Here is a 144,179-nt window from a genome sequence, read left to right on the forward strand (position 1 = left end):
TGTGTGATACAGTCTGCTGAGCTGTGTATCTAATCCTATCCTGTGTGATACTGTCTGCTGAGCTGTGTATCTAATCCTATCCTGTGTGATACTGTCTGCTGAGCTATGTATCTAATATCCTGTGTGATACTGTCTGCTGAGCTGTGTATCTAATCATGTGTGATACTGTCTGCTGAGCTGTGTATCTAATCCTATCCTGTGTGATACTGACTGCAGAGCTGTGTATCTAATCCTATCCTGTGTAATACTGTCTGCTGAGCTGTGTATCTAATCTTATCCTGTGTGATACTGTCTGCTGAGCTGTGTATCTAATCCTCTCCTGTGATACTGTCTGCTGAGCTGTGTATCTAATCCTATCCTGTGTGATACTGTCTGCTGAGCTGTGTATCTAATCCTATCCTGTGTGATACTGTCTGCTGAGCTGTGTATCTAATCCTATCTTGTGTGATACTCCCTGCTGAGCTGTGTATCTAATGCTCTACTGTGTGATACTGTCTGCTGAGCTGTGTATCTAATCCTATCCTGTGTGATACTGCCTGCTGAGCTGTGTATCTAATCCTGTCCTGTGTGATACTGTCTGCTGAGCTGTGTATCTAATCCTATCCTGTATGATACAACCTGCTGAGCTGTGTATCTAATCCTATCCTGTGTGATACTGTCTGCTGAGCTGTGTATCTAATCCTATCCTGTGTGATACTGTCTGCTGAGCTGTGTATCTAATCCTCTCCTGTGTGATGCTGTCTGCTGAGCTGTGTATCTAATCCTATCCTGTGTGATACAGTCTGCTGAGCTGTGTATCTAATCCTATCCTGTGTGATACTGTCTGCTGAGCTGTGTATCTAATCCTCTCCTGTGTGATATTGTCTGCTGAGCGGTGTATCTAATCCTATCCTGTGTGATACAGTCTGCTGAGCTGTGTATCTAATCCTTTCCTGTGTAATACTGTCTGCTGAGCTGTGTATCTAATCCTATTCTGTGTGATACTGTCTGCTGAGCTGTGTATCTAATCATGTGTGATACTGTCTGTTGAGCTGTGTATCTAATCTTATCCTGTGTGATACTGTCTGCTGAGCTGTGTATCTAATCCTACCATGTGTGATACTGTCTGCTGAGCTGTGTATCTAATCTTATCCTGTGTGATACAGTCTGCTGAGCTGTGTATCTAATCCTATCCTGTGTGATACAGTCTGCTGAGCCGTGTATCTAATCCTATCCTGTGTGATACAGTCTGCTGAGCTGTGTATTTAATCCTGTCCTGTGTGATACTGCCTGCTGAGCTGTGTATCTAATCCTATCCTGTGTGATACTGTCTGCTGAGCTGTGTATCTAATCCTATCCTGTGTGATACTGCCTGCTGAGCTGTGTATCTAATCCTATCCTGTGTAATACTGTCTGCTATGCTGTGTATCTAATCCTCTCCTGTGTGATACAGTCTGCTGAGCTGTGTATCTAATCCTCTCCTGTGTGATGCTGTCTGCTGAGCTGTGTATCTAATCCTATCCTGTGTGATACTGTCTGCTATGCTGTGTATCTAATCCTCTCCTCTGTGATACAGTCTGCTGAGCTGTGTATCTAATCCTATCCTGTGTGATACTGTCTGCTAAACTGTGTATCTAATCCTATCCTGTGTGATACTGTCTGCTGAGCTGTGTATCTAATCCTATCCTGTGTGATACTGTCTGCTGAGCTGTGTATCTAATCCTATCCTGTGTGATACAGTCTGCTGAGCTGTGTATCTAATCCTCTCCTGTGTGATACTGTCTTCTGAGCTGTGTATCTAATTCTATCCTGTGTGATACTGTCTGCTGAGCTGTGTATCTAATCCTGTCCTGTGTGATACTGTCTGCTGAGCTGTGTATCTAATCCTATTCTGTGTGATACTGTCTGCTGAGCTGTGTATCTAATCATGTGTGATACTGTCTGTTGAGCTGTGTATCTAATCCTATCCTGTGTGATACTGTCTGCTGAGCTGTGTATCTAATCCTGTCCTGTGTGATACTGAGAGCTGAGCTGTGTATCTAATCCTATCCTGTGTGATACTGTCTGCTGAGCTGTGTATCTAATCCTATGTGATACTGTCTGCTGAGCTGTGTATCTAATCCTATCCTGTGTAATACTGTCTGCTGAGCTGTGTATCTAATCCTATCCTGTGTGATACAGTCTGCTGAGCTGTGTATCTAATCCTCTCCTGTGTGATACTGTCTGCTGAGCTGTGTATCTAATCCTCTCCTGTGATACTGTCTGCTGAGCTGTGTATCTAATCCTATCCTGTGTGATACTGTCTGCTGAGCTGTGCATCTAATCCTATCCTGTGTGATACAGTCTGCTGAGCTGTGTATCTAATCCTACCATGTGTGATACAGTCTGCTGAGCTGTGTATCTAATCCTATCCTGTGTGATACTGTCTGCTGAGCTGTGTATCTAATCCTATCCTGTGTGATACTGTCTGCTGAGCTGTGTATCTAATCCTATCCTGTGTGATACTGTCTGCTGAGCTGTGTATCTAATCCTGTCCTGTGTGATACAGTCTGCTGATCCGTTTATCTAATCCTATCCTGTGTGATACTGTCTGCTGAGCTGTGTATCTAATCCTATCCCGTGTGATACTGTCTGCTGAGCTGTGTATCTAATCCTATCCTGTGTGATACTGTCTGCTGAGCTGTGTATCTAATCCTCTCCTGTGTGATACTGTCTGCTGAGCTGTGTATCTAATTCTCTCCTGTGTGATACTGTCTGCTGAGCTGTGTATCTAATCCTCTCCTGTGTGATACTGTCTGCTGAGCTGTGTATCTAATCTTATCCTGTGTGATACTGTCTGCTGAGCTGTGTATCTAATCCTATCCTGTGTGATACTGTCTGCTGAGCTGTGTATCTAATCCTATCCTCTGTGATACTGTCTGCTGAGCTGTGTATCTAATCCTATCCTGTGTGATACAGTCTGCTGAGCTGTGTATCTAATCCTCTTCTGTGTGTTACTGTCTGCTGAGCTGTGTATCTAATCCTATCCTGTGTGATACTGTCTGCTGAGCTGTGTATCTAATCCTCTCCTGTGTGATACTGTCTGCTGAGCTGTGTATCTAATCCTCTCCTGTGTGATACTGTCTGCTGAGCCGTGTATCTAATCCTCTCCTGTGTGATACTGTCTGCTGAGCTGTGTATCTAATCCTATCCTGTGTGATACTGTCTGCTGAGCTGTGTATCTAATCCTATCCTGTGTGATACTGTCTGCTGAGCTGTGTATCTAATCCTATCCTCTGTGATACTGTCTGCTGAGCTGTGTATCTAATCCTATCCTGTGTGATACAGTCTGCTGAGCTGTGTATCTAATCCTATCCTGTGTGATACTGTCTGCTTAGCTGTGTATCTAATCCTCTTCTGTGTGATACTGTCTGCTGAGCTGTGTATCTAATCCTATCCTGTGTGATACTGTCTGCTGAGCTGTGTATCTAATCCTGTCCTGTGTGATACTGTCTGCTGAGCTGTGTATCTAATCCTACCCTCTGTGATACTGTCTGCTGAGCTGTGTATCTAATCCTGTCCTGTGTGATACTGTCTGCTGAGCTGTGTATCTAATCCTCTCCTGTGTGATACTGTCTGCTGAGCTGTGTATCTAATCTTATCCTGTGTGATACTGTCTGCTGAGCTGTGTATCTAATCCTCTCCTGTGTGATACTGTCTGCTGTCCTGTGTATCTAATCCTATCCTGTGTGATACTGTCTGCTGAGCTGTGTATCTAATCCTGTCCTGTGTGATACAGTCTGCTGAGCTGTGTATCTAATCCTATCCTGTGTGATACTGTCTGCTGAGCTGTGTATCTAATCCTATCCTGTGTGATACTGTCTGCTGAGCTGTGTATCTAATCCTCTCCTGTGTGATACTGTCTGCTGAGCTGTGTATCTAATCCTATACTGTGTGATACCGTCTGCCGAGCTGTGTATCTAATCCTGTGTGATACTGTCTGCTGAGCTGTGTATCTAATCTTATCCTGTGTGATACTGTCTGCTGAGCTGTGTATCTAATCCTCTACTGTGTGATACTGTCTGCTGAGCTGTGTATCTAATCCTATCCTGTGTGATACTGTCTGCTGAGCTGTGTATCTAATCCTATCCTGTGTGATACTGTCTGCCGAGCTGTGTATCTAATCCTGTCCTGTGTGATACAGTCTGCTGAGCTGTGTATCTAATCCTATTCTGTGTGATACTGTCTGATGAGCTGTGTATCTAATCCTGTGTGATACTGACTGCTGAGCTGTGTATCTAATCTTATCCTGTGTGATACTGTCTGCTGAGCTGTGTATCTAATCCTCTACTGTGTGATACTGCCTGCTGAGCTGTGTATCTAATCCTATCCTGTGTGATACTGTCTGCTGAGCTGTGTATCTAATCCTATCCTGTGTGATACTGTCTGCTGAGCTGTGTATCTAATCCTATCCTGTGTGATACTGTCTGCTGAGCTGTGTATCTAATGCTCTACTGTGTGATACTGTCTGCTGAGCTGTGTATCTAATCCTATCCTGTGTGATACTGTCTGCTGAGCTGTGTATCTAATCCTCTCCTGTGATACTGTCTGCTGAGCTGTGTATCTAATCCTATCCTGTGTGATACTGTCTGCTGAGCTGTGTATCTAATCCTATCCTGTGTGATACTGTCTGCTGAGCTGTGTATCTAATCCTATCTTGTGTGATACTCCCTGCTGAGCTGTGTATCTAATGCTCTACTGTGTGATACTGTCTGCTGAGCTGTGTATCTAATCCTATCCTGTGTGATACCGTCTGCCGAGCTGTGTATCTAATCCTGTGTGATACTGTCTGCTGAGCTGTGTATCTAATCCTATCCTGTGTGATACGGCCTGCTGAGCTGTGTATCTAATCCTATCCTGTGTGATACTGTCTGCTGAGCTGTGTATCTAATCCTATCCTGTGTAATACTGTCTGCTGAGCTGTGTATCTAATCTTATCCTGTGTGATACTGTCTGCTGAGCTGTGTATCTAATCCTCTCCTGTGATACTGTCTGCTGAGCTGTGTATCTAATCCTATCCTGTGTGATACTGTCTGCTGAGCTGTGTATCTAATCCTATCCTGTGTGATACTGTCTGCTGAGCTGTGTATCTAATCCTATCTTGTGTGATACTCCCTGCTGAGCTGTGTATCTAATGCTCTACTGTGTGATACTGTCTGCTGAGCTGTGTATCTAATCCTATCCTGTGTGATACCGTCTGCCGAGCTGTGTATCTAATCCTGTGTGATACTGTCTGCTGAGCTGTGTATCTAATCCTATCCTGTGTGATACGGCCTGCTGAGCTGTGTATCTAATCCTATCCTGTGTGATACTGTCTGCTGAGCTGTGTATCTAATCTTATCCTGTGTGATACTGTCTGCTGAGCTGTGTATCTAATCCTCTCCTGTGATACTGTCTGCTGAGCTGTGTATCTAATCCTATCCTGTGTGATACTGTCTGCTGAGCTGTGTATCTAATCCTATCCTGTGTGATACTGTCTGCTGAGCTGTGTATCTAATCCTATCTTGTGTGATACTCCCTGCTGAGCTGTGTATCTAATGCTCTACTGTGTGATACTGTCTGCTGAGCTGTGTATCTAATCCTATCCTGTGTGATACCGTCTGCCGAGCTGTGTATCTAATCCTGTGTGATACTGTCTGCTGAGCTGTGTATCTAATCCTATCCTGTGTGATACGGCCTGCTGAGCTGTGTATCTAATCCTATCCTGTGTGATACTGTCTGCTGAGCTGTGTATCTAATCCTATCCTGTGTGATACTGTCTGCTGAGCTGTGTATCTAATCCTTTCCTGTGTGATACTGTCTGCTGAGCTGTGTATCTAATCCTATCCTGTGTGATACGGCCTGCTGAGCTGTGTATCTAATCCTATCCTGTGTGATACTGTCTGCTGAGCTGTGTATCTAATCTTATCCTGTGTGATACTGTCTGCTGAGCTGTGTATCTAATCCTATCCTGTGTGATACTGTCTGCTGAGCTGTGTATTTAATCCTGTCCTGTGTGATACAGTCTGCTGAGCTGTGTATCTAATCCTATCCTGTGTGATACTGTCTGCTGAGCTGTGTATCTAATCCTATCCTGTGTGATACTGTCTGCTGAGCTGTGTATCTAATCCTATCCTGTGTGATACTGTCTGCCGAGCTGTGTATCTAATCCTGTCCTGTGTGATACAGTCTGCTGAGCTGTGTATCTAATCCTATTCTGTGTGATACTGTCTGATGAGCTGTGTATCTAATCCTGTGTGATACTGACTGCTGAGCTGTGTATCTAATCCTATCCTGTGTGATACTGTCTGCTGAGCTGTGTATCTAATCCTATCCTGTGTGATACTGTCTGCTGAGCTGTGTATCTAATCCTATCCTGTGTGATACTGTCTGCCGAGCTGTGTATCTAATCCTATCCTGTGTGATACTGCCTGCTGAGCTGTGTATCTAATCCTATCCTGTGTGATACTGCCTGCTGAGCTGTGTATCTAATCCTATCCTGTGTGATACTGTCTGCTGAGCTGTGTATCTAATGCTCTACTGTGTGATACTGTCTGCTGAGCTGTGTATCTAATCCTATCCTGTGTGATACTGACTGCAGAGCTGTGTATCTAATCCTATCCTGTGTAATACTGTCTGCTGAGCTGTGTATCTAATCTTATCCTGTGTGATACTGTCTGCTGAGCTGTGTATCTAATCCTCTCCTGTGATACTGTCTGCTGAGCTGTGTATCTAATCCTATCCTGTGTGATACTGTCTGCTGAGCTGTGTATCTAATCCTATCCTGTGTGATACTGTCTGCTGAGCTGTGTATCTAATCCTATCTTGTGTGATACTCCCTGCTGAGCTGTGTATCTAATGCTCTACTGTGTGATACTGTCTGCTGAGCTGTGTATCTAATCCTATCCTGTGTGATACCGTCTGCCGAGCTGTGTATCTAATCCTGTGTGATACTGTCTGCTGAGCTGTGTATCTAATCTTATCCTGTGTGATACTGTCTGCTGAGCTGTGTATCTAATCCTATCCTGTGTGATACTGTCTGCTGAGCTGTGTATCTAATCCTGTGTGATACGGTCTTGGAGAAGCTCACGTATCTCTATTTCAGGGGTGACATCCGTGCCCATAGCGGTTCCTGTAGGTTTTATTCCACCCCCCACCCCCCCACTCCACCCGCCTCTTTTGGGGGTCATGTGACCAGTGTTGGGCGTGGCCTCTATGTTTTGGGGTCCCCTTGCTTGTCAAGATCCTGGGGGGGGGGGGGGGGGGTGTTCCCTGGGACCTGTTAACCCCTGCCATCCCAGGAATGAGGAGAAGATGTTGGATTTGTCAGGTTTCAATGATTTTTCTTTTTTTTTTTTTTTATAAAAACAGAAACAATTTGTACAAATAAAAGTTACAATTAGAAACATGAGAAGAATCGGGGGTTCCCCCATCTGTACCCCAAAATGTGCAAACGCTGCAGCGTCTCCAGATCTGGTCCACAGAACAGGACCCCCTGAGGGACCCCTCAGCCCCCCCGGCCGTCGGTTAGAAGTGCAGGCAGGTAAGCAGACGGGTTAGACTTGTGTGCAGCTTCGGCAGTGATCGGAGGAGCTTCCAGGTCATATCCACACAGTGGTCTTCCCGTCCTTGCTGCTGGTGCTGCCTTTATCTGAGCCGGCTTTGGGCTTTGCTCCTTGCTTTTCATGAGCGGTATTGACCCAGTTCTGCTCCACTACTGTCCCCCCGGACGCTGGGCTGCTGGTCCGGGATGTTTGGCCGTTGACCTGAGAACTGTAGGTTTGGAAGGCGATGTCCAGCTGCTCCTGGGCCACCCTCAGATGTTTATGTAAGGAGGTAAGGTCTGAGGGCGGCTTGTCATTGGGGCTCATACATTGATGCTCCTGGGCCACGTTGGCCAGGTTCTGCTCATGCGCCATCACACTGTTGGGGAGTTTGGTGGACTTGTCCGATTTGACCACCATATTGTATTCCGGGGGACACGTCATGTTCTTTGGGTAGGAGTAGTTGTAGGGCGGTTCTCTGGGGCTGTTATCCCTCCGGCTGCGGATGGCGTCTCTGATGGTGCCGATGCCGAGGTGGAACATCTCACAGATATTGAGCACTAGGCACAGGCAGCTGACCACGTACATGATGAGCAAGAATATGGTCTTCTCCGTGGGTCTGGACACAAAGCAATCTACGGTGTGTGGACATGGCGAGGTGCTGCACTTAAAGAAAGGAAGGACCTGGAAGCCATACAAGAAATACTGTCCGGCCAAGAAGCCAACCTCGAAAACAGCTCTGGAGAGGAGCTGGAAGACATAGATCTTCATCAGGCCTTCCTCCTTTATCCGCCTCCGCCCGTCATGCTGCTTCTTCTCCTTGTCTTTACTCTCCACCTTCTCCGGTTCGGCTGGAGCCTCGTAGATCATAGGCTCCTCTTCTTCATCGCTGGGATCTTCTACGTTCTCACCCGCCCTCCATCTTGAGAAGGATTTCTTCTTGTGGCCATGTTTTCTTCTGTCCTCCTCAGACATCCGGGCGATCCTGTGAATGGCGTAGCCCATATACATGACGGACGGAGCTGAAATCATGATGATCTGAAAGACCCAGAAGCGCACATGCGATAGCGGAGCAAAGGCGTCATAGCAAACGTTATCGCAGCCCGGCTGCTTGGTGTTACACGTGAATTTACTCTGTTCATCGGAGTAGATGGATTCTCCGCCCACTGCGGTCAGGACGATCCGGAAGACGATGAGGACGGTCAGCCATACCTTCCCCACAAAAGTGGAGTGATTGTGAATTTCCTCTAGGAGACGGGTTAGGAAACTCCAGCTCATATTGGGCATAAGGGCTGTTCATTTATCACCTGCAAGAAGCACAAACAATGCACTGAGAGGAGCGCCACATGACATCATCAGCAATCACTAAACGTCATCATCATTAGTGGATGTGATATGGTGGAAAAGAGTCAGTAGACAGGTAAACTGGCATCTGTGAAGTAAGCGTTGGCCAATCTGCTACCAAGGCAAAGGCCATGTTCACACAGCAACTGGGACAGAAACTGCAAGCTGCCACAAAGATCTGTGCTGGGAGGTGTAGTAGGCGTGCAGTGCATGTATAGTGGGCGTGCAGTGCATGTCTAGTGAGCGTGCAGTGCATGTATAGTGGGCGTGCAGAGCATGTATAGTGGGCGTGCAGTGCATGTATAGTGGGCGTGCAGTGCATGTCTAGTGAGCGTGCAGTGCATGTATAGTGGGCGTGCAGTGCATGTATAGTGAGCGTGCAGTGCATGTATAGTGAGCGTGCAGTGCATGTATAGTGAGCGTGCAGAGCATGTATAGTGGACGTGCAGTGCATGTATAGTGAGCGTGCAGTGCATGTATAGTGAGCGTGCAGTGCCTGTATAGTGGGCGTGCAGTGCATGTATAGTGGGCGTGCAGTGCCTGTATAGTGGGCGTGCAGTGCATGTATAGTGGGCGTGCAGTGCCTGTATAGTGGGCGTGCAGTGCCTGTATAGTGGGCGTGCAGTGCCTGTATAGTGGGCGTGCAGTGCATGTATAGTGGGCGTGCAGAGCATGTATAGTGGACGTGCAGTGCATGTATAGTGAGCGTGCAGTGCCTGTATAGTGGGCGCGCAGTGCATGTATAGTGGGCGTGCAGTGCATGTATAGTGGGCGCGCAGTGCATGTATAGTGGGCGTGCAGTGCATGTATAGTGAGCGTGCAGTGCATGTATAGTGAGCGTGCAGTGCCTGTATAGTGGGCGTGCAGTGCCTGTATAGTGGGCGTGCAGTGCCTGTATAGTGGGCGTGCAGAGCATGTATAGTGGACGTGCAGTGCATGTATAGTGGGCGTGCAGTGCCTGTATAGTGGGCGTGCAGTGCCTGTATAGTGGGCGCGCAGTGCATGTATAGTGGGCGTGCAGTGCATGTATAGTGGGCGCGCAGTGCATGTATAGTGGGCGCGCAGTGCATGTATAGAGGGTGCGCATGTATAGTGGGCGCGCAGCGCATGTATAGTGGGCGCGCAGTGCATGTATAGTGGGCGCGCAGTGCATGTATAGTGGGCGCGCAGTGCATGTATAGTGGGCGCGCAGTGCATGTATAGTGGGCGCGCAGTGCATGTATAGTGGGCGCGCAGTGCATGTATAGTGGGCGCGCAGTGCATGTATAGAGGGTGCGCATGTATAGTGGGCGCGCAGCGCATGTATAGTGGGCGCGCAGCGCATGTATAGTGGGCGCGCAGTGCATGTATAGTAGGCGCGCAGTGCATGTATAGTGGGCGCGCAGCGCATGTATAGTGGGCGCGCAGCGCATGTATAGTGGGCGCGCAGTGCATGTATAGTGGGCGCGCAGTGCATGTATAGTGGGCACGCATGTATAGTGGGCGCGCAGTGCATGTATAGTGGGGGGTGCAGTAACTGCAGATCTGGATATGTCTGGAGAATGACATCTTACATCAGCTGAATTATAAGTGCAGCTCTGGATGGAAGCAGGACAGCACATGCAGCTATTGATTTGAATGGACCTAAGACATGATGTATCAGCAGTACAGTGACTGCTGCTCTGGATATGACTAGGGGAAGTATAAAGATATACAAGCAGAAATGTGACTGCAGCTCCGTGTGTAACTAGAGTATTAGGCATAATGTGTCAGCAGAATTGGGACTGCAGCTCTGGATGTGACTGCAGAACAAAACATGATGTAATAAAAGAAGTGCCTGTCTTTGGATGTGACTTGAGGGCAAGCAGTAGCATTGTAAGTGCAGCTCTGGATGTGACTGGAGTATAGGACCAGATGTGACACAGATAATGCTGGATCGGTCCTGTGATTTATCCCTGACCAGTTTCATGTCAGCGCTGGGCGGTTGCGCTGTGACTAGAGGCAGAACGAGGCTTTGATGTGGGAGGATTTCCCCTCCGTGTTTTCCTTGGAAAAGACTCTTCACTGAACGAGGACGTGAAATGTTGGGAATCCTCCAAATTACACGGAATCCAAGCTGGGAGTAACCCCTTCACTGCTGCAGAGCCGAACACTGGGAGCAGCACGGACAGGGAGCCTATATACCCACCATATACAAGGAACGGATACCCCTATATATACAGACCGCCCCGTATACAAGGAACGGATACCCCCTATATACACAGACCGCACCGTATACAAGGAACGGATACCCCCTATATATACAGACCGCACCATATACAAGGAACGGATACCCCTATATACACAGACCGCCCCGTATACAAGGAACGGATACCCCTATATATACAGACCGCCCCGTATACAAGGAACGGATACCCCCTATATACACAGACCGCACCGTATACAAGGAACGGATACCCCCTATATATACAGACCGCACCATATACAAGGAACGGATACCTCCTATATACACAGACCGCCCCGTATACAAGGAACGGATACCCCCTATATACACAGACCGCACCATATACAAGGAACGGATACCTCCTATATACACAGACCGCACCGTATACAAGGAACGGATACCCCCTATATATACAGACCGCCCCGTATACAAGGAACGGATACCCCCTATATACACAGACCGCACCGTATACAAGGAACGGATACCCCCTATATACACAGACCGCACCGTATACAAGGAACGGATACCCCTATATACAGACCGCCCCGTATACAAGGAACGGATACCTCCTATATACACAGACCGCACCGTATACAAGGAATGGATACCCCCTATATACACAGACCGCACCATACAAGGAACGGATACCTCCTATATATACAGACCGCCCCGTATACAAGGAACGGATACCCCCTATATACACAGACCGCACCATATACAAGGAACGGATACCCCCTATATACACAGACCGCACCGTATACAAGGAACGGATACCCCCTATATACACAGACCGCACCATATACAAGGAACGGATACCCCTATATATACAGACCGCCCCGTATACAAGGAACGGATACCCCTATATATACAGACCGCCCCGTATACAAGGAACGGATACCCCTATATATACAGACCGCACTGTATACAAGGAACGGATGCCTCCTATATAAACAGACCGCCGCGTATACAAGGAACGGATACCTCCTATATATACAGACCGCACCGTATACAAGGAACGGATACCCCCTATATATACAGACCGCACCATATACAAGGAACGGATACCCCCTATATACACAGACCGCCCCGTATACAAGGAACGGATACCCCCTATATATACAGACCGCACCGTATACAAGGAACGGATACCTCCTATATATACAGACCGCCCCGTATACAAGGAACGGATACCCCTATATACACAGACCGCCCCGTATACAAGGAACGGATACCTCCTATATACACAGACCGCACCGTATACAAGGAACGGATACCTCCTATATATACAGACCGCCCCGTATACAAGGAACGGATACCCCTATATATACAGACTGCCCCGTATACAAGGAATGGATACCTCCTATATACACAGACCGCACCGTATACAAGGAATGGATGCCTCCTATATATACAGACCGCCCCGTATACAAGGAATGGATGCCTCCTATATATACAGACCGCACCGTATACAAGGAACGGATACCCCTATATACACAGACCGCACCGTATACAAGGAACGGATACCTCCTATATATACAGACCGCCCCGTATACAAGGAACGGATACCCCTATATACACAGACCGCACCGTAAACAAGGAATGGATGCCTCCTATATATACAGACCGCACCGTATACAAGGAACGGATACCTCCTATATACACAGACCGCACCGTATACAAGGAACGGATACCTCCTATATATACAGACCGCCCCGTATACAAGGAACGGATACCTCGTATATATACAGACCGCACCGTATACAAGGAACGGATACCTCCTATATATACAGACCGCACTGTATACAAGGAACGGATACCTCCTATATACACAGACCGCCCCATATACAAGGAACGGATACCTCCTATATACACAGACCGCACCGTATACAAGGAACGGATACCTCCTATATACACAGACCGCCCCCCCCGTATACAAGGAATGGATACCCCCTATACACAGACCGCACCGTATACAAGGAACGGACACCCCCTATATATACAGACCGCGCCGTATACAAGGAACGGATACCCTCTATATACACAGACCGCCCCGTATACAAGGAATGGATACCCCTATATACACAGACCGCCCCGTATACAAGGAACAGATACCCCTATACACACAGACCGCCCCGTATACAAGGAACGGATACCCCCTATATATACAGAACGCACCGTATACAGGGAACGGATACCCCTTATATATACAGACCGCCCCGTATACAAGGAATGGATACCTCCTATATATACAGACCGCCCCGTATACAAGGAACGGATACCTCCTATATATACAGACCGCCCCGTATACAAGGAACGGATACCCCCTATATCTACAGACCGCCCCGTATACAAGGAACGGATACCCCCTATATATACAGACCGCCCCGTATACAAGGAACGGATACCCCTATATATACAGACCGCACCGTATACAAGGAACGGATACCCCTATATATACAGACCGAACCGTATACAAGGAACGGATACCTCCTATATACACAGACCGCCCTGTATACAAGGAACAGATACCCCTATATATACAGACCGCCCCGTATACAAGGAACGGATACCCCTATATATACAGACCGCCCCGTATACAAGGAACGGATACCCCTATATACACAGACCGCCCCGTATACAAGAAACGGATACCCCCTCTATACACAGACCGTCCCGTATACAAGGAACGGATACCCCCTATATATACAGACCGCACCGTATACAAGGAACGGATACCCCTATATACAGAGTGCCCCGTATACAAGGAACGGATACCCCCTATATACACAGACTGCACCGTATACAAGGAACAGATACCCCTATATATACAGACCGCACCGTATACAAGGAACGGATACCCCCTATATATACAGACCGCCCCGTATACAAGGAACGGATACCTCCTATATATACAGACCGCACCGTATACAAGGAACGGATACCCCCTATATACACAGACCGCACCGTATACAAGGAACGGATAACCCTATATATACAGACCGCACCGTATACAAGGAACGGATACCCCCTATATACACAGACCGCACCGTATACAAGGAACGGATACCCCTATATACACAGACCGCACCGTATACAAGGAACGGATACCCCCTATATCTACAGACCGCCCCGTATACAAGGAACGGATACCTCCTATATATACAGACCGCCCCGTATACAAGGAACATATCCCCTCTCTCCTTACAGTGTGTCAGTGTAGGGGACCCGGAGAGGGTTCATGGACGCCTCCCGTCTTATAGGGTCTCTGGAGGGCGATCAGCCGCTGCCCTGTGACCCCGAGGTTCCTCTTTACATGAAAACGTTTCCTTTACTGGAGATGATGACATAATGACCGGGCGCTAACGAGGACGGAGGTCACCGGGGTCAGCGCTGGGGGCAACCTGCATAAGGCACTGAGCTGAGCTGTGTATCTAATCCTGTACCGTGTGATACTGTCTGCTGAGCTGTGTATCTAATCCTATCCTGTGTGATACTGTCTGCTGAGCTGTGTATCTAATCCTGTACCGTGTGATACTGTCTGCTGAGCTGTGTATCTAATCCTACCCTGTGTGATACTGTCTGCTGAGCTGTGTATCTAATCCTATCCCGTGTGATACTGTCTGCTGAGCTGTGTATCTAATCCTATCCTGTGTGATACTGTCTGCTGAGCTGTGTATCTAATCCTATCCTGTGTGATACTGCCTGCTGAGCTGTGTATCTAATCCTACCATGTGTGATACAGTCTGCTGAGCTGTGTATCTAATCCTATCCTGTGTGATACTGTCTGCTGAGCTGTGTATCTAATCCTATCCTGTGTGATACAGTCTGCTGAGCTGTGTATCTAATCCTTTCCTGTGTGATACAGTCTGCTGAGCTGTGTATCTAATCCTATCCTGTGTGATACTGTCTGCTGAGCTGTGTATCTAATGCTCTACTGTGTGATACTGCCTGCTGAGCTGTGTATCTAATCCTATCCTGTGTGATACTGCCTGCTGAGCTGTGTATCTAATCCTATCCTGTGTGATACTGTCTGCTGAGCTGTGTATCTAATCCTATCCTGTGTGATACTGTCTGCTGAGCTGTGTATCTAATCCTATCCTGTGTGATACTGTCTGCTGAGCTGTGTATCTAATCCTATCCTGTGTGATACAGTCTGCTGAGCTGTGTATCTAATCCTATCCTGTGTGATACAGTCTGCTGAGCTGTGTATCTAATCCTCTCCTGTGTGATACAGTATACCCTGGAGTCCATCTCCTCTCCGTCCTCCCGCTCTCAGTGCTGACCATGTATCTAACCTTCCAGCCGTAGCTCAGCAGTGTAGCTGACATGGTGTCAGGGGTTAGATACACTGCGGTCACCTCCATGTTGCCCCTCCCCCACGCAGTGTCACATTGTGTCCTCTGGTGATAATGAGATACAATGTATTTCCCGGTACAACTCCTCCTGTCACTGCATCTACCAGGGAAAGGTCCCCTCAACTGTGGATGTCACTGTTATGGGGGGCACTGTGGAGGTCACTGTTATGGGGGGGCTGTGGATGTCACTGTTATGGGGGGCACTGTGGAGGTCACTGTTATGGGGGATCTGTGGAGGTCACTGTTATGGGGGATCTGTGGAGGTCACTGTTATGGGGGCGCTGTGGATGTCACTGTAATGGGGGCACTGTGGATGTCACTGTTATGGGGGCGCTGTGGAGGTCACTGTTATGGGGGCGCTGTGGAGGTCACTGTTATGGGGGCGCTGTGATGGTCACTGTTATGGGGGCACTGTGGAGGTCACTGTTATGGGGGCACTGTGGAGGTCACTGTTACGGGGGCACTGTGGAGGTCACTGTTATGGGGGCACTGTGGAGGTTACTGTTATGGGGGCACTGTGGATGTCACTGTTATGGGGCGCTGTGGAGGTCACTGTTATGGGGGATCTGTGGAGGTCACTGTTATGGGGGCACTGTGGATGTCACTGTTATGGGGTCACTGTGGATGTCACTGTTATGGGGGCGCTGTGGAGGTCACTGTTATGGAGGCACTGTGGATGTCACTGTTATGGGGGATATGTGGATGTCACTGTTATGGGGGCGCTGTGGATGTCACTGTTATGGGGGCACTGTGGATGTCACTGTTATGGGGGCACTGTGGATGTCACTGTTATGGGGCGCTGTGGATGACACTGTTATGGGGGGCACTGTGGATGTCACTGTTATGGGGGCACTGTGGATGTCACTGTTATGGGGGCACTGTGGAGGTCACTGTTATGGGGGCACTGTGGATGTCACTGTTATGGGGGCACTGTGGATGTCACTGTTATGGGGGCACTGTGGATGTCACTGTTATGGGGGCGCTGTGGATGTCACTGTTATGGGGGCGCTGTGGATGTCACTGTTATGGGGGGCACTGTGGATGTCACTGTTATGGGGGCACTGTGGATGTCACTGTTATGGGGGCACTGTGGAGGTCACTGTTATGGGGGCACTGTGGATGTCACTGTTATGGGGGCACTGTGGATGTCACTGTTATGGGGGCACTGTGGATGTCACTGTTATGGGGGCGCTGTGGATGTCACTGTTATGGGGGCGCTGTGGATGTCACTGTTATGGGGGCGCTGTGGATGTCACTGTTATGGGGGCGCTGTGGATGGTAGATGATGGTGGTTGTGACATCTATACGTTACAGAATTTGTGCTCTTCTTTGTGATATGTCCAGGGTTAACCCCCTGTAGACCTGAGCCGTCTGGGCCCCTCTGTCTTCCATTAAGGGCAGCCCACTGTACGTTGCGAGAGTCGCTCGCACTGTAAACACGTCTCTGCCGGTCCGGACACTTCACCTCCACGTTATCTGCTGTGGCTTCACTGTCTGACTCGTCCACATTTGTCTTTCTAAGTACAGATTCTTGGAGCTTCTGATGTCCGCCGACCTCCACTCCGCTCCCCGCCGACCTCTACTTTGCCGACCCCCACTCTGCACCCCGACGACCTCCACTCCGCTCCCCGCCGACATCCACTTCGCCGACCCCCACTCTGCACCCCGACGACCTCCACTCCGCGCCCCGCCGACATCCACTTCGCCGACCCCCACTCTGCACCCCGACGACCTCCACTCCGCGCCCCGCCGACCTCCACTCCGCCGAGCCCCACTCTGCACCCTGCCGACCCCCACTCTGCACCCTGCCGACCCCCACTCTGCACCCCGCGACCTCCACTCCGCGCCACCGCCGACCTCCACTCCGCGCCCCGCCGACCTCCACTCCGCCGACCCCCACTCTGCACCCTGCCGACCCCCACTCTGCACCCCGCCGACCTCCACTCCGCGCCCCGCCGACCTCGACTCCGCCGACCCCCACTCTGCACCCCGCCGACCTCCACTCCGCTCCCCGCCGACCTCCACTTCGCCGACCCCCACTCTGCACCCCGCCGACCTCCACTCCGCGCCCCGCCGACCTCGACTCCGCCGACCCCCACTCTGCACCCCGCCGACCTCCACTCCGCTCCCCGCCGACCTCCACTCCGCCGACCCCCACTCTGCACCCCGCCGACCTCCACTCCGCGCCCCGCCGACCTCCACTCCGCCGACCCCCACTCTGCACCCCGCCGACCTCCACCCTGCCGACCCCCACTCTGCACCCCGCCGACCTCCACTCCGCGCCCCGCCGACCTCCACTCCGCCGACCCACACTCTGCACCCCGCCGACCTCCACTCTGCCGACCCACACTCTGCCGACCTCCACTTCACACCCCGCCGACCTCCACTCCGCCGACCCACACTCTGCGCACCGCCGAACTCCACTCCGCACCCCGCTGACCTCCACTCCGCCGACCCACACTCCGCGCACCGCCGACCTCCACTCCGCCAACCCACACTCTGCCGACCTCCACTTCCCTGTTCTCGACAAGCTGGAGTCCCGACCCCGTCCACCCCAGGAGAAGCCGATCACTCACCTCTCCAAACACCGTCATGAAAAATCTCCGTCCAGAGATCCACGGAAATCGGAACTAGGGGTAGAAGAGCAGGAGGGAAGCCAGAGGAGCAGCGAGCGCTCCACATCCTGCCTGTCGCCCCTCTCCATACATCCTGCCCCTCTGCATTCCTCCTGTGCTGCCTCTATACAGTGAGATCCTGTGGAGCCCGACCAGGAGCCATCCCTGCACCCACAGGCCCGGCTGACGACGGGAAGCAGAGGCAGCGGGTCCTGGGACCGTCTCTGGAATCCCTCCTTCCTTCCTCCTTCTGCTTCCCCCTGAGAGTAAACAAACGATGGGAGCGCAGGGAGCAGCTAATAAGAACCATGCGCAGGAAGGGCGCGCGCTCCACGTGTCAGGCGCAACTCTGTGCCACAGAAGAGAGGGAAGAGGTCCGGATTTATCTGCGTCCCCTCAGCGGATTGTTAATAATTATGTCTGCGGCGCCATCACCTCCTGCAGGACAAACCCGCCCTCATCTCCAGATGTTCTCTTGCCCAGTATTTTTGGGGTTGCCCACAGAGCGGGACGCCCTGGGACATATTTATCACTGTGAGGCCCTGTTCACACCTGCCCCACTGACGTGCGGCAGGATGAGGTTCTGTCATGGTGTCCACTGTTACAGGGGCGGCCACGGAATCAAGTGTGAACGGAGACATGAATCTGCTGGTCCTGGGGCAGTGATGTCATCATGTACCACAGGTCCCTATGACGTCATCGCCTCCCTATGTGTGACTATGACGTCTGCACAGGTAGAGGCGGACAATTTGGCCGCGGTCACCAGAGACCGCGCTCCATCTGCCGGAAGGCTCCTCATTTTCGGCACTGCAGTAATTCTGGTTCCCACGCATTTTAAGACCAATCCGAGAGGTAAACACAAATAGATGACCCCCCCCCCATAGTCACCGGACCCAGGAGAGAAGACCCCTCCAGATCTCCACCGCTATAGACATTTATAAGCCACCAGTGAAGAAGGGACCTAACGGTGACCGAGGATGATGAGAGTCGCTGACCTGGAGTGACCCAGACCTTGTCCCACTGCTGGGAATCTGGGGGAAGTTCTGAGAAGAGACAGAATGTGAGGAGAACCACGGAAACGTACAACATGAGCCTGCGGGGGTCCGAGGTCCAGAAGAACCCCCCGAACAGTGCTCCTGGCTACAGACGATCAGTGTGATGTGCGAAGGATGAAACGCATGAGCCGGACGCCTGACATCACCAGAACGTGGGACAGAACATTCTGCGTCACCCGCTCTACGTCATACACCCAGCGGACCGCCCGTGACATCACCAGAACGTGGGACAGAACATTCTGCGTCACCCGCTCTACGTCATACACCCAGCGGACCGCCCGTGACATCACCAGAACGTGGGACAGAACATTCTGCGTCACCCGCTCTACGTCATAGCGGACCACCCGTGACATCACCAGTACGTGGGACAGAACATTCAGCGTCACCCGCTCTACGTCATACACCCAGCGGACCGCCCGTGACATCACCAGAACGTGGGACAGAACATTCTGCGTCACCCGCTCTACGTCATCCACCCAGCGGACCGCCCGTGACATCACCAGAACGTGGGACAGAACATTCTGCGTCACCCGCTCTACGTCATCCACCCAGCGGACCGCCCGTGACATCACCAGAACGTGGGACAGAACATTCTGCGTCACCCGCTCTACGTCATACACCCAGCGGACCGCCCGTGACATCACCAGAACGTGGGACAGAACATTCAGCGTCACCCGCTCTACGTCATCCACCCAGCGGACCGCCCGTGACATCACTAGAACGTGGGACAGAACATTCAGCGTCACCCGCTCTACGTCATCCACCCAGCGGACCGCCCGCGACATCACCAGAACGTAGGACAGAACATTCTGCGTCACCCGCTCTACGTCATAGCGGACCGCCCGTGACATCACCAGAACGTGGGACAGAACATTCAGCGTCACCCGCTCTACGTCATCCACCCAGCGGACCGCCCGCGACATCACCAGAACGTAGGACAGAACATTCTGCGTCACCCGCTCTACGTCATAGCGGACCGCCCGTGACATCACCAGAACGTGGGACAGAACATTCTGCGTCACCCGCTCTACGTCATACACCCAGCGGACCGCCCGTGACATCACCAGAACGTGGGACAGAACATTCAGCGTCACCCGCTCTACGTCATACACCCAGCGGACCGCCCGCGACATCACCAGAACGTGGGACAGAACATTCTGCGTCACCCGCTCTACGTCATCCACCCAGCGGACAGCCCGCGACATCACCAGAACGTGGGACAGAACATTCAGCGTCACCCGCTCTACGTCATCCACCCAGCGGACCGCCCGCGACATCACCAGAACGTGGGACAGAACATTCAGCGTCACCCGCTCTACGTCATACACCCAGCGGACCGCCCGCGACATCACCAGAACGTGGGACAGAACATTCAGCGTCACCCGCTCTACGTCATACACCCAGCGGACCGCCCGTGACATCACCAGAACGTGGGACAGAACATTCAGCGTCACCCGCTCTACGTCATACACCCAGCGGACCGCCCGTGACATCACTAGAACGTGGGACAGAACATTCAGCGTCACCCGCTCTACGTCATCCACCCAGCGGACCGCCCGCGACATCACCAGAACGTGGGACAGAACATTCAGCGTCACCCGCTCTACGTCATACACCCAGCGGACCGCCCGTGACATCACCAGAACGTGGGACAGAACATTCAGCGTCACCCGCTCTACGTCATACACCCAGCGGACCGCCCGTGACATCACCAGAACGTGGGACAGAACATTCAGCGTCACCCGCTCTACGTCATCCACCCAGCGGACCGCCCGTGACATCACCAGAACGTGGGACAGAACATTCAGCGTCACCCGCTCTACGTCATACACCCAGCGGACCGCCCGTGACATCACCAGAACGTGGGACAGAACATTCAGCGTCACCCGCTCTACGTCATACACCCAGCGGACCGCCCGTGACATCACCAGAACGTGGGACAGAACATTCTGCGTCACCCGCTCTACGTCATACACCCAGCGGACCGCCCGTGACATCACTAGAACGTGGGACAGAACATTCAGCGTCACCCGCTCTACGTCATCCACCCAGCGGACCGCCCGCGACATCACCAGAACGTGGGACAGAACATTCAGCGTCACCCGCTCTACGTCATACACCCAGCGGACCGCCCGTGACATCACTAGAACGTGGGACAGAACATTCTGCGTCACCCGCTCTACGTCATACACCCAGCGGACCGCCCGTGACATCACCAGAACGTGGGACAGAACATTCTGCGTCACCCGCTCTACGTCATACACCCAGCGGACCGCCCGTGACATCACCAGAACGTGGGACAGAACATTCTGCGTCACCCGCTCTACGTCATACACCCAGCGGACCGCCCGTGACATCACCAGAACGTGGGACAGAACATTCAGCGTCACCCGCTCTACGTCATACACCCAGCGGACCGCCCGTGACATCACCAGAACGTGGGACAGAACATTCTGCGTCACCCGCTCTACGTCATAGCGGGACCGCCCGTGACATCACCAGAACGTGGGACAGAACATTCTGCGTCACCCGCTCTACGTCATACACCCAGCGGACCGCCCGCGACATCACCAGAACGTGGGACAGAACATTCTGCGTCACCCGCTCTACATCATACACCCAGCGGACCGCCCGTGACATCACCAGAACGTGGGACAGAACATTCTGCGTCACCCGCTCTACGTCATACACCCAGCGGACCGCCCGTGACATCACCAGAACGTGGGACAGAACATTCTGCGTCACCCCGCTCTACATCATACACCCAGCGGACCGCCCGTGACATCACCAGAACGTGGGACAGAACATTCTGCGTCACCCGCTCTACGTCATCCACCCAGCGGACCGCCCGCGACATCACCAGAACGTGGGACAGAACATTCTGCGTCACCCGCTCTACGTCATACACCCAGCGGACCGCCCGTGACATCACCAGAACGTGGGACAGAACATTCAGCGTCACCCGCTCTACGTCATACACCCAGCGGACCGCCCGTGACATCACCAGAACGTGGGACAGAACATTCTGCGTCACCCGCTCTACGTCATACACCCAGCGGACCGCCCGTGACATCACTAGAACGTGGGACAGAACATTCTGCGTCACCCGCTCTACGTCATCCACCCAGCGGACCGCCCGTGACATCACCAGAACGTGGGACAGAACATTCTGCGTCACCCGCTCTACGTCATAGCGGACCGCCCGTGACATCACCAGAACGTGGGGCAGAACATTCTGCGTCACCCGCTCTACGTCATAGCGGACCGCCCGTGACATCACCAGAACGTGGGGCAGAACATTCTGCGTCACCCGCTCTACGTCATAGCGGACCGCCCGTGACATACAGCAGGCCGGGATTAGACGCTGAAATATCTCTACAGCTGATGTCACCGGCTTCATACAGACACCTCTCCATACCAGATGTAGCAGAGCTCAGTGTGTCACACAATCCCCGGACACCGGGGGCACCATCCTGATGAGTGCGATGACTGACAGACGTGACCTCTGACCCCACCTGGCTCCTGTTTACCAGACTGTTATGGGGGATGGAGCTCCTCCCTTCATCTCCCCTCCTGCGGAGTAACCCTGCTCTTAGGGCACCGGAGACCACCGCTCAGCACTTCCTGCTTGTATGGGGGGTGCAGACAGGAGAGATTAATCAGAGCCTTCCCTCTGAGCCCCCCCTCCCAGTGATACAATGTTGCAGGTAGATACAAAGGACTTCCCCTCCATCTCACATTATATCATTGTTATAAAGGCCAAAATTCTGTGATCATCATACATGTCTGCTGCCTGCAGCCACCACCGGGGGGCGCTCCCTGCCTAGACGTGTATATACCCGGGGGGCGCTCCCTGCAGAGACGTGTATATACCGGGGGGCGCTCCCTGCAGAGACGTGTATATACCGGGGGGCGCTCCCTGCAGAGACGTGTATATACCGGGGGGCGCTCCCTGCCGAGACGTGTATATACCGGGGGGCGCTCCCTGCAGAGACGTGTATATACCCAGGGGGCGCTCCCTGCAGAGACGTGTATATACCCGGGGGGCGCTCCCTGCCGAGACGTGTATATACCCAGGGGGCGCTCCCTGCCGAGACGTGTATATACCCAGGGGGCGCTCCCTGCAGAGACGTGTACATACCGGGGGGCGCTCCCTGCAGAGACGTGTATATACCCGGGGAGCGCTCCCTGCAGAGACGTGTATATACCCAGGGGGCGCTCCCTGCAGAGACGTGTATATACCCGGGGGGCGCTCCCTGCCGAGACGTGTATATACCCAGGGGGCGCTCCCTGCAGAGACGTGTACATACCGGGGGGCGCTCCCTGCAGAGACGTGTATATACCGGGGGGCGCTCCCTGCAGAGACGTGTATAAACCAGGGGGCGCTCCCTGCAGAGACGTGTATATACCGGGGAGCGCTCCCTGCAGAGACGTGTATATACCCGGGGGGCGCTCCCTGCAGAGACGTGTATATACCGGGGGGCGCTCCCTGCAGAGACGTGTATAAACCAGGGGGCGCTCCCTGCAGAGACGTGTATATACCGGGGAGCGCTCCCTGCAGAGACGTGTATATACCAGGAGGCGCTCACTGCAGAGACGTGTATATACCGGGGGGGCGCTCCCTGCAGAGACGTGTATATACCGGGGGGCGCTCCCTGCAGAGACGTGTATATACCGGGGAGCGCTCCCTGCAGAGACGTGTATATACCCAGGGGGCGCTCCCTGCAGAGACGTGTATATACCCGGGGGGCGCTCCCTGCAGAGACGTGTATATACCGGGGGGCGCTCCCTGCAGAGACGTGTATATACCGGGGAGCGCTCCCTGCAGAGACGTGTATATACCAGGAGGCGCTCACTGCAGAGACGTGTATATACCGGGGGGCGCTCCCTGCAGAGACGTGTATATACCGGGAGGCGCTCCCTGCGGAGACGTGTATATACCGGGGGGCGCTCCCTGCAGAGACGTGTATATACCGGGGGGCGCTCCCTGCCGAGACGTGTATATACCGGGGGGGCGCTCACTGCAGAGACGTGTATATACCGGGGAGCGCTCCCTGCAGAGACGTGTATATACCGAGGGCGCTCCCTGCAGAGACGTGTATATACCGGGGGGCGCTCACTGCAGAGACGTGTATATACCGGGGGGCGCTCCCTGCAGAGACGTGTATATACCGGGGGGCGCTCACTGCAGAGACGTGTATATACCGGGGGGCGCTCCCTGCAGAGACGTGTATATACCGGGGAGCGCTCCCTGCAGAGACGTGTACATACCGGGGGGCGCTCCCTGCCGAGACGTGTATATACCGGGGGGCGCTCACTGCAGAGACGTGTATATACCGGGGGGCGCTCACTGCGGAGACGTGTATATACCGGGGGGCGCTCCCTGCCGAGACGTGTATATACCGGGGGGGCGCTCACTGCAGAGACGTGTATATACCGGGGGGGGCGCTCACTGCAGAGACGTGTATATACCGGGGGGCGCTCCCTGCAGAGACGTGTATATACCGGGGGGCGCTCACTTCAGAGACGTGTATATACCGGGGGGCGCTCCCTGCGGAGACGTGTATATACCGGGGGGCGCTCCCTGCGGAGACGTGTATATACCGGGGGGCGCTCCCTGCAGAGATGTGTATATACCGGTGGGCGCTCCCTGCAGAGACGTGTATATACCGGGGGGCGCTCCCTGCCGAGACGTGTATCTACCGGGGGGCGCTCCCTGCAGAGACGTGTATATACCGGGGGGCGCTCACTGCAGAGACGTGTATATACCCAGGGGGCGCTCACTGCGGAGACGTGTATATACATGGGGGAGCACACTGCAGAGACGTGTATATACCAGGGGGCGCTCACTGCAGAGACGTGTATATACCGGGGGGCGCTCCCTGCCGAGACATGTATATACCGGGGGGCGCTCCCTGCAGAGACGTGTATATACCGGGGGGCGCTCACTGCAGAGACATGTATATACCGGGGGGCGCTCCCTGCAGAGACATGTATATACCGGGGGGCGCTCCCTGCAGAGACGTGTATATACCGGGGGGCGCTCACTGTAGAGACGTGTATATACCGGGGGGCGCTCACTGCAGAGACGTGTATATACCGGGGGGCGCTCACTGCAGAGACGTGTATATACCGGGGGGCGCTCACTGCGGAGACGTGTATATATACCGGGGGGCGCTCACTGCAGAGACGTGTATATACCGGGGGGCGCTCCCTAAGGAGACGTGAATAAACCGGGGGGCGCTCACTGCAGAGACGTGTATATACCAGGGGGCGCTCCATGCAGAGACGTGTATATACCGGGGGGCGCTCCCTGCAGAGACGTGTATATACCGGGGGGCGCTCACTGCGGAGACGTGTATATATACCGGGGTGCGCTCCCTGCAGAGACGTGTATATACCGGGGGGCGCTCCCTAAGGAGACGTGTATATACCGGGGGGCGCTCACTGCAGAGACGTGTATATACCGGGGGGCGCTCCCTGCAGAGACGTGTATATACCGGGGGGCGCTCCCTGCAGAGACGTGTATATACCGGGGGGCGCTCCCTGCAGAGACGTGTATATACCGGGGGGCGCTCACTGCAGAGACTTGTATATACCGGGGGGCGCTCACTGCAGAGACGTGTATATACCGGGGGGCCCTCACTGCAGAGACGTGTATATACCGGGGGGCGCTCAATGCAGAGACATGTATATACCGGGGGGTGCTCCCTGCAGAGACGTGTATATACCGGGGGGCGCTCCCTGCAGAGACGTGTATATACCGGGGGGCGCTCCCTGCAGAGACGTGTATATACCGGGGGGCGCTCACTGCAGAGATGTGTATATACCGGGGGGCGCTCCCTGCAGAGACGTGTATATACCGGGGGGCGCTCCCTGCAGAGACGTGTATATACCGGGGGGCGCTCACTGCAGAGACGTGTATATACCGGGGAGCGCTCCCTGCAGAGACGTGTATATACCGGGGGGCGCTCCCTGCAGAGACGTGTATATACCGGGGGGCGCTCACTGCAGAGACGTGTATATACCGGGGGGCGCTCCCTGCAGAGACGTGTATATACCGGGGGGCGCTCCCTGCAGAGACGTGTATATACCGGGGGGGCGCTTCCTGTAGAGACGTGTATATACCGGGGGGCGCTCCCTGCAGAGACGTGTATATACCGGGGGGCGCTCCCTGCAGAGACGTGTATATACCGGGGGGCGCTTCCTGTAGAGACGTGTATATACCGGGGGGCGCTCACTGCAGAGACGTGTATATACCGGGGGGCGCTCCCTGCAGAGACGTGTATATACCGGGGGGCGCTCCCTGCAGAGACGTGTATATACCGGGGGGCGCTCACTGCAGAGACTTGTATATACCGGGGGGCGCTCCCTGCAGAGACGTGTATATACCGGGGAGCGCTCCCTGCAGAGACTTGTATATACCGGGGGGCGCTCCCTGCCGAGACGTGTATATACCGGGGGGCGCTCCCTGCAGAGACGTGTATATACCGGGGGGCGCTCACTGCAGAGACGTGTATATACCGGGGAGCGCTCCCTGCAGAGACGTGTATATATCGGGGGGCGCTCCCTGCAGAGACGTGTATATACCGGGGGGGCGCTCACTGCAGAGACGTGTATATACCGGGGGGCGCTCCCTGCAGAGACATGTATATACCGGGGGGCGCTCCCTGCCGAGACGTGTATATACCGGGGGGCGCTCACTACAGATATATCCCCGGGGGGCCACCACTGCAGATATATCCCCGGGGGGCCACCACTGCAGATATATCCCCGGGGGGCCACCACTGCAGATATATCCCCGGGGGGCCACCACTGCAGATATATCCAGTGTACACTCATCTCAGGGCTCCGGCTGGATGACGATTCTCGGGTGCGGAGACTCAGTAAATGTCAGAAATCTGCACAATGAGAAAGGAGACCGGCCCTTTAAATGCTAAAATAATAGTGGTAACGACCACGAGGGGTTAATAGCGCTGAGTCACAGAACACGTATGAGGATGGAGGCGGCAAAGATGGAAAATCAGGGTAACAGCAAAAACTGTAACGGGGTCAGTATCCGGAGCCGCCCAGTTCGCGTCCTGACAACCCGTGAATGGTCTCCAGCTCCTGACACTGCCCAGCACCCCCGACCTCTGACAACCGCACCGGCCAAGAACTCCCATCACACGAAATCCACACCTCATACTACAGGAACATCTATTACTGCTGACAACCTGCCTGTATATCCTGTCTGAGAGGTTGTCACAGCCCCGCCCCCTGCTGATGACATCACTGATATAATGACATGTGATCAGACATGAGATCACACACCTTATACTACAGGAACATCTATTACTGCTGACAACCTGCCTGTATATCCTGTCTGAGAGGTAGTCACAGCCCCGCCCCCTGCTGATGACATCACTGATATAATGACATGTGATCAGACATGAGATCACACACCTTATACTACAGGAACATCTATTACTGCTGACAACCTGCCTGTATATCATGTCTGAGAGGTAGTCATAGCCCCGCCCCCTGCTGATGACATCACTAATATAATGACATGAGATCAGACATGAGATCCACACTCCTTATACTACAGGAACATCTATTACTGCTGACAACCTGCCTGTATATCCTGTCTGAGAGGTTGTCACAGCCCCGCCCCCTGCTGATGACATCACTGATATAATGACATGTGATCAGACATGAGATCACACACCTTATACTACAAGAACATCTATTACTGCTGACAACCTGCCTGTATATCCTGTCTGAGAGGTAGTCACAGCCCCGCCCCCTGCTGATGACATCACCGATATATACTGACATGTGATCAGACATGAGATCCACACCTTATACTACAGGAACATCTATTACTGCTGACAACCTGCCTGTATATCCTGTCTGAGAGGTAGTCACAGCCCCGCCCCCTGCTGATGACATCACTGATATAATGACATGTGATCAGACATGAGATCACACACCTTATACTACAGGAACATCTATTACTGCTGACAACCTGCCTGTATATCCTGTCTGAGAGGTAGTCACAGCCCCGCCCCCTGCTGATGACATCACTGATATGACATGTGATCAGACATGAGATCGCACACCTTATACTACAGGAACATCTATTGCTGCTGACAACCTGCCTGTATATCCTGTCTGAGAGGTAGTCACAGCCCCGCCCCCTGCTGATGACATCACTGATATAATGACATGTGATCAGACATGAGATCACACACCTTATACTACAGGAACATCTATTACTGCTGACAACCTGCCTGTGTATCCTGTCTGAGAGGTAGTCACAGCCCCGCCCCCTGCTGATGACATCACTGATATAATGACATGTGATCAGACATGAGATCACACACCTTATACTACAGGAACATCTATTACTGCTGACAACCTGCCTGTATATCCTGTCTGAGAGGTAGTCACAGCCCCGCCCCCTGCTGATGACATCACTGATATAATGACATGTGATCAGACATGAGATCACACACCTTATACTACAGGAACATCTATTACTGCTGACAACCTGCCTGTATATCCTGTCTGAGAGGTAGTCACAGCCCCGCCCCCTGCTGATGACATCACTGATATAATGACATGTGATCAGACATGAGATCACACACCTTATACTACAGGAACATCTATTACTGCTGACAACCTGCCTGTATATCATGTCTGAGAGGTAGTCACTGCCCCGCCCCCTGCTGATGACATCACTGATATAATGACATGTGATCAGACATGAGATCACACACCTTATACTACAAGAACATCTATTACTGCTGACAACCTGCCTGTATATCCTGTCTGAGAGGTAGTCACAGCCCCGCCCCCTGCTGATGACATCACTGATATAATGACATGTGATCAGACATGAGATCACACACCTTATACTACAGGAACATCTATTACTGCTGACAACCTGCCTGTGTATCCTGTCTGAGAGGTAGTCACAGCCCCGCCCCCTGCTGATGACATCACTGATATAATGACATGTGATCAGACATGAGATCCACACCTTATACTACAGGAACATCTATTACTGCTGACAACCTGCCTGTATATCCTGTCTGAGAGGTTGTCACAGCCCCGCCCCCTGCTGATGACATCACTGATATAATGACATGTGATCAGACATGAGATCCACACCTTATACTACAGGAACATCTATTACTGCTGACAACCTGCCTGTATATCCTGTCTGAGAGGTAGTCACAGCCCCGCCCCCTGCTGATGACATCACTGATATGACATGTGATCAGACATGAGATCGCACACCTTATACTACAGGAACATCTATTGCTGCTGACAACCTGCCTGTATATCCTGTCTGAGAGGTAGTCACAGCCCCGCCCCCTGCTGATGACATCACTGATATAATGACATGTGATCAGACATGAGATCACACACCTTATACTACAGGAACATCTATTACTGCTGACAACCTGCCTGTATATCCTGTCTGAGAGGTAGTCACAGCCCCGCCCCCTGCTGATGACATCACTGATATAATGACATGTGATCAGACATGAGATCACACACCTTATACTACAGGAACATCTATTACTGCTGACAACCTGCCTGTATATCCTGTCTGAGAGGTAGTCACAGCCCCGCCCCCTACTGATGACATCACTGATATAATGACATGTGATCAGACATGAGATCACACACCTTATACTACAGGAACATCTATTACTGCTGACAACCTGCCTGTATATCCTGTCTGAGAGGTAGTCACAGCCCCGCCCCCCGCTGATGACATCACTGATATAATGACATGTGATCAGACATGACATCACACACCTTATACTACAGGAACATCTATTACTGCTGACAACCTGCCTGTATATCCTGTCTGAGAGGTAGTCACAGCCCCGCCCCCTGCTGATGACATCACTGATATAATGACATGTGATCAGACATGAGATCACACACCTTATACTACAGGAACATCTATTACTGCTGACAACCTGCCTGTATATCCTGTCTGAGAGGTAGTCACAGCCCCGCCCCCTGCTGATGACATCACTGATATAATGACATGTGATCAGACATGAGATCACACACCTTATACTACAGGAACATCTATTACTGCTGACAACCTGCCTGTATATCCTGTCTGAGAGGTTGTCACAGCCCCGCCCCCTGCTGATGACATCACTGATCTAATGACATGTGATCAGACATGAGATCCACACCTTATACTACAGGAACATCTATTACTGCTGACAACCTGCCTGTATATCCTGTCTGAGAGGTAGTCACAGCCCCGCCCCCTGCTGATGACATCACTGATATAATGACATGTGATCAGACATGAGATCACACCCCTTATACTACAGGAACATCTATTACTGCTGACAACCTGCCTGTATATCCTGTCTGAGAGGTAGTCACAGCCCTGCCCCCTGCTGATGACATCACTGATATACTGACATGAGATCAGACATGAGATCACACACCTTATACTACAGGAACATCTATTACTGCTGACAACCTGCCTGTATATCATGTCTGAGAGGTAGTCACAGCCCCGCCCCCTGCTGATGACATCACTGATATAATGACATGTGATCAGACATGAGATCCACACCTTATACTACAGGAACATCTATTACTGCTGACAACCTGCCTGTATATCCTGTCTGAGAGGTAGTCACAGCCCCGCCCCCTGCTGATGACATCACTGATATAATGACATGTGATCAGACATGAGATCACACACCTGATACTACAGGAACATCTATTACTGCTGACAACCTGCCTGTATATCCTGTCTGAGAGGTAGTCACAGCCCCGCCTCCTGCTGATGACATCACTGATATAATGACATGTGATCACACACCTTATACTACAGGAACATCTATTACTGCTGACAACCTGCCTGTATATCCTGTCTGAGAGGTTGTCACAGCCCCGCCCCCTGCTGATGACATCACTGATATAATGACATGTGATCAGACATGAGATCACACACCTTATACTACAGGAACATCTATTACTGCTGACAACCTGCCTGTATATCCTGTCTGAGAGGTAGTCACAGCCCCGCCCCCTGCTGATGACATCACTGATATAATGACATGTGATCAGACATGAGATCACACACCTTATACTACAGGAACATCTATTACTGCTGACAACCTGCCTGTATATCCTGTCTGAGAGGTAGTCACAGCCCCGCCCCCTGCTGATGACATCACTGATATAATGACATGTGATCAGACATGAGATCACACCCCTTATACTACAGGAACATCTATTACTGCTGACAACCTGCCTGTATATCATGTCTGAGAGGTTGTCACAGCCCCGCCCCCTGCTGATGACATCACTGATATAATGACATGTGATCAGACATGACATCACACACCTTATACTACAGGAACATCTATTACTGCTGACAACCTGCCTGTGTATCCTGTCTAAGAGGTAGTCACAGCCCCGCCCCCTGCTGATGACATCACTGATATAATGACATGTGATCAGACATGAGATCACACACCTTATACTACAGGAACATCTATTACTGCTGACAACCTGCCTGTATATCCTGTCTGAGAGGTTGTCACAGCCCCGCCCCCTGCTGATGACATCACTGATATAATGACATGTGATCAGACATGAGATCCATACACCTTATACTACAGGAACATCTATTACTGCTGACAACCTGCCTGTATATCCTGTCTGAGAGGTAGTCACAGCCCCGCCCCCTGCTGATGACATCACTGATATAATGACATGTGATCAGACATGAGATCCACACCTTATACTACAGGAACATCTATTACTGCTGACAACCTGCCTGTATATCCTGTCTGAGAGGTAGTCACAGCCCCGCCCCCTGCTGATGACATCACTGATATAATGACATGTGATCAGACATGAGATCCACACCTTATACTACAGGAACATCTATTACTGCTGACAACCTGCCTGTACATCCTGTCTGAGAGGTAGTCACAGCCCCGCCCCCTGCTGATGACATCACTGATATAATGACATGTGATCAGACATGAGATCACACACCTTATACTACAGGAACATCTATTACTGCTGACAACCTGCCTGTACATCCTGTCTGAGAGGTTGTAACAGCCCTGCCCCCTACTGATGACATCACTGATATAATGACATGTGATCAGACATGAGATCACACACCTTATACTACAGGAACATCTATTACTGCTGACAACCTGCCTGTATATCCTGTCTGAGAGGTAGTCACAGCCCCGCCCCCTGCTGATGACATCACTGATATACTGACATGTGATCAGACATGAGATCACACACCTTATACTACAGGAACATCTATTACTGCTGACAACCTGCCTGTATATCCTGTCTGAGAGGTAGTCACAGCCCCGCCCCCTGCTGATGACATCACTGATATACTGACATGTGATCAGACATGAGATCACACACCTTATACTACAGGAACATCTATTACTGCTGACAACCTGCCTGTATATCCTGTCTGAGAGGTAGTCACAGCCCCGCCCTCTGCTGATGACATCACTGATATAATGACATGTGGTCAGACATGAGATCACACACCTTATACTACAGGAACATCTATTACTGCTGACAACCTGCTTGTATATCCTGTTTGAGAGGTAGTCACAGCCCCGCCCCCTGCTGATGACATCACTGATATAATGACATGTGATCAGACATGAGATCACACACCTTATACTACAGGAACATCTATTACTGCTGACAACCTGCCTGTATATCCTGTCTGAGGGGTAGTCACAGCCCCGCCCCCTGCTGATGACATCACTGATATAATGACATGTGATCAGACATGAGATCACACACCTTATACTACAGGAACATCTATTACTGCTGACAACCTGCCTGTGTATCCTGTCTGAGAGGTAGTCACAGCCCCGCCCCCTGCTGATGACATCACTGATATAATGACATGTGATCAGACATGAGATCCTCACACCTTATACTACAGGAACATCTATTACTGCTGACAACCTGCCTATATATGCTGTCTGAGAGGTTGTCAGACCCCTCTGTGTGTTATACTGTGTATATATGAGGGTCTGGTGTCCTCTGCCTCCGTCCTGGGGGGAGGGGGGGTGAGCTGTGGCTCCGTGTGACTGTCTGCTGACGTGCAGGGCCCGGGGCCGGTCATATGCATACATCGCGTTCAGAAAGTCCTCACATTGTGTCCTCAGAATGAGAGAAATATCTGCCGCCTCACATGGACACAAGTCTGCAGCCCCTTCACTGTAGGGATGGTATTGGGCAGGAGATGAGCGGCGCCTGGTCTCCTCCAGACATGACACTGCCACCACCATGCTTCACTGTAGGGATGGTATTGGGCAGGAGATGAGCGGCGCCTGGTCTCCTCCAGACATGACGCTGCCACCACCATGCTTCACTGTAGGGATGGTATTGGGCAGGAGATGAGCGGCGCCTGGTCTCCTCCAGACATGACGCTGCCACCACCATGCTTCACTGTAGGGATGGTATTGGGCAGGAGATGAGCGGCGCCTGGTCTCCTCCAGACATGATGCTGCCACCACCATGCTTCACTGTAGGGATGGTATTGGGCAGGAGATGAGCGGCGCCTGGTCTCCTCCAGACATGATGCTGCCACCACCATGCTTCACTGTAGGGATGGTATTGGGCAGGTGATGAGCGGCGCCTGGTCTCCTCCAGACATGACGCTGCCACCACCATGCTTCACTGTAGGGATGGTATTGGGCAGGTGATGAGCGGCGCCTGGTCTCCCCCAGACATGACACTGCCACCACCATGCTTCACTGTAGGGATGGTATTGGGCAGGTGATAAGCGGCGCCTGGTCTCCTCCAGACATGACACTGCCACCACCATGCTTCACTGTAGGGATGGTATTGGGCAGGTGATAAGCGGCGCCTGGTCTCCTCCAGACATGATGCTGCCACCACTATGATTCACCGTAGGGATGGTATTGGGCAGGAGATGAGCGGCGCCTGGTTTCCTCCAGACATGATGCTGCCACCACCATGCTTCACTGTAGGGATGGTATTGGGCAGGTGATGAGCGGCGCCTGGTCTCCTCCAGACATGATGCTGCCACCACCATGCTTCACTGTAGGGATGGTATTGGGCAGGTGATAAGCGGCGCCTGGTCTCCTCCAGACATGACAATGCCACCACCATGCTTCACTGTAGGGATGGTATTGGGCAGGAGATGAGCGGCGCCTGGTTTCCTCCAGACATGATGCTGCCCTCACCATGCTTCACTGTAGGGATGGTATTGGGCAGGAGACGAGCGGCGCCTGGTCTCCTCTAGACATGATGCTGCCACCACCATGCTTCCCTGTAGGGATGGTATTGGACAGGAGATGAGCGGTGCCTGGTCTCCTCCAGACATGATGCTGCCACCACCATGCTTCATTGTAGGGATGGTATTGGACAGGAGATGAGCGGTGCCTGGTCTCCTCCAGACATGATGCTGCCACCACCATGCTTCATTGTAGGGATGGTATTGGACAGGAGATGAGCGGTGCCTGGTCTCCTCCAGACATGATGCTGCCACCACCATGCTTCACTGTAGGGATGGTATTGGGCAGGTGATGAGCGGCGCCTGGTCTCCTCCAGACATGATGCTGCCCCCACCATGCTTCACTGTAGGGATGGTATTGGGCAGGTGATAAGCGGTGTCTGGTCTCCTCCAGACATGATGCTGCCCCCACCATGCTTCACTGTAGGGATGGTATTAGGCAGGTGATGAGCGGCGCCTGGTCTCCTCCAGACATGATGCTGCCCCCACCATGCTTCACTGTAGGGATGGTATTGGGCAGGTGATAAGCAGTGTCTGGTCTCCTCCAGACATGATGCTGCCCCCACCATGCTTCACTGTAGGGATGGTATTGGGCAGGTGATGAGCGGCGCCTGGTCTCCTCCAGACATGATGCTGCCCCCACCATGCTTCACTGTAGGGATGGTATTGGGCAGGTGATGAGCGGCGCCTGGTCTCCTCCAGACATGATGCTGCCACCACCATGCTTCACTGTAGGGATGGTATTGGGCAGGTGATGAGCGGCGCCTGGTCTCCTCCAGACATGATGCTGCCCCCACCATGCTTCACTGTAGGGATGGTATTAGGCAGGTGATGAGCGGCGCCTGGTCTCCTCCAGACATGATGCTGCCCCCACCATGCTTCACTGTAGGGATGGTATTGGGCAGGTGATAAGCGGTGTCTGGTCTCCTCCAGACATGATGCTGCCCCCACCATGCTTCACTGTAGGGATGGTATTGGGCAGGTGATGAGCGGCGCCTGGTCTCCTCCAGACATGATGCTGCCCCCACTATGCTTCACTGTAGGGATGGTATTGGGCAGGTGATGAGCGGCGCCTGGTCTCCTCCAGACATGATGCTGCCACCACCATGCTTCACTGTAGGGATGGTATTGGGCAGGTGATGAGCGGCGCCTGGTCTCCTCCAAACATGATGCTCCCACCACCATGCTTCACTGTAGGGATGGTATTGGGCAGGTGATGAGCGGTGCCTGGTCTCCTCCAAACATGATGCTGCCCCCACCATGCTTCACTGTAGGGAAGGTATTGGGCAGGTGATGAGCGGCGCCTCGTCTCCTCCAGGCATGATGCTGCCACCACCATGTTTCACTGTAGGGATGGTATTGGGCAGGTGATGAGCGGCGCCTGGTCTCCTCCAGACATGATGCTGCCACCACCATGCTTCACTGTAGGGATGGTGTTGGGCAGGTGATGAGCGGCGCCTGGTCTCCTCCAGACATGATGCTGCCCCCACCATGCTTCACTGTAGGGAAGGTATTGGGCAGGTGATGAGCGGCGCCTGGTCTCCTCCAGACATGATGCTGCCCCCACCATGCTTCACTGTAGGGATGGTGGTGTTGGGCAGGTGATGAGCGGCGCCTGGTCTCCTCCAGGCATGATGCTGCCACCACCATGTTTCACTGTAGGGATGGTATTGGGCAGGTGATGAGCGGCGCCTGGTCTCCTCCAGACATGATGCTGCCCCCACCATGCTTCACTGTAGGGATGGTGTTGGGCAGGTGATGAGCGGCGCCTGGTCTCCTCCAGACATGATGCTGCCCCCACCATGCTTCACTGTAGGGATGGTATTGGGCAGGTGATGAGCGGCGCCTGGTCTCCTCCAGACATGATGCTGCCCCCACCATGCTTCACTGTAGGGATGGTATTGGGCAAGTGATGAACGGCGCCTGGTCTCCTCCAGACATGATGCTGCCCCCACCATGCTTCACTGTAGGGATGGTATTGGGCAGGTGATGAGCGGCGCCTGGTCTCCTCCAGACATGATGCTGCCCCCACCATGCTTCACTGTAGGGATGGTATTGGGCAGGTGATGAGCGGCGCCTGGTCTCCTCCAGACATGATGCTGCCACCACCATGCTTCACTGTAGGGATGGTATTGGGCAGGTGATGAGCGGCGCCTGGTCTCCTCCAGACATGATGCTGCCCCCACCATGCTTCACTGTAGGGATAGTATTGGGCAGGTGATGAGCGGCGCCTGGTCTCCTCCAGACATGATGCTGCCACCACCATACTTCACTGTAGGGATGGTATTGGGCAGGAGATGAGCGGCGCCTGGTCGCCCCCAGACATGATGCTGCCCCCACCATGCTTCACTGTAGGGATGGTATTGGGCAGGAGATGAGCGGCGCCTGGTCTCCTCCAGACATGATGCTGCCTCCACCATGCTTCACTGTAGGGATGGTATTGGGCAGGTGATGAGCGGCGCCTCGTCTCCTCCAGACATGATGCTGCCCCCACCATGCTTCACTGTAGGGATAGTATTGGGCAGGTGATGAGCGGCGCCTGGTCTCCTCCAGACATGATACTGCCACCACCATGCTTCACTGTAGGGATGGTATTGTGCAGGTGATAAGCGGCGCCTGGTCTCCTCCAGACATGAGCTGCAGCCACTACTCTGAGCTTCCATCATGTATTGCATGTTCTGGTGTGCATTGTGGGTCAAACTGAACTGTACATCAGTAGAATGCAGCTCTGGATGTGACTAGAGCATTGGTCGCCCCCTCCCAGCATTGTTCCTGGCGGATGTGTACCGTGTGTCTCCCATGTGTGGGGTGTAATAGCGAGGCTGCAGGGGTCACGTGTAATAAGCGTGTTATGTAACCATGTCCGTGTCTGTTTATAATTCCAGCATTCCGAGAAAAGAGACGAGTCCTGGAACCGCCGACCACTTGTGTCACATGAGAACGGGGGGAACAGACCGGGGGGAGCGAGACCCCAAATACTGGACAGACCCGGGGGTGCGAGACCCCAAATACTGGACTGACCCGGGGGTGCGAGACACCAAATACTGGACTGACCCGGGGGTGCGAGACCCCAAATACTGGACTGACCCGGGGGAGCGAGACCCCAAATACTGGACTGACCCGGGGGTGCGAGACACCAAATACTGGACTGACCCGGGGGTGCGAGACCCCAAATACTGGACTGACCCGGGGGAGCGAGACCCCAAATACTGGACTGACCCGGGGGTGCGAGACACCAAATACTGGACTGAGCCGGGGGTGCGAGACACCAAATACTGGACTGACCCGGGGGTGCGAGACACCAAATACTGGACTGACCCGGGGGTGCGAGACACCAAATACTGGACTGACCCGGGGGTGCGAGACCCCAAATACTGGACTGACCCGGGGGAGCGAGACCCCAAATACTGGACTGACCCGGGGGTGCGAGACACCAAATACTGGACTGACCCGGGGGTGCGAGACACCAAATACTGGACTGACCCGGGGGTGCGAGACACCAAATACTGGACTGACCCGGGGGTGCGAGACACCAAATACTGGACTGACCCGGGGGTGCGAGACACCAAATACTGGACTGACCCGGGGGAGCGAGACCCCAAATACTGGACTGACCCGGGGGTGCGAGACACCAAATACTGGACTGACCCGGGGGTGCGAGACACCAAATACTGGACTGACCCGGGGGAGCGAGACCCCAAATACTGGACTGACCCGGGGGTGCGAGACACCAAATACTGGACTGACCCGGGGGTGCGAGACCCCAAATACTGGACTGACCCGGGGGTGCGAGACCCCAAATACTGGACTGACCCGGGGGTGCGAGACACCAAATACTGGACTGACCCGGGGGTGCGAGACCCCAAATACTGGACTGACCCGGGGGAGCGAGACCCCAAATACTGGACTGACCCGGGGGTGCGAGACACCAAATACTGGACTGACCCGGGGGTGCGAGACCCCAAATACTGGACTGACCCGGGGGTGCGAGACACCAAATACTGGACTGACCCGGGGGTGCGAGACACCAAATACTGGACTGACCCGGGGGTGCGAGACACCAAATACTGGACTGACCCGGGGGTGCGAGACACCAAATACTGGACAGACCCGGGGGTGCGAGACCCCAAATACTGGACAGACCCGGGGGTGCGAGACCCCAAATACTGGACAGACCCGGGGGTGCGAGACACCAAATACTGGACAGACCCGGGGGTGCGAGACACCAAATACTGGACTGACCCGGGGGTGCGAGACCCCAAATACTGGACTGACCCGGGGGTGCGAGACACCAAATACTGGACAGACCCGGGTGTGCGAGACACCAAATACTGGACTGACCCGGGGGTGCGAGACACCAAATACTGGACTGACCCGGGGGTGCGAGACACCAAATACTGGACTGACCCGGGGGTGCGAGACCCCAAATACTTTACAGACCCGGGGGTGCGAGACCCCAAATACCGGACTGACCCGGGGGTGCGAGACCCCAAATACCGAACAGACCCGGGGGTGCGAGACCCCAAATACCGAACAGACCCGGGGGTGCGAGACCCCAAATACTGGACAGACCCAGGGGAGCGAGACCCCAAATACTGAACAGACCCAGGGGAGCGAGACCCCAAATACTGGACTGACTCGGAGGTGCGAGACCCCAAATACTGGACTGACCGGGGGGAACGAGACGCCAAATACTGGACTGACCCGGGGGTGCGAGACACCAAATACTGGACTGACTCGGAGGTGCGAGACCCCAAATACTGGACAGACCCGGAGGGAGCGAGACCACAAATACTGGACTGACCCGGGGGTGCGAGACCCCAAATACTGGACTGCCCCGGGGAAGGGGGGGGGGGGCGAGACCCTAAATACTGGACTGAGCCGGGGGAATCAGACGCCAAATACTGGACAGACCCGGGGAAGTGAGACCCCGTATAGTGGACTGATGGGGGAAGTGAGACCCCGTATAGTGGACTGATGGGGGGAGTGAGACCCCGTATAGTGGACTGATGGGGGAAGTGAGACCCTGTATAGTGGACTGATGGGGGAAGTGAGACCCCGTATAGTGGACTGATGGGGGAAGTGAGACCCTGTATAGTGGACTGATGGGGGAAGTGAGACCCTGTATAGTGGACTGATGGGGGAAGTGAGACCCCCGTATAGTGGACTGATGGGGGAGATGAGACCCCGTATAGTGGACTGATGGGGGAAGTGAGACCCCCGTATAGTGGACTGATGGGGGAAGTGAGACCCCGTATAGTGGACTGATGGGGGAAGTGAGACCCCGTATAGTGGACTGATGGGGGAGGTGAGACCCCGTTTAGTGGACTGATGGGGGAAGTGAGACCCCGTATAGTGGACTGATGGGGGAGGTGAGACCCCGTATAGTCGACTGATGGGGGAAGTGAGACCCCGTATAGTGGACTGATGGGGGAAGTGAGACCCCGTATAGTGGACTGATGGGGGAAGTGAGACCCCGTATAGTGGACTGATGAGGGGAGTGAGACCCCGTATAGTGGACTGATGGGGGAAGTGAGACCCCGTATAGTGGACTGATGGGGGAAGTGAGACCCCGTATAGTGGACTGATGAGGGGAGTGAGATCCCGTATAGTGGACTGATGGGGGAGGTGAGACCCCGTATAGTGGACTGATGGGGGAAGTGAGACCCCGTATAGTGGACTGATGGGGGAAGTGAGACCCCGTATAGTGGACTGATGGGGGAAGTGAGACCCCGTATAGTGGACTGATGGGGGAAGTGAGACCCCGTATAGTGGACTGATGAGGGGAGTGAGACCCCGTATAGTGGACTGATGGGGGAAGTGAGACCCCGTATAGTGGACTGATGGGGGAGGTGAGACCCTGTATAGTGGACTGATGAGGGGAGTGAGACCCCGTATAGTGGACTGATGAGGGGAGTGAGACCCCGTATAGTGGACTGATGGGGGAGGTGAGACCCTGTATAGTGGACTGATGGGGGAGGTGAGACCCTGTATAGTGGACTGATGGGGGAGGTGAGACCCCGTATAGTGGACTGATGGGGGAGGTGAGACCCTGTAAAGTGGACTGATGGGGGAAGTGAGACCCCGTATAGTGGACTGATGGGGAAGGTGAGACCCTGTATAGTGGACTGATGGGGGAGGTGAGACCCCGTATAGTGGACTGATGAGGGGAGTGAGACCCCGTATAGTGGACTGATGAGGGGAGTGAGACCCCGTATAGTGGACTGATGAGGGGAGTGAGACCCCATATAGTGGACTGATGGGGGAAGTGAGACCCCGTATAGTGGACTGATGGGGGAAGTGAGACCCCGTATAGTGGACTGATGAGGGGAGTGAGACCCCGTATAGTGGACTGATGGGGGAAGTGAGACCCCGTATAGTGGACTGATGGGGGAGGTGAGACCCTGTATAGTGGACTGATGAGGGGAGTGAGACCCCGTATAGTGGACTGATGGGGGAGGTGAGACCCCGTATAGTCGACTGATGGGGGAAGTGAGACCCCGTATAGTGGACTGATGGGGGAGGTGAGACCCTGTATAGTGGACTGATGAGGGGAGTGAGACCCCGTATAGTGGACTGATGGGGGAGGTGAGACCCTGTATAGTGGACTGATGGGGGAGGTGAGACCCGTATAGTGGACTGATGAGGGAAGTGAGACCCCGTATAGTGGACTGATGAGGGGAGTGAGACCCCGTATAGTGGACTGATGAGGGGAGTGAGACCCCGTATAGTGGACTGATGAGGGGAGTGAGACCCCGTATAGTGGACTGATGGGGGAGGTGAGACCCTGTATAGTGGACTGATGAGGGGAGTGAGACCCCGTATAGTGGACTGATGGGGGAAGTGAGACCCCGTATAGTGGACTGATGGGGGAGGTGAGACCCCGTATAGTGGACTGATGGGGGAGGTGAGACCCTGTATAGTGGACTGATGGGGGAGGTGAGACCCTGTATTGTGGACTGATGGGGGAAGTGAGACCCCGTATAGTGGACTGATGGGGGAAGTGAGACCCCGTATAGTGGACTGATGGGGGAGGTGAGACCCTCGTATAGTGGACTGATGGGGGAAGTGAGACCCCGTATAGTGGACTGATGAGGGGAGTGAGACCCCGTATAGTGGACTGATGAGGGAAGTGAGACCCCGTATAGTGGACTGATGGGGGAAGTGAGACCCCGTATAGTGGACTGATGGGGGAGGTGAGACCCCCGTATAGTGGACTGATGGGGGAAGTGAGACCCCGTATAGTGGACTGATGAGGGGAGTGAGACCCCGTATAGTGGACTGATGAGGGAAGTGAGACCCCGTATAGTGGACTGATGGGGGAAGTGAGACCCCGTATAGTGGACTGATGGGGGAAGTGAGACCCCGTATAGTGGACTGATGGGGGAAGTGAGACCCCGTATAGTGGACTGATGAGGGGAGTGAGACCCCGTATAGTGGACTGATGGGGGAAGTGAGACCCCGTATAGTGGACTGATGGGGGAAGTGAGACCCTCGTATAGTGGACTGATGGGGGAAGTGAGACCCCGTATAGTGGACTGATGGGGGGAGTGAGACCCCGTATAGTGGACTGATGGGGGAAGTGAGACCCCGTATAGTGGACTGATGAGGGGAGTGAGACCCCGTATAGTGGACTGATGGGGGAAGTGAGACCCCGTATAGTGGACTGATGGGGGAAGTGAGACCCCGTATAGTGGACTGATGAGGGGAGTGAGACCCCGTATACTGGACTGACTGGGGGAAGTGAGACCCCGTATAGTGGACTGATGGGGGGAGCGAGACCCCGTATAGTGGACTGATGGGGGAGGTGAGACCCCGTATAGTAGACAGGCATCCCCTCATCAACATTCTGTGGGGCAGATCTGAGTCTAATTTATCGGGATATTTGTATTTATCCTTAAAAGGGAAAATCCTGAAGATAAGAAATGTGGAATGTTCCGTCTCCTCGTCCTCCTCACGCCGCGTTACACTACTGTAGGTAAATACAATTGTTCTCATTCACTGACAGGAAGCAGAAGGATTGCATTACAAGTAAAGTCCATCAGAAACTTGTAGGCCGTCTGTAATGTGAACGGTCACCAAGAGTGACTGTCTCCTGAGAATGAGACTTTCAGACATAGTATCAACATCCCAAGAGACCACGAGACATCCCAACCCCGGGCCCCTGACCGCTCACAAGAATTCTACATGCAATATTGTACAGATGTAGATTGTACAGATGTGGAGATGTAGACCGTACAGATGTGGAGATGTGGATTGTACAGATGTGGAGATGTGGATTGTAAAGATGTGGAGATGTGGATTGTACAGATGTAGATTGTACAGATGTAGATTGTACAGATGTGGAGATGTAGATTGTACAGATGTGGAGATGTAGATTGTACAGATGTGGATTGTACAGATGTAGATTGTACAGATGTGGAGATGTAGATTGTACAGATGTGGAGATGTGGATTGTACAGATGTGGATTGTACAGATGTGGAGATGTAGATTGTACAGATGTGGAGATGTGCATTGTACAGATGTGGAGATGTGGATTGTACAGATGTGGATTGTACAGATGTAGATTGTACAGATGTGGAGATGTAGATTGTACAGATGTGGAGATGTAGATTGTACAGATGTGGAGATGTGAATTGTACAGATGTGGAGATGTGGATTGTACAGATGTGGATTGTACAGATGTGGAGATGTAGATTGTACAGATGTAGATTGTACAGATGTGGAGATGTGGATTGTACAGATGTGGAGATGTAGATTGTACAGATGTGGATTGTACAGATGTGGAGATGTAGATTGTACAGATGTGGATTGTACAGATGTGGAGATGTGGATTGTACAGATGTGGAGATGTGGATTGTACAGATGTGGAGATGTGGATTGTACAGATGTAGATTGTACAGATGTAGACTGTACAGATGTGGAGATGTAGATTGTACAGATGTGGAGATGTAGATTGTACAGATGTGGAGATGTAGATTGTACAGATGTGGAGATGTAGATTGGCGTGACATTTCAGCAGATTCAGTCATTACACTATAGTACTGTAAAATTGATGGACGCCTGACCCTCCCCAGTCTATACAGTTCTGACCCGGGTAACGCGCCTCCCCGGCAGGGGTATGGTGGGGCTCCGACCCCTGCAGCAGGGGGCAGCTATTACAGACCAGAGGCATTATAAGGGTATGTACTCACGAATCCCCCTCCATGTGCACAGCCTCTCCTCCCGCTCCTCACAATGTCCTCAGCAGTTTCCTCTGATCTGTGGGCTTCCTCTGGATGCCCCTCGCAGGGTGAGAGACCGGGGATTCTGAGTCACTGCTCCCCCCCTCCCTGCTGAATCACATCTTTATAGTATAATCGTCCTCTTCAAAAGAAGTGCGAGGATCAGCAGAGGAACTGCCTCCAGTGAGACCGCCGGGACGGTGACCCCCCAAAGAGACTACCCCCAGAAATGAGGAGGGTCAGCTAACATATATTACTGTACATAGGAGCAGTATTATAGTAGTTATATTCTTGTACATAGGAGCAGTATTATAGTAGTTATATTCTTGTATATAGGAGGCAGTATTATAGTAGTTATATTCTTGTACATAGGAGCAGTATTATAGTAGTTATATTATTGTACATAGGAGCAGTATTATAGTTGTTATATTCTTGTACATAGGAGCAGTATTATAGTAGTTATATTCTTGTACATAGGAGCAGTATTATAGTAGTTATATTCTTGTACATAGGAGCAGTATTATAGTAGTTATATTCTTGTACATAGGAGGCAGTATTATAGTAGTTATATTCTTGTACATAGGAGGCAGTATTATAGTAGTTATATTCTTGTACATAGGAGGCAGTATTATAGTAGTTATATTCTTGTACATAGGAGCAGTATTATAGTAGTTATATTCCTGTACATAGGAGCAGTATTATAGTAGTTATATTCCTGTACATAGGAGCAGTATTATAGTAGTTATATTCCTGTACATAGGAGCAGTATTATAGCAGTTATATTCTTGTACATAGGAGCAGTATTATAGTAGTTATATTCTTGTACATAGGAGGCAGTATTATAGTAGTTATATTCTTGTACATAGGAGGCAGTATTATAGTAGTTATATTCTTGTACATAGGAGGCAGTATTATAGTAGTTATATTCTTGTACATAGGAGGCAGTATTACAGTACTTATATTCTTGTACATAGGAGCAGTATTATAGTAGTTATATTCTTGTACATAGGAGGCAGTATTATAGTAGTTATATTCCTGTACATAGGAGCAGTATTATAGTAGTTATATTCTTGTACATAGGAGGCAGTATTATAGTAGTTATATTCTTGTACATAGGAGGCAGTATTATAGTAGTTATATTCTTGTACATAGGAGCAGTATTATAGTAGTTATATACCTGTACATAGGAGGCAGTATTATAGTAGTTATATTCTTGTACATAGGAGCAGTATTATAGTAGTTATATTCTTGTACATAGGAGCAGTATTATAGTAGTTATATTCTTGTACATAGGAGCAGTATTATAGTAGTTATATTCTTGTACATAGGAGCTGTATTATAGTAGTTATATTCTTGTACATAGGAGCAGTATTATAGTAGTTATATTCTTGTACATAGGAGCAGTATTATAGTAGTTATATTCTTGTACATAGGAGGCAGTATTACAGTAGTTATATTCTTGTACATAGGAGCAGTATTATAGTAGTTATATTCTTGTACATAGGAGGCAGTATTATAGTAGTTATATTCTTGTACATAGGAACAGTATTATAGCAGTTATATTCTTGTACATAGGAGCAGTATTATAGTAGTTCTATTCTTGTACATAAGAGCAGTATTATAGTAGTTATATTCTTGTACATAGGAGCAGTATTATAGTAGTTATATTCTTGTACATAGGAGCAGTATTATAGTAGTTATATTCTTGTACATAGGAGCAGTATTATAGTAGTTATATTCTTGTACATAGGAGCAGTATTATAGTAGTTATATTCCTGTACATAGGAGGCAGTATTATAGTAGTTATATTCCTGTACATAGGAGGCAGTATTATAGTAGTTATATTGTTGTACATAGGAGCAGTATTATAGTAGTTATATTCTTGTACATAGGAGCAGTATTATAGTAATTATATTCTTGTACATAGGAGCAGTATTATAGTAATTATATTCTTGTACATAGGAGGCAGTATTATAGTAGTTATATTCTTGTACATAGGAGGCAGTATTATAGTAGGTATATTCTTGTACATAGGAGCAGTATTATAGTAGTTATATTCTTGTACATAGGAGCAGTATTATAGTAGTTATATTCTTGTACATAGGAGGCAGTATTATAGTAGTTATATTCTTGTACATAGGAGCAGTATTATAGTAGTTATATTCTTGCACATAGGAGCAGTATTATAGTAGTTATATTCTTGTACATAGGAGCAGTATTATAGCAGTTATATTCTTGTACATAGGAGCAGTATTATAGTAGTTATATTCTTGTACATAGGAGCAGTATTATAGTAGTTATATTCTTGTACATAGGAGCAGTATTATAGTAGTTATATTCTTGTACATAGGAGGCAGTATTATAGTAGTTATATTCTTGTACATAGGAGCAGTATTATAGTAATTATATTCTTGTACATAGGAGGCAGTATTATAGTAGTTATATTCTTGTACATAGGAGGCAGTATTATAGTAGGTATATTCTTGTACATAGGAGCAGTATTATAGTAGTTATATTCTTGTACATAGGAGCAGTATTATAGTAGTTATATTCTTGTACATAGGAGGCAGTATTATAGTAGTTATATTCTTGTACATAGGAGCAGTATTATAGTAGTTATATTCTTGCACATAGGAGCAGTATTATAGTAGTTATATTCTTGTACATAGGAGCAGTATTATAGTAGTTATATTCTTGTACATAGGAGCAGTATTATAGTAGTTATATTCTTGTACATAGGAGGCAGTATTATAGTAGTTATATTCTTGTACATAGGAGCAGTATTATAGTAGTTATATTCTTGTACATAGGAGGCAGTATTATAGTAGTTATATTCTTGTACATAGGAGCAGTATTATAATAGTTATATTCTTGTACATAGGAGCAGTATTATAGTAGTTATATTCTTGTACATAGGAGGCAGTATTATAGTAGTTATATTCTTGTACATAGGAGCAGTATTATAGTAGTTATATTCTTGTACATAGGAGGCAGTATTATAGTAGTTATATTCTTGTACATAGGAGCAGTATTATAGTAGTTATATTCTTGTACATAGGAGGCAGTATTATAGTAGTTATATTCTTGTACATAGGAGCAGTATTATAGTAGTTATATTCTTGTACATAGGAGCAGTATTATAGTAGTTATATTCTTGTACATAGGAGCAGTATTATAGTAGTTATATTCTTGTACATAAGAGCAGTATTATAGTAGTTATATTCTTGTACATAGGAGCAGTATTATAGTAGTTATATTCTTGTACATAGGAGGCAGTATTATAGTAGTTATATTCCTGTACATAGGAGCAGTATTATAGTAGTTATATTCTTGCACATAGGAGCAGTATTATAGTAGTTATATTCTTGTACATAGGAGCAGTATTATAGTAGTTATATTCTTGTACATAGGAGGCAGTATTATAGTAGTTATATTCTTGTACATAGGAGGCAGTATTATAGTAGTTATATTCTTGTACATAGGAGCAGTATTATAGTAGTTATATTCTTGTACATAGGAGGCAGTATTATAGTAGTTATATTCTTGTACATAGGAGCAGTATTATAGTAGTTATATTCTTGTACATAGGAGCAGTATTATAGTAGTTATATTCTTGTACATAGGAGCAGTATTATAGTAGTTATATTCTTGTACATAGGAGCAGTATTATAGTAGTTATATTCTTGTACATAGGAGGCAGTATTATAGTAGTTATATTCTTGTACATAGGAGCAGTATTATAGTAGTTATATTCTTGTACATAGGAGGCAGTATTATAGTAGTTATATTCTTGTACATAGGAGCAGTATTATAGTAGTTATATTGTTGTTCCTGGAACATCTCTAAGTAGCAGATCAAGGCTGCAGATTCATGTAGAAGTCTTTTCCATACCAGGGAGGATTGAGCAATTATTAGATCTAGTGACTGGAGGACAATCTAGAACATGTCACCTCAAGTCCATCATTGCCATCTCCTTATGGTCGCAAACTAAACCACCGGACGTTTCTCTTTGAAGAGAACATGGAGATTTCCCAAACTGAGCTCAGCTGGGATTTGCCTGTTGGAGCACATCTGCTGGGGGTTACTGTTGTAGCAGGCGATGGTCACCTCCAGTCCATAAGAACTGTCATCAGTAATATGGGTCCTTCATACCTGTGACATTACCGGAGCCGTTTCGTTTAATGTAATCACTTTACAAACCTGACACATATTCCTGCCTCCATTGTGTGCAGGCCCGTGACTCTGGAGAAGGAGCTGCCTGGCCTCCAGCTATAATGTCCAGGTCTGTTACATTCACACTTCCCTTCACTGTGCAGGCGGACAGATGCCACGGCTCCAGAAGTAAAGTATAGCGGGTGGCCACAGAAAGGATAAGATCTGGAAGGGCAGGACATTCGGGGGATTGACAGAAATCATGGAGCGGGATGTCTGTGGTTCTTCAGTACTTGGCCTCTTATTCTTGCTGACATTGACCTAATCAGCAATAGTGGAAGCAGAAAAGAAGTGGAGGCCAGGCGCGGGTCGTACGACCTCTACCACAGCGCAGCTACAACCCGCCTAACCCCAAGCCCACCTTCAATATAAATGTATATATTGTGTATCAGCATTATGTAGACAACGCATGGCAATGTTATTACATTACTGTACGTATGGAGCAGTCGGCGGCATGCTGCCCCTATCTTGGCACTGTATGGCGGTACGTTTTCTGGGCACTGTATGGTGGTACGTTATCTGAGCACTGCATGGTGGTACGTTATCTGAGCACTGTATGGTGGTACGTTATCTGAGCACTGCATGGTGGTACGTTATCTGGGCACTGTATGGTGGTACGTTATCTGAGCACTGCATGGTGGTACGTTATCTGGGCACTGTATGGTGGTACGTTATCTGAGCACTGTATGGTGGTACGTTATCTGAGCACTGTATGGCGGTACGTTATCTGAGCTCTGTATGGTGGTACGTTATCTGAGCACTGTATGGCGGTACGTTATCTGAGCACTGTATGGCGGTACGTTATCTGAGCACTGTATGGTGGTACGTTATCTGAGCACTGTATGGTAATACGTTATCTGAGCACTGTATGGCGGTACGTTATCTGAGCACTGTATGGTAATACGTTATCTGAGCACTGTATGGTAATACGTTATCTGAGCACTGCATGGTGGTACGTTATCTGGGCACTGTATGGTGGTACGTTATCTGAGCACTGTATGGTGGTACGTTATCTGAGCACTGTATGGTGGTACGTTATCTGAGCACTGTATGGTGGTACGTTATCTGAGCACTGTATGGTGGTACGTTATCTGGGCACTGTATGGTGGTACGTTATCTGAGCACTGTATGGTGGTACGTTATCTGGGCACTGTATGGTGGTACGTTATCTGAGCACTGTATGGTGGTACGTTATCTGAGCACTGTATGGTGGTACGTTATCTGAGCAATGTATGGTGGTACGTTATCTGGGCACTGTATGGTGGTACGTTATCTGGGCACTGTATGGTGGTACGTTATCTGAGCACTGTATGGCGGTACGTTATCTGAGCACTGTATGGTGGTACGTTATCTGAGCAATGTATGGTGGTACGTTATCTGAGCACTGTATGGTAATACGTTATCTGAGCACTGTATGGCGGTACGTTATCTGAGCACTGTATGGTAATACGTTATCTGAGCACTGTATGGTAATACGTTATCTGAGCACTGCATGGTGGTACGTTATCTGGGCACTGTATGGTGGTACGTTATCTGAGCACTGTATGGTGGTACGTTATCTGAGCACTGTATGGTGGTACGTTATCTGAGCACTGTATGGTGGTACGTTATCTGAGCACTGTATGGTGGTACGTTATCTGGGCACTGTATGGTGGTACGTTATCTGAGCACTGTATGGTGGTACGTTATCTGGGCACTGTATGGTGGTACGTTATCTGAGCACTGTATGGTGGTACGTTATCTGAGCACTGTATGGTGGTACGTTATCTGAGCAATGTATGGTGGTACGTTATCTGGGCACTGTATGGTGGTACGTTATCTGGGCACTGTATGGTGGTACGTTATCTGAGCACTGTATGGCGGTACGTTATCTGAGCACTGTATGGTGGTACGTTATCTGAGCAATGTATGGTGGTACGTTATCTGAGCAATGTATGGTGGTACGTTATCTGGGCACTGTATGGTAATACGTTATCTGAGCACTGTATGGTGGTACGTTATCTGGGCACTGTATGGTGGTACGTTATCTGAGCACTGTATGGTGGTACATTATCTGAGCACTGTATGGTGGTACGTTATCTGAGCACTGTATGGTGGTACGTTATCTGAGCACTGTATGGTGGTACGTTATCTGGGCACTGTATGGTGGTACGTTATCTGGGCACTGTATGGTGGTACGTTATCTGAGCACTGTATGGCGGTACGTTATCTGAGCACTGTATGGTGGTACGTTATCTGAGCAATGTATGGTGGTACGTTATCTGAGCAATGTATGGTGGTACGTTATCTGGGCACTGTATGGTGGTACGTTATCTGGGCACTGTATGGTAATACGTTATCTGAGCACTGTATGGTGGTACATTATCTGAGCACTGTATGCTGGTACGTTATCTGAGCAATGTATGGTGGTACGTTATCTGAGCAATGTATGCTGGTACGTTATCTGGGCACTGTATGGTAATACGTTATCTGAGCACTGTATGGTGGTACCTTATCTGAGCACTGTATGGTGGTACGTTATCTGAGCACTGTATGGTGGTACCTTATCTGAGCACTGTATGGTGGTATTAGTTAAGTGTAGAATACCTCTTTGTGGCATTTTCTGACCACTGTTTGGCAGTATTATTGGAGAACAGTATAATGGTACAATGTGAGCACTTTATGGCAGTATTATTGGAGGACAGTATAATGGTATGATCTGAGCACTGTATGGCAGTATTATTGGAGGACAGTATAATGGTATGATCTGAGCACTTTATGGCGGTATTATTGGAGGACAGTATAATGGTATGATCTGAGCATTGTATGGCGGTATTATTGGAGGACAGTATAATGGAGCGCTCTGAGCACTGTATGGCAGTATTATTGGAGGACAGTATAATGGTATGATCTGAGCACTGTATGGCAGTATTATTGGAGGACAGCATAATGGTATGATCTAAGCACTGTATGGCAGTATTATTGGAGGACAGTATAATGGTGTGATCTGAGCACTGTATGGCAGTATTATTGGAGGACAGCATAATGGTATGATCTAAGCACTGTATGGCAGTATTATTGGAGGACAGTATAATGGTATGATCTGAGCACTGTATAGCGGTATTATTGGAGGACAGTAAAATGGTATGATCTGAGCACTGTATGGCGGTATTACTGGAGGACAGTATAATAGAGCGCTCTGAGCACTTTATGGCGGTATTATTGGAGGACAGTATAATGGTATGATCTGAGCACTGTATGGCGGTATCATTGGAGGACAGTATAATGGTACAATGTGAGCACTGTATGGCGGTAATATTGGAGGACAGTATAATGGTATGATCTGAGCTCTGTATGGCAGTATTATTGGAGTACAGTATAATGGTATGATCTGAGCACTGTATGGCAGTAATATTGGAGGACAGTATAATGGTATGATCTAAGCACTGAATGGCGGTATTACTGGAGGACAGTATAATAGGGCGCTCTGAGCACTTTAAGGCGGTATTATTGGAGGACAGTATAATGGTATGATGTGAGCACTGTATGGCGGTATTATTAGAGGACAGTATAATGGAGCGCTCTGAGCACTGTATGGCGGTAATATTGGAGGACAGTATAATGGTATGATCTGAGCTCTGTATGGCAGTATTATTGGAGGACAGTATAATGGTATGATCTGAGCACTGTATAGCGGTATTATTGGAGGACAGTATAATGGTATGATCTGAGCTCTGTATGGCGGTATTACTGGAGGACAGTATAATAGAGCGCTCTGAGCACTTTATCGCGGTATTATTGGAGGAAAGTATAATGGTATGATCTGAGCACTGTATGGCGGTATTATTGGAGGACCGTATAATGGTATGATCTGAGCACTGTAAGGCAGTATTATTGGAGGACAGTATAATGGTATGATCTGAGCACTGTATGGCGGTATTATTGGAGGACCGTATAATGGTATGATCTGAGCACTGTAAGGCAGTATTATTGGAGGACAGTATAATGGTATGATCTGAGCACTGTATGGCAGTATTATTGGAGGACAGTATAATGGTATGATCTGAGCACTGTATAGCGGTATTATTGGAGGACAGTATAATGGTATGATCTGAGCACTGTATGGCGGTATTACTGGAGGACAGTATAATAGAGCGCTCTGAGCACTTTATCACGGTATTATTGGAGGACAGTATTATGGTATGATCTGAGCACTGTATGGCGGTATTATTGGAGGACAGTATAATGGAGCGCTCTGAGCACTGTATGGCAGTATTATTGGAGGACAGTATAATGGTATGATCTGAGCACTGTATAGCGGTATTATTGGAGGACAGTATAATGGTATGATCTGAGCACTGTATAGCGGTATTATTGGAGGACAGTATATTGGTACGATCTGAGCACTGTATGGCGGTATTATTGGAGGACAGTATAATGGTATGATCTGAGCACTGTATAGCGGTATTATTGGAGGACAGTATAATGGTATGATCTGAGCACTGTATAGCGGTATTATTGGAGGACAGTATAATGGTATGATCTGAGCACTGTATGGCAGTATTATTGGAGGACAGTATAATGGTATGATATGAGCACTGTATAGCGGTATTATTGGAGGACAGTATAATGGTACGATCTGAGCACTGTATGGCGGTATTATTGGAGAACAGTATAATGGTACGATCTGAGCACTGTATAGCGGTATTATTGGAGGACAGTATAATGGTATGATCTGAGCACTGAATAGCGGTATTATTGGAGGACAGTATAATGGTATGATCTGAGCACTGTATGGCGGTATCATTGGAGGACAGTATAATGGTATGATCTGAGCACTGTAAGGCAGTATTATTGGAGGACAGTATAATGGTATGATCTGAGCACTGTATGGCAGTATTATTGGAGGACAGTATAATGGTATGATCTGAGCACTGTATAGCGGTATTATTGGAGGACAGTATAATGGTACGATCTGAGCACTGTATGGCAGTATTATTGGAGGACAGTAAAATGGTATGATCTGAGCACTGTATGGCGGTATTACTGGAGGACAGTATAATAGAGCGCTCTGAGCACTTTATCGCGGTATTATTGGAGGACAGTATAATGGTATGATCTGAGCACTGTATGGCGGTATTATTGGAGGACAGTATAATGGAGCGCTCTGAGCACTGTATGGCGGTAATATTGGAGGACAGTATAATGGTATGATCTGAGCTCTGTATGGCAGTATTATTGGAGGACAGTATAATGGTATGATCTGAGCACAGTATAGCGGTATTATTGGAGGACAGTATAATGGTATGATCTAAACACTGTATGGCAGTATTATTGGAGGACAGTATAATGGTATGATCTGAGCACTGTATGGCGGTATTATTGGAGGACCGTATAATGGTATGATCTGAGCACTGTATAGCGGTATTATTGGAGGACAGTATAATGGTACGATCTGAGCACTGTATGGCGGTATTATTGGAGGACAGTATAATGGTACGATCTGAGCACTGTATAGCGGTATTATTGGAGGACAGTATAATGGTATGATCTGAGCACTGTATGGCAGTATTATTGGAGGACAGTATAATGGTATGATCTGAGCACTGTATAGCGGTATTATTGGAGGACAGTATATTGGTACGATCTGAGCACTGTATGGCGGTATTATTGGAGGACAGTATAATGGTACGATCTGAGCACTGTATAGTGGTATTATTGGAGGACAGTATAATGGTATGATCTGAGCACTGTATAGCGTTATTATTGGAGGACAGTATAATGGTATGATCTGAGCACTGTATGGCAGTATTATTGGAGGACAGTATAATGGTATGATCTGAGCACTGTATAGCGGTATTATTGGAGGACAGTATAATGGTACGATCTGAGCACTGTATGGCAGTATTATTGGAGGACAGTATAATGGTACGATCTGAGCACTGTATAGCGGTATTATTGGAGGACAGTATAATGGTACGATCTGAGCACTGTATAGCGGTATTATTGGAGGACAGTATAATGGTACGATCTGAGCACTGTATGGCAGTATTATTGGAGGACAGTATAATGGTATGATCTGAGCACTGTATAGCGGTATTATTGGAGGACAGTATAATGGTACGATCTGAGCACTGTATGGCAGTATTATTGGAGGACAGTATAATGGTATGATCTGAGCACTGTATAGCGGTATTATTGGAGGACAGTATAATGGTACGATCTGAGCACTGTATGGCAGTATTATTGGAGGACAGTATAATGGTATGATCTGAGCACTGTATGGCAGTATTATTGGAGGACAGTATAATGGTATGATCTGAGCACTGTATAGCGGTATTATTGGAGGACAGTATAATGGTATGATCTGAGCACTGTATGGCAGTATTATTGGAGGACAGTATAATGGTATGATCTGAGCACTGTATAGCGTTATTATTGGAGGACAGTATAATGGTATGATCTGAGCACTGTATGGCAGTATTATTGGAGGACAGTATAATGGTATGATCTGAGCACTGTATAGCGGTATTATTGGAGGACAGTATAATGGTACGATCTGAGCACTGTATGGCAGTATTATTGGAGGACAGTATAATGGTATGATCTGAGCACTGTATAGCGGTATTATTGGAGGACAGTATAATGGTACGATCTGAGCACTGTATAGCGGTATTATTGGAGGACAGTATAATGGTACGATCTGAGCACTGTATGGCAGTATTATTGGAGGACAGTATAATGGTATGATCTGAGCACTGTATAGCGGTATTATTGGAGGACAGTATAATGGTACGATCTGAGCACTGTATGGCAGTATTATTGGAGGACAGTATAATGGTATGATCTGAGCACTGTATAGCGGTATTATTGGAGGACAGTATAATGGTACGATCTGAGCACTGTATGGCAGTATTATTGGAGGACAGTATAATGGTATGATCTGAGCACTGTATGGCAGTATTATTGGAGGACAGTATAATGGTACGATCTGAGCACTGTATGGCGGTATTATTGGAGGACAATATAATGGAGCGCTCTGAGCACTGTATAGCGGTATTATTGGAGGACATTATAATGGTATGATCTGAGCACTATATAGCGGTATTATTGGAGGACAGTATAATGGTACGATCTGAGCACTGTATGGCGGTATTATTGGAAAACAATATATTGGAGCGCTCTGAGCACTGTGTGGCTCCGCTACTTGGGACCTCCCCAGAACACATCGCACACTGACTGCAGCGTCTGGAACATTCCTGTCACACGGTTTGTGCCCCTGCAGAGTATGAGGGTGCACCTCACTGTATGCGGCCCCCAGGACCCCGCTGGTTGCTATAGACAGAGGAAGTTATTGTCCTGGATTACAGGGTCTGGCTCTGGCCCCCCGGGGAGGTCTGTATAAGCTAAAGATAGGCCGAGCCTCTAAATATAGCGGAGGATAGGAGGAACCAGGAATAAGATTCACCGCCATCCGGGATACAGCCTGGAGGTGACCTCATATCACCATGACACCAAGGAAAGCAGAGACGTGTGAGCGGCAGAGACAGCAGAGAGAAGTGTGAGAGGAGCAGAGAGAGCAGAGAGAAGTGTGAGAGGAGCAGAGACGTGTGAGCAGCAGAGACAGCAGAGAGAAGTGTGAGAGGAGCAGAGACAGCAGAGAGAAGTGTGAGAGGAGCAGAGACAGCAGAGAGAAGTGTGAGAGGAGCAGAGAGAGCAGAGAGAAGTATGAGAGGAGCAGAGAAAGCAGAGAGAAGTGTGAGAGGAGCAGAGACAGCAGAGAGAAGTGTGAGAGGAGCAGAGAGAGCAGAGAGAAGTGTGAGAGGAGCAGAGAGAGCAGAGAGAAGTGTGAGAGGAGCAGAGACAGCAGAGAGAAGTGTGAGAGGAGCAGAGAGAAGTGTGAGAGGAGCAGAGAGAAGTGTGAGAAGAGCAGAGAGAAGTGTGAGAGGAGCAGAGACAGCAGAGAGAAGTGTGAGAGGAGCAGAGAGAAGTGTGAGAGGAGCAGAGACAGCAGAGAGAAGTGTGAGAGGAGCAGAGACAGCAGAGAGAAGTGTGAGAGGAGCAGAGAGAAGTGTGAGAGGAGCAGAGACAACAGAGAGAAGTGTGAGAAGAGCAGAGAGAGCAGAGAGAAGTGTGAGAGGAGCAGAGACAGGAGAGAGAAGTGTGAGAGGAGCAGAGACAGCAGAGAGAAGTGTGAGAGGAGCAGAGAGAAGTGTGAGAGGAGCAGAGACAACAGAGAGAAGTGTGAGAAGAGCAGAGAGAGCAGAGAGAAGTGTGAGAGGAGCAGAGACAGGAGAGAGAAGTGTGAGAGGAGCAGAGAGAAGTGTGAGAGGAGCAGAGACAACAGAGAGAAGTGTGAGAAGAGCAGAGAGAGCAGAGAGAAGTGTGAGAGGAGCAGAGAGAAGTGTGAGAGGAGAGGAGACAGCAGAGAGAAGTGTGAGAGGAGAAAAGAGAGCTGAGAGAAGTTTGAGAGCAGCAGAGACAGCGGAGAGAAGTGTGAGGAGCAGAGAGAAGTTTGAGAGCAGCAGAGAGAAGTGTGAGGAGCAGAGAGAGCAGAGAGAAGTGTGAGAGGAGCAGAGACAGCAGAGAGAAATGTGAGGAGCAGCAGAGACAGCAGAGAGAAGTGTTAGAGGCGCAGAAAGAGCAGAGAGAAGTTTGAGAGCAGCAGAGAGAAGTGTGAGGAACAGAGAGAAGTGTGAGAGGAGCAGAGAGAGCAGAGAGAAGTGTGAGGAGCAGAGACAGCAGAGAGAAGTGTGAGAGGAGCAGAGAGAAGTGTGAGAGGAGCAGAGACAGCAGAGAGAAGTGTGAGAGGAGCAGAGACAGCAGAGAGGAGTGTCAGAGGAGCAGAGAGAAGTGTGAGAGGAGAAGAGAGGGGTGTGAGAGGAGCAAAGACAGCAGAGACGTGTGAGTGGCAGAGAGAGCAGAGAGAAGTTTGAGAGCAGCAGAGACAACAGAGAGAAGTGTGAGAGGAGCAGAGACAGCAGAGAGAAGTGTGAGGAGCAGAGAGAAGTGTGAGAGGAGCAGAGAGAAGTGTGAGAGGAGCAGAGACAGCAGAGAGAAGTGTTAGGAGCAGAGACAGCAGAGAGAAGTGTGAGAGGAGCAGAGAGAAGTGTGAAAGGAGCAGAGACAGCAGAGAGAAGTGTGAGAGGAGCAGATAGAGCGTGAGAGGAGCAGAGACAGCAGAGAGAAGTGTGAGAGGAGCCGAGAGAAGTGTGAGGAGCAGAGACAGCAGAGAGAAGTGTGAGAGGAGCAGAGAGAAGTGTGAGAGGAGCAGAGAGAAATGTGAGAGGAGCAGAGAGAAATGTGAGAGGAGCAGAGACACCAGAGAGAAGTGTGAGAGGAGCAGAGAGAAGTGTGAGAGGAGCAGAGGCAGCAGAGAGAAGTGTGAGAGGAGCAGAGAGAGCTGAGAGAAGTGTGAGAGGAGCAGAGAGAATTGTAAGAGGAGCAGAGACAGCTCCTCTCCTCTCGCAGAAGTGTGAGAGGAGCAGAGACAGCAGAGAGAAGTGTTAGAGGAGCAGAGACAGCAGAGAGAAGTGTGAGAGGAGCAGAGAGAAATGTGAGAGGAGCAGAGACAGCAGAGAGAAGTGTTAGAGGAGCAGAGACAGCAGAGAGAAGTGTGAGAGGAGCAGAGAGAAATGTCAGAGGAGCAGAGACAGCAGAGAGAAGAGTGAGAGGAGCAGAGAGAGCAGAGAGAAGTGTGAGAGGAGCAGAGAGAGCAGAGAGAAGTGTGAGAGGAGCAGAGACAGCAGAGAGAAGTGTTAGAGGAGCAGAGACAGCAGAGAGAAGTGTGAGAGGAGCAGAGAGAAATGTGAGAGGAGCAGAGAGAAGTGTGAGAGGAGCAGAGAGAAGTGTGAGAGGAGCAGAGACAGCAGAGAGAAGTGTGAGAGGAGCAGAGAGAGCTGAGAGAAGTTTGAGAGCAGCAGAGACAGCGGAGAGAAGTGTGAGGAGCAGAGAGAAGTTTTAGAGCAGCAGAGAGAGCAGAGAGTAGTGTGAGGAGCAGCAGAGACAGCAGAGAGAAGTGTGAGAGGCGCAGAAAGAGCAGAGAGAAGTTTGAGAGCAGCAGAGAGAGCAGAGAGAAGTGTGAGGAACAGAGAGAAGTGTGAGAGGAGAAGAGAGAGCAGAGAGAAGTGTGAGGAGCAGAGACAGCAGAGAGAAGTGTGAGGAGCAGAGACAGCAGAGAGAAGTGTGAGGAGCAGAGACAGCAGAGAGAAGTGTTAGAGGAGCAGAGACAGCAGAGAGAAGTGTGAGAGGAGCAGAGAGAAGTGTGAGAGGAGCAGAGACAGCAGAGAGAAGTGTGAGAGGAGCAGAGAGAGCAGAGAGAAGTGTGAGAGGAGCAGAGAGAGCAGAGAGAAGTGTGAGAGGAGCAGAGACAGCAGAGAGAAGTGTGAGAGGAGCAGAGAGAAGTGTGAGAGGAGCAGAGAGGTGTGAGAGGAGCAGAGACAGCAGAGAGAAGCGTGAGAGGAGCAGATACAGCAGAGAGAAGTGTGAGAGGAGCAGAGAGAGCAGAGAGAAGTGTGAGAGGAGCAGAGAGAAGTTTGAGAGGAGCAGAGACAACAGAGAGAAGTGTGAGAGGAGCAGAGAGAAGTGTGAGAGGAGCAGAGACAGGAGAGAGAAGTGTGAGTGGAGCAGAGAGAAGAGTGAGAGGAGCAGAGAGAGCTGAGAGAAGTTTGAGAGCAGCAGAGACAGCGGAGAGAAGTGTGAGGAGCAGAGAGAAGTTTGAGAGCAGCAGAGAGAAGTGTGAGGAGCAGAGAGAGCAGAGAGAAGTGTGAGAGGAGCAGAGACAGCAGAGAGAATTGTGAGGAGCAGCAGAGACAGCAGAGAGAAGTGTTAGAGGCGCAGAAAGAGCAGAGAGAAGTTTGAGAGCAGCAGAGAGAAGTGTGAGGAACAGAGAGAAGTGTGAGAGGAGCAGAGAGAGCAGAGAGAAGTGTGAGGAGCAGAGACAGCAGAGAAGTGTGAGGAGCAGAGACAGCAGAGAGAAGTGTGAGGAGCAGAGACAGCAGAGAGAAGTGTGAGAGGAGCAGATACAGCAGAGAGAAGTGTGAGAGAAGCAGAGAGAATTGTGAGAGGAGCAGAGAGAAGTGTGAGAGGAGCAGAGACAGCAGAGAGAAGTGTGAGGAGCAGAGACAGCAGAGAGAAGTGTGAGAGGAGCAGAGACAGCAGAGAGAAGTGTGAGAGGAGCAGAGACAGCAGAGAGAAGTGTGAGAGGAGCAGAGAGAAGTGTGAGAGGAGCAGAGAGAAGTGTGAGAGGAGCAGAGACAGTAGAGAGAAGTGTGAGAGGAGCAGAGAGAGCTGAGAGAAGTTTGAGAGCAGCAGAGACAGCGGAGAGAAGTGTGAGAGGAGCAGAGAGAAGTGTGAGAGGAGCAGAGAGAGCAGAGAGAAGTGTGAGAGGAGCAGAGACAGCAGAGAGAAGTGTGAGAGGAGCAGAGAGAAGTGTGAGAGGAGCAGATACAGCAGAGAGAAGTGTGAGAGGAGCAGAGACAACAGAGAGAAGTGTGAGAGGAGCAGAGAGAAGTGTGAGAAGAGCAGAGAGAAGTGTGAGAGGAGCAGAGAGAAGTGTGAGAGGAGAAGAGACAGCAGAGAGAAGAGTGAGAGGAGCAGAGAGAGCTGAGAGAAGTTTGAGAGCAGCAGAGAGAGCAGAGAGAAGTATGAGAGGAGCAGAGAAAGCGGAGAGAAGTGTGAGGAGCAGAGAGAAGTTTGAGAGCAGCAGAGAGAAGTGTGAGGAGCAGAGAGAGCAGAGAGAAGTGTGAGAGGAGCAGAGACAGCAGAGAGAATTGTGAGGAGCAGCAGAGACAGCAGAGAGAAGTGTTAGAGGCGCAGAAAGAGCAGAGAGAAGTTTGAGAGCAGCAGAGAGAGCAGAGAGAAGTGTGAGGAACAGAGAGAAGTGTGAGAGGAGCAGAGAGAGCAGAGAGAAGTGTGAGGAGCAGAGACAGCAGAGAGAAGTGTGAGGAGCAGAGACAGCAGAGAGAAGTGTGAGAGGAGCAGAGACAGCAGAGAGAAGTGTGAGAGGAGCAGAGAGACGTGTGAGAGGAGCAGAGACAGCAGAGAGAAGTGTGAGAGAAGCAGAGAGAAGTGTGAGAGGAGCAGAGAGAAGTGTGAGAGGAGCAGAGACAGCAGAGAGAAGTGTTAGAGGAGCAGAGACAGCAGAGAGAAGTGTGAGAGGAGCAGAGAGAAGTGTGAGAGGAGCAGAGACAGCAGAGAGAAGTGTGAGAGGAGCAGAGAGAGCAGAGAGAAGTGTGAGAGGAGCAGAGACAGCAGAGAGAAGTGTGAGAGGAGCAGAGAGAAGTGTGAGAGGAGCAGAGACAGCAGAGAGAAGTGTGAGAGGAGCAGAGAGAGCTGAGAGAAGTTTGAGAGCAGCAGAGACAGCGGAGAGAAGTGTGAGGAGCAGAGAGAAGTTTGAGAGCAGCAGAGAGAGCAGAGAGAAGTGTGAGAGGAGCAGAGACAGCAGAGAGAATTGTGAGGAGCAGCAGAGACAAGTGTCAGAGGCGCAGAAAGAGCAGAGAGAAGTTTGAGAGCAGCAGAGAGAAGTGTGAGGAACAGAGAGAAGTGTGAGAGGAGCAGAGAGAGCAAAGAGAAGTGTTAGAGCAGCAGAGAGAAGTGTGATAGGAACAGAGAGAAGTGTGAGAGGAGCAGAGACAGCAGAGAGAAGTGTGAGGAGCAGAGACAGCAGAGAGAAGTGTTAGAGGAGCAGAGAGAAGTGTGATAGGAACAGAGAGAAGTGTGAGAGGAGCAGAGACAGCAGAGAGAAGTGTGAGGAGCAGAGACAGCAGAGAGAAGTGTGAGGAGCAGAGACAGCAGAGAGAAGTGTTAGAGGGGATTGGTCACACCAGATTTTATTTAAGGAAATCAGAGTACAGGAGGCTGAATACTTATGCCCGCCACACTGTCCATATTATTATTTATTAAACATTGTGAAAACCAGGTATAAATTTTCTTCTCACCTCACACAGACTTGTGCTTTGTGTTGGTCGATATCATAAAATCCCAATAAAATGTTTGTGGATGTAACGAGAGAAAATGTGGAATAGTTCCAGGGTTGTGAATACTTTTTCAAGGCACTGTACATGTGTTTGAAGAGTTAATGTACCTGCACCTTCAACACTCATTTAGGTGACAGTTATCTCTCCCAACTCCTTCATACACACACATACATTCTCAGCCAAGCCTCTGTCCTCCCTCCCGACCCCTCTGTCCTCCCTCCCGTCGCCTCTGTCCTACCTCCCGACCCCTCCGTCCATTCCTCTGTCCTCTCCTCTGGACCCCTCTGTCCTCTCCTCCGGTCCCCTCTGTCCTCCCTCCTGACCTCTCTGTCCATTCCTTCGGACTCCTTTGTCCTCCCACCCGACCTCTCTGTCCATTCCTTCGAATCCCTCTGTCCTCTCCTCCGGACCCTTCTGTCCTCTCCTCCGGACCTCCTCTGTCCTCTCCTCCGATCCCCTCTGTCTTTTCCTCCCGAGCTCTCTGTCCATTCCTCCGGACCCCTTTGTCCTCTCCTCCAGACCCCTCTTTCTTCTCCTCCAGACTCCTCTGTCCTCTCCTCCGATACCCTCTGTCCTCTCCTCCCGACCTCTCTGTCCATTCCTTCGGACCCCTCTATCCTCTCCTCCGGACCCCTCTGTCCTCCCTCCTGACCCCTCTGTCTTCTCCTCCAGACTCCTCTGTCCTCTCCTCCGATCCCCTCTGTCTTCTCCTCCGGACCCTTTTTTCCTCTCCTCCGGACACCTCTGTCCTCTCCTCCGGACCCCTTATTCCTCTCCTCTGGACCCCTCTGTCCTCTCCTCCGATCCCCTCTGTCCTCTCCTCCCGACCTCTCTGTCCATTGCTTCAGACCCCTCTGTCCTCTCCTCAGAAGCCCTTTGTCCTCTCCTCCAGACCCCTCTGTCCTCTCCTCAGGACCCCTTTGTCCTCTCATCCAGACCCCTCTGTCTTCTCCTCCAGACTCCTCTGTCCTCTTCTCCGATCCCCTGTTCTCTCCTCCCGACCTCTCTATCCATTCCTTCGGACCCCTCTGTCCTCTCCTCCGGACCCCTCTGTCTTCTCCTCCGGACCCCTTTGTCCTCTCCTCCAGACCCCTCTTTCTTCTCCTCCAGACTCCTCTGTCCTCTCCTCCGATCCCCTCTGTCCTCTCCTCCTGACCTCTCTGTCCATTCCTTCGGACCCCTCTGTCCTCTCCTCCGGACCCCTCTGTCCTCCCTCCTGACCCCTCTGTCCATTCCTTCGGACCCCTCTGTCCTCTCCTCCGGACCCCTCTGTCCTCTCCTACGGACCCCTCTGTCCTCTCCTACGGAGCCCTTTGTCCTCTCCTCCAGACCCCTCTGTCCTCTCCTCAGGACCCCTTTGTCCTCTCATCCAGACCCCTCTGTCTTCTCCTCCAGACACCTCTGTCCTCTCCTCCGATCCCCTCTGTCTTCTCCTCCGGACCCTTTTTTCCTCTCCTCCGGACACCTCTGTCCTCTCCTCCGGACCCCTTATTCCTCTCCTCCAGACCCCTCTGTCCTCTCCTCCGATCCCCTCTGTCGTCTCCTCCCGACCTCTCTGTCCATTGCTTCAGACCCCTCTGTCCTCTCCTCAGGACCCCTTTGTCCTCTCATCCAGACCCCTCTGTGACTCCTCTGTCCTCCCTCCTGACCCCTCTGTCCATTCCTTCGGACCCCTCTGTCCTCTCCTCCGGACCCCTCTGTCCTCTCCTACGGACCCCTCTGTCCTCTCCTCAGGAGCCCTTTGTCCTCTCCTCCAGACCCCTCTGTCCTCTCCTCAGGACCCCTTTGTCCTCTCATCCAGACCCCTCTATCTTCTCCTCCAGACTCCTCTGTCCTCTCCTCCGATCCCCTCTGTCCATTCCTTTGGACCCCTCTGTCCTCTCCTCTGGACCCCTCTGTCCTCTCCTCCGATCCCCTCTGTCCTCTCCTCCCTACCTCTCTGTCCATTCCTTTGGACCCCTCTGTCCTCTCCTCCGGATCCCTTGTCCTCTCCTACGGACCCCTCTTTCCTCACCTACGGACCCCTCTGTCCTCTCCTACGGACCCCTCTGTCCTCTCCTACGGACCCCTCTGTCCTCTCCTACGGACCCATCTGTCCTCTCCTACGGACCCCCCTTTCCTCACCTACGGACCCCTCTGTCCTATCCTACGGACCCCTCTGTCCTCACCTATGGACCCCTCTGTCATCTCCTCCGGACCCCTCTGTCCTCTCCTCCGGACCCCTCTGTCATCTCCTCCGGACCCCTCTGTCCTCTCCTCCGGACCCCTCTGTCCTCTCCTACGGACCCCTCTGTCCTCTCCTACGGACCCATCTGTCCTCTCCTACCGTCCCCCCTTTCCTCACCTACGGACCCCTCTGTCCTATCCTACGGACCCCTCTGTCCTCACCTATGGACCCCTCTGTCATCTCCTCCGGACCCCTCTGTCCTCTCCTCCGGACCCCTCTGTCATCTCCTCCGGACCCCTCTGTCCTCTCCTCCGGACCCCTCTGTCCTCTCCTCCGGACCCCTCTGTCCTCACCTACGGATCCCACTGTCCTCTTCTCCCGACCTCTGTCCATTCCTTCGGACCCATCTGTCCTCTCCTCCGGACCCCTCTGTCCTCTCCTACGGACACCTCTGTCCTCTCCTACGGACCCCTCTGTCCTCTCCTCCCGACCCCTCTGTCCATTGCTTCGGACCCCTCTGTCCTCTCCTACGGACCCCTCTGTCCTCTCCTCCGGACCCCTTTGTCCTCTCCTACGGACCCCTCTGTCCTCTCCTACGGACCCCTCTTTCCTCACCTACGGACCCCTCTGTCCTCTCCTACGGACCCCTCTGTCCTCTCCTCCGGACCCCTCTGTCCTATCCTTCGGACCCCTCTGTCCTCTCCTCCGGACCCCTCTGTCCTCTCCTACGGACCCCTCTTTCCTCACCTACGGATCCCACTGTCCTCTCCTCCCGACCTCTCTGTCCATTCCTTCGGACCCATCTGTCCTCTCCTCCGGACCCCTCTGTCCTCTCCTCCGGACCCCTCTGTCCTCTCCTACGGACCCCTCTGTTCTCTCCTCCGATCCCCTCTGTCCTCTCCTCCTGACCTCTCTGTCCATTCCTTCGGACCCCTCTGTCCTCTCCTATGGACCCCTCTGTCCTCTCCTATGGACCCCTCTTTCCTCTCCTACGGACCCCTCTGTCCTCTCCTACGGACCCCTCTGTCCTCTCCTACGGACCCCTCTGTCCTCTCCTACGGACCCCTCTGTCCTCACCTACGGACCCCTCTTTCCTCTCCTCCCGACCTCTCTGTCCATTCCTTCGGACCTCTCTGTCCATTCCTTCGGACCCCTCTGTCCTCTCCTCCGGACCCCTCTGTTCTCTCCTCCGATCCCCTCTGTCCTCTCCTCCTGACCTCTCTGTCCATTCCTTCGGACCCCTCTGTCCTCTCCTATGGACCCCTCTGTCCTCTCCTACGGACCCCTCTGTCCTCTCCTATGGACCCCTCTTTCCTCTCCTACGGACCCCTCTGTCCTCTCCTACGGACCCCTCTGTCCTCTCCTACGGACCCCTCTGTCCTCTCCTACGGACCCCTCTGTCCTCACCTACGGACCCCTCTTTCCTCTCCTCCCGACCTCTCTGTCCATTCCTTCGGACCCCTCTGTCCTCTCCTCCGATCCCCTCTGTCCTCTCCTTCGGACCCCTCTATCCTCTCCTCCGGACCCCTGTCCTCTCCTCCCGACCCCTCTGTCCTCTCCTTCAGACCCCTCTGTCCTCTCCTCCCGGCCCCTCTGTCCTCTCCTACGGACCCCTCTGTCCACTCCTACGGACCCCTCTGTCCTCTCCTACGGACCCCTCTGTCCTCTCCTCTCCTCCCGACCCCTCTGTCCTCTCCTTCGGACCCCTCTGTCCTCTCCTATGGACCCCTCTGTCCTCTCCTACGGACCCGTCTTTCCTCACCTACAGACCCCTCTGTCCTCTCCTACGAACCCCTCTTTCCTCACCAACGGACCCCTCTGTCCTTTCTTACGGACCCCTCTGTCCTCTCCTACGGACCCGTCTTTCCTCACCTACAGACCCCTCTGTCCTCTCCTACGAACCCCTCTTTCCTCACCAACGAACCCCTCTGTCCTTTCCTACGGACCCCTCTGTCCTCTCCTACGGACCCCTCTGTCCTCACCTACGGACCCCTCTTTCCTCACCTACGGACCCCTCTTTCCTCACCTACGGACCCCTCTGTCCTCTCCTATGGACCCCTCTGTCCTCTCCTACAGACCCCTCTGCAGAGCTGTGTGTATGTATAATGCATGTACTGCAGAGCTGTGTGTATAATGTATGTACTGCAGAGCTGTGTGTCACCAACTTACCTGTCCAGGCTCCAGTGCCGTGGTCTGGGCCTTAGATGGCTGAGTTGTGTAAAACGTGCTGCCACATCGTGCCCCCTGGTGTCCATAGTAGCGGAGTGTTTGCTCACCACCTCCTCACAATGCACGCACGCTGGGGTGGATAGGCGGTCTGTGTTGGTGGATATTTAGGGATTATATGTATTGGGTGTGTGAGGTGACTACTCAGCCTGCCTATGGTGTAGATACTAGTGTTCTGGTGCAATGGGTGCCAGGTCCTTGGACCTATCAGGTTCTGATCCTGAAACTCGGTGCTCTATTTAAACCCCCTGCTGGCAATACTCCCTGATCAGTTATAGGTTTTCCTTGCTTGGATTGTTTAGTATATTGACCTCGGCGTGCCTCTGTCTTGTGATTCTGTACCATGATATCCGCTTGGTTCTGCCTTTGGCTTGGCTATTTTAACTCCGTCCTTCGATTTTTTCTACTGTATTGTGCTCAAGGTTATGACCAATTTATGTACGACCATTCTCTGTGTGGTTGCGTTCGGTGTCTATTTGCCTGTCTTTTAGCAGTACAGGGACGTCGACCAGTTGTGGACTTGCCGCTTAGGGTTTGCACTGCTAATAGGCAGGGAAAGGGGTTGGGTTCAGTTAGGGCTCACTGTGTGCGTGTTTCCCCGCTTACAGGGCTGACATTGTGTGTGTGTATAATGTGCATGCTGCAGAGCTGTGTGTGGAATCATCTAGATTTTGGCATAGATTATGGATACAGTGTGGTCCGCAGTCACATAGACACAATGTAAAGCTGCCCGTACACATTCCATAGCTGTCTCTCCCTCCCGGGTACACCATACACACGCACATTGGGTTCAGCAGAATGTGTATGTGTACTCTATGGAGAAAGCTGCTGCCGGACATTTCTTATGGGACTTATCTTCCAGGAGAACAAGAGAATTGAGTAAATATAATAATTCTGCCCGAAGAGCTGTGAGCTCCCGACACACATTAGCGCCATTGTAGGTGGGTTCAGCCAACAAAAGACTAACATGGACAAGACCACGAGGACAGCTGTAGCGTTCATGCCGTATTAAGGGCAGATTTATACGATTTTCCCCATTTCATGGAGGAATAATGTTGGGTATTATGCCACATCTGCTTTATAAACTGAGACTTTTCCCATTTCTGGACACTTTTCAATAGTGAGAACGGTGGCTGGGGCTTAGCCGGAGGAGGAGGGACAGCTGCAGCTCAACACTAACGTCTACCAAAAACTGTTGTAAATTATAGCTCGAGTCCACGTCAGCTCACAGAGAATTCATATTCTGGAGCTCGAACATCTGGAAGATGCATTTGTTAAGAGGCCTGTGCAACCGTACTGCAAGGGACTTTAGACTGGCGTATGAAACTCTGCCTTATTGAGGAACGTCAAAAGGTGTTTGAGTTAAGGAGATTATAGGAGATGGAAAATGTTTGTCTCACTGGTGTTTTCGTATTAAATAAAGGCACACTAAGCCTGGTTACTGACAAATCTGCTCTGAGTGTCCACCAATACAGTTACACAAATTGTCCACAAATGGAGGAAACTGAGGACTGTAGCTCATCTCCCTTGGAGTTGGCGTCCTGTTATGGACAGTCCTGAAATAGGTGAAAAAAGAACCTAAGGGTAACAGCAGAAGACCTACATATGACTAGAAACTGCAGAGACCTCTGTTCATGTGTCCGCTACTAGAAATGGCGTTCATAGAATGAAACCACAAAAGAAGCCACTGCTGGTCATAAAATACGGCACTCATCTCAAGTTTACCCGAGATCTCCTGGATGTTCCACAATGCTTCTAGGAAATGCTCTGTGGACAGATGTGACAAAAGTGGAACTTTATATGTATAGAGGTAAAGCACACTGCACACAAACTGCAATATCTCATTAGTGATGAGCGGCAGGGGCAATATTCGAATTCGCGATATTTCGCGAATATTTGGGCGAATATTCGCCATATATTCGAGAATTCGCGAATTCATGATCTCTAGGCATTATTCTCTTGATTGCGAAAATTCGCATAAAATTCACCTAAAGAATTCGCATAAAAATTCGCATGAACTGGTATTATATAAAAAATCGAATATTCGCGATTACGAATATATTTTCTGATATTCTAAATATTCGCGAATTCTCAAAGTGCCGATATTCGCGATTAAAATTCGCAATTCGAATATTCGTGATCAACACTATATCTCATCCCAACTGTGAAGCATGGTGGAGAAGGCATCATGGTTTGTGGCTGGTGGAGGGGACATCATGGTTTGTGGCTGGTGGAGGAGAAATCATAGTTTGTGGCTGGTGGAGGGGACATCATGGTTTGTGGCTGGTGGGGGGGACATCATGGTTTGTGGCTGGTGGGGGGGACATCATGGTTTGTGGCTGGTGGAGGGGACATCATGGTTTGTGGCTGGTGGAGGGGACATTGTGGTTTAGGTCAGGTGGAGGAATGATTAGGGTTTGGAACTGGTGGAGGGGACATCATGGTTTGTGGCTGATTGAGAAGACATCATGGTTTGTGGCTGGTGGAGGAGACATCATGGTCTGTGGCTGGTGGAGGGGACATCATGGTTTGTGGCTGGTGGAGGGGACATCATGGTTTGTGGCTGGTGGAGGGGACATTGTGGTTTAGGACAGGTGGAGGAATGATTAGGGTTTGGGGCTGGTGGAGGGGGGATCATGGTTTGGAACTGGTGGAGGGGACATCATGGTTTGTGGCTGATTGAGAAGACATAATGGTTTGTGGCTGGTGGAGGGGAAATCATGGTTTGTGGCTGGTGGAGGAGACATCATGGTTTGTGGCTGGTGGAGGAGACATCATGGTTTGTGGCTGGTAGAGGAGACATCATGGTTTGTGGCTGGTGGAGGGGACATCATGGTTTGTGGCTGGTGGAGGGGACATTGTGGTTTAGGACAGGTGGAGGAATGATTAGGGTTTGGGGCTGGTGGAGGGGGGATCATGGTTTGGAACTGGTGGAGGGGACATCATGGTTTGTGGCTGATTGAGAAGACATAATGGTTTGTGGCTGGTGGAGGGGAAATCATGGTTTGTGGCTGGTGGAGGAGACATCATGGTTTGTGGCTGGTGGAGGAGACATCATGGTTTGTGGCTGGTGGAGGAGACATCATGGTTTGTGGCTGGTGGAGGGGAAATCATGGAATGGGACAGGTGGAGGAATGATTAGGGTTTGGGGCTGGTGGAGGAGGCATCATGTATGATACTGTGGAGTGGACATCATGGATATGGGATGATTCAATGCCTCTGGACATAGATGTCTTGCAGTCATTGAGGGGACAATGAATTACAAGATGTATGAAAACATTTTACAGAAAATTGGAGCAGCGTCCATGACCTCAAGCCGAGGAGTTCTTAAGGGATGCAACAAGACATTAACCAAAACCACACAAGCAAATCAATTAACCCTCTCAAGACGCAGCAAGTTTTCACCTTAAAGGGTTATCCGGTCCTATAAAAAAGACCCCAATATGCCGGGCCCCCCACACTGAATATACTAACCCTGCTCCCCGCGCCGCTCCTGGTCCCCGCACCGCCGCTGCTGCTTCTGCCAGTGCACGGATGAGAACATCCGGTGTAAGGGGGGAGCAGCCAATAGTAGACGAGGACGGGGATGAGCCTCCCTAGTGTCCCCATGATGTTAGTGAGGCTCGTCCCTGCCTGACATTGGATGCTCCCTCCCGACACCGGATGTTTTCATCCGTGCAGTGGCAGAAGCAGCAGCGGCGGTGCAGAGACCAGGAGCAGCGCAGGGAGCGAGGTAAGTATATCCAATGTGGGGGGTCCGGCATATGGGGGGCTTTTTATAGGACTGGATAACCCCTTTAAGGACCAGGTCAAATTTTGGAAATCTGACATGTGTCACTTTTATGTGGTAATAACTTTGGAAAGCTTTTACTTTGGAAAGCCGTTCTGGACACATTGTACATCATGACAGTGGTACATTTGAGTCACCTTTATTTATAAAAAAAAATCCCAAATTGACCACAAATTTTTAAAAAATCGCAGTTTTCAAAATTTCTATTTCTCTGCTTATAGGACACATAGTGATTCGTCATAAAATATTTATTACTTTACATTTCCCATATGTCTACTTTATGTTGGCATCGATTTGTAAATATATATATATATTTCTGAATGTTAGGTAAAGTACAAGTTTAGATGCAATTTTTAAAGAAAATTTCCAAAGCTCACCTTTTAAGGACTAATTCAGTTATGAAGTCACTTTGAGGGGCGTACATAATAGGTAAATGATCTTATTTTAGAAACTACACTCCTCAGGTTATTGAAATATGATTTTAAAAACATTTTTAACCCTTTAGGTGTTTCACAAGAAATAAAGGAAAGTTGAGGACACATTTCAAAATGTCACTTCTTTTTGCAGATTTTCCATTTTTCCTGTAACACATCAAGGGTTAATAGCCAAACTAAACTCAGTATTTATTACCCTGATTCTGCAGTTCACAGAAACCCCCCACATGTGGTCGTAACCCGCTGTACGGACACATGGCAGGGAGCAGAAGGGAAGGAGCGCCGTATGGTTTTTGGGGAGCAGATTTCACTGGGATAATTTTTATTTGCCATGTGACATTTAAAGACCCCCTGATGCACCCTACAGTAGAAAATCCTAAAAAGTGACCCCATTTTGCAAACTATGGGATAAGGTGACAAATTTATTGGTACTATTTTGGGGTACTCATGATTTTTAATTGCTCGATATTACACTTTTTTTTTATATTGCTCGATATCTGCCCCCTGTCCCCACAGCACGGAGGGCTCTGCGATCCTCTTATATGCCGCGGTCAGCGTTGATCGCAGGATATAAGGGGTTAATCCGCATGCATCGGCATTTACAGTGATGCCGGCAGATACAGCAGGGGACTGGCATTGATCGTCCAAAATACATTGCGGCCATGACGTACTAGTATGTCAAGGGTCGTGAAGGGGTTAAAATGGGTGACAAAGAAGATTTATGAGTTGTAATGACCAAGTCAGAGTCCTGGCCTTAAAGGGATCCGTTCTGAAACACCCCCCACCCGAGTAAGGAGCGTATAGTGTAAGTGACGAGGAGTCCGGAGACGTCATCTTTATCTTCGTACTCGCCTTCTGACGCTGTGCCCTGACAAACCTCCTCGAGTCCTTTCCATTATGGGTGTGAGCTCAGGAGTCCTCTCTATGCACATCACTGTTGGTTTGTGAGGGCACAGCGTCAGAAGATAAAGATGACCGGACTCATCGTCACTATACTCCGCTTAATGATTACAATTATAACCCCAAAACATACGCTAAAAATCATAACAGGCCACTTACTTCACTAGGGAGGGGGTGTACAAGATAAACTCAAGACACTTGGCACCCTCTCCTCCCTCGCCGGTAGTATGTTAAAACCACCACGTCCACAAGGATGATGACCCGGGGGACTTCCAAACATAAGGTGCTTTATTAGAAACAAGCTCAACGCGTTTCGGGGAATGTATATAAAATCCCCTTCTTCAGGAGCATAGACCGTGGTTATAATTATAATCATTGTGTAGACCTACTATGTGTAAACCTCCTATGTGTAGACCTCCTATGTGTAGACCTCCTATGTGTAGACCTTCCATGTGTAGACCTATGTGTAGACCTCCTATGTGTAGACCTCCTATGTGTAGACCTCCTATGTGTAGACCTCCTATGAGCTAAAATATAAGATTGCTCTTTTTTATACTAATTGTGCCATTTTATTCTATTTACTTGGAGAACATACTGTGGAGCCGCATACACTTGTTTTTATTGTTCAGACATACGACCACCATTACTGGCGAGTCTGTGCCGTTCTTTTGGTTCTGTGGGTTGCACCCTATCACCTCAACATCTTCCTGATCTCTGATTGCCTCTTTTAGGTGTTCCATTGGCGCCCTTATTTATCCCCTATCAGCACTTGTCTTTCTATTCCACCGCTATTCCCTTCCTAGCTTTCTTTTTTTTTTTATTCCCCTCCTTTTGTGTCTCACTCCGTTTTTTGCTTTCTGTTCTCTACTCTAGTTTGGGAGGGGGGAAGGGGGGGGGGGTATTTCAGAGTTGACAGATTTCTTTTAAACCTATGTAGATGCTACAGCCTGACCTGAAATATCCTGACCTTGACCTTATGGAAATGCTGTGACATGACCTGAAGAGTCCTGACCTAAATCCTATGGAGATTCTGTGGCCTAACCTGAAGAGTCCTGACCTCAACCTTATGGAGATACTGTGACATGACCCGAAGAGTCCTGACCTTAACCCTATGGAGATGCTGTGACCTGGAGAGGGCAGTGCAACCAAGGCATCCCAGAAATATTTATTTAATAAAACACAGTTGTAGGAAGGAATGGAAGAAAATTCCTTCTCAATGTTGAGGAAATCTTATAAGGGTTCACTTAATTTTTCTCCCTGCTCTGTGGATGCTTGTTCAGTGTGCTCGGGTATCATTATAAATCAACGCAGAAATCCAGTTCGCTCCAAAGGTCTGACTTCATTTTTTTCCAGCTGTACTCCAGCTCCGTGCCTGCCCCGCTGCCCTGTGTCCACTCGCATAGGGTCTATTACAAGGTGAGAAGGCTCCTCGTGACTCTCTATTACAGTGAGGACTCTTCACCAGTAACGCAGGAAGTTTATACAAAGCTGTGCCTGACAGGTCCACTAATGATCCTGAAGCTTCCAGGCTCAGCACATCACATACATTATAGACACACGTTATATTACAGATCTCATTACCTTCTCTCTATGTAGAAAGTGTCAGAGTCTACAGAACCCCGGACCCTCACAGCATCCCAGAGAGGCTTGCAGCTTCTTCTCCTCCTGAGGTGACTGGCGCTAGGGGACAAGGAGAAGACAATTCATCATTCAGAGCAGAGAATGTCATCAATGGCCTCATTGTATCAGAGCCGAGAGCATCGTATCAGTGGATGATCCCTGCGAACCCTGTACCTGACACCAGAAGACCAGGAGGCGGCCGGCAAATACTAATAAGACAACATATGGTGAAACTCCTGGAGAAAAAAACTATGACATCACTGAGGATCTGTCCACAGAGAAAGATGAGAGACGTGATGTCATCACTGAGGATCTGTCCACAGAGACAGATGAGAGACGTGATGTCATCACTGAGGATCTGTCCACAGAGAAAGATGAGAGACGTGATGTCATCACTGAGGATCTGTCCACCGAGAAAGATGAGAGACGTGATGTCATCACTGAGGATCTGTCCACAGAGAAAGATGAGAGACGTGATGTCATCACTGAGAATCTGTCCACAGAGAAAGATGTGATGTCATCACTGAGGATCTGTCCACAGAGAAAGATGAGAGATGTGATGTCATCACTGAGGATCTGTCCACAGAGAAAGATGAGAGACGTGATGTTATCACTGAAGATCTGTCCACAGAGACAGATGAGAGACGTGATGTCATCACTGAGGATCTGTCCACAGAGAAAGATGAGAGACGTGATGTCATCACTGAGAATCTGTCCACAGATAAAGATGAGAGACGTGATGTCATCACTGAGGATCTGTCCACAGAGAAAGATGAGAGACGTGATGTCATCACTGAGAATCTGTCCACAGAGAAAGATGTGATGTCATCACTGAGGATCTGTCCACCGAGAAAGATGAGAGACGTGATGTCATCACTGAGGATCTGTCCACAGAGAAAGATGAGAGACGTGATGTCATCACTGAGAATCTGTCCACAGAGAAAGATGTGATGTCATCACTGAGGATCTGTCCACAGAGAAAGATGAGAGATGTGATGTCATCACTGAGGATCTGTCCACAGAGAAAGATGAGAGACGTGATGTTATCACTGAAGATCTGTCCACAGAGACAGATGAGAGACGTGATGTCATCACTGAGGATCTGTCCACAGAGAAAGATGAGAGACGTGATGTCATCACTGAGGATCTGTCCACAGATAAAGATGAGAGACGTGATGTCATCACTGAGGATCTGTCCACAGAGAAAGATGAGAGATGTGATGTCATCACTGAGGATCTGTCCACAGAGAAAGATGAGAGATGTGATGTCATCACTGAGGATCTGTCCACAGAGAAAGATGAGAGATGTGAAGTCATCACTGAGGATCTGTCCACAGTGAAAGATGAGAGATGTGATGTCATCACTGAGGATCTGTCCACCGAGAAAGATGAGAGATGTGATGTCATCACTGAGGGTCTGTCCACAGAGAAAGATGAGAGATGTGATGTCATCACTGAGGATTTGCCCACAGAGACAGATGAGAGATGTGATGTCATCACTGAGGATCTGTACACAGAGAAAGATGAGAGACGTGATGTCATCACTGAGGATCTGTCCACAGAGAAAGATGAGAGACGTGATGTCATCACTGAGGATCTGTCCACAGAGAAAGATGAGAGATGTGATGTCATCACTGAGGATCTGTCCACAGAGAAACATGAGAGACATGATGTCATCACTGAGGATCTGTCCACAGAGAAAGATGAGAGACGTGATGTCATCACTGAGGATCTGTCCACAGAGAAAGATGAGAGATGTGATGTCATCACTGAGGATCTGTCCACAGAGAAACATGAGAGACATGATGTCATCACTGAGGATCTGTCCACAGAGAAAGATGAGAGACGTGATGTCATCACTGAGGAGTATATCACTATATACAAGAAGATGTATAACCAGCTGTACATATATAATTTTATACAGGAGATACCCAGGTTATACCAGCATGCTCCATATCACTATAGTAGGTGCTTAGGTCGGACATCCTTCAGTTTTTTTAGATGGTATACTACGCTTGGCGTGTCGTGTGTACTATTTCCTTGTAGTACTCCATGTTCCATCTTCTATGGGGTCATGTATGAGACATATTTAGGACTTAGGGTCAGTAAACAGCTATTAATCCTCGGATGTTTTCTTGCATTTAGCTCATTACCAGATACTTGGAAAAAATCTGGATCTTGAGAAACTATTTGCAGCCACATTCAGATGACAGATAGAAGTCCCCGGAGAGGGAGGTTAATGAGCGCTGCCCTCCGCTCCTTGTGTTTAATGGAAAGAGCGGGGTCTCTATGGGAAACTGTGCTGGACGCTGGGACAAAGTTCTCATGACGGGGCCAATGCTGGAGGAAGTACTGAAAGATGAAAGAGAATGTGAAGGAGACATGGAAGTAGGTAGTGATGGGTGGAGGTGTGGTTGTAGGAATAGAGGAAGGTATGGAACCATGTAGGCATGCACGGAGGAAGGGATGGAAGCAAGTATGGATAGAGATATGGAAGTAAGTAGGGCTAGAGATATTGAAGGAAGTATGGATAGAGGTATGTGTTATGTGTCGGAGGCCCAAGGCAGACCTCTGGTACGTCATGTGAACAGGACACGGGCAAAACAGACCAAGGACCCACAGAGAACTTTATTACAAGTGTAATTAAAGCACATAACAGTAAGCAGGTGGGCAATAGTGGTAGCACGTGCAGCGGCAGACCAGAGGCAAAACCCAGAGAGCGGAGAGCCCCCTTCTTCACAGAGCCCCTGGTGGTGGGAATGAACTGGGCCGAGGGCTCACAGGTCACACCTCCAGGAAGGTCCCGGTACACTTGGCCCCTACCTGCAAAGAACCACGGAGGTGCAAGCACCAGCGAAACAGACAGCAACAGAACTGGAAGACAAGCAACCACAGGACATGGAACAGACAACAAGACAAACGGGAACAAGCACAGAAGCAGATGCCTGGACCCCAAGCGGGATGGAAGCATGGCGGTCACCGACTAGAGATACTACACAGATTAGAGATACTACACAGACTAGAGATACTACACAGACTAGAGATACTACACACACTAGAGATTCCCCCTCCAGGGAAGCCTGGGACCCTCTCACGAAGGCAGGACAAACACAGGATACCAACAGACCAGAAAAGAACTACAGGCAAACAAGAACAGACAAGAATCTGAAGCAGTTTAGCACTGCCGGGCAGGACATAGGACAGACTACCATCAGAAGCAGTAGGCACTGCCGGGCAGGACATAGGACAGACTACAATCAGAAGCAGTAGGCACTGCTGGGCAAGACATAGGACAGACTACAATCAGAAGCAGTAGGCACTGCCGGGCAGGACATAGGACAGACTACAATCAGAAGCAGTAGGCACTGCTGGGCAGGACATAGGACAGACTACAATCAGAAGCAGTAGGCACTGCCGGGCAGGACATAGGACAGACTACAATCAGAAGCAGCAGGCACTGCCGGGCAGGACATAGGACAGACTACAATCAGAAGCAGTAGGCACTGCCGGGCAGGACATAGGACAGACTACAATCAGAAGCAGTTTAGCACTGCCGGGCAGGACATAGGACAGACTACAATCAGAAGCAGTAGGCACTGCTGGGCAGGACATAGGACAGACTACAATCAGAAGCAGTAGGCACTGCCGGGCAGGACATAGGACAGACTACAATCAGAAGCAGTTTAGCACTGCCAGGCAGGACATAGGACAGACTACAATCAGAAGCAGTAGGCACTGCCGGGCAGGACATAGGACAGACTACAATCAGAAGCAGTTTAGCACTGCCGGGCAGGACATAGGACAGACTACAATCAGAAGCAGTAGGCACTGCCGGGCAGGACATAGGACAGACTACAATCAAAAGCAGTAGGCACTGCCGGGCAGGACATAGGACAGACTACAATCAGAAGCAGTTTAGCACTGCCGGGCAGGACATAGGACAGACTACAATCAGAAGCAGTAGGCACTGCCGGGCAGGACATAGGACAGACTACAATCAGAAGCAGTAGGCACTGCCGGGAAGGACATAGGACAGACTACAATCAGAAGCAGTAGGCACTGCCGGGCAGGACATAGGACAGACTACAATCAGAAGCAGTTTAGCACTGCCAGGCAGGACATAGGACAGACTACAATCAGAAGCAGTAGGCACTGCCGGGCAGGACATAGGACATACTACAATCAGAAGCAGTAGGCACTGCCGGGCAGGACATAGGACAGACTACAATCAGAAGCAGTTTAGCACTGCCAGGCAGGACATAGGACAGACTACAATCAGAAGCAGTAGGCACTGCCAGGCAGGACATAGGACAGACTACAATCAGAAGCAGTAGGCACTGCCGGGCAGGACATAGGACAGACTACAATCAGAAGCAGTAGGCACTGCCGGGCAGGACATAGGACAGACTACAATCAGAAGCAGTAGGCACTGCCGGGCAGGACATAGGACAGACTACAATCAGAAGCAGTAGGCACTGCCGGGCAGGACATAGGACAGACTACAATCAGAAGCAGTAGGCACTGCCGGGCAGGACATAGGACAGACTACAATCAGAAGCAGTTTAGCACTGCTAGGCAGGACATAGGACAGACTACAATCAGAAGCAGTTTAGCACTGCCAGGCAGGACATAGGACAGACTACAATCAGAAGCAGTAGGCACTGCCGGGCAGGACATAGGACAGACTACAATCAGAAGCAGTAGGCACTGCTAGGCAGGACATAGGACAGACTACAATCAGAAGCAGTAGGCACTGCCGGGCAGGACATAGGACAGACTATAATCAGAAGCAGTTTAGCACTGCCAGGCAGGACATAGGACAGACTACAATCAGAAGCAGTATCAGTATCGGGCGATCGGATGCAGTTGTGCACTGCCAGGCAAAACAAGGAGCAGACAAGGATCACATAAACATCATACAGGACAGGTACAGATCAGACAAGGACATAACCTCAAACACCATCACAGAACAGGTACCAACAACATCAGACAAAGCAGCAACAATGCATTACCAGGTGACTCAGCAAACAAGGGCAGATAGGAAACAACCCTGGGTCAGCAGCCAAGGTGTAACTTTTCATATACTTTTGTAGCAGTCTGTAATATAGCGGTCTGTGATGGGATGCAGCTGGTATTCAGATGAAGAAACCCTTGCGGTTTTGAAACGCGTCTGACGATATTATCTGAATACCAGCTGCATCCTTTTGAAGATACCCTGCCACATCACAGACCGCTATATTACAGACTGCTACAAAAGTATATGAAAAGTTACACCTTGGCGTCCGGAAATCTACAATACGCATGCGCGAAGTGCCGCTACCAGCGAGAGTTGACTTGTGAGACTGCCAGCGTACGAGCCATACGCAACACGGATTCCAGCAGCTACCACTCCACAGACGGAGATAAGGTTTATTAGATGAGGGCACAAAGTGAACGTAGGACGCACACAGCTAGTAAAACAGTTAACCCTTTATCACAGAACCGCTCAATATTTTTAATAAAGGCCAACTGAAAAAGTTATTTTTTGCCCCAAATAAGTAAAATGGAATCATAAAAAAAATTGTCCCCAAAGGTGTACACAGCCTTTAGACATCTTGACTTTCCTTTGCTCTCTGACTCTCTTCTGCCGCTCTCTACCATGTGTTGCCTCCATGATGCAGATGCTGCCACAAATACTACAGCTCCCGACTCTGTCGCCCCCTGACACATAACAAAACCCGAAAAATCAATAGGCAACCCTGACACCAATCTGACTAAAGAGCTGAGACCTCCAGGACTGCAGAGCGGAGATGGAGGAAATTCTAAGGAGCACTTCACCACATACAAACAATCCCTCGTCAAAGTCCTCACTGGCTGCTGGTAAACAGGAGACTCCACATCTCTCATATCTTCCCTGTCTCTCAATCCTAAAGAACTATTTAACACTTTCGTCTCTTCTCTGTCCCCCAGTGCCCTCCCCCTCACCTCGGCCATATACTTCAAACAAAAGACTGCCGACATCAGAGAAACCTTCAGCCTACAGTCCCCACAGCTCCTCTACACAACCATTCAGTCCTCTTCCCCCAAAACCTGTTTCTCCACCATTACAGAAGAACGTTCCACCCTTCTCTCCAGTTCACATCTCACCACCTCTGTACTGGACCCCAACCCATCCTCAGCCGTGTTTATTCCTGCCCTATCCCATCTCTTTGTTACTTACATTGGCTGTGGAAGCATTGTGCCAAGTAGCCAGTTTGATGCTGAGCAAATTCCTAAGGGATTTTTTCTGTTGCCTCCCTGGATGTGGACTTCACTTTGGGTTACCCACCAGACTGCTATCTTAAGACACAGCAGTACAGGAACCCAGACAGAGCACAAACAATGGCTAGTACACTAGGTCAGAATTCAGACATGAAAAAATAGAACAAACCCACTCCACCAAGAGCCATCCCTCACCCAGAACCATCGTTCACCATGAGCCATCCCTCACCCAGAGCCATCTCTCACCATGAGCCATCTCTCTCACAGAGTTATCCTCCACCATGAGGCATCCCTCACCCAGAACCATTCTTCACCATGAGCTATTCCTCATCCAGAGCCATTATTCACCATGAGCCATCCCGCACCCAGAGCCATTCTTCACAATGAGCAATCCCTCACCAAAGCCATTCTTCACCATGAGCCACCCCTCACTCAGAGCCATCCCTCGCCCAGAAACATCCCTTACATGAGCTATCCCTCCCCAGAACCATCCCTTATCATGAGCTATCCCTCACCCAGAACCATCCTCTCCTATGAGCCATCCCTCACCCAGAGTCATTCTTCACCATTATCTATCCCTCACTCAGAGCCATTCTTCACCATGAGCCATCCCTCACCCAGAGTCATTCTTCACCATTATCTATCCCTCACTCAGAGCCATTCTTCACCATGAGCCATCCCTCACCCAGAGCCATTTTTCACCATGAGCCATCCCTCACCAGAGCCATTCTTCACCATGAGCCATCCCTCACCAGAGCCATTCTTCACCATGAGCCATCCCTCACCAGAGCCATTCTTCACCATGAGCCATCCCTCACCAGAGCCATTCTTCACCATGAGCCATCCCTCACCAGAGCCATTCTTCACCATGAGCCATCCCTCACCCAGAGCCATTCTTCACCATGAGCCATCCCTCACCCAGAGCCATTCTTCACCATGAGCCATCCCTCACCCAGAGCCATTTTTCACCATGAGCCATCCCTCACCAGAGCCATTCTTCTCCATGAGCCATCCCTCACCAGAGCCATTCTTCACCATGAGCCATGCCTCACCAGAGCCATTCTTCACCATGAGCCATCCCACACCTAGAGCCATTCTTCACCATGAGCCATTTTTCACTATGAGCTATCCCTCGCCCAGAACCATCCCTTATCATGAGCTATCCTGCACCAAGAACCATCCTCTACCATGAGCCATCCCTCACCCAGAGACATTCTTCACCATAAGCCATCCCTCACCCAGACCCATTCCTCGCCATGAGCCATTCCTCCCCTTGAATGGCCATTACCCTGAGACATCTCTAAGAGTGGCCAATACTCTGGGTTATCCCTTACCCAGAGGTGCCCCTCTCCCAGAGCCATCCCTATCCCACAGTGGCCATTACCCTGAGCTATCCCTCACCCAGAAACATCCTTCACCCATAGCAGTGATTATCTACAGCCATTTCTCACCCAGATCCAAACTTCATCCATAGATGTCCCTCGCCCTGAACCATCCTGCACCCAGAGCCGCCCTTCAACTACAGACTCCAAGCACTCCTCTCCTAAAGCTTCTTCTCACCCACACCCTCTATGATTTTCGCATCTCTTACATAGTCTTTTAGCCAGTTTCTCCATGGGGGGAGGTTCAGGGGTAAATATTTTCTACCAAAGAACAATAGACGTGCTGGAGGAGTTCTGTTCCCAGGGTTGTCAGCAGAGAAGTGGCATAGACTCTCAGATCACTCGTCCACTAATGGGTGGACATTCAATTGTCTCTGATCTACAGAGATTATCAGAAGATGTAGTTCTGGATATTTTTACTTCTTCATTCAACCATTATTTGAGAATCAGAACATTGGTAAATTATTTAAGTTTGAGCCGGGCACAAAATAATGTCTCCTGTCATCGGAGGGGCAGCCAGACATCCTACCATGAATGGAGGAGAGCTGGCATCTGCTGACCTGCCAGATGTGTAATAGCTGATGTTCTGGCCTTTGGACTGTTATTAAAAACCAGCCATAAAATCCTAGCCGAGGCTGCGGCAGGAAGAGCGGCTGATGGACAGTGCTAGACTGTGATTCACCAGGAATGTCTCTCCACATGTAACGCTCGTATTTCTACATGATGCATCCAGCTGGGGCAATGAAGGCAACGTGTCGTTGAAGCTGAGCGATGTGGTGAGAGCCGACAAGTAAGCCAAAATGTGTTACACCCAGAAACGTATGGAAGTATGTTACTTCCCCATAGTAAATGGTACAAATATTAGATGTAACCATGGACCTCTGCAGATTATTACACTCATCGTGGAACATTAGGACATCAGCTCCAGAATAATGCTCCAACTGCTGCAGAACAATTTGTAGAGGAGCCTGAGGAGCATTGGGTCAGCCATCTGATGGATTGGAGATGGTACAGAGAGGAGATCCAAGTCTCACAGGTCACGAAGGACAAAAGGAAACCTCTGCTGCACCTCCTGATACTTTGGGAGTCCTGGTGGTCACCTATAGTCCTGGTAGTCTTGTGGGTGGTGAGGAGGGGGTTCTGGGTCAGAACTCCAGGATCTAACAGCAATGTAACTCAGAACACTTCTGGTTAAGACAAATGTCAGCTTCAGTTAAATGAAAATTGTAATGTAAAGGTGGTTTTACTCTAGTCCATGGCATAGCAAGTCAACGGTTCTTCACATCTGCCCGGGGTACTGTCTGAGGAATGAGCACCAGTGTCTGCCGGCAATCACTGCCCGTAACCGACCATGAGGCACCTGTACATCATGAGCGTTCAGGGGCTTTATGGAGTGGAGTCACACACGGAGTCCGCTCCATACGCAGCAGGTGCCAGCTGTATAATCCAGCAGTCACCAGGATCGGAGATGACCCCATCACTGAACCCCTCACAGATTGTGGGGTTAGACAGAGAAGGAGGCTCCCTCGGCCTTCATATCGGAGCCTCTGTGGTGAAATATGTGAAGACTCCCAGCGCTGTCATAGCAAACCGCCGGCAGAGCCGTGCCCGAGGCAGCCTGGCAGGATCCCACAGACTGCAATAGTATGCCACTGCAGTCTATGGTACAAGGCCCTTCGTCACATCCGAATGGTATCATTCTTCCTGTGCAGTGAACTCTGTAGCACAAAACAAGTAAAAAAAAAAGACTGGTTTGCTGTTTTTTGGTCATGTTGTCACCCCAAAATCTGAAAAAAAAACTGATGAAAAAGTCATATTTACCCCAATATGGAACCAACGACAACTACAGCCTCGCACGGCTCTGCAGAGCAAAACATAAAAAAATATTATGGGGTCAGAAAATAAACATTTTTAAAGGTTTTATTTTCTTAAGCAGTAAAACATAATAAGAATGACATGAACCGGCGGTGATCATGCTGATCCGCAGAATAGGGTCGCCGCGTCATTTATAGCAAACGCTGTAAACACAAAACCCAAAAAATAGCAGAATTCGGTCTTGTTTTCTTTTTTCAGTTTTACCCCATTTTTCAATATAATCTAAGGTAGAAAGGAATAAAAAAACGCAAAAACGACACTTCGCCTAGTTCTTAAGGGGTTAAAGGGGTTGGCCCATCTTGAACACTGCGGTTATATCTCCCGGATACGCTCCCATGTCTGACAGGTGCTCCTTAGAACGGAGCCCGTAAAGTGAAGCGGGGCGCACTGCAGACGCGTGGCCGCCCTCCATTCATTCCTATGGGAGCGCTGAAGATAGGCGAGTGCGCCAAATTAACATGGGACACGGTAAAGGAAAACCCCAGCAGCTCAAATGACTCCCATCATCAGGGGGATGACTATATGAATGGACGGAGGGTGGGGGACGATCATGTCACGATACTCGCATTGGTGGCCCCCGGGGCAGTGATGTTTAGGGGGTCCACTGATATTGGTGGCCGCGGACCACCAGACCTCATGTCTGCGGCTTTGTATAACCTCTCTGGGCTTCTATACAGACTTTACCGCCGTGCATTGTTCTATGATGTTCCCACAAGCGGCAGAGAAAGTCCCGTCTGTGTGAGAGAAGACAAAAGTACAAAAAAATCACAAGACTGCAGCCGATAAACCGGCACAGAACGGACGACACCTCCTGCCTGCGGTCTGCAAGGAGTTAAATCAAGCCCTGCAGTACTGCTGATGGCCACTAGAACCTTCTCAGCACCCCCTAGTCCTGTCTCCGGGGTATTACTGCCAGGTTCAATCTACGACTTGGGTCTCTGGGTCTGCGGTCCTGGTTACGCTATATAGACGACATCTTCCTTTTCTGGTAGGTTCTGGGCGGTCCGGAAGAAACCCCCAGATCAGCAGAGTTCTCCTTCCAGATGGCAGCTGTTCTATTTCTGCCGGTCTGGGTTTTTACGTCCAGACCTGGAAGGAGAACTCTGCCGATATGGGGGTATCTTCCGGACCGCACAGAACCTACCAGACAAGGAAGATGTCGTCTATATAGCGTAACCAGGACCGCAGACCCAGAGAATAGCAAATGTGGGGCCACGTTACCCCCATGGCTGTCCCCAAAACGTGAGACGTCCCCAGAAGTCGTACATTGGACCTGGCAGTAATACCCCGGAGACAGGACTAGGGGGTGCTGAGAAGGTTCTGCTCTCCAGGACACCCGCGATGTCTCCACACGGCGCAGTATAGCGGCAGCCCCCTCTAGCGGCCATCAGCAGTACTGCAGGGCTTGATTTAACTCCTTGCAGACCGCAGGCAGGAGGCGTAGTCCGTTCTGTGCCGGTTTATCGGCTGCAGTCTTGTGATTTTTTGTACTTTTGTCTTCTCTCACACAGACGGGACTTTCTCTGCCGCTTGTGGGAACATCATAGAACAATGCACGGCGGTAAAGTCTGTATAGAAGCCCAGAGAGGTTATACAAAGTCTGCCAATCAGAGCACCGCACGACAACCATCAGCCAGCGTGACAACCAGTGCACCGCACGACAACCATCACCCAGTGACAATCAGTGCACCGCACGACAACCACCACCCAGTGACAACCAGTGCATTGCGCGACAACCATCATCCAGCGTGACAACCAGTGCATTGCACGACAACCACCACCCAGTGACAACCAGTGCACCGCACGACAACCACCACCCAGTGACAACCAGTGCATTGCGCGACAACCATCATCCAGCGTGACAACCAGTGCATTGCACGACAACCAACATCCAGCGTGACAACCAGTGCATTACACAACAACCATCACCCAGTGACAATCAGTGCACCGCACGACAACCACCACCCAGTGACAACCAGTGCATTGCGCGACAACCATCATCCAGCGTGACAACCAGTGCATTACACAACAACCATCACCCAGCGTGACAACCAGTGCACCGCACGAAAACCACCACCCAGCCTCACAATCAGTGCACCGCACGACAACCATCAGCCAGTGACAACCAGTGCATTGCACGTCAATCATCATCCAGCGTGACAACCAGTGCACCGCACGACAACCATCAGCCAGTGACAACCAGTGCACCGCACGACAACCATCACCCAGTGACAACCAGTGCATTGCACGACAACCAACATCCAGCGTGACAACCAGTGCATTGCACGACAACCATCACCCAGTGACAACCAGTGCATTGCACGACAACCACCATCCAGCGTGACAACCAGTGCATTATACAACAACCATCACCCAGTGTGACAACCAGCTCCCCACACAATAACCAGTATCCAGGGCAATAATCAGCCTCACACGACAATTGTTGTCCAGTGCAAGAACCGTCACTCCGACCGACAACCAGAGCCCTGCAGGAGCCAGAAGGGCACAGAGAGGAAGGGATTAAATCGCTGGCAGACATCAATATGTCCCTGGACCCCAATGTCTATCAGGGTCTCAACCAGCAAAAACCTCAATAACAGCTGCCCCCCCCCCCATATCATAACAATAAGGAAATGGGGCAGCAGATAAAAGAAACTCATGGAGAGAAGAAGGAGCAAAATGGTCTGAGCTCAAGAGCTGACACTCTACACAAGAGCACAGAGTCAGGAAAATAATCTTTCCCCAGGAGCATCCTCACCCTCATCATCCATTATACATGGCCCCCCAGTATGAATGCCCCGGGAGTGGGCAGAGTTACTCACCGCTCTGTGCTCCCGGCTGCTGAGACCTGCTGGAGTGTGAGGAGGACAGGATGGAGAGGAGGATGTGGGGAGCGGCCGGTTGATGGACCTGAGCTCCGGATGTCGGATGGGGCTGGACATGGGGCAGTGACCGTCCTGGGGCAGCAGACATTGCTCTGCCATGCAGGGAGATCTCTGCCCGGGTGTCAGGCGGCACATCTAATTAGTCATGGCATCACACTGAGGAGTAGTGGACCCCGGAGCCACCTCCAGGCTGAGGAGGCCGAGAGACGTCACCGCTGATTAATAATGATGGACATGAAATACTGTACTCACCAAACACAGTAAAACCGCACCGCCATCACACTGCCTGTACACCACTACATCACCGTCATCACACTGCCTGTACACCACTACATCACCGCCATCACACTGCTTGTACACCACTACATCACCGTCATCACACTGCCTGTACACCACTACATCACCATCATCACACTGTCTGTACACCACCGCCATCACACTGTCTGTACACCACTACATCACCGTCATCACACTGCCTGTACACCACTACATCACCGCCATCACAGTGCCTGTACACCACTACATCACCGCCATCATACTGCCTGTACACAACTACATCACCGTCATCACACTGCCTGTACACCACTACATCACCGCCATCACACTGCCTGTACACCACTACATCACCGTCATCACACTGCCTGTACACCACTACATCACCGCCATCACACTGCCTGTACACCACTACATCACCGTCATCACACTGCCTGTACACCACTACATCACCGTCATCACACTGCCTGTACACCACTACATCACCGTCATCACAGTGCCTGTACACCACTACATCACCGCCATCACACTGCCTGTACACCACTACATCACCGCCATCACAGTGCCTGTACACCACTACATCACCGCCATCACAGTGCCTGTACACCACTACATCACCGCCATCACACTGCCTGTACACCACTACATCACCGTCATCACACTGCCTGTACACCACTACATCACCGTCATCACACTGCCTGTACACCACTACATCACCGTCATCACACTGCCTGTACACCACTACATCACCGTCATCACAGTGCCTGTACACCACTACATCACCGCCATCACACTGCCTGTACACCACCGCCATCACACTGCCTGTACACCACTACATCACCGCCATCATACTGCCTGTACACAACTACATCACCGTCATCACACTGCCTGTACACCACTACATCACCGCCATCACACTGCCTGTACACCACTACATCACCGTCATCACACTGCCTGTACACCACTACATCACCGCCATCACACTGCCTGTACACCACTACATCACCGTCATCACACTGCCTGTACACCACTACATCACCGTCATCACACTGCCTGTACACCACTACATCACCGTCATCACAGTGCCTGTACACCACTACATCACCGCCATCACACTGCCTGTACACCACTACATCACCGCCATCACAGTGCCTGTACACCACTACATCACCGCCATCACAGTGCCTGTACACCACTACATCACCGCCATCACACTGCCTGTACACCACTACATCACCGTCATCACACTGCCTGTACACCACTACATCACCGTCATCACACTGCCTGTACACCACTACATCACCGTCATCACACTGCCTGTACACCACTACATCACCGTCATCACAGTGCCTGTACACCACTACATCACCGCCATCACACTGCCTGTACACCACCGCCATCACACTGCCTGTACACCACTACATCACCGCCATCACACTGCCTGTACACCACTACATCACCGCCATCACACTGCTTGTACACCACTACATCACCGTCATCACACTGCCTGTACACCGCTACATCACCGTCATCACACTGCCTGTACACCACTACATCACCGTCATCACACTGCTTGTACACCACTACATCACCGCCATCACACTGCCTGTACACCACTACATCACCGTCATCACATTGCCTGTACACCACTACATCTCCGCCATCACACTGCCTGTACACCACTACATCACCGTCATCACACTGCCTGTACACCACTACATCACCATCATCACACTGCCTGTACACCACTACATCACCGCCATCCCACTGCCTGTACACCACTACATCACCGTCATCACACTGCCTGTACACCACTACATCACCGCCATCCCACTGCCTGTACACCACTACATCACCGCCATCACACTGTCTGTACACCACTACATCACCGCCATCACACTGTCTGTACACCACTACATCACCGTCATCACACTGCCTGTACACCACTACATCACCGTCATCACACTGCTTGTACACCACTACATCACCGCCATCATACTGCCTGTACACCACTACATCACCGTCATCACACTGCCTGTACACCACTACATCACCGTCATCAAACTGCCTGTACACCACTACATCACCGCCATCCCACTGCCTGTACACCACTACATCACCGCCATCACACTGCCTGTACACCACTACATCCCCGCCATCACACTGCCTGTACACCACTACATCACCGTCATCACACTGCCTGTACACCACCGTCATCAAACTGCCTGTACACCACTACATCACCGCCATCACACTGCCTGTACACCACTACATCACCGTCATCACACTGCCTGTACACCACTACATCACCGCCATCCCACTGCCTGTACACCACTACATCACCGTCATCACACTGCCTGTACACCACTACATCACCGCCATCACACTGCCTGTACACCACTACATCACCGTCATCACACTGCCTGTACACCACTACATCACCGTCATCACACTGCCTGTACACGGCTACATCACCGCCATCCCACTGCCTGTACACCACTACATCACCGCCATCATACTGCCTGTACACCACTACATCACCGTCATCACACTGCCTGTACACGACTACATCACCGCCATCCCACTGCCTGTACACCACTACATCACCGCCATCACACTGCCTGTACACCACTACATCCCCGCCATCACACTGCCTGTACACCACTACATCACCGTCATCACACTGCCTGTACACCACCGTCATCAAACTGCCTGTACACCACTACATCACCGCCATCACACTGCCTGTACACCACTACATCACCGTCATCACACTGCCTGTACACCACTACATCACCGCCATCCCACTGCCTGTACACCACTACATCACCGCCATCACACTGCCTGTACACCACTACATCACCGTGATCAAACTGCCTGTACAGCACTACATCACCGTCATCAAACTGCCTGTACAGCACTACATCACCGCCATCACACTGCCTGTACACCACTACATCACCGCCATCACACTGCCTGTACACCACTACATCACCGCCATCACACTGCCTGTACACGGCTACATCACCGTCATCACACTGCCTGTACACCGCTACATCACCGTCATCACACTGCCTGTACACCGCTACATCACCGCCATCACACTGCCTGTATACCGCTACATCACCGCCATCACACTGCCTGTACACCGCTACATCACCGTTATCAAACTGCCTGTACACCACTACATCTCCGCCATCACACTGCCTGTACACCACTACATCACACTGCCTGTACACCACTACATCACCGTCATCACAGTGCCTGTACACCACTACATCACCGTCATCACACTGCCTGTACACCACTACATCACCGTCATCACACTGCCTGTACACCACTACATCACACTGCCTGTACACCACTACATCACCGTCATCACAGTGCCTGTACACCACTATATCACCGTCATCACACTGCCTGTACACCACTACATCACCGTCATCACACTGCCTGTACACCACTACATCACCGTCATCACACTGCCTGTACACCACTACATCACCGTCATCACACTGCCTGTACACCACTACATCACCGTCATCACACTGCCTGTACACCACCGCCATCACACTGCCTGTACACCACTACATCCCCGCCATCACACTGCCTGTACACCACTACATCACCGTCATCACAGTGCCTGTAGACCACTACATCACCGCCATCACACTGCCTGTACACCACTACATCACCGTCATCACAGTGCCTGTACACCACTACAACACCGCCATCACACTGCCTGTACACCACTACATCACCGCCATCACACTGCCTGTACACCACTACATCACCGTCATCACAGTGCCTGTACACCACTACAACACCGCCATCACACTGCCTGTACACCACTACAACACCGCCATCACACTGCCTGTACACCACTACATCACCGCCATCACACTGCCTGTACACCACTACATCTCCGCCATCACAATGCCTGTACACCACTACATCCCCGCCATCACACTGCCTGTACACCACTACATCTCCGCCATCACAATGCCTGTACAGCACTACATCTCCGCCATCACACTGCCTGTACACCACTACATCACCGCCATCATACTGCCTGTACACAACTACATCACCGTCATCACATTGCCTGTACACCACTACATCACCGTCATCACACTGCCTGTACACCACTACATCACCGCCATCATACTGCCTGTACACAACTACATCACCGTCATCACACTGCCTGTACACCACTACATCACCATCACACTGCCTGTACACCACTACATCCCCGCCATCACATTGCCTGTACAGCACTACATCTCCGCCATCACACTGCCTGTACACCACTACATCACCGCCATCATACTGCCTGTACACAACTACATCACCGTCATCACATTGCCTGTACACCACTACATCACCGTCATCACACTGCCTGTACACCACTACATCTCCGCCATCACAATGCCTGTACAGCACTACATCTCCGCCATCACACTGCCTGTACACCACTACATCACCGCCATCATACTGCCTGTACACAACTACATCACCGTCATCACATTGCCTGTACACCACTACATCACCGTCATCACACTGCCTGTACACCACTACATCACCGCCATCATACTGCCTGTACACAACTACATCACCGTCATCACACTGCCTGTACACCACTATATCACCGTCATCATACTGCCTGTACACCACTACATCACCGTCATCACACTGCCTGTACACCACTACATCACCGTCATCACACTGCCTGTACACCACTACATCACCGCCATCCCACTGCCTGTACACCACTACATCACCGTCATCACACTGCCTGTACACCGCTACATCACCGTCATCACACTGCCTGTACACCACTACATCACCGTCATCACACTGCCTGTACACCACTACATCACCGTCATCACACTGCCTGTACACCACTACATCACCGTCATCACACTGCCTGTACACCACTACATCACCGTCATCACACTGCCTGTACACCACTACATCACCGTCATCACACTGCCTGTACACCACTACATCACCGTCATGACACTGCCTGTACACCACTACATCACCGTCATCACAGTGCCTGTACACCACTACAACCCCACTATCACACTGCCTATACACCACTACATCACCGCCATCACCATCACACTGCCTGTACACCACTACATCACCGCCATCACACTGCCTGTACACCACTACATCCCCGCCATCACACTGCCTGTACACCACTACATCTCCGCCATCACAATGCCTGTACAGCACTACATCTCCGCCATCACACTGCCTGTACACCACTACATCACCGCCATCATACTGCCTGTACACAACTACATCACCGTCATCACATTGCCTGTACACCACTACATCACCGTCATCACACTGCCTGTACACCACTACATCACCGCCATCATACTGCCTGTACACAACTACATCACCGTCATCACACTGCCTGTACACCACTACATCACCATCACACTGCCTGTACACCACTACATCCTCGCCATCACATTGCCTGTACAGCACTACATCTCCGCCATCACACTGCCTGTACACCACTACATCACCGCCATCATACTGCCTGTACACAACTACATCACCGTCATCACATTGCCTGTACACCACTACATCACCGTCATCACACTGCCTGTACACCACTACATCTCCGCCATCACAATGCCTGTACAGCACTACATCTCCGCCATCACACTGCCTGTACACCACTACATCACCGCCATCATACTGCCTGTACACAACTACATCACCGTCATCACATTGCCTGTACACCACTACATCACCGTCATCACACTGCCTGTACACCACTACATCACCGCCATCATACTGCCTGTACACAACTACATCACCGTCATCACACTGCCTGTACACCACTATATCACCGTCATCATACTGCCTGTACACCACTACATCACCGTCATCACACTGCCTGTACACCACTACATCACCGTCATCACACTGCCTGTACACCACTACATCACCGCCATCCCACTGCCTGTACACCACTACATCACCGTCATCACACTGCCTGTACACCACTACATCACCGTCATCACACTGCCTGTACACCGCTACATCACCGTCATCACACTGCCTGTACACCACTACATCACCGTCATCACACTGCCTGTACACCACTACATCACCGTCATCACACTGCCTGTACACCACTACATCACCGTCATCACACTGCCTGTACACCACTACATCACCGTCATCACACTGCCTGTACACCACTACATCACCGTCATCACACTGCCTGTACACCACTACATCACCGTCATGACACTGCCTGTACACCACTACATCACCGTCATCACAGTGCCTGTACACCACTACAACCCCACTATCACACTGCCTATACACCACTACATCACCGCCATCACCATCACACTGCCTGTACACCACTACATCACCGCCATCACACTGCCTGTACACCACTACATCACCGTCATCACCATCACACTGCCTGTACACCACTACATCACCGCCATCATACTGCCTGTACACCACTAAATCACCGTCATCACACTGCCTGTACACCACTACATCACCGCCATCACACTGCCTGTACACCACTACATCACCGCCATCCCACTGCCTGTACACCACTACATCACCGCCATCAAACTGCCTGTACACCACTACATCACCGTCATCACAGTGCCTGTACACCACTACATCACCGCCATCATACTGCCTGTACACAACTACATCACCGCCATCACACTGCCTGTACACCACTACATCACCGCCATCACACTGCCTGTACACCACTACATCACCGCCATCACACTGCCTATACACCACTACATTCCCGCCATCACACTGCCTGTACACCACTACATCACCGCCATCACACTGCCTGTACACCACTACATCACCGCCATCACACTGCCTGTACACCACTACATCACCATCATCACACTGCCTGTACACCACTACATCACTGCCATCACACTGCCTGTACACCACTACATCACCGCCATCACACTGCCTGTACACCACTACATCACCGCCATCCCACTGCCTGTACACCACTACATCACCGCCATCACACTGCCTGTACACCACTACATCTCCGCCATCACACTGCCTGTACACCACCGCCATCAAACTGCCTGTACACCACTACATCCCCGCCATCACACTGCCTGTACACCACTACATCACCGTCATCACACTGCCTGTACAGCATTACATCACCGTCATCAAACTGCCTGTACACCACTACATCACACTGCCTGTACACCACTACATCACTGCCATCACACTGCCTGTACACCACTACATCTCCGCCATCACACTGCCTGTACACCACCGCCATCAAACTGCCTGTACACCACTACATCCCCGCCATCACACTGCCTGTACACCACTACATCACCGTCATCACACTGCCTGTACAGCATTACATCACCGTCATCAAACTGCCTGTACACCACTACATCACACTGCCTGTACACCACTACATCACTGCCATCACACTGCCTGTACACCACTACATCTCCGCCATCACACTGCCTGTACACCACCGCCATCAAACTGCCTGTACACCACTACATCCCCGCCATCACACTGCCTGTACACCACTACATCACCGTCATCACAGTGCCTGTACAGCATTACATCACCGTCATCAAACTGCCTGTACACCACTACATCACCGTCATCAAACTGCCTGTACACCACTACATCACCGCCATCACACTGCCTGTACACCACTACATCACTGCCATCACACTGCCTGTACACCACTACATCACCGTCATCACACTGCCTGTACACTACCGCCATCAAACTGCCTGTACACCACTACATCCCCGCCATCACACTGCCTGTACACCACTACATCACCGCCATCACACTGCCTGTACACCACTACATCCCCGCCATCACACTGCCTGTACACCACTACATCACCGTCATCACAGTGCCTGTACAGCATTACATCACCACCATCACACTGCCTGTACACCACTACATCACTGCCATCACACTGCCTGTACACCACTACATCACCGTCATCACAGTGCCTGTACAGCATTACATCACCACCATCACACTGCCTGTACACCACTACATCACTGCCATCACACTGCCTGTACACCACTACATCACCGCCATCACACTGCCTGTACACCACTACATCACCGCCATCCCACTGCCTGTACACCACTACATCACCGCCATCCCACTGCCTGTACACCACTACTACATCACCATCACACTGCCTGTACACCACTACATCACCGCCATCACACTGCCTGCACACCACTACATCACCGCCATCACACTGCCTGTACACCACTACATCACCGCCATCACACTGCCTGTACACCACTACATCACCGCCATCATACTGCCTGTACACAACTACATCACCGTCATCACACTGCCTGTACACCACTATATCACCGCCATCCCACTGCCTGTACACCACTACATCACCATCACACTGCCTATACACCACTACATTCCCGCCATCACACTGCCTGTACACCACTACTACATCACCATCACACTGCCTGTACACCACTACATCACCATCACACTGCCTGTACACCACTACATCACCGCCATCACACTGCCTGTACACCACTACATCACCATCACACTGCCTATACACCACTACATTCCCGCCATCACACTGCCTGTACACCACTACTACATCACCATCACACTGCCTGTACACCACATCACCGCCATCACACTGCCTGTACACCACTACATCACCATCACACTGCCTGTACACCACTACATCACCATCACACTGCCTGTACACCACTACATCACCATCACACTGCCTATACACCACTACATTCCCGCCATCACACTGCCTGTACACCACTACTACATCACCATCACACTGCCTGTACACCACTACTACATCACCATCACACTGCCTATACACCACTACATCACCATCACACTGCCTGTACACCACTACATCACCATCACACTGCCTGTACACCACATCACCGCCATCACACTGCCTATACACCACTACATTCCCGCCATCACACTGCCTGTACACCACTACATCACCATCACACTGCCTGTACACCACTACATCACCGCCATCACACTGCCTGTACACCACTACATCACCGCCATCACAGATCAGGGCAATCTCCAATAGTAAGCTCTTGTGATCAGGTCCTTACTCCTCTTGTGTCTCCTCGTAGATTGTAAGCTCTTGTGATAAGGTCCTTACTCTTATTGTGTCTCCTCCATCTTCTCATAGACTGTAAGCTCTTGTGATCAGGTTCTCACGTGTGTCTCATCATGGATTGTAAGCTCTTGTGATCAGGTTCTCACATGTGTCTCCTTGTAGATTGTAAGCTCTTGTGATCAGGTCCTCGCTCCTTTTGTTTCTTACTATCCTCATAGATTGTAAGCTCTTGTGATCAAGTCATGAAGTAAACCAAGTAAAGAAATACCACAACTAGACTGCACCTCCAAGAATAAAATATAATTTATTGAAACATTCTAGTTAAAACCATCAATACATGGAGCAAACCTCACCAATGGGTAACATCGTATACAAAATTACATCCAGGGCCACCATTGAAGCAATGTGTGTACAAACATCAAAGGAAATGGCAACAAAATGCCAGCAATTTCTTAAATGATATACTTATCGGAAACACAGTGGTGGCACGTTCAGAATGTAGACCTCTAAGGGGGGAGAGCAGAGACCCTCACGCGTATCGCTAGTACATGGACTCACTTCCTCAGAGGTCCATGAGAATATGCATTGGCGTTTCAAAGTTATTATAGTCTTTGTAATTAACCAATAATCAGATATGGCTGTGAGCAAGTGAATAAAACAATGGAAGGAGGAGGAATAAGGGAAGGGCACAGATAGGCGTTACCTGGATTCTCCCCGGTGGTCCGAGTGCGGGCGCCAGAAAGAACGGCGTGCTTGATAAGCAGACGCGCATGCGCAAGATGGCGTCCGAGCGGAAGTCGACACCGCGATGCGTTCTACGGGGCGGAAACAAATCACGGCCTCGACAACGCTGCAGAGCGCCAAGCCGCGCAGATACATCCCCAAATGGATCACCGCAGCAGAGGAAGGTACTATTGGTTCTGGTGTACGAACAGGGCACAACAATTTGGGACAGATATCAATCAAAGAAACAATGCATAAAGGTGCAAGAGTGTCAAAGACATGATTCAATATTATGTACAATTAAATGGAAGTGGCTACATGATGATATGTAAAGTGCAATCCTAAATAAATAAACAAGGTGTGAGCATCCTGCACAATATAACATAGTAAACATATATACCTTACACATACACTGCGTGCAGAATTATTAGGCAAATGAGTATTTTGACCACATCATCCTCTTTATGCATGTTGTCTTACTCCAAGCTGTATAGGCTCGAAAGCCTACTACCAATTAAGCATATTAGGTGATGTGCATCTCTGTAATGAGAAGGGGTGTGGTCTAATGACATCAACACCCTATATTAGGTGTGCATAATTATTAGGCAAAATGGGTCAAAAGAAGGACTTGACAGGCTCAGAAAAGTCAAAAATAGTGAGATATCTTGCAGAGGGATGCAGCACTCTTAAAATTGCAAAGCTTCTGAAGCGTGATCCTCGAACAATCAAGCGTTTCATTCAAAATAGTCAACAGGGTCGCAAGAAGCGTGTGGAAAAACCAAGGCGCAAAATAACTGCCCATGAACTGAGAAAAGTCAAGCGTGCAGCTGCCAAGATGCCACTTGCCACCAGTTTGGCCATATTTCAGAGCTGCAACATCACTGGAGTGCCCAAAAGCACAAGGTGTGCAATACTCAGAGACATGGCCAAGGTAAGAAAGGCTGAAAGACGACCACCACTGAACAAGACACACAAGCTGAAACATCAAGACTGGGCCAAGAAATATCTCAAGACTGATTTTTCTAAGGTTTTATGGACTGATGAAATGAGAGTGAGTCTTGATGGGCCAGATGGATGGGCCCGTGGCTGGATTGGTAAAGGGCAGAGAGCTCCAGTCCGACTCAGACGCCAGCAAGGTGGAGGTGGAGTACTGGTTTGGGCTGGTATCATCAAAGATGAGCTTGTGGGGCCTTTTCGGGTTGAGGATGGAGTCAAGCTCAACTCCCAGTCCTACTGCCAGTTTCTGGAAGACACCTTCTTCAAGCAGTGGTACAGGAAGAAGTCTGCATCCTTCAAGAAAAACATGATTTTCATGCAGGACAATGCTCCATCACACGCGTCCAAGTACTCCACAGCGTGGCTGGCAAGAAAGGGTATAAAAGAAGAAAATCTAATGACATGGCCTCCTTGTTCACCTGATCTGAACCCCATTGAGAACCTGTGGTCCATCATCAAATGTGAGATTTACAAGGAGGGAAAACAGTACACCTCTCTGAACAGTGTCTGGGAGGCTGTGGTTGCTGCTGCACGCAATGTTGATGGTGAACAGATCAAAACACTGACAGAATCCATGGATGGCAGGCTTTTGAGTGTCCTTGCAAAGAAAGGTGGCTATATTGGTCACTGATTTGTTTTTGTTTTGTTTTTGAATGTCAGAAATGTATATTTGTGAATGTTGAGATGTTATATTGGTTTCACTGGTAAAAATAAATAATTGAAATGAGTATATATTTGTTTTTTGTTAAGTTGCCTAATAATTATGCACAGTAATAGTCACCTGCACACACAGATATCCCCCTAAAATAGCTAAAACTAAAAACAAACTAAAAACTACTTCCAAAAATATTCAGCTTTGATATTAATGAGTTTTTTGGGTTCATTGAGAACATGGTTGTTGTTCAATAATAAAATTAATCCTCAAAAATACAACTTGCCTAATAATTCTGCACTCCCTGTATATACAGATGGTATACAGTGCATGATCAAACAAATAAAAAATATATATAAAGAATATATAATAAAAATATATAAATAATGAAATCAATCACCTTTCTCCCCCAACACAAACAAACGAATCATAGATAATTACATAATTGCATAAATAAATGAAGCATATCATAAATAATGTTCATTGTGCCCTAGCCGCACCTACAGTATATTTGTTGTATCCTAAATATTGAGTTGTCCTTATTCAAACAATCAATAAGTCAGACTATATAATTTTAATAAGAAATAAGAAATGCAAATTGTCCATCCAAACTCATGTCCTCTGACCCAAAACTTCGGTGAGCCAAGAGGATAACGGACCATGCACCAGGGAGGAGAGGGCCAGGAAAGCAAGCGCAAAATAGGAAGCGGAAAATTCATATATAAATATCATAAAAATAATCAATGAATGATGCAAAAGGGACAAGAGTATAAATATACTCCATCAGAATAGTATATAAAAATATGCAGTTCCATAGGATATCAAGAATACCAAAAGTCCCCAAGTAAGAAATGCCGACCATCGGGTTGTATGTGTTCAGATAACAGTTATTACGGTGCTAAGAGCCAATCTATCTGCATTCTGATTACAAAAGCAGTGAACAATGATATGTAGACGGGGGGAGCAGAGGAAGAGGGGGTCCCACAGCTCAGTAAAGCCTGCATCCGGGTGTCATCAAACCTCTGAACCTAAAAAAGAAATAAAGAACAAACATGAATAGAAAGTGCAATTAAGTGATGAGTGATACATGGACCTGCTCTAAAGAAACAGAGCCTATGTAGAAAAGCCAGTAAAAGTGAGTTCCTCATTTAGGCCCCGTGGGACCTGTGAGCCAAGGTTGAATATCCACCTTGATTCAGATCGGAGCAGTCTCTTAGAGATATGTGCGCCCCTAATGTTACCCCGAACAGTGTCCAGCCCTGCAACCCGTAGGTCGTCATACCTACCTTCATGGCAGTCCACTCCTACACCCGTTTCCTGTGGGGTGGTAAGTGGCTGTCACCCCTGCGAAGTTGGGGTCCCCTTTTTCTGGGATTTACGTAATCCCCTCCGAGTTCGCTGTCCTGGCTGTTTTTGGATAAAAAATCCACATCACTATTTGTATTGGCGGAAGTGTGAGCAGTGTGCTTCATGGTTGTATCATTCGGAGGATTACCCTTTGAGGGTGCCCGTGTGTTTCCACTGTGTTTCCACCTGAAGGCCTGTTTTCTCTCAAAGTCACCTCTATCCCGATGGAATTTGAATTTTTTTACCCATCATAATCTCCTTATCAGAATTCTCCAAAATCTCCATAAGTCTGGCCTGAAATATATCAACTTTCTCCTTATCGTGTTGTTCCATTTTTGACTCTAACTCCACAAGCCTTAATTTAGTTTGCTGCAATCCATGTACCAGTTTAGTAGCTCTTCTCTGAACTCTCTCTAGAGTATCTATATCCTTCTGGGGATATGGCCTCCAGTACTGCGCACAATACTCCAAGTGAGGTCTCACCGCTGTACAGAGCACTAGTGAGACCTCATCTGGAGTATTGTGCGCAGTACTGGAGGCCATATCCCCAGAAGGATACTGATACTTTGGAGAGAGTTCAGAGAAGAGCTACTAAACTGGTCCATGGATTGCAGGATAAAACTTACCAGGAAAGAATAAAGGACCTTAACATGTAGAGCTTGGAAGAAAGACGAGACAGAGGGGATATGATAGAAACTTTTAAATACATAAAGGGAATCAACAAGGAAAAAGAGGAGAGAAGATTTAAAAGAAGAAAAACTACCACAAGAGGACACAGTTTTAAATTAGAGGGGCAAAGGTTTAAAAGTAATATCAGGAAGTATTACTTTACTGAGAGAGTAGTGGATGCATGGAATAGCCTTCCTGCAGAAGTGGTAGCTGCAAATACAGTGAAGGGGTTTAAGCATGCATGGGATAGGCATAAGGCTATCCTTCATATAAGATAGGGCCGGGGGCTATCCATAGTACTCAGTATATTGGGCAGACTAGATGGGCCAAATGGTTCTGATCTGCCGACACATTCTATGTTTCTATGTTTCTAAGTTCTTTGTCATGTGCAATTAGCATATCAATGAGGGTCCCAGAACATTGTAGAAGTCCCTAATAGAGCATTTGAGGTGCTCCTCCAGGCTCTTAATATTCCACCAAACCCGTGTGTAGAGTTTGTGTCAATAATCTCAGAAGTCAATGACCTAAAGTCACCACCTGTATCAGTAACACCATCAGGAACAACGCTGTTGCCTGCAAGGTCCATGGCGCCTCCCTAGCCTCCAAATTAAATTGCCATAATACTTGACCACAAAAATGGGTGCCTCAACCCCAGAAAAGCAGAAGGGAACGACAGACCCAGCAAGTATACAAGCAATATAGAACCAACAACAGGGGGCACACCTATGAATATAAATATAATGGGGGAGTGCTGTTCCCCATCATAGGTGTGCCCCCTGCTGTTGGTTCTATCTTGCTGGGGCTGTCGTTCCCTTCTGCTTTTCTGGGGTTGAGGCACCCATTTTTGTGGTCAAGTATTATGGCATTTAATTTGGAGGCTAGGGAGGCGTCATGGACCTCACAGGCAACAGCGTTGTTCCTGATGGTGTTACTGATACAGGTGGTGACTTTAGGTCATTGACTTCTGAGATTATTGACACAAACTCTACACACGGGTTTGGTGGAATATTAAGAGCCTGGAGGAGCACCTCAAATGCTCTATTAGGGACTTCTACAATGTTCTGGGACCCTCATTGATATGCTAATTGCACATGACAAAGAACTTCTGCAGCGAACTAAATTAAGGCTTGTGGAGTTAGAGTCAAAATGGAACAACACGATAAGGAGAAAGTTGATATATTTCAGGCCAGACTTATGGAGATTTTGGAGAATTTTGATAAGGAGATTATGATGGGTAAAAAAATCCAAATTCCATTGGGATAGAGGTGACTTTGAGAGAAAACAGGCCTTCAGGTGGAAACACAGTGGTAACACACGGGCACCCTCAAAGGGTAATCCTCCGAATGATACAACCATGAAGCACACTGCTCACACTTCCGACAATACAAATAGTGATGTGGAATTTTTATCTGAAAACAGCAAGGACAGCGAACTCGGAGGGGATTACGTAAATCCCAGAAAAAGGGGACCCCAACTTCGCAGGGGCGACAGCCACTTACCACCCCACAGGAAACGGGTGTAGGAGTGGAACAACCACAGGATGATGGGTCACTCCAGGTCATAAACCTTTCCTCTTATGTGTTGTCAGATAAAGAAAGATTGGTCTTGCAGAAAGGATTGTCCTTCTCCCCCATCAGTACATTGGACACATTTGAGTTTGTTAAAGATGTGTATTTATTTTTCAGGCAATTGTGTTTTAAACTACTTTATGCTCAACCGACACTAGTAAAGGAACTTGCGGAGGATGAACGGAGTGTCTTTATGGACCTGATGGAATTGCTTAGAGAAAGTGAGAGTGATCTAGGTAGGAGACCCTTTAATTTATCTAAACCTTCCACCATTACGCCATCACTGAGTATGTTCCCTAATATAAATTTATTTTTTCAAGCAGTCCTACAAGAGGTCCGGAAATTAACAAAGAATACCATTAGGGAAGAAATATGGCTGCGACAGAGTCCAACATTATCCGACAACTCCAACAGAATAAATCCTTTGTAAGTAAGGAAGCGGACAAAGGTGGGAACGTGGTACTGTGGGACATGGGGATGTATATGAGTGAAGCCAAACGCCAATTGGGTAACAGAGTTTTCTATACTCCCATTCCATCAGATCCCACTACAACGTTCAAGAAGAAAGTGGACCAGCTTTTAAGAAGGACCTTCAACATGAGGATCATCACTAAGCCGGAACTCCAATTTTTGGAGGTGAGTTGCCCCATTACACCAACATTTTATATGTTACCTAAGGTGCACAAACATTTAGACAACCCACCTGGCCGCCCAATTGTGGCAGGCATTGGGGGCCTGTGTGAACAAGCCTGCATTTATTTAGACTTTTTTCTACAGTCCTTCGTCTTGGCCTCAAATCATACCTCCGTGACTCCATGCACCTTATACAGGAACTAAGGGATGTCGTCTTGCCGTCCGGTACCTTGATGTTCACATGTGATGTCGAGTCATTATATTCCAACATTGCCCATATTGATGGGATAACCGCGGTCAAGTCCTTTCTGTCCAGTTCCACTACGGGCGATCCAGCCCACCACACTTTTTTGGTGAGTTTACTGGAATTTGTGTTGACGCATAATTATTTTGTTTTCGACCGTACATTTTACAGACAAATTTCCGGTACAGCCATGGGTGCACGGTGTGCGCCCTCTTAGGCCAACCTTTTTCTAGGTTGGTGGGAGGCCACACAGGTGTACCCATTGGACCTTTTCAGGGACCATGTGGTGGGTTGGTATCGTTTCATTGACGACATCCTTTTCTTCTGGCAGGGATCAAGGCAGGAGTGTGAGCTTTTCATTGGCCACCTTAACGAAAATCCGTTATATATATTTTTGACATATAAAATCTCGGAATCGGAGGTGGATTTCTTGGATCTCCGAATTGGATTGAAGGACTCCCACATTGTGACATCTCTGTTTCGAAAAAGCACTGCAACCAACAACCTACTCCACTATGCGACCAACAACCTACTCCACTATTCCATCCGACGCATTTGAAGAAAGGTATACCCAGGGGCCAGTTTCTACCTTTACGACGCAATTGTACCAATTTGAATGACTTCAAGGAAGCTTCACAAAATTTGTCGTCACGATTACATGAGAGGGGGTACCCTAAAAAGGTTATATCCCAGGCCTTTGAAAGGGCTAAGGAGTCCAATCGTGAGGACCTGTTTGAACCCAGGATTAAACTACGGGACAATAAAATACGAGTGATCACTAGGTATAATAACCAGTGGTCGGATCTCTACAGAATCCTGAATACTCAGTGGTTCCTACTTCTAGCAGATGGTAAACTCGCCCCACATGTCGACAATGAACCCAGGATTATAGCAAGGAGGGCCCCTAACCTGAAAGACACCTTGGTACGGAGTCACTTCCAATGCCCAGGAGGCACCACGGGCAGCGGTGGCATATTGAGAGGTACATATCCCTGGGGGGATTGCAATATTTGTCAATTTATGCTGAATTCGGACAGCTTTTCCTATGGGTAGAATTGTAGGGTTGATTTAAAACATTACGTTAATTTCCGCTCCAGGAATATAGTCTGTGCCCTTTTGTGCCCCTGTAATAGGATCTGTGTGGGCCAGACCATGCAGGAGCTAAGGAAGAGAGTACAACAGGTCACATCCAACATTCGGTTGGCAGCACGGGATAGAAGCAAAGGGGAAAAACCTCTAACATTGGTGGCGGCCCATTTCTTGAAGGTAGGTATGACGACCTACGGGTTGCAGGGCTGGACACTGTTCGGGGTAACATTAGGGGCGCACAAATCTCTAAGAGACTGCTCCGATCTGAATCAAGGTGGATATTCAACCTTGGCTCACAGGTCCCACGGGGCCTAAATGAGGAACTCACTTTTACTGGCTTTTCTACATAGGCTCTGTTTCTTTAGAGCAGGTCCATGTATCACTCATCACTTAATTGCACTTTCTATTCATGTGTGTTCTTTATTTCTTTTTTAGGTTCAGAGGTTTGATGACACCCGGATGCAGGCTTTACTGAGCTGTGGGACCCCCTCTTCCTCTGCTCCCCCCGTCTACATATCATTGTTCACTGCTTTTGTAATCAGAATGAATATAGATTGGCTCTTAGCACCGTAATAACTGTTATCTGAACACATACAACCCGATGGTCGGCATTTCTTACTTGGGGACTTTTGGTATTCTTGATATCCTATGGAACTGCATATTTTTATATACTATTCTGATGGAGTATAGTTATACTCTTGTCCCTTTTGCATCATTCATTGATTATTTTTATGATATTTATATATGAATTTTCCGCTTCCTATTTTGCGCTTGCTTTCCTGGCCCTCTCCTCCCTGGTGCATGGTCCGTTATCCTCTTGGCTCACCGAAGTTTTGGGTCAGAGGACATGAGTTTGGATGGACAATTTGCATTTCTTATTTCTTATTAAAATTATATAGTCTGACTTATTGATTGTTTGAATAAGGACAACTCAATATTTAGGATACAACAAATATACTGTAGGTGCGGCTAGGGCACAATGAACATTATTTATGATATGCTTCATTTATTTATGCAATTATGTAATTATCTATGATTTGGTTTGTGTTGGGGGAGAAAGGTGATTGATTTCATTATTTATATATTTTTATTATATATTTTATATATATTGTAGGGGTTACACGCTCAGGCTGGGCGGCGATGACAGATTCTCTTGCAGACCACGGGGTTAAAGTCCAAATGCTGCTTTATTTATCACACTGCGGCAATACAGGCGACCCCAGTTATAATTCACTGGGTAAGGTGAAGGTCCAGCACCACAAAACATAAACCAAACTGAGATAAACCCCTGCCCGTCTGGGCTCTGGCTAATACAGTGCAGATCCTAGCTCACCTATTGGACACAGGTCACACAGAGAACTCGGCTTCTCCAGCCAGCAGGGCAGCCATCTTCCCAGGCTTTCTCCAGGCCTTCCTCTCCTCAGACTGACAGCCTGGACGGTGCTTTATTTCTCCTTGATGATCCCAGCTGGCTTCACCTGGGGATCCCTCAGGCTAGGGGAAAACCTGTCCTGGATTTTATTTACCTCACCCAGTTGAGGAAGCTGGGTGGGATATACCCCCCTTCCAGGACTTTACCATACACCTTTCTGTTCACCTTACCACATATCCCCCCCCCCCCTCTTCTCGGAGGTCTGTATATTTTTGGCCAACAAGCAGTGTATCCTGGACCAAGCATCTGCGTTCCCCTGTAATTTTCCCGGCCTATGTTCAACCTTGAAATAAAAATTTTGCAGGGAGAGAAACCACCTGGTCACTCTTGCGTTTTTCTCCCTGTTTTGTTTCATCCAAGTTAAAGGCGCGTGATCTGTTACCAACAGAAATTTCCTACCCAGCAGGTAATATTTAAGTGACTCCAGAGCCCATGTAATGGCTAGACCCTCTCGGTCCACTATGACATACCTTTTCTCTGCCGGGGTCAGCTTCCTACTTAGGTACACCACCGGGTGCTCCTCTCCATTTATCACCTGTGACAGGACCGCTCCCAAGCCTGTCTCAGACGCATCAGTCTGGACCAGAAACTCTTTTCTGAAATCCGGAGAAATGAGCACTGGCTGTTGACAGAGAGCGGACATTAGGCTTTGAAAGGCCTTTTCTGCCTCTGGGGTCCACGTCACCATTACTGATTTAGGGCCTTTCGTTAAGTCAGTCAATGGTGCTGCTATCGAGGCAAAATTCGGTACGAACCAGCGGTAGTACCCCGTCATGCCAAGGAAGGCCCTGACTTGTTTCTTCGTTAAGGGCCTAGGCCAGTCTTGTATCGCCTCTACTTTATTGATCTAGGGTTTAACCAGCCCTTTACCAATAATGTAGCCCAGATATTTTGCTTCCTCTAGACCCACTGCACACTTCTCAGGGTTTATGGTTAGGCCAGCATCACCAATGGAGTCTATAAGGGCCTGTACCTTCCAGAGGTGACTTCTCCAATCAGATGAAAAAATGACCACATCATCAAGGTAAGCGGCCGCATAGTCACGATGTGGCTTCAAGATCAGGTCCATCAACCTCTGAAATGTAGCAGGGGCTCCATGTAACCCGAACGGCATCACTGTGTATTGGAACAGCCCCTCTGGAGTGGAGAATGGCGTCTTTTCTTTTGCATCATCTGACAATGGTATCTGCCAATAACCCTTTGTAAGGTCAAGGGTCATGATGTACCTTGCTTTCCCAAGCCTCTCAATCAGTTTGTCTACTCTGGGCATGGGGTACGCATCGAACTTTGATACCTCATTTAGCTTCCGGAAATCATTACAAAATCTCCAAGTCCCATTAGGCTTCGGGATTAAGACAATAGGGCTTGACCACTCACTGGTAGATTCCTCAATGACTCCTAACTCAAGCATGCGCCTGACCTCAGAGGATACCGCTTTTCTGCGTGCTTCTGGTATCCTGTAGGGCTTTAGATTCACCTTACTGTGGGGCTCAGTTCTCACAGAATGTTCTATCAGGTGGGTACGGCCTGGTAGGTCAGAAAACCTTCCTCTATTTTTCTGTAGAAACTCCTTCACTTCTTGTTTCTGGGGTACTGACAATGCCTCACTAATTTTTGCCGGAGGAATTGGTGGCGACACCTCCTTACTCATGGTCTGTGCGGCCACCAATGACTCCCGATCTATCCATGGCTTGATCAGATTTACGTGGTAAATCTGGTAGGGTCTTCTCCTTCCTGGTTGGTGCACCTTATAGTTCACCTCGCCCACTTTTTCCACAACCTCGTAGGGACCCTGCCACATTGCCAGAAACTTACTTTCTACAGTGGGAACTAGAATCAGGACCCTGTCCCCGGGATTAAAGTCCCTTACCTTGGCAGACCTGTTATAAATTCTGCTTTGAGCCTCCTGGGCTCTTTGCAGATGTTCTTTAACAATGGGCATTACTGTCGCTATCCTGTCTTTGCATGTCAGCCACATGTTCAATGACGCTCTTATAGGGAGTAGCCTCAGCCTCCCAGGTTTCTTTAGCTACATCGAGTAAACCCCTCGGGTGACGGCCATATAGCAACTCAAATGGTGAGAACCCTGTAGAAGCCTGAGGCACCTCCCTAACAGAGAACATAAGGTATGGCAGGAGGCAGTCCCAGTCCCGACCAGCCTTTATTAACATCTGTTTTAGCGTCTTGTTAAACCTCTCGACCAACCCGTCTGTCTGGGGGTGGTACACCGAGGTACGTATCTGGGTGATTTTGAACAACTTGCACAACTCTTTCATGACCTTCGACATAAAGGGGGTACCCTTGTCCGTGAGAATTTCTTTAGGGATCCCATGAACATGAAAAATAATTCCCGGGCAATATTTTTGGACGCCATGTTTCGCAAGGGTACCGCTTCCGGGTATCGTGTGGCATAGTCCAACACAACCAAGATATACTGGTGTCCCCTAACTGACTTAACAATGGGACCTACCAAGTCCATGGCAATTCTTTCAAAAGGTACCTCAATGATGGGAAGAGGCACCAAGGGACTCCGGAAATGTGAGGTCGGGGCACTTATCTGGCAGGTTGGGCAGGACCCGCAGTATATTTCCACTTCCTTGAATACTCCAGGCCAGAAAAATCTTTGTAGTACCCTCTCCTGTGTTTTGCTAACACCCAAATGACCCCAAGTACGTGGTTATGTGTGAGGTCTAGTACCATACGTCTATAGGGTTTTGGCACCAGAAGCTGCTCCACAATTCCATTGTTGCATTTATTAAGTCGATGCAGCAGGTTTCCATTCATGGCAAAATGCGGAAATTTCTGGTCAGCTTCTGGTACCTGTGGTACACCATGTATCACAGTAACATTTCCGTGAGCACTCATGAGAGTGGGGTCTCTCAACTGCTCTGTACCAAAGTTACCCCGAGACACCCCTAAGTCCAACACATTTTCCCCAGTTGGGGAAGCTTCATCTTCGCCAGCTAACACCTGCAATGGAAAAGTGTCATTGTCAGGTACGTCACATAACCCCATATTTTCATCAGACATTTCAGTTACCATGACATCTTCATTTTGCACCTTATCGGCACCATTGTTTTTAGTGGTCTTTTCCTTTAAACCATTGGATTCAATGGGCCCCTCATAGCAATGATTATTTACAGGAGACGGCACAGATTCTGCAGGAATGTTTCTCTTCTCCCACAACTTCCAAAACAATAGGGTATATTTCCACTGGACCGGGGGTCGAATGGAGGGGTGGACCGTAGGCGCAAAGACGCAACCAGAGTATTTTTATAAACCAATAGTTTTTTTTATTGTTATAGTGACGTCACTATAACAATAAAAAAAACTATTGGTTTATAAAAATACTCTGGTTGTGTCTTTGCGCCTACGGTCCACCCCTCCATTCGACCCCCGGTCCAGTGGAAATATACCCTATTCATCGACCCAGACGGCGGCTTGGCCCCCGCCACAGGGGAACGCGGACAGAATCGGCAGCACCAACCAGTGAGACGTAATCACTCCTATTCACCTCCAGCTCAGTTGCACCGAACAATAGGTGCAACAACAATAGGTGAGCAGTACCACTCTTCCTGTTACTTTGGAGGTTCAGCTTTTAACTTATTTACCCTATGAGCGCCCTTTTCTTTCCTTGGCAACTTCCAAAACAAGGGGAAGTCGCGGCCCAATATCATATCATGCATAAGTCTTTTTACGACCCCGACTTCATAGGATACAGTCCCAGCCGGAGTCTCCAGCTTAACGCAAGCCACCGGGTATGATTTTGCATCCCCATGGATGCACAGCACACTTACTCTTTTGTCCGGCACATAATTACCAGCTACGAAGCTGGCATGCACTAAGGTGACCAGACTACCGGAGTCCAACAGAGCCCTGACGGAGCAGTCATTTATCACCAGGGTACACATCTGCGGCTCAGTCTCTAGTCCTGGGGAGGCCGCACACACTGGCACCGCATACAGCGACTGTCTCCGGCTCCCGGCACACTCCATGGGCTCTGAGGTCAGAGGGCAATAGGCAGCAATGTGTCCCCACTCACGGCACCTCCAGCACTGGGTCGCCCCAGGTCTTCTAGGTGAGAAAACCTCTCCGGTCCAGACTGCCCGGGAGACTCAGCCTTATGCCCACGCCCAACCTCTAGAGCCTTATTCCCTCTTGTACCCTTCCACACACCCCCAACAACCAGAACTCTCTTACCCACAGATGACACAGGTCGGGCACTCCGGGGAGGTGTTGGTGCGGTAGGGACGTCACGGAGGTAGTCCTCAGTCGACAGGAACCTTTCCACCAGGTTTACGAGCTGACCGGCAGTTTTGGGGTCTCCATGTCCAACCCACCATTGCAGCTCCGCTGGGAGGGCTCTGAAGTAGTGATCCACCATTACTTTCTCCACAATCTGGTCTGCTGTAGAAGTCTCAGGTTCCAGCCACTTCCGTACAAGATGGAGGAGGTCAAACATCTGAGATCGGGCAGGCTTGTCCATGGTGTAGCTCCATGTGTGGACCCTCCGGGCACAAACCGCTGGTGTAACGCCCAAACGAGCCAGGATCTCCATTTCTAATTTGACATAGTCCCGGACATCCTGCACCCTGAGGTCATAGTAGGCCTTTTGTGGTTCGCCGGACAAAAAGGGCGCAAGGACCTCTGCCCACTCTGCTATTGACAGCCTCTCTCTTTCCGCCAACCTCTCAAATACGGTCAGATAGGCCTCGATATCATCATCAAGTGTCAGTTTTTGCAAGGCCCGCTGCACAGCCCTCCTCACATTCAAAGTCTCTGGGGGGCTTACCTCCACTTGTGGGGCTGGAGTTACAGCAGTCTCTGGGGGGCTTACCTCTACTTGTGGGGCTGGAGTTACAGCAGTCTCTGGGGGGCTTACCTCTACTTGTGGGGCTGGAGTTACAGCAGTCTCTGGGGGGCTTACCTCCACTTGTGGGGCTGGAGTTACAGCAGTCTCTGGGGGGCTTACCTCTACTTGTGGGGCTGGAGTTACAGCAGTCTCTGGGGGGCTTACCTCCACTTGTGGGGCTGGAGTTACAGCAGTCTCTGGGGGGCTTACCTCCACTTGTGGGGCTGGAGTTACAGCAGTCTCTCTTATTGCAGCAATATCAACAAACGATTAGTTTCCTGCTGCTGTGCCATGGCCTGTTGTTGCTGCGCATTAGCCTGTTGTTGCTGCGCATTAGCCTGTTGTTGCTGCGCATTAGCCTGTTGTTGCTGCGCATTAGCCTGTTGTTGCTATGCATTAGCCTGTTGTAGCTATGCATTAGCCTGTTGTTGCTATGCATTAGCCTGTTGTTGCTATGCATTAGCCTGTTGTTGCTGCGCATTAGCCTGTTGTTGCTGCGTATTAGCCTGTTGTTGCTGCGCATTAGCCTGTTGTTGCTGCGCATTAGCTTGTTGTTGCTGCGCATTAGCCTGTTGTTGGACACGTAAGGCTTCTTCGTGTCTCTTTTTATCCTCAGCATGTCTTTTCCTTTCCTCCAGATTGGCCTGTAACAACATCTTCATCATTTCCTCCATGGTATTTGGTGAACTTTGTAAAGCTGCAGCAGCTTTCACCCAGGACATTAAATCATTTACTGTCACGCCGTTGCCCTTAGCAACCGACTGTTGCCTATTCAGCAGGGACGCCTGCCCGCATCCGACACCAATTGTAGGGGTTACACTCTCAGGTAGGGCGGCGATGACAGATTCTCTTGCAGACCACAGGGTTAAAGTCCAAATGCTGCTTTATTTATCAAACTCCAGCAATACAGGCGACCCCAGTTATAATTCACTGGGTAAGCTGAAGGTCCAGCACCACAAAACATAAACCAAACTGAAATAAACCCCTGCCCGTCTGGGCTCTGGCTAATACAGTGCAGATCCTAGCTCACCTATTGAGCACAGGTCACACAGAGAACTCGGCTTCTCTAGCCAGCAGGGCAGCCATCTTCCCAGACTTTCTCCAGGCATTCCTCTCCTCAGACTGACTGCATGGACTGTGCTTTATGTCCCCTTGATGATCCCAGCTGGCTTCACCTGGGGATCCCTCAGGCTGGGGGAAAACCTGTCCTGGATTTTATTTACCTCACCCAGTTGAGGAAGCTGGGTGGGATATACACCCTGTAACGGACCGTTTCCGCAGACAAGGGGTTAAAATCCGTTTAGGCGATAAGCCCCTTTCTGAGAGACAGGCACAGCAACTGCAGGATACACCAACCTCCCAAACTGGATACAAAATAGCACTCCAAACTGGAACCTCACGAAAAGCTGCTAGCAGACGAACAGGAATCAGCTTACACTCCTGGCAATCAGTCCCTAACAGCATACAGCGGATCCCCCCAATAACGAGACAAGGCTCTGTGTTGAGGGTCAAGCAGTGGTCTGACTGTACTTCACGTACAGCCTCTTTTATTCATAAACCACAAACATAGTACTGCCCACAGGGGTTTGAAATACAACCAATCAGTAATTTACAACACATACAATGTAACTACAGCAACCAATCGTTCACGCCCCCAGAGGACCAGAATGAAGACTGTGACATAGGACCAATACAACATATCCCCACAATGCATCATGGTCTCCTCCTCTCTGTCCCGGGGGCAACCGAGGAGCAATCCAATTATCTCTGAGGACAAAGGGAGATCGCCAATACACATGTGAGGACAACAGAACAGACATCACCATTTAAACACACAATGGGACAATGGCACAATAGAAAGACACCCAGCATTTTCCTCCCAAGCTGACAAGTTACACTTATTATAAATTGTTACAACTTTGTGAGTTTACATTGGCCATACATATATCTAACATCAATTTAAACAGTATAACTTGGGGACAAACCTATCCAAAATTCACTTGAATAGGTTCAGGGGTTTAAAAGTTAGTATGGGCCATAATCCTGGGGCAAGAGGCCAGCAGCCAGTCCTCTCCAAAACCCAGTGGCGAGGTTGGTTTCGCCACACATCTCCCCCCCCCCCAGGGAAGACTAACCAGGTACCTGACCTCACGCCGGTCGGTACCTGAGTTAGTCTGGCAGCCCACCCACAACCCAATACTGGACCTGTTGCATTTGGTAGCCTGTCTCTGTCCAGTGAGTCCACCAAGGTTATGTTGGAAGCTGGTACTCCCGGTCTCTGTGTTGCTCCCTGGCTTGGAGTCTGGTTGTTGGAGGGGGAGACCGACTGTCTCTACCCCCTGTGCTGTAAGTGCAGAGACCACGGTCCCATCTGCACTGTTGTGGGGCTTACTGTCTCCCCCTGGTGCGTTAAGCTGCCGCTGGGGAGAGGGGGTAACGAGCTCCTCTCCCATACATACTTCCAGCCGCTGGGGAGGGCGACCGACCGTCTCCGCTCCCAATACAGTGTCCTGCTGCTGGGGAAAGGAGACTGGGCTCTCTATTCCCTGATGGACACTCTGCCGCTGGGGAATGGAGACTGGGCTCCCAATTCCCAAAAAATCACTCTGCTGCTGGGGGGCAGGAACAACTACCTCTGCCCCCTGCAACTCAGCCTGCCGTTGGGGAGGGAGGACGCTGCTCTCCTCTCCCTGCATTTCACACTGCCTTCCCGGCATATCACTCTGCTGCTGGGGGGCAGGAACAACTACCTCTGCCCCCTGTAACTCAGCCTGCCGCTGGGGAGGGAGGGCGCTGCTCTCCTCTCCCTGCACTTCACACTGCCGCTGGGGAATGGAGACTGGGCTCCCAATTCCCTGCAGGACCGATGGAGAGACCTCGGTCCCATCTCTACCGGCCACCTGGGGTCCTTCCCAGTAACACTCTACAATATCTGCCCAGCTGAATGGGTCTGGATCTGGGTCTGTCACCTTACCGTCCTGCTGAGCCTTCTCAATGGAGTGGAAGAGATCTCGGTAGTCCTGCTTTAGTTCCCACTCCAGGGTTGCTAGGTGAGCCAGGTCTTGCTCTACCTCATGGGGGTCATCCCACTTATGCCTAGCCTCCCTCTCATAGAAAATGTCCTGAAGTCTGGACTGTACAGGGCTCCCGAAGTCAGGCTCTGCAAAGGACTCCCATAACAAGCCAGGACCATAAAACTCCTCTCCCTCTGGCTTGTCATGTTCGGCTGTCCAGTGTATATACTGTGCCATATACCACCAAAGCGCCTGGTAGGCATCCTCCAGCCATAGCTCCTGCCATACCCGGTGCTCTAGCTCCTTCACCCATTCCTCCAGGGGCTGCTCTCCCAGGAAGGGCATCCGCAGGGCCACTTGCTTCTGCAACCGCTGCTCTTCACTGGGGAGACTCTCACCCCGCTGGTATTGTAGATTATCCAGGGCCTGGTACCAGATGCCTTTCCTTAATGCATCCCGGCCATCCAGGTCCTCCTCCTCGTATAACACTGCTGGTTCCATCCTGCTGCTGTCAGGGACGCTGTACTGGGACATGCGTTGTCCTTAAATTGTAGAATCCACAGAAATGGTGTCTCCTGTAGCTGTCCTTCTGGCTGTAGGAACGATCCCGCTGCTTGCCACCAATGTAACGGACCGTTTCAGCAGACAAGGGGTTAAAATCCGGTTAGGCGATATGCCCCTTTCTGAGAGACTGGATACAAAATAGCACTCCAAACTAGAACCTCACGAATAGCTGCTAGCAGACGAACAGGAATCAGCTTACACTCCTGGCAGTCAGTCTCCAACAGCATACAGCGGATCCCCCCAATAACGAGACAAGGCTCCGTGTTGAGGGTCAAGCAGTGGTCTGACTGTACTTCACGTACAGCCTCTTTTATTCATAAACCACAAACATAGTACTGCCCACAGGGGTTTGAAATACAACCAATCAGTAATTTACAACACATACAATGTAACTACAGCAACCAATCGTTCACACCCCCAGAGGACCAGAATGAAGACTGTGACATAGGACAACATATCCCCACAATGCATCATGGTCTCCTCCTCTCTGTCCCCGAGACAACCTGAGGAGCAATCCAATTATCTCTGAGGACAAAGGGAGATCGCCAATACACATGTGAGGACAACAGAACATACATCACCATTTAAACACACAATGGGACAATAGAAACACACCCAGCATTTTCCTCCCAAGCTGACAAGTTACACTTATTATAAATTGTTACAACTTTGTGAGTTTACATTGGCCATACATATAACTTACATCAATTTAAACAGTATAACTTGGGGACAAACCTATCCAAAATTCACTTGAATCGGTTCAGGGGTTTAAAAGTTAGTATATGGCCCATAATCCAGGGGCAAGAGGCCAGCAGCCAGTCCTCTCCAAAACCCAGTGGCGAGGTTGGTTTCGCCACACACCCCTTCCAGGACTCTACCATACACCTTTCTGTTCACCTTACCACTATTAAATATATTTTTTATTTGTTTGATCATGCACTGTATACCATCTGTATATATGTATAAGGTATATATGTTTACTATGTTATATTGTGCAGGATGCTCACACCTTGTTTGTTTATTTAGGATTGCACTTTACATATCATCATGTAGCCACTTCCATTTAATTGTACATAATATTGAATCATGTCTTTGACACTATTGCACCTTTATGCATTGTTTCTTTGATTGATATCTGTCCCAAATTGCTGTGCCCTGTTCGTACACCGGAACCAATAGTACCTTCCTCTGCTGCGGTGATCCATTTGGGGATGTATCTGCGCGGCTTGGCGCTCTGCAGCGTTGTCGAGGCCGTGATTTGTTTCCGCCCCGTAGAACGCATCGCGGTGTCGACTTCTGCTCGGGCGCCATTTTGTGCATGCGCGTCTGCTTATCCAGCACGCCGTTCTTTCTGGCGCCCGCACTCGGACCATGCACCCGGGAGAATCCAGGTAACGCCTATCTGTGCCCTTCCCTTATTCCTCCTCCTTCCATTGTTTTATTCACTTGCTCACAGCCATATCTGATTATTGGTTAATTACAAAGACTATAATAACTTTGAAACGCCAATGCATATTCTCATGGACCTCTGAGGAAGTGAGTCCATGTACTAGCGATACGCGTGAGGGTCTCTGCTCTCCCCCCTTAGAGGTCTACATTCTGAACGTGCCACCACTGTGTTTCCGATAAGTATATCATTTAAGAAATTGCTGGCATTTTGTTGCCATTTCCTTTGATGTTTGTACACACATTGCTTCAATGGTGGCCCTGGATGTAATTTTGTATACGATGTTACCCATTGGTGAGGTTTGCTCCATGTATTGATGGTTTTAACTAGAATGTTTCAATAAATTATATTTTATTCTTGGAGGTGCAGTCTAGTTGTGGTATTTCTTTACTTGGTTTACTTCATGTCCTTTTTTTTTTATATCAGGCCAGCACTCCCCTATTATATTTATATTCATAGGTGTGCCCCCCCTCCCTCTTGAGATCAGGTCCTCATTCCTTTCATGTATCCTCTATCTCATCATAGATTGTAAGCTCTTGTGATCAGGTCCTCATTCCTTTCATGTATCCTCTATCTCATCATAGATTGTAAGCTCTTGTGATCAGGTCCTCACTCCTCTTATGTCTCCTCAGATTGTAAGCTCTTGTGATCAGGTCCTCACTCCTCTTGTGTCTCCTCAGATTGTAAGCTCTTGTGATCAGGATCCTCACTTCTCTTGTGTCTCCTCTATCTCCTCATAGATTGTAAGCTCTTGTGATCAGGTCCTCACGTGTCTCATCATGGATTGTAAGCTCTTGTGATCAGGTCCTCACTTCTCTTGTGTCTCCTCTATCTCCTTATAGATTGTAAGCTCTTGTGATCAGGTCCTCACTCCTCTTATGTCTCCTCAGATTGTAAGCTCTTGTGATCAGGTCCTCACTCCTCTTGTGTCTCCTCAGATTGTAAGCTCTTGTGATCAGGATCCTCACTTCTCTTGTGTCTCCTCTATCTCCTCATAGACTGTAAGCTCTTGTGATCAGGTCCTCACGTGTCTCATCATGGATTGTAAGCTCTTGTGATCAGGTCCTCACTCCTCTTGTGTCTTCTCTATCTCATCATAGATTGTAAGCTCTTGTGATCAGGTCCTCACTCCTCTTGTGTCTTCTCTATCTCATCATAGATTGTAAGCTCTTGTGATCAGGTCCTCACTTTTCTTGTGTCTCCTCTATCTCCTCATAGATTGTAAGCTCTTGTGATCAGGTCCTCACGTGTCTCATCATAGATTGTAAGCTCTTGTGATCAGGTCCTCACTCCTCTTATGTCTCCTCAGATTGTAAGCTCTTGTGATCAGGTCCTCACTCCTCTTGTGTCTCCTCAGATTGTAAGCTCTTGTGATCAGGTCCTCACTTCTCTTGTGTCTCCTCTATCTCCTCATAGACTGTAAGCTCTTGTGATCAGGTCCTCACGTGTCTCATCATGGATTGTAAGCTCTTGTGATCAGGTCCTCACTCCTCTTGTGTCTTCTCTATCTCATCATAGATTGTAAGCTCTTGTGATCAGGTCCTCACTCCTCTTGTGTCTTCTCTATCTCATCATAGATTGTAAGCTCTTGTGATCAGGTCCTCACTCTTCTTGTGTCTCCTCTATCTCCTCATAGATTGTAAGCTCTTGTGATCAGGTCCTCACTCTTCTTGTGTCTCCTCTATCTCCTCATAGATTGTAAGCTCTTGTGATCAGGTCCTCACTCTTCTTGTGTCTCCTCTATCTCCTCATAGATTGTAAGCTCTTGTGATCAGGTCCTCACTCCTCTTGTGTCTTCTCTATCTCATCATAGATTGTAAGCTCTTGTGATCAGGTCCTCACTCTTCTTGTGTCTCCTCTATCTCCTCATAGATTGTAAGCTCTTGTGATCAGGTCCTCACTCCTCTTGTGTCTCCTCTATCTCATCATAGATTGTAAGCTCTTGTGATCAGGTCCTCACTCCTCTTGTGTCTCCTCTATCTCCTCATAGATTGTAAGCTCTTGTGATCAGGTCCTCACTCCTCTTGTGTCTCCTCATAGATTGTAAGCTCTTGTGATCAGGTCCTCACTCCTCTTGTGTCTCCTCCATCTCCTCATAGATTGTAAGCTCTTGTGATCAGGTCCTCACTCCTCTTGTTTCCTCTCACTCCTCATAGATTGTAAGCTCTTGAGATCAGGTCCTCACTCCTCTTGTGTCTCCTCCATCTCCTCATAGATTGTAAGCTCTTGTTATCCGGTCCTCACTTCTCTTGTGTCTCCTCATAGATTGTAAGCTCTTGTGATCAGGTCCTCACTCCTCTTGTGTCTCCTCATGATTGTAAGCTCTTGTGATCAGGTCCTCACTCCTCTTGTGTCTCCTTATAGATTGTAAGCTCTTGTGATCAGGTCCTCGCTCCTCTTGTTTCCTCTCACTCCTCATAGATTGTAAGCTCTTGTGATCAAGTCCTCACTTCTCTTGTGTCTTCTCTATCTCATCATAGATGGTAAGCTCTTGTGATCAGGTCCTCACTCCTCTTGTGTCTCCTTATAGATTGTAAGCTCTTGTGATCAGGTCCTCACTCCTCTTGTGTCTCCTCATAGATTGTAAGCTCTTGTGATCAGGTCCTCACTCTTCTTATGTCTCCTCTATCTCCTCATAGATTGTAAGCTCTTGTGATCAGGTCCTCACTCCTCTTGTGTCTTCTCTATCTCATCATAGATTGTAAGCTCTTGTGATCAGGTCCTCACTCTTCTTGTGTCTCCTCTATCTCCTCATAGATTGTAAGCTCTTGTGATCAGGTCCTCACTTCTCTTGTGTCTCCTCTATCTCCTCATGATTGTAAGCTCTTGTGATCAGGTCCTCACTCCTCTTGTGTCTCCTCTATCTCCTCATAGATTGTAAGCTCTTGTGATCAGGTCCTCACTTCTCTTGTGTCTCCTCTATCTCCTCATGATTGTAAGCTCTTGTGATCAGGTCCTCACTCCTCTTGTGTCTCCTCATAGATTGTAAGCTCTTGTGATCAGGTCCTCACTTCTCTTGTGTCTCCTCTATCTCCTCATAGACTGTAAGCTCTTGTGATCAGGTCCTCACGTGTCTCATCATGGATTGTAAGCTCTTGTGATCAGGTCCTCACTCCTCTTGTGTCTTCTCTATCTCATCATAGATTGTAAGCTCTTGTGATCAGGTCCTCACTCCTCTTGTGTCTTCTCTATCTCATCATAGATTGTAAGCTCTTGTGATCAGGTCCTCACTCTTCTTGTGTCTCCTCTATCTTCTCATAGATTGTAAGCTCTTGTGATCAGGTCCTCACTCTTCTTGTGTCTCCTCTATCTCCTCATAGATTGTAAGCTCTTGTGATCAGGTCCTCACTCTTCTTGTGTCTCCTCTATCTCATCATAGATTGTAAGCTCTTGTGATCAGGTCCTCACTCCTCTTGTGTCTCCTCTAACTCCTCATAGATTGTAAGCTCTTGTGATCAGGTCCTCACTCCTCTTGTGTCTCCTCATAGATTGTAAGCTCTTGTGATCAGGTCCTCACTCCTCTTGTGTCTCCTCCATCTCCTCATAGATTGTAAGCTCTTGTGATCAGGTCCTCACTCCTCTTGTGTCTCCTCCATCTCCTCATAGATTGTAAGCTCTTGTGATCAGGGTCCTCACTTCTCTTATGTCTCCTCTATCTCCTCATAGATTGTAAGCTCTTGTGATCAGGTCCTCACTCCTCTTGTGTCTCCTCTATCTCCTCATAGATTGTAAGCTCTTGTGATCAGGTCCTCACTCCTCTTGTGTCTCCTCCATCTCCTCATAGATTGTAAGCTCTTGTGATCAGGTCCTCACTCCTCTTGTGTCTCCTCCATCTCCTCATAGATTGTAAGCTCTTGTGATCAGGGTCCTCACTTCTCTTATGTCTCCTCTATCTCCTCATAGATTGTAAGCTCTTGTGATCAGGTCCTCACTCCTCTTGTGTCTCCTCTATCTCCTCATAGATTGTAAGCTCTTGTGATCAGGTCCTCACTCCTCTTGTGTCTCCTCTTGTGTCTCCTCATAGATTGTAAGCTCTTGTGATCAGGTCCTCACTCCTCTTGTGTCTCCTCATAGATTGTAAGCTCTTGTGATCAGGTCCTCACTCCTCTTGTGTCTCCTATCTCCTCATGATTGTAAGCTCTTGTGATCAGGTCCTCACTCCTCTTGTGTCTCCTCTTGTGTCTCCTCATAGATTGTAAGCTCTTATGATCAGGTCCTCACTCCTCTTGTGTCTCCTCATAGATTGTAAGCTCTTGCGATCAGGTCCTCACTCCTCTTGTGTCTCCTTATAGATTGTAAGCTCTTGTGATCAGGTCCTCACTCCTCTTGTGTCTCCTCTATCTCCTCATAGATTGTAAGCTCTTGTGATCAGGTCCTCGCTCCTCTTCTGTCTCCTCATAGATTGTAAGCTCTTGTGATCAGGTCCTCACTCCTCTTGTGTCTCCTCATAGATTGTAAGCTCTTGCGATCAGGTCCTCACTCCTCTTGTGTCTCCTTATAGATTGTAAGCTCTTGTGATCAGGTCCTCACTCCTCTTGTGTCTCCTCATAGATTGTAAGCTCTTGTGATCAGGTCCTCGCTCTTCTCGTGTCTCCTCATAGATTGTAAGCTCTTGTGATCAGGTCCTCACTCCTCTTGTGTCTCCTCCATCTCCTCATAGATTGTAAGCTCTTGTGATCAGGTCCTCACTTCTCTTGTGTCTCCTCATAGATTGTAAGCTCTTGTGATCAGGTCCTCACTCCTCTTGTTTCCTCTCACTCATAGATTGTAAGCTCTTGCGATCAGATCCTCACTCCTCTTGTGTCTCCTTATAGATTGTAAGCTCTTATGATCAGGTCCTCACTCCTCTTGTGTCTCCTCATAGATTGTAAGCTCTTGTGATCAGGTCCTCACTCCTCTTGTGTCTTCTCTATCTCATCATAGATTGTAAGCTCTTGTGATCAGGTCATCACTCCTCTTGTGTCTCCTCATAGATTGTAAGCTCTTGTGATCAGGTCCTCACTCCTCTTGTGTCTCCTCCATCTCCTCATAGATTGTAAGCTCTTGTGATCAGGTCCTCACTCCTCTTGTTTCCTCTCACTCCTCATAGATTGTAAGCTCTTGTGATCAGGTCCTCACTCCTCTTGTGTCTCCTCTATCTCTTCATAGATTGTAAGCTCTTGTGATCAGGTCCTCACTCCTCTTGTGTCTCCTCCATCTCCTCATAGATTGTAAGCTCTTGTGATCAGGTCCTCACTCCTCTTGTTTCCTCTCACTCCTCATAGATTGTAAGCTCTTGTGATCAGGTCCTCACTCCTCTTGTGTCTCCTCTATCTCTTCATAGATTGTAAGCTCTTGTGATCCGTTCCTCACTTCTCTTGTGTCTCCTCATAGATTGTAAGCTCTTGTGATCAGGTCCTCACTGCTCTTGCGTCTCCTCTATCTCCTCATAGATTGTAAGCTCTTGTGATCAGGTCCTCACTCCTCTTGTGTCTCCTCTATCTCATCATAGATTGTAAGCTCTTGTGATCAGGTCCTCACTCCTCTTGTGTCTCCTCTATCTCATCATAGATTGTAAGCTCTTGTGATCAGGTCCTCACTCCTCTTGTTTAAGAGTGGTGGCGGATGAGGTAGTTATGGCCGGTTGCCGTAAAGAATGAGGTGGGTATAACTGGGTGTGGTGGAGGATGAGGTGGGTATAACTGGGTGTGGTGGAGGATGGGGTGGGTATAACTGGGTGTGGTGGAGGATGAGGTGGGTATAACTGGGTGTGGTGATGGGGTGGGTATAACTGGGTGTGGTGGAGGATGAGGTGGGTATAACTGGGTGTGGTGGAGGATGAGGTGGGTATAACTGGGTGTGGTGGAGGATGAGGTGGGTATAACTGGGTGTGGTGGAGGATGAGGTGGGTATAACTGGGTGTGGTGGAGGATGAGGTGGGTATAACTGGGTGTGGTGGAGGATGAGGTGGGTATAACTGGGTGTGGTGGAGGATGAGGTGGGTATAACTGGGTGTGGTGGAGGATGAGGTGGGTATAACTGGGTGTGGTGGAGGATGAGGTGGGTATAACCCGGTGTGGTGGAGGATGAGGTGGGTATAACTGGGTGTGGTGGAGGATGAGGTGGGTATAACTGGGTGTGGTGGAGGATGAGGTGGGTATAACTGGGTGTGGTGGAGGATGAGGTGGGTATAACTGGGTGTGGTGGAGGATGAGGTGGGTATAACTGGGTGTGGTGGAGGATGAGGTGGGTATAACTGGGTGTGGTGGAGGATGAGGTGGGTATAACTGGGTGTGGTGGAGGATGGGGTGGGTATAACTGGGTGTGGTGGAGGATGAGGTGGGTATAACTGGGTGTGGTGGAGGATGAGGTGGGTATAACTGGGTGTGGTGGAGGATGAGGTGGGTATAACTGGGTGTGGTGGAGGATGAGGTGGGTATAACTGGGTGTGGTGGAGGATGAGGTGGGTATAACTGGGTGTGGTGGAGGATGAGGTGGGTATAACTGGGTGTGGTGGAGGATGAGGTGGGTATAACTGGGTGTGGTGGAGGATGAGGTGGGTATTAGGGTTGCACTGGGTGTTGAAGTCTTGATAATTTTTCGATACTTTGAAGAATGCCGATCCCTGTATCGTATGAAACCGGGTATCAGATACTAACCTGTGCTAGTATTAGTCACTATCAGAGAACATGGCGCTCACATCGCAGCGGCCGCACAGTGGAGAAAAAGGAAGAGCGTCCCTCCCTCCTCACTGCCACCAATGAAAAAGCCGAAGGGCTCTTAGTGTCCGGAAGGGGAAGTCTCCGGGAGGGAAGGAGAAGAGGAGGCCGAGGAGAGGGAAACTCGTCTGTGCGGTGCTGGAAGCTGATAACTTAAAGGACCTTTGATGATGTAATCTCCATGTGACCAATAACATCCATTTGTTACTGACGACATGGCAAAGACATCATCAAAGGTCCCTTAACTTTGTGCAAGAGGTTTCCTGCAGTGTATAGGTATGTGCCTCCTGCCATGTGCTGTATTAATGTGACACACAAGGTCTGATTACATTAGTACCTCCATGCGCCTCACATTAATAGCAAACAACACCATTATGTACTACATAATCTAATGGGCAACATGGGGTTAATGATGGTGTCAGCTAATGTGAGGCACATGGAGATTTAAAATGAATAACACCATGTGCCTCCCATTAACCCTTTAATGCATAATGCCGTACGTATTATGCAGAGGTTGCTGGCTGTATAATATAGCAGGTACCCGGCCACAATGATGGGGAATGGCGATCACGCTGAAACCAGTCAATAAACCCCTCAGATGCTGCATTCAACAGAGATTGCGGCATCTATGAGGTTAGAGCCTCCGCAGTGAAATTGCAGGCCTCCGATCAGTTGCCATGACAGCCATGTTAAGTTTCCTGCTAAGCTGTGCACGAGGCATGGATCAGCAGGGAGCGTGTCAGAATCCTAAGATTTCTATTAGGGTGAATGGGACAAGGATTCAAATGATTAAAAAATATAAAAAACATGTCTATTTTAACAGCACTGACTAGATAGAGTGAGTCTGTGCAGGGACACCCCCCAACTGGTTACCCCCTCTGTACCCTTACTGCAGACTGCTAGTAATTCATTCATAACTTCTAGCAGGAATAATAAAGGAACGGCAGAACACGGAGTCATAAGAGCAGATGCTCCAGAATTGTTATTACATGGGGAGTGCATGAAGCTATTAACACCGGCCTGTGAGGAGAGGGGAGAGGACCTCTTTACCTACAATTTGTCTCGCAAAAACAAGCCCTCACACAGCTCTGTAGACCAAAAATAAGTCAGGTTTATAAGTAATAAAACAAAATAAAAACTATTCAAATATGGTATTGCTATAATTGTATTGAGCATGACATTAATACTGTACGTGGGTATTTTTGTGATCATTATTTATTTTTGCGTGGTATCGAATAGTATTAAGAATCGCAATACTTTTTCTTGGTATTGAAACTGAATCAAAATTTTGGTATCATGAACACCCTACTGGGTATAATTGGCTGTGGTGGAGGATGGGGTGGGTATGGCCTGGTGTGGTGGAGTATGGGGTGGGTATAACTGGGTGTAGTGGGGGATGGGGTGGGTTTAACCCGGTGTGGTGGAGTATGGGGTGGGTATGGCTAGGTGTGATAGAGAAGGGGGTGGGTATAATCCGGTGTGGTGGAGGATGGGGTGGGTATAACCTGGTGTAGTGGAGGATGGGGTGGGTATAACCTGGTGTAGTGGAGGATGGGGTGGGTATGGCTGGGTGTGGTGGAGGATAGGTTGGGTGTAACCCTATAACCCGGCGTGGTGGAGAATGGGGTGGGTATGGCTGGTGTGGTGGAGGATAGGGTGGGTATGGCTGGGTGTGGTGGAGGATGGTATGGCCGGGTGTGGTGGAGGATGGGGTCTGTATAACCCGATGTGGTGGAGGATGGGGTGGGTATAACCCGGGGTGGTGGAGGATGGGGTGGGTATAACCCGGTGTGGTAGAGTATGGGTGGGTATGGCTAGGTGTGCTAGAGAAGGGGGTGGGTATAACCCAGTGTAGTGGAGGATGGGGTGGGTATAACCCGGTGAGGTGGAGGATGGGGTGGGTATAACCTGGTAAGGTGGAGGATGGGGTGGGTATAACCCGGTGTGGTGGAGGATGGGGTGAGTATAACCCGGTGTGGTGGAGGATGGGGTGGGTATTGTCGGGTGTGGTGGAGGATGGGGTGGGTATGGCTAGGTGTGCTAGAGAAGGGGGTGGGTATAACCCGGGGTGGTGGAGGATGGGGTGGGTAAAACCCGGTGTAGTGGAGGATGGGGTGGGTATAACCCGGTGTAGTGGAGGATGGGGTGAGTATAACCCGGTGTGGTGGAGGATGGGGTGAGTATAACCCGGTGTGGTGGAGGATGGGGTGAGTATAACCCGGTGTGGTGGAGGATGGGGCGAGTATAACCCGGTGTGGTGGAGGATGGGGCGAGTATAACCCGGTGTGGTGGAGGATGGGGCGGGTATAACCCGGTGTGGTGGAGGATGGGGTGAGTATAACCCGGTGTGGTGGAGGATGGGGTGAGTATAACCCGGTGTGGTGGAGGATGGGGTGGGTATAACCCGGTGTGGTGGAGGATGGGGTGAGTATAACCCGGTGTGGTGGAGGATGGGGTGAGTATAACCCGGTGTGGTGGAGGATGGGGTGGGTATAACCCGGTGTGGTGGAGGATGGGGTGAGTATAACCCGGTGTGGTGGATGATGGGGTGAGTATAACCCGGTGTGGTGGAGGATGGGGTGAGTATAACCCGGTGTGGTGGAGGATGGGGCGAGTATAACCCGGTGTGGTGGAGGATGGGGCGAGTATAACCCGGTGTGGTGGAGGATGGGGCGGGTATAACCCGGTGTGGTGGAGGATGGGGCGAGTATAACCCGGTGTGGTGGAGGATGGGGTGAGTATAACCCGGTGTGGTGGAGGATGGGGTGGGTATAACCCGGTGTGGTGGAGGATGGGGTGAGTATAACCCGGTGTGGTGGATGATGGGGTGAGTATAACCCGGTGTGGTGGAGGATGGGGTGAGTATAACCCGGTGTGGTGGAGGATGGGGTGAGTATAACCCGGTGTGGTGGAGGATGGGGTGAGTATAACCCGGTGTGGTGGAGGATGGGGTGAGTATAACCCGGTGTGGTGGAGGATGGGGTGAGTATAACCCGGTGTGGTGGAGGATGGGGTGGGTATAACTTGGTGTGGTGGAGGATGGGGTGAGTATAACCCGGTGTGGTGGAGGATGGGGTGGGTATGGCTGGTGTGGTGGAGGATAGGGTGGGTATGGCTGGGTGTGGTGGAGGATGGGGTGAGTATAACCCGGTGTGGTGGAGGATGGGGTGAGTATAACCCGGTGTGGTGGAGGATGGGGTGGGTATAACTTGGTGTGGTGGAGGATGGGGTGAGTATAACCCGGTGTGGTGGAGGATGGGGTGGGTATGGCTGGTGTGGTGGAGGATAGGGTGGGTATGGCTGGGTGTGGTGGAGGATGAGGTAGGTATGGCTGGTTATGCTGGAGAAGGGGGTGTTGAGGTTTATTGGTCACGGTGTCCCAGGACATGACTTCCAATCAGCGTTCCTCTCCCCGTTATCCTGAGACTTTCCATATAGCAGCTGTTCCTAGGATATCTGAGAATTCCACATATTTCCCTACCATCCATACAACAGCCAGATTTAACCCCTTAGATCCTTGATTTAATTAATCCCTGTGTTCACCGGGAGGCTCTGAGGAGGAATACTTGGTGGCTGTGCCAGGACAGGAGCTTACTGGTAATGTCATGTGCGCTCATTGTGGAGTCTGGCGCCATCTGTTGTCTGCTGAGCGCTATGAACTAAAAAGGCGTAATCGGACAAGTGCTGAAAACGTCCTTAGAAAATCACCGCACATGAGACGCAAGATCTTATTACACGTCACGTTCTAGAACATCAGACATTACACCGCCCCTGCAAGGGACCTTAAATGTATTACTGTGTATGTGTAAATTGTATAATTACTGCAATGTCTCACTTTGGTCAGTAGATGGCAGCAAAGGATAACATTATAAAAGTCTACATGGAGCTGCCTAAGAGTAAGGCTACTTTCACACTCGCGTTTAGTGCGGATCCGTCATGGATGGATCTGTTCAGATAATACAACTGTCTGCACCCGTTCTGAACGGATCCATTTGTATTATCTTTAAAATAGCCAAGACGGATCCGTCTTGAACACCACTGAAAGTCAATGGAGGACGGATCCGTTTTCTATTGTACCCCATTGTGTCAGTGAAAACGGATCTGTCCCGGTTTGGCTCAGTTTCATCAGACGAACACCAAAACGCTGCAAACAGAGCGGAATGAGAACTGAACGCAGGCAAACTGATGCATTCTGAGCGGATCCTTTTCCATTCAGAATGCATTAGAATGCAAACTGATCCGTTTTGGACCGCTGACGGATCTCACAAGTGGAAAGCGAATACGCGAGTGTGAAAGTAGCCTAATATTAATAACCTGTTTTGCTTGCAAAGTTGGTAATTAGCTAATTTATGGCTGTTTGTGTACCCCTACAAGCGTGATAGCAGGCTGTATATGCAGGTTTGACACTGCTCTTAGCAAATGACTTATTGCATCACACTCTCCCTGTGAAGGGGAGGAGGGGCAGAAAGGGAGCAGACGGAGGCTGTGCTTGGTGCTGCTGGAGACCAGAAGAGATCTACTCTGCAGATTCTGGAAGGGAATGGACCGGCTCACAGTGAAGACTGGCGTCAGCACGAAGGGGAGGTTTGCAGCGACAACCCCAGGAGTGTCGTGTCTGTAGGATCCAGTTCTGGAGTGGACCAGGAAATAAGATAAAGCACCAAGAACCTGCTCAAGGAACTGTACGTGCGGCTCTGCCATGTCACATTGCACCACACTGGTAAAGTGGCATTTGGACATACAATAACACTCCAAATAGAGTTACATTGCAGTGTACGGGTTGCAAGCTAATGCATAGCCCTAAGGGACTCCTCCGCTGTCACCTTCCTATCTCACTGGCTGCTCATAGGGTGTTATATGCTGGGAGCTGGAGTAAGGATTAAAGTTACAAGAGACAGACATCATTCCCTGTGAATTACAAATAGTATTACAATACTTAGGGTGCACCCCAACGAGGAACTCGTCCAGTGACATACAAGTGCAGCTGGGCTGCTTAATGGACTTTGGGGAAAACATCACATTACTGGTTTATTGTTAGACAGTGTTACATTTACTGGTTTATTGTTAGACAGTGTTACATTTACTGGTTTATTGTTAGACAGTGTTACATTCACTGGTTTATTGTTAGACAGTGTTACATTTACTGGTTTATTGTTAGACAGTGTTACATGTACTGGTTTATTGTTAGACAGGGTTACATTTACTGCTTTATTGTTAGACAGGGTTACATTTACTGGTTTATTGTTAGACAGTGTTACATGTACTGGTTTATTGTTAGACAGTGTTACATGTACTGGTTTATTGTTAGACAGTGTTACATTCACTGGTTTATTGTTAGACAGTGTTACATGTACTGGTTTATTGTTAGACAGTGTTACATGTACTGGTTTATTGTTAGACAGTGTTACATTCACTGGTTTATTGTTAGACAGAGTTACATTTACTGGTTTATTGTTAGACAGTGTTACATTTACTGGTTTATTGTTAGACAGTGTTACATTTACTGGTTTATTGTTAGACAGTGTTACATTCACTGGTTTATTGTTAGACAGTTGTTGTGCCTTTTCATAAGTGTAAACAGTTCTATCTACTTATTCTAATTATAATGGGTATTCATTGCCTTTAAGAGCAACGTTGATTTATATTCACTGCTTTGTAGGAATTTTCATGTAGGCCGAAGTAAGTCCATGAGAAGATTACTGTGCTGTTCAAAGAGCTAGTGTTATTGTAACAATATATTATACATTTAGACAGTTAGAAGATACACCGCACCTGCAGATTTAGAGGCTTCATTGTATTTGTTATCTGAACATGAATTCCACAGTGTGAGAATTGTCTAGATGTTCCTCAAAGTATACATTCATGTATCAATGTTTGTCCCTCGGCTCTAAGACAAGGCCTCCAGATGTCAGAGGTGTGTAGTATTAAAGATGTCAGGCATGTATGAGTTAACCCTTAATGGTATGATGCTTATAGCTTATACAACAGTGCCACCTAGATATAAGCAGTGAATACTACACCAGTAGCAAAAGTGCATTCTGGGTAGCATTACGATGTCACACTCCTTATCAATGTACACGCCCATCCAACAATGATTGGAAAGTTCCAAACTAGGAGGGTGATAAGTTTTGGGTTAAGAAAACAGATACCAAAAAGAGGGACAGAAAGAAAAAAATGAACAAAGAAAGAAAGGGAGATCTCTGGAGAAACATTTGGATTATCGGAAAAACTCTTTAGAGCTGACTGCCCCAAGACAATGCACATCACTTGACCCTTGGGCAATGTATATTTTTGTTTTATGTAGTATTGGTTTAAATTAATTGGCTTGATACTTAGCCAAATACCCGATCATTTGCGGACGCTTAAAGGGGATAATATTGGAGAAACTCTGTTGGGAATCTTTATATTCCCTAGTTTGATATCAAGCCAATAATTTATAAGTTTTTTTGCAATACTACCTCATATCTGAGATTGCTCGTCATTTTGGGCAGAGCAAGGGCTCGTATCTGTCATCTTCTTGATTGAGTTTTTCGCATAATCCATTGATTGTATATCTCTCACAATTTTAAAGCCATATTGCATAATATTCTTGTGTTGGTTGAGTAGTGGTGTGTTGGCTCCATATAGTGGTGAATTCTGGGTACTGCATATTATTGTATATTATTGAAATTTACGTTGATAAATTTTTGATTGTATTTTAAACTATTGGATAATAAACCATTTATATTTTTGCAAAGACGCTTGTACCCTGTTTTACTGATTGCACAAAATAATCAGGTTGGTTTATTCTCTGTTACCAATCTGTTCTATATATTCTCAGCTTCTTGTTCCCTACATTGTTCAGTAAGCTCAACGTTGTCTGTGTGGTATTGTATATCTTCTGTGACTGTGGGCCGGGCCCTCGGGCTTCTTTCATCTACATACGTGTGTCCATGTACATATAGTCACCCGCATACACGTCCAAAGACTGCGACATTTCAGGGCGGTCAGACGAAGCGTCGCGCAGGCCCCGATTCTGCAGGTCATCCTCATGGATTTCAATCTCAGATGTCGGTGTAATGTCCGATGTTCTAGAATGTGACGTGTAATAAGATCTTGCGTTTTATGTTCTGTGCATTATCTGAGGACGGACGTCCGACCGGGAACGCTCGCGATACTTGCCTGATTACCATTAAAAAAAAGCTTAAACGCCGCATCTTATGTGTGGAAGATGGGAGCCTACAACTCAGCCGTGAATAAAACTGTGGCCCCTTCAATCGATTCACACGGACAGGACAGTGCGCTACGTCAATATCCCTAATCGGCCACAGTCCAGACTGACTACAAAAACCGCACTGAAGCCGCAGACATCTTCTGGTAAATGCTGTGTCCATACAGGAGCTCATCTTCTAGGAGATCGTCCACACTTCACATACAGGCCGTTGTGTAAAAGAGGTTACATCGAGGTTCAGCGCGCCCAGCGCCGGGCAGACATGTACGTTTCGGGGGGACCCCTTCATTGTCCAGTGTGCTGATCCGCTACCAGAGTCTGAGTACTCTCCACGTATTCAACTGGTTTCCCCAAGTGTTACTGACCACAACAATTTAAGGGGTTCTCCCGGCTTTTCATATTAATGATCTATCCTCAGGACAGGTGATCAATACCAGATAGGCGGGGGTCCGACACCCGGGACCCCCGCCAATCAGCTGTAGGAAGGAAGGTGTGCGCAGTGTGCCGTCTCCAGTCTATTCCTGCAGCAGCGAGCAGGAAGAGAGGCGGCATGGGTGCAGGTCGTGTCTACCCTTTATACAGCGGATCGGCGGGAGTCCTAGGATCAGACCCCCAGCCGATCTAATATTGGTCACCTACCCTGAGGATAGGTCAATATTACAAGCCTGTAGAACCCCTTTAATACAAAGACAAAGCAACCACTCTCTACAGAAACATTGGGCCACATTTACTAATTAGATGTAAAAAGGGTCGCAAGTCACCATTTCTGTCCAGCTGTGCGACACAATTTCGATGCACAGTCGAATTTGCACCTTGTATGCCAGATGCGCGTGACAGGGGGAGGGGAGACGTGTCAGGGGCCGCGCTGGCACTGGGACTCCAGCCCCGGCAAATTTACTTACATTTACGCCTGGACACAGGCACAAATGTAAGCAAAAAAGTAGGAAAGCCGGGGGCGCTGGGACTGCCACAAAGGAGCGCCTCCTCATAAATTAGGCATATCTAGTGGCAGAAAAGGGGGGGGGGGGGATTGGCCCCATTAAAGGTGCAGCATTCATTTAACCCAGGGATCAGCAACCTCCATAACTACGGCTGCTGGAACTACAACTTACAGTAAAGAGCCCATAGTCTCACTGCTCTTACCGTAAAGAGTCCATAGTCTCACTGCTCTTACAGTATAGAGTCCATAATCTCACTGCTCTTACAGTAAAGAGTCCATAGTCTCACTGCTCTTACAGTATAGAGTCCATAGTCTCACTGCTCTTACAGTATAGAGTCCATAATCTCACTGCTCTTACAGTAAAGAGTCCATAGTCTCACTGCTCTTACAGTAAAGAGTCCATAGTCTCACTGCTCTTACAGTAAAGAGTCCGTAGTCTCACTGCTCTTACAGTAAAGAGTCCGTAGTCTCACTGCTCTTACAGTATAGAGTCCATAGTCTCACTGCTCTTACAGTATAGAGTCCATAATCTCACTGCTCTTACAGTATAGAGTCCATAGTCTCACTGCTCTTACAGTAAAGAGTCCATAGTCTCACTGCTCTTACAGTAAAGAGTCCATAGTCTCACTGCTCTTACAGTATAGAGTCCATAGTCTCACTGCTCTTACCGTATAGAGTCCATAGTCTCACTGCTCTTACAGTATAGAGTCCATAGTCTCACTGCTCTTACAGTAAAGAGTCCATAGTCTCACCGCTCTTACAGTATAGAGTCCATAGTCTCACTGCTCTTACAGTAAAGAGTCCATAGTCTCACTGCTCTTACAGTATAGAGTCCATAGTCTCACCGCTCTTACAGTATAGAGTCCATAGTCTCACTGCTCTTACAGTAAAGAGTCCATAGTCTCACTGCTCTTACAGTATAGAGTCCATAGTCTCACCGCTCTTACAGTAAAGAGTCCATAGTCTCACTGCTCTTACAGTATAGAGTCCATAGTCTCACCGCTCTTACAGTATAGAGTCCATAGTCTCACTGCTCTTACAGTAAAGAGTCCATAGTCTCACTGCTCTTACAGTATAGAGTCCATAGTCTCACCGCTCTTACAGTATAGAGTCCATAGTCTCACCGCTCTTACAGTAAAGAGTCCATAGTCTCACTGCTCTTACAGTATAGAGTCCATAGTCTCACTGCTCTTACAGTATAGAGTCCATAGTCTCACCGCTCTTACAGTAAAGAGTCCATAGTCTCACCGCTCTTACAGTATAGAGTCCATAGTCTCACTGCTCTTACAGTAAAGAGTCCATAGTCTCACTGCTCTTACAGTATAGAGTCCATAGTCTCACTGCTCTTACAGTATAGAGTCCATAGTCTCACCGCTCTTACAGTAAAGAGTCCATAGTCTCACCGCTCTTACAGTATAGAGTCCATAGTCTCACTGCTCTTACAGTAAAGAGTCCATAGTCTCACTGCTCTTACAGTATAGAGTCCATAGTCTCACCGCTCTTACAGTATAGAGTCCATAGTCTCACTGCTCTTACAGTAAAGAGTCCATAGTCTCACTGCTCTTACAGTATAGAATCCATAGTCTCACTGCTCTTACAGTATAGAGTCCATAGTCTCACTGCTCTTACAGTATAGAGTCCATAGTCTCACTGCTCTTATAGTAAAGAGTCCATAGTCTCACTGCTCTTACAGTATAGAGTCCATAGTCTCACTGCTCTTACAGTAAAGAGCCCATAGTCTCACTGCTCTTACAGTAAAGAGTCCATAGTCTCACTGCTCTTACAGTAAAGAGCCCATAGTCTCACTGCTCTTACAGTAAAGAGTCCATAGTCTCACTGCTCTTACAGTAAAGAGTCCATAGTCTCACTGCTCTTACAGTAAAGAGTCCATAGTCTCACTGCTCTTACAGTAAAGAGTCCATAGTCTCACTGCTCTTACAGTATAGAGCTCCATAGTCTCACTGCTCTTACCGTAAAGAGTCCATAGTCTCACTGCTCTTACAGTAAAGAGTCCATAGTCTCACTGCTCTTACAGTAAAGAGTCCATAGTCTCACTGCTCTTACCGTAAAGAGTCCATAGTCTCACTGCTCTTACCGTAAAGAGTCCATAGTCTCACTGCTCTTACAGTATAGAGTCCATAGTCTCACTGCTCTTACCGTAAAGAGTCCATAGTCTCACTGCTCTTACCGTAAAGAGTCCATAGTCTCACTGCTCTTACAGTAAAGAGTCCATAGTCTCACTGCTCTTACAGTATAGAGTCCATAGTCTCACTGCTCTTACAGTATAGAGTCCATAGTCTCACTGCTCTTACAGTAAAGAGTCCACAGTCTCACTGCTCTTACCGTAAAGAGTCCATAGTCTCACTGCTCTTACCGTAAAGAGTCCATAGTCTCACTGCTCTTACAGTATAGAGTCCATAGTCTCACTGCTCTTACCGTAAAGAATCCATAGTCTCACTGCTCTTACAGTAAAGAGCCCATAGTCTCACTGCTCTTACAGTAAAGAGTCCATAGTCTCACTGCTCTTACAGTAAACAGTCCATAGTCTCACTGTTCTTACTGTAAAGAGTCCATAGTCTCACTGCTCTTACAGTATAGAGTCCATAGTCTCACTGCTCTTACAGTATAGAGCTCCATAGTCTCACTGCTCTTACCGTAAAGAGTCCATAGTCTCACTGCTCTTACAGTAAAGAGTCCATAGTCTCACTGCTCTTACAGTAAAGAGTCCATAGTCTCACTGCTCTTACCGTAAAGAGTCCATAGTCTCACTGCTCTTACCGTAAAGAGTCCATAGTCTCACTGCTCTTACAGTATAGAGTCCATAGTCTCACTGCTCTTACCGTAAAGAGTCCATAGTCTCACTGCTCTTACCGTAAAGAGTCCATAGTCTCACTGCTCTTACCGTAAAGAGTCCATAGTCTCACTGCTCTTACAGTATAGAGTCCATAGTCTCACTGCTCTTACAGTATAGAGTCCATAGTCTCACTGCTCTTACAGTAAAGAGTCCACAGTCTCACTGCTCTTACCGTAAAGAGTCCATAGTCTTACTGCTCTTACAGTATAGAGTCCATAGTCTCACCGCTCTTACAGTAAAGAGTCCATAGTCTCACCGCTCTTACAGTAAAGAGTCCATAGTCTCACTGCTCTTACAGTAAAGAGTCCATAGTCTCACTGCTCTTACAGTAAAGAGTCCATAGTCTCACTGCTCTTACAGTATAGAGTCCATAATCTCACTGCTCTTACAGTATAGAGTCCATAGTCTCACTGATCTTACCGTAAAGAGTCCATAGTCTCACTGCTCTTACAGTAAAGAGTCCATAGTCTCACTGCTCTTACAGTAAAGAGTCCATAGTCTCACTGCTCTTACAGTAAAGAGTCCATAGTCTCACTGCTCTTACAGTAAAGAGTCCATAGTCTCACTGATCTTACCGTAAAGAGTCCATAGTCTCACTGCTCTTACAGTATAGAGTCCATAGTCTCACTGCTCTTACAGTAAAGAGTCCATAGTCTCACTGCTCTTACAGTAAAGAGTCCATAGTCTCACTGCTCTTACAGCAAAGAGTCCATAGTCTCACTGCTCTTACAGTAAAGAGTCCATAGTCTCACTGCTCTAACAGTAAAGAGTCCATAGTCTCACTGCTCTTACAGTATAGAGTCCATAGTCTCACTGCTCTTACAGTAAAGAGTCCATAGTCTCACTGCTCTTACAGTAAAGAGTCCATAATCTCACTGCTCTTACAGTAAAGAGTCCATAGTCTCACTGCTCTTACAGTAAAGAGTCCATAGTCTCACCGCTCTTACAGTAAAGAGTCCATAGTCTCACTACTCTTACAGTAAAGAGTCCATAGTCTCACTGCTCTTACAGTAAAGAGTCCATAGTCTCACTGCTCTTACAGTAAAGAGTCCATAGTCTCACTGCTCTTACAGTAAAGAGTCCATAGTCTCACTGCTCTTACAGTAAAGAGTCCATAGTCTCACTGCTCTTACAGTAACGAGTCCATAGTCTCACTGCTCTTACAGTAAAGAGTCCATAGTCTCACTGCTCTTACAGTATAGAGTCCATAGTCTCACTGTTCTTACAGTAAAGAGTCCATAGTCTCACTGCTCTTACAGTAAAGAGTCCATAGTCTCACTGTTCTTACAGTAAAGAGTCCATAGTCTAACTGCTCTTACAGTAAAGAGTCCATAGTCTCACCGCTCTTACAGTAAAGAGTCCATAGTCTCACCGCTCTTACAGTAAAGAGTCCATAGTCTCACCGCCCTTACAGTATAGAGTCCATAGTCTCACTGCTCTTATAGTAAAGAGTCCATAGTCTCACTGCTCTTACAGTAAAGAGTCCATAGTCTCACTGCTCTTACAGTATAGAGTCCATAGTCTCACTGCTCTTACAGTAAAGAGTCCATAGTCTCACTGCTCTTACAGTAAAGAGTCCATAGTCTCACTGCTCTTACCGTAAAGAGTCCATAGTCTCACTGCTCTTACAGTAAGGAGTCCATAGTCTCACTGCTCTTACAGTATAGAGTCCATAGTCTTACTGCTCTTACAGTAAAGAGTCCATAGTCTCACTGCTCTTACAGTAAAGAGTCCATAGTCTCACTGCTTTTACCGTAAAGAGTCCATAGTCTCACTGCTCTTACAGTAAAGAGTCCATAGTCTCACTGCTCTTACAGTATAGAGTCCATAGTCTCACTGCTCTTACAGTAAAGAGTCCATAGTCTCACTGCTCTTACAGTAAGGAGTCCATAGTCTCACTGCTCTTACAGTATAGAGTCCATAGTCTTACTGCTCTTACAGTAAAGAGTCCATAGTCTCACTGCTCTTACAGTAAAGAGTCCATAGTCTCACTGCTTTTACCGTAAAGAGTCCATAGTCTCACTGCTCTTACAGTATAGAGTCCATAGTCTCACTGCTCTTACAGTAAAGAGTCCATAGTCTCACTGCTCTTACAGTATAGAGTCCATAGTCTCACTGCTCTTACAGTAAAGAGTCCATAGTCTCACTGCTCTTACAGTAAAGAGTCCATAGTCTCACTGCTCTTACAGTATAGAGTCCATAGTCTCACTGCTCTTACAGTAAAGAGTCCATAGTCTCACTGCTCTTACAGTAAAGAGTCCATAGTCTCAATGCTCTTACAGTAAAGAGTCCATAGTCTCACTGCTCTTACAGTAAAGAGTCCATAGTCTCACTGCTCTTACAGTATAGAGTCCATAGTCTCACTGCTCTTACAGTAAAGAGTCCATAGTCTCACTGCTCTTACAGTATAGAGTCCATAGTCTCACTGCTCTTACAGTAAAGAGTACATATTCTCACCGCTCTTACAGTAAAGAGTCCATAGTCTCACTGCTCTTACAGTAAAGAGTCCATAGTCTCACTGCTCTTACAGTATAGAGTCCATAGTCTCACTGCTCTTACAGTATAGAGTCCATAGTCTCACTGCTCTTACAGTAAAGAGTCCATAGTCTGACTGCTCTTACAGTATAGAGTCCATAGTCTCACTGCTCTTACAGTAAAGAGTCCATAGTCTGACTGCTCTTACAGTAAAGAGTCCATAGTCTCACTGCTCTTACAGTAAAGAGTCCATAGTCTCAATGCTCTTACAGTAAAGAGTCCATAGTCTCACTGCTCTTACAGTAAAGAGTCCATAGTCTCACTGCTCTTACAGTATAGAGTCCATAGTCTCACTGCTCTTACAGTAAAGAGTACATATTCTCACCGCTCTTACAGTAAAGAGTCCATAGTCTCACTGCTCTTACAGTAAAGAGTCCATAGTCTCACTGTTCTTACAGTAAAGAGTCCATAGTCTCACTGCTCTTACAGTAAAGAGTCCATAGTCTCACTGCTCTTACAGTAAAGAGTCCATAGTCTCACTGCTCTTACAGTAAAGAGTCCATAGTCTCACTGCTCTTACAGTAAAGAGTCCATAGTCTCACTGCTCTTACAGTAAAGAGTCCATAGTCTCACTGCTCTTACAGTATAGAGTCCATAGTCTCACTGCTCTTACAGTATAGAGTCCATAGTCTCACTGCTCTTACAGTATAGAGTCTATAGTCTCACTGCTCTTACAGTAAAGAGTCCATAGTCTCACTGCTCTTACAGTATAGAGTCCATAGTCTCACTGCTCTTACAGTAAAGAGTCCATAGTCTCACTGCTCTTACAGTAAAGAGTCCACAGTCTCACTGCTCTTACAGTAAAGAGTCCATAGTCTCACTGCTCTTACAGTAAAGAGTCCATAGTCTCACTGCTCTTACAGTAAAGAGTCCATAGTCTCACTGCTCTTACAGTAAAGAGTCCATAGTCTCACTGCTCTTACAGTATAGAGTCCATAGTCTCACTGCTCTTACAGTAAAGAGTCCATAGTCTCACTGCTCTTACAGTAAAGAGTCCATAGTCTCACTGCTCTTACAGTAAAGAGTCCATAGTCTCACTGCTCTTACAGTATAGAGTCCATAGTCTCACTGCTCTTACAGTAAAGAGTCCATAGTCTCACTGCTCTTACAGTAAAGAGTCCATAGTCTCACTGCTCTTACAGTAAAGAGTCCATAGTCTCACTGCTCTTACAGTATAGAGTCCATAGTCTCACTGCTCTTACAGTATAGAGTCCATAGTCTCACTGCTCTTACCGTAAAGAGTCCATAGTCTCAATGCTCTTACAGTAAAGAGTCCATAGTCTCACTGCTCTTACAGTAAAGAGTCCATAGTCTCACCGCTCTTACAGTAAAGAGTCCATAGTCTCACCGCTCTTACAGTAAAGAGTCCATAGTCTCACTGCTCTTACAGTAAAGAGTCCATAGTCTCACCGCTCTTACAGTAAAGAGTCCATAGTCTCACTGCTCTTACAGTAAAGAGTCCATAGTCTCACTGCTCTTACAGTAAAGAGTCCATAGTCTCACTGCTCTTACAGTATAGAGTCCATAGTCTCACTGCTCTTACAGTATAGAGTCCATAGTCTCACCGCTCTTACAGTAAAGAGTCCATAGTCTCACCGCTCTTACAGTAAAGAGTCCATAGTCTCACTGCTCTTACAGTATAGAGTCCATAGTCTCACCGCTCTTACAGTAAAGAGTCCATAGTCTCACTGCTCTTACAGTAAAGAGTCCATAGTCTCACCGCTCTTACTGTAAAGAGTCCATAGTCTCACTGCTCTTACAGTAAAGAGTCCATAGTCTCACCGCTCTTACAGTAAAGAGTCCATACAACCTACAAAATCATCCGAAGGATGAACTTAATGTATGCCAATATGTTATAACACAACCGATTAGACAAGACACACATGTACAAATATAACACATTTTATTTGGGTAAAAAATATTACAACACACTATAAACAATGATAGGCTACTTTCACACCTCCGTGCGGAGGCGAGCGGATCCGTCCAGACTTACAATGTAAGTCAATGGGGACGGATCCGCTTGAAGATGACACAATATGGCTCAATCTTCAAACGGATCCGCCCCCATTGACTTTCAATGTAAGTCTGGACGGATCCGCTCCGAACGCAAGTGTGAAAGTAGCCTTACAATGTAGTAGCGGCAGTGCAGGGTAAGTGCTGTGATAAGCAGCTCGTCCGCCAGACCTGAAGGTAATGGATCTAAATAAAGGGGGAATTAGGAAAATAACATATAGCGCAGCAGGCAAAGAGACCCCCAATCGAAGTAATGACCTCCGCTCCCCACAACTACACGTGACAACAATACCATAAAAGCCAAAAAGAGGCCAATTATACAGCAACGACCCAAAGCCTAAACACAGTGTAGAGGATCAGCAACAGTAGTAATAAATATACAAGACAATAATACAGCATATTACCTGGAGGCAATACAAGATCAAACCCAGGACCGGCAGAGAGCGCACTCAGGGGGTACATTATATTACAGTGCCCCCCCCCCTTATATTGATGAGATACATGATTTGGGGTACATTATATTACAGTGCCCCCCCCCCTTATATTGATGAGATACATGATTTGGGGTACATTATATTACAGTGCCCCCCCCCTTATATTGATGAGATACATGATTTGGGGTACATTATATTACACTGCCCCCCCCCCCTTATATTGATGAGATACATGATTTGGGGTACATTATATTACACTGCCCCCCCCCCCTTATATTGATGAGATACATGATTTGGGGTACATTATATTACACTGCCCCCCCCCCCTTATATTGATGAGATACATGATTTGGGGTACATTATATTACAGTGCCCCCCCCCCCCCCTTATATTGATGAGACACATGATTTGGGGTACATTATATTACAGTGCCCCCCCCCTTATATTGATGAGATACATGATTTGGGGTACATTATATTACACTGCCCCCCCCCCCCTTATATTGATGAGATACATGATTTGGGGTACATTATATTACACTGCCCCCCCCCCTTATATTGATGAGATACATGATTTGGGGTACATTATATTACACTGCCCCCCCCCCCTTATATTGATGAGATACATGATTTGGGGTACATTATATTACACTGCCCCCCCCCCCTTATATTGATGAGATACATGATTTGGGGTACATTATATTACACTGCCCCCCCCCCCCTTATATTGATGAGATACATGATTTGGGGTACATTATATTACAGTGCCCCCCCCCCCCTTATATTGATGAGACACATGATTTGGGGTACATTATATTACAGTGCCCCCCCCCCTTATATTGATGAGATACATGATTTGGGGTACATTATATTACACTGCCCCCCCCCCCTTATATTGATGAGATACATGATTTGGGGTACATTATATTACACTGCCCCCCCCCCCCCTTATATTGATGAGATACATGATTTGGGGTACATTATATTACACTGCCCCCCCCCCCCTTATATTGATGAGATACATGATTTGGGGTACATTATATTACACTGCCCCCCCCCCCTTATATTGATGAGATACATGATTTGGGGTACATTATATTACACTGCCCCCCCCCCCTTATATTGATGAGATACATGATTTGGGGTACATTATATTACAGTGCCCCCCCCCCTTATATTGATGAGATACATGATTTGGGGTACATTATATTACAGTGCCCCCCCCCCCCCCTTATATTGATGAGATACATGATTTGGGGTACATTATATTACACTGCCCCCCCCCCCCCCCTTATAATGATGAGATACATGATTTGGGGTACATTATATTACACTGCCCCCCCCCCCCTTATATTGATGAGATACATGATTTGGGGTACATTATATTACAGTGCCCCCCCCCCCCTTATATTGATGAGATACATGATTTGGGGTACATTATATTACACTGCCCCCCCCCCCCCCTTATATTGATGAGATACATGATTTGGGGTACATTATATTACAGTGCCCCCTTATATTGATGAATTGTATGATGTAGGTGTCTTGTGGCCCCTCGGGCCCCTCAGTAATGTGTGTGGTGAGAGGCCATTCAGAATGTACTGACCGCAGTTCTCTTGGTGACGTCACAGCTTCCCGCCATTTTCTCCCGCGGCTCCGCCCCCTCTGCCTTTCCCACAGCCGCGGTTTGGTTTCCTAGAATAGGAGGCGGGGGCGGGGCTCAGGTAGTCACTGGCTGCGGAGGACGGGCCCCTTTATTGGTTGCACAGGGCGGAGATCTAGTAACATCCCGCCTGAATGGAGCCGTGAGAGACGTCAGGGCCTGTGGCCCTCACTGCTGGGGGGGCTTCTGTGAGGTGATGGTTGGAGGGGCGCTAACCCCTCAGTCTTCTCAGTGATGGGGGCGCTGTGGTCATCATCACTGCTAGAGTGCGGACACTGGCCCTCCTGTCACAGTGGAGGCCTCAGTACGATTACAGAGATACCACATTTATATAGTAGATAGTGATCGGCACTGTGTTCAGTACGATTACAGAGATACCACATTTATATAGTAGATAGTGATCAGCGCTGTGTTCAGTACGATTACAGAGATACCACATTTATATAGTGGATAGTGATCGGCGCTGTGTTCAGTACGATTACAGAGATACCACATTTATATAGTAGATAGTGATCGGCGCTGTGTTCAGTACGATTACAGAGATACCACATTTATATAGTAGATAGTGATCAGCGCTGTGTTCAGTACGATTACAGAGATACCACATTTATATAGTAGATAGTGATCGGCGCTGTGTCAGTACGATTACAGAGATACCACATTTATATAGTAGATAGTGATCGGCGCTGTGTTCAGTACGATTACAGAGATACCACATTTATATAGTAGATAGTGATCGGCGCTGTGTTCAGTACGATTACAGAGATACCACATTTATATAGTAGATAGTGATCGGCGCTGTGCTCAGTACGATTACAGAGATACCACATTTATATAGTAGATAGTGATCGGCGCTGTGTTCAGTACGATTACAGTGATACCACATTTATATAGTAGATAGTGATCGGGGCTGTGCTCAGTACGATTACAGAGATACCTCATTTATATAGTAGATAGTGATCGGAGGCTGTGTTCAGTACGATTACAGAGATACCTCATTTATATAGTAGATAGTGATCGGCGCTGTGCTCAGTACGATTACAGTGATACCACATTTATATAGTAGATAGTGATCGGCGCTGTGTTCAGTACGATTACAGAGATACCACATTTATATAGTAGATAGTGATCGGCGCTGTGTCAGTACGATTACAGAGATACCACATTTATATAGTAGATAGTGATCAGCGCTGTGTTCAGTACGATTACAGAGATACCACATTTATATAGTAGATAGTGATCGGAGGCTGTGCTCAGTACGATTACAGAGATACCACATTTATATAGTAGATAGTGATCGGCGCTCTGTTCAGTACGATTACAGAGATACCACATTTATATAGTAGATAGTGATCGGCGCTCTGTTCAGTACGATTACAGAGATACCACATTTATATAGTAGATAGTGATCGGCGCTGTGTTCAGTACGATTACAGAGATACCACATTTATATAGTAGATAGTGATCGGCGCTGTCTTCAGTACGATTACAGAGATACCACATTTATATAGTAGATAGTGATCGGCGCTGTGTTCAGTACGATTACAGAGATACCACATTTATATAGTAGATAGTGATCAGCGCTGTGTTCAGTACGATTACAGAGATACCACATTTATATAGTAGATAGTGATCAGCGCTGTGTTCAGTACGATTACAGAGATACCACATTTATATAGTAGATAGTGATCGGCGCTGTGTTCAGTACGATTACAGAGATACCACATTTATATAGTAGATAGTGATCGGCGCTGTGTTCAGTACGATTACAGAGATACCACATTTATATAGTAGATAGTGATCGGCGCTCTGTTCAGTACGATTACAGAGATACCACATTTATATAGTAGATAGTGATCGGCGCTGTGTTCAGTACGATTACAGAGATACCACATTTATATAGTAGATAGTGATCGGCGCTGTGTTCAGTACGATTACAGAGATACCACATTTATATAGTAGATAGTGATCGGAGGCTGTGTTCAGTACGATTACAGAGATACCACATTTATATAGTAGATAGTGATCAGCGCTGTGTTCAGTACGATTACAGAGATACCACATTTATATAGTAGATAGTGATCAGCGCTGTGTTCAGTACGATTACAGAGATACCACATTTATATAGTAGATAGTGATCGGCGCTGTGTCAGTACGATTACAGAGATACCACATTTATATAGTAGATAGTGATCGGCGCTGTGTCAGTACCATTACAGAGATACCACATTTATATAGTAGATAGTGATCGGCGCTGTGTTCAGTACGATTACAGAGATACCACATTTATATAGTAGATAGTGATCGGCGCTGTGTTCAGTACGATTACAGAGATACCACATTTATATAGTAGATAGTGATCGGCGCTGTGTTCAGTACGATTACAGAGATACCACATTTATATAGTAGATAGTGATCGGGGCTGTGTTCAGTACGATTACAGAGATACCACATTTATATAGTAGATAGTGATCGGCGCTGTGCTCAGTACGATTACAGAGATACCACATTTATATAGTAGATAGTGATCAGCGCTGTGTTCAGTACGATTACAGAGATACCACATTTATATAGTAGATAGTGATCGGCGCTGTGTAGAGCCGATCCTGTATTAAACACTTGCACCAGAGTAATATTTCTGCTCACGGGGTCTGTGCCATGTGGTTCTGATATATCCTATCACAGGTAATGGCTATGGCGCTCTCCAGGGTCGTCAGGTGCAGGGGCCCAGGCCTCAGCTGTATCTCCCTGGTCAGCGGGGATACAGCTCCACATCATTAACTCATAATAATCTGGTCACTCCTCTCGGTACAAGAGACCGTCCACCCCATGTAATAATTTGATCGATCATCTCGGTATAAGAGACCGTCCACCTCATATAATAATCTGCTTGATCCTCTCGGTATAAGAGACCGTCCACCTCATATAATAATCTGCTTGATCCTCTCGGTATAAGAGACCGTCCACCACATGTAATAATCTGGTCACTCCTCTCGGTATAAGAGACCGTCCACCCCATGTAATAATCTGCTTGATCCTCTCGGTATAAGAGACCGTCCACCTCATATAATTATCTGGTCACTCCTCTCGGTATAAGAGACCGTCCACCTCATATAATAATCTGGTCACTCCTCTCGGTATAAGAGACCGTCCACCCCATGTAATAATCTGCTTGATCCTCTCGGTATAAGAGACCGTCCACCTCATATAATTATCTGGTCACTCCTCTCGGTATAAGAGACCGTCCACCTCATATAATAATCTGGTCGATCCTCTCGGTATAAGAGACCGTCCACCTCATATAATAATCTGGTCACTCCTCTCGGTATAAGAGACCGTCCACCTCATATAATAATCTGGTCACTCCTCTCGGTATAAGAGACCGTCCACCTCATATAATAATCTGGTCGATCCTCTCGGTATAAGAGACCGTCCACCTCATATAATAATCTAGTCGATCCTCTCGGTATAAGAGACCGTCCACCTCATATAATAATCTGGTCACTCCTCTCGGTATAAGAGACCGTCCACCTCATATAATAATCTGGTCGATCCTCTCGGTATAAGAGACCGTCCACCTCATATAATAATCTAGTCGATCCTCTCGGTATAAGAGACCGTCCACCTCATATAATAATCTGGTCACTCCTCTCGGTATAAGAGACCGTCCACCTCATATAATAATCTAGTCGATCCTCTCGGTATAAGAGACCGCCCACCTCATATAATAATCTGGTCACTCCTCTCGGTATAAGAGACCGCCCACCTCATATAATAATCTGGTCACTCCTCTCGGTATAAGAGACCGTCCACCTCATATAATAATCTGGTCGATCCTCTCGGTATAAGAGACCGCCCACCTCATATAATAATCTGGTCACTCCTCTCGGTATAAGAGACCGCCCACCTCATATAATAATCTGGTCACTCCTCTCGGTATAAGAGACCGTCCACCTCATATAATAATCTGCTTGATCCTCTCGGTATAAGAGACCGTCCACCTCATATAATAATCTGGTCACTCCTCTCGATATAAGAGACCGTCCATCTCATATAATAATCTGGTCGATCCTCTCGGTATAAGAGACCGCCCACCTCATATAATAATCTGGTCGATCCTCTCGGTATAAGAGACCGTCCACCTCATATAATAATCTGGTCACTCCTCTCGATATAAGAGACCGTCCATCTCATATAATAATCTGGTCGATCCTCTCGGTATAAGAGACCGCCCACCTCATATAATAATCTGGTCGATCCTCTCGGTATAAGAGACCGTCCACCTCATGTAATAATCTGGTTGATCCTCTCGGTATAAGAGACCGTCCACCTCATGTAATAATCTGGTCACTCCTCTCGGTATAAGAGACCGTCCACCTCATATAATAATCTGGTCACTCCTCTCGGTATAAGAGACCGTCCATCTCATATAATAATCTGGTCACTCCTCTCGGTATAAGAGACCGTCCACCTCATATAATAATCTGGTCACTCCTCTCGGTATAAGAGACCGTCCACCTCATATAATAATCTAGTCACTCCTCTCGGTATAAGAGACCGTCCACCTCATATAATAATCTGGTTGATCCTCTCGGTATAAGAGACCGTCCACCCCATGTAATAATCTGGTCGATCATCTCGGTATAAGAGACCGTCCACCCCATGTAATAATCTGGTCACTCCTCTCGGTATAAGAGACCGTCCACCTCATGTAATAATCTGGTCACTCCTCTCGGTATAAGAGACCGTCCACCCCATGTAATAATCTGGTCACTCCTCTCGGTATAAGAGACCGTCCACCTCATATAATAATCTGGTCACTCCTCTCGGTATAAGAGACCGTCCACCTCATATAATAATCTGGTCACTCCTCTCGGTATAAGAGACCGTCCACCTCATATAATAATCTAGTCACTCCTCTCGGTATAAGAGACCGTCCACCTCATATAATAATCTGGTCGATCCTCTCGGTATAAGAGACCGTCCACCCCATGTAATAATCTGGTCACTCCTCTCGGTATAAGAGACCGTCCACCTCATGTAATAATCTGGTCACTCCTCTCGGTATAAGAGACCGTCCACCTCATGTAATAATCTGGTCGATCCTCTCGGTATAAGAGACCGTCCACCTCATGTAATAATCTGGTCACTCCTCTCGGTATAAGAGACCGTCCACCCCATGTAATAATCTGGTCACTCCTCTCGGTATAAGAGACTGCCCACCTCATGTAATAATCTGGTCACTCCTCTCGGTATAAGAGACCGTCCACCCCATGTAATAATCTGGTCACTCCTCTCGGTATAAGAGACCATCCACCTCATGTAATAATCTGGTCACTCCTCTCGGTATAAGAGACCGTCCACCTCATATAATAATCTGGTCACTCCTCTCGGTATAAGAGACCGCCCACCTCATGTAATAATCTGGTTGATCCTCTCGGTATAAGAGACCGCCCACCTCATATAATAATCTGGTCACTCCTCTCGGTATAAGAGACCGTCCACCTCATATAATAATCTGGTTGATTCTCTCGGTATAAGAGACCGTCCACCCCATGTAATAATCTGGTCACTCCTCTCGGTATAAGAGACCGTCCACCTCATATAATAATCTGGTCGATCCTCTCGGTATAAGAGACCGTCCACCCCATGTAATAATCTGGTCACTCCTCTCGGTATAAGAGACCGTCCACCTCATGTAATAATCTGGTCACTCCTCTCGGTATAAGAGACCGCCCACCTCATGTAATAATCTGGTTGATCCTCTCGGTATAAGAGACCGCCCACCTCATATAATAATCTGGTCACTCCTCTCGGTATAAGAGACCGTCCACCTCATATAATAATCTGGTTGATTCTCTCGGTATAAGAGACCGTCCACCCCATGTAATAATCTGGTCACTCCTCTCGGTATAAGAGACCGTCCACCTCATATAATAATCTGGTCGATCCTCTCGGTATAAGAGACCGTCCACCCCATGTAATAATCTGGTCACTCCTCTCGGTATAAGAGACCGTCCACCTCATATAATAATCTGGTCGATCCTCTCGGTATAAGAGACCGTCCACCCCATGTAATAATCTGGTCACTCCTCTCGGTATAAGAGACCGTCCACCTCATGTAATAATCTGGTCACTCCTCTCGGTATAAGAGACCGTCCACCTCATGTAATAATCTGGTCACTCCTCTCGGTATAAGAGACCGTCCACCTCATATAATAATCTGGTCACTCCTCTCGGTATAAGAGACCGTCCACCCCATGTAATAATCTGGTCACTCCTCTCGGTATAAGAGACCGTCCACCTCATGTAATAATCTGGTCACTCCTCTCGGTATAAGAGACCGTCCACCTCATGTAATAATCTGGTCACTCCTCTCGGTATAAGAGACCGTCCACCCCATGTAATAATCTGGTCACTCCTCTCGGTACAAGAGACCGTCCACCCCATGTAATAATCTGGTCACTCCTCTCGGTATAAGAGACCGTCCACCTCATGTAATAATCTGGTCACTCCTCTCGGTATAAGAGACCGTCCACCCCATAGGAAAGTGAGGACGTGTCACCCACAGTGGCCAGAGGGGGTCCTGAGCTCCTCAGTGGTAGAAGCTCATGTGGGTGGTTGAGATGCCGGCGGCCGCCACGTGTGGTCTGACCGCGCAGTAGCGCTCTAATCCATGTCCCATGTGATCAGACACACTTGCTTAACCCTTTCTCGCCCTCTCCTGTAATATGTCCCTGCAGGATTTGAGGGCTCAGGAGTGGGGCCCCTGCCATCATGTTCCACATCTGCCTCCTGCTCTTACTGCCGTTTCAGAGTTAACTCCAATCCAAAC

At 48.8% G+C, this 144,179-nt stretch overlaps 1 protein-coding gene across 2 annotated transcripts; it reads right to left on the reverse strand.

Annotated features, from left to right (window-relative positions):
- Positions 1-7,340: 7,340 nt before the first annotated feature.
- Positions 7,341-84,282, reverse strand: GJC2 (gap junction protein gamma 2). 2 transcript variants are annotated; one of them, XM_040431739.1, is made up of 3 exons: positions 84,264-84,282; positions 71,906-72,004; positions 7,341-8,848 (listed from the first exon to the last, which is right to left on the reverse strand). In XM_040431739.1, the coding sequence occupies exon 3, from the start codon at positions 8,826-8,828 to the stop codon at positions 7,599-7,601; it is 1,230 nt and encodes a 409-aa protein (XP_040287673.1). In that variant the 5' UTR covers positions 8,829-8,848; positions 71,906-72,004; positions 84,264-84,282; the 3' UTR covers positions 7,341-7,598. The 2 variants fall into 2 exon arrangements, with proteins under 2 accessions (XP_040287673.1, XP_040287672.1); XM_040431738.1 differs by lacking the exons at positions 71,906-72,004; positions 84,264-84,282 and adding an exon at positions 18,020-18,469.
- Positions 84,283-144,179: the final 59,897 nt, after the last annotated feature.

This window comes from Bufo bufo, chromosome 5 (genome assembly GCF_905171765.1).
Source record: "Bufo bufo chromosome 5, aBufBuf1.1, whole genome shotgun sequence".
NCBI classification, from domain to species: Eukaryota; Metazoa; Chordata; class Amphibia; order Anura; family Bufonidae; genus Bufo; species Bufo bufo.

Coding starts and splice junctions, on each gene's coding strand:
- GJC2 (XM_040431739.1), bottom strand. CDS start 8,828: ATGCCCAATATGAGCTGGAGTTTCCTAACCCGTCTCCTAGAGGAAATT.